The 125511-nt window shown below is 38.8% G+C and overlaps 1 protein-coding gene across 7 annotated transcripts; it reads left to right on the forward strand.

The window, feature by feature from the left end:
* Positions 1 to 593: 593 nt before the first annotated feature.
* On the forward strand, positions 594 to 118648 carry LOC127416530 (serine/threonine-protein kinase MRCK beta-like). Of its 7 annotated transcripts, none has more exons than XM_051655964.1 (38): positions 594 to 1383; positions 43396 to 43487; positions 55571 to 55654; positions 56122 to 56217; positions 56441 to 56589; positions 63937 to 64030; positions 67210 to 67410; positions 68945 to 69193; positions 70304 to 70538; positions 71248 to 71367; positions 71641 to 71774; positions 74665 to 74907; positions 77685 to 77795; positions 79624 to 79871; positions 80173 to 80278; positions 80399 to 80523; positions 81415 to 81520; positions 82420 to 82482; positions 84855 to 85003; positions 86538 to 86635; positions 86833 to 86912; positions 90883 to 90966; positions 92855 to 92929; positions 93079 to 93184; positions 93764 to 93900; positions 95794 to 95933; positions 96022 to 96103; positions 96369 to 96585; positions 96999 to 97061; positions 101645 to 102241; positions 104089 to 104186; positions 105234 to 105318; positions 107794 to 107914; positions 108001 to 108118; positions 109061 to 109255; positions 112056 to 112164; positions 112268 to 112338; positions 116981 to 118648. In XM_051655964.1, the coding sequence occupies exons 1-38, from the start codon at positions 1209 to 1211 to the stop codon at positions 117107 to 117109; spliced, it is 5385 nt and encodes a 1794-aa protein (XP_051511924.1). In that variant the 5' UTR covers positions 594 to 1208; the 3' UTR covers positions 117110 to 118648. The 7 variants fall into 7 exon arrangements, with proteins under 7 accessions (XP_051511924.1, XP_051511925.1, XP_051511926.1 ...); XM_051655965.1 differs by having other exon boundaries at positions 109064 to 109255; XM_051655966.1 differs by lacking the exon at positions 82420 to 82482 and having other exon boundaries at positions 84831 to 85003.
* The last annotated feature ends 6863 nt before the right edge of the window (positions 118649 to 125511 follow it).

The following is a 125511-nucleotide window of genomic DNA, read 5'->3' on the forward strand; positions in this document are numbered from 1 at the left end:
ATTCTTGGGGAGCTCTTATTTTGACACCGTAATGTATGTTGGTCAGCAAGATGAAGATAATGGTATTTTGGTCAAATGCATGCCATTTTCTCTGTGTAAAAATGTATAATGTGGATCAAATGTTTACTTATGTACATAGATGTTTATAACTGAAACGACAAGTGATCACAAGCTGCGTTAAGAAAAATGCAGTCATTCACTACAGAAACCATTCTGTCCTCCGCCATGTTCAGAGTTTATGTCTCATCCCAACTCGGAAACTCAGGAATCAAAATGATCTCAGAGTTTGTCAGTTGTAATTGAGTTTGTCATGTCTTTTTGATTAAAACTTTTGAACAAGGAAAAAATGACTGAGTGCACCTTTAAAATTGCAATTCAATTGCTAAATATGTTCTGCAATTACAATACAAAAGAAAACTATATAAGAACAGCTATTAAAGCCTATTAAAGCAAGGCATTGAGGGGCTGTTTGCGAGCTCCTGATGAGGTCGGTGCTTGCTGGCTCCCGGTGTCAATCAAACAATGACGTCATAAATCCCCAGCGTTTCCGGTGGGGGTGGGAGGGGCTCCGCTATCCCGGGTCTGGATTCTTCGCTTGATCGGGAGCGCTAGACAAGGCTGAACACGAATGCAGCCATATTCGGCTTCACGGAGAACTACACCGGCTAGCACCAGCTTGCTCGCAAGAATTTGCCTACTTCAAAAAAAGCACCCACTCCCAGTTTTTTGGGGGCGTATTTACGATGGTTAAAGGCGTGTAGTTCTCCATTAGGGAGTTTATTATTTGAGATTTCCAGCAGAGGGGAATGATTGTCCAGTCATCCTGAGATTCGACGGGAGAAAAAGCCCCGACACATCCCGCAAAGTGGAAAGTACAGATTTGTCGGGATTAAGGCGAATGGAGCCGACAGGGCCTCTGGAGTGAGGAGGGGGGTGGAAACCAGTGCACAACAACAGGGTCGAGCGCATTAGATCCTCGTTTATCTGAGCACAATGTTGGACACATTTTGCTAGCTGGATGGCTGGCTAGCAGTTGGAGTCTGGGACTTCAGAGCTCCACAGAAATCAGCCACACAAACACTACTACTGTGTGTTGCGCTCCGGGGCGCACGGTAATCTCGTATTCATTTCGAGAATCGTAATTATTATTCTTTTTTAATCATTTCTGGCTCTGGGAGTGGTGTACAGGCCGCTTTATTTGGTAGAAAATGTCTGCGAAGGTGCGCCTGAAGAAGTTGGAGCAGTTGCTGCTGGATGGTCATCAGAAAAACGACAACTCGCTGAGTGTGGAGACACTGCTGGATGTTCTCGTATGTTTATACAACGAGTGCAGCAACTCACCCTTAAAACGGGAAAAACACGTGACTGACTTTTTGGAATGGGGTAAGTTGATGTGTTTTGAGTGAATTGATTACATTAGGCTGTAATAATCAGCGGGTGTCCCTTCAAGACCTGTTTATCTGTTATTATCTGTTATTACATTTGGCTTAATCTCTCAGCTCTTTACAGACTATTGTCAAAACTGCTGGCATGACATTTGCTGCTGGGATACTTGTCCTGGTTGTTTGAACAGTAAATCTTGTCATCTAGTTGTTGCAGCTTCAACAGCCAACAGCTGAGATTGATAAATACAAGATGTAATTGTTCAGCCAATAACAATTTATAATGATAAATGATGTCCTACTTTTGAAACTCTAGGTGAGAATTTGCTTATGCCATGTTGACTTCATCTTTTTTAAAACAAGGTGTCATTATCTCTGCCAACATCTTCAATGTCAGATGTAAGGATATGATTATAATTCCATGTAAGTGTGATGAAGGCATAGTACTCCCAAGAAATCCTAATCAGTTATTGCTGATAAACTTTTGATGAGTAGGTCTCTTATTGTTACTCCATTTATGCTTCATTTGTTGCTGCTGTTATCACCATTTGCATGAGGGCAAAGCTCATTAAAGGGATAGTTCACCCCAAAATGAAAATTCTCTCATTATTTACTCACCCTCATGCCATCCCAGATGTGTATGACTTTCTTCTCAGCTCTGTTGGTCCATTCAATGCAAGTGAATGGTGTCCAGAAATTTAAAGCTCAAAAATCACATAAAGGCTGCATAAAAGTAATCCATAATAGAGGTCGACCGATAGTGGATTTTACCGATACTGATAACTAAGTTGGGCAGTACCTGCTGATAACCGATTAATCAACCGATCATTTTTAAAACTGATACTGAAAAAATAACGCTCAAATTAAAATAGTGCTGAACTTTATTACAAAAATAAACAGTACTGACTGAACCATGAAAATGTATTGTACTTTTTTAAATGAAATAAATGTATAAATATTAAAGGGGTCATGAACTGAGAAATCAAAATTCCCTTGATCTTTTGACATATAAGAGGTCATTGTACTATAAAAACATCCTGTAAGTTTCAGAACTCAAAACTTTCTCGTTAGTCTAAAAACAGCTTATATTGAAGCCAATCTGCCAAAACGACAGGATGTGAAATGTGCCACTTTATTACGTAATAGTGTGGCTAAACACGGCCTCTGCAGAAGAAGATCAACGCCTGCTTCTACATCACTGCCTGTTTAGCCCCGCCCACCGATTCACGCATGTAGTAGGTAAATAACGAGAGATGCAAACGCACGTCTACGCAGAAACCAAACGATAAAGATGGCTCCGAAGACAACAAGAGGCTGTGTGTTGCCAAGTTGTGGAAAAACACAGTCTTTGCATTGCTTCCTTCTGATCCCAACATTAGGAAAGAGTGGATGAACTTTATTTTTAATGAAGTTCCAGACCGCGTCAGTAAGAACTTGGTCCTTTGTTCACTTCATTTTACCGCGGATTCGTTTACAAACAAGGCACAATTCAACGCAGGATTTTCAGAAAGATTGAAACTAAAAGACGATGCTGTGCCGACTATATTGGATCCGACAGTAATGTCGCACCACACAAGTGTGAGTAACTGTTTTTAACGTGGTCACTATTGCTTTGTCTGTTATTACAGATCGTTTGATATGAACTGAGTATTTATGCGTTTTTAACCTAAAACAGCAGCGTCCATCTATGAAGGATGTAGGATTTGTAAATATGCAAAACTGTTGGCCAATCATACCAGTGGGTGTTTACTTCCGAGTCTACAATCCGCCACACCTATTCAAATGGTGTGTTACGATGAGGGGGGTCAAAACAGGACAGAAAATAGCCTATTACTTATAAATTATGTTTTTTTTATGTAAAAATCTAGATAACATTATAAGTGGACCTCAGAGAACTGTGCAAAATAATAAAAAAAGGCAGTTCATGACCCCTTTAATATATATGAATCAGCTGATTTTTAAATTGATGGTGTTTCCTTAGTCCAGGAGGGCACAATAAATACATAAACCATTCAGCACTGTTATATTATTGCATAGAACATTCCTATCCAGGCTGTTAAAAAAGAGCATTTCATTTTCAACTAATGTGCATAAAATAAATAAAGTTTTAGTCCATATTCTCAAATGTTAAGTACAAAGTAAAATGACTGAGGGGGGAAAAACACTTCACTAGACAGTTCACATGGTATTACACTTGCACTGATTCCTACTACTCCAGTCAGGATGTGGTAGATGAGTCGATAGATGAGGAGTGGTGAGAGACACAATGCAAAAACAAGATCGTTTGAATGGACTGGGGACAAAATGTCATATATGTTTTTAGAAAAGATTCAACTCAAATTGCTGCCCGAGTCTGCCATGACAGTTGTCGATTGAAAGCAGAAAATCTGCTCTAGCACCCCTTGTAGCAACGCTGAGAATGCATTGCGTTGGGTTATGAATTGAGCGCTGACACATTTCACAACGCAACGACGTGTGAAATAGAGCTTACGTAGCAAGGTGCGTCTGCGTTCACATACTTGCGTAGAGTATGTTTGGGCCTTTACAGTGAGGATAAAAATATTGAATTGAAATCAAATGCGTTTCTGATTTGTTTATACGTTTCTCTCGGCTGCATGAAGATATTAATTTGCTTTCTCACGTCGCTAGCTTTAAATATGCAACTTAGCTGTCTAACAAATGCATAAATCTGACCAGCTGGATATAAACTAATGCTAATAGATGGTAACAGTTGTGACATTTAAACATTTGGGTTGGACTTGCGTGTATTTTTGCCGCATTGTTCTGATCACTTGAGGTTAGCTTTAATGTTAGCGTCCTCTCAGCCTTGTCGGCAACTATACTGCTGTTCTCTACTAATGCAGCGTCTAGTCAACAAATGAATTACTTTATAATGATATGACAACGTGTACTGTAGTGTAATGTTTTAAATCCGCATCTGAAGTGTTCCGCTCCATGCATAGTGTAGTCTCGTGTGTCAAAACAAGCACCACAAGGCATCATTGAAGTGATAGTTTTTATTTCGCCCCTAGTGGCTGCTCTCATACTGTATAACGACAGTGGACCCTTCCCAGCCGCTCCAGCACCGGATGCAAAACTATCGGTGTGGATTTTTGCCGATAACCAATAGTTCCAGAAATCTGTTATTGGTGCCGAATGATCAGCAAAACCGATATATTGGTCGAGCTCTAATCCATAAGACTCCAGTGGCTAAATCTTTGTCTTCAGAAGCGATTTGATAGGTGTGGGTGAGAAACAGATCAATATTTAAATCCTATTTTACTATAAATTCTCCTTTCTGCCACTAGGTGGCGATATGGATGAAGAATTCAAATCGTCAAAAGCAAAAGAAGAATGCGAAAGTGAAAGAGGACATTTACAGTAAAATATGTTTCTCACCCACACCTATCATAATGCTTCTGAAAACATGGTTTTAACCACTGGAGTCGTATGGATTACTTTTATGCTGCCTTTACGTGATTTTTGGAGCTTCAGAGATCTGGCCACCATTCACTTGTCTGGACCCACAGAGCTGGGATATTCTTCTAAAAATCTTAATTTGTGCTAATCAGTGTGATTCAGTATTGTTTCAAGAGATTGCCAATTTTACGTGTAAATAGGAACTTGAATTTTGGATGCCTGTTTTTCGGACTCTTTCTTGTCCTGTTAGTTGTGGTTGACCCTGCACAGTGAGTGGATTTTCTGTTCTGGGTGTTTGGTTGACGTCAGTAATGAGATTACACCCCAGTGTGTCTGCTTCTGTAAGACTGCCACTGTCCTGGAGGAACCCGTCACAAGCAGGTGCCACCTCACATCCCATCATTGTGTGTGAGCCATAGTATGACCCAATTTCCAGGAGTCATAAACTCCTCTGCTCTTGTTTTACTGCACTGGTAGGCTGCACACTGTCTTATGGTGCCCTTGGTTGTGGAGGGTAATGATTAATGTGGAGGATGTTTTGCTTGGATTAGTTAAAATGCAAGCAATGGAAAGCTAAAGATACAAGTGCAGTATTTGCAGGGTGGTAGCTCTCAGTATATGCTCATCATATTAGTAAGTGTCTCTCAAGTGGCGATCTAAGAAACACTGACTGTTCAGCAAGTGGTTCAGATGTCCAGTGTTTACTTTAATCTAGTCACTGGATGACAGTAAATTAATCATAAGCCATGTTCTTTGTATTTAGAATAAGTAGCCTATTAGGGGTTGAAATCAGCAATGAACTGGTGATACAATATTAGATCAATATCTCGTTTGCAATACTGAAATATTGTAATTTTTATGGCTTGTGTATTGTGATTCAAAACTGATATATACTGATCAGCCACAACATTAAAACCACCTGCCTAATATTGTGTAGGTCCCCCTCGTTCCGCCAAAACAGCGCCATATTCTTCTCACTACAATTGTACAGAGCAGTTATATGAGTTATTGCAGACTTTGTCAGTTCGAACCAGTCTGGCCATTCTCTGTTGACCTCTCTCATCAACAAGACATTTCCGTCCACAGAAGTGCCGCTCACTGGATGTTTTTTGTTTTTGTCTTGTGTGAAAATCCCAGGAGATCAGCAGTTACAGAAATACTCAAACCAGCCCGTCTGGTCAACAATCATCCATGCGATTATCTAATCAGTCAGTCAATCGTGTGGCAGCAGTGCTGTGCATAAAATCATGCAGATACGGGTCAAGACCTTCAGTTAATGTTCATATCAACAAATAATAGTATGCATCAACACCATGGGACCACGCAGCCATCATACCTTTCAGGAAGGAGCATTCTGTCTCCTAGAGATGAACGTAATTTGGTGAGAAAAATGCAAATCAATCCCAGAACAACAGCAAAGTACCTTGTGAAGATGCTGGAGGAAACAGGTAGACAAGTATCTATATCCACAGTAAAACGAGTCCTATATCAACATAACTTGAAAGGCTGCTCAGCAAGGAAGAAGCCAATGCTTCAAAACCGCCATAAAAAAGCCAGACTACAGTTTGCAAGTGCACATGGGGACAAAGATCTTACTTGTTGGAGAAATTTCCTCTGGTCTGATTAAACAAAATGTTTTCTGTTTGGCCATAATGACCATCGTTATGTTTGGAGGAAAAAGGGTGAGGCTTGCAAGCCAAAGACCATCATCCCAACCGCGAAGCATGGGGGTGGCAGCATCATGTTGTGGGGGTGCTTTGCAGCAGGAGGGACTGGTGCACTTCACAAAATAGATGGCATCATGTGGATGGAATATTATGTGGATATATTGAAGCAACATCTCAAGATATCAGCCAGGAAGTTAAAGCTCGGTCGCAAATGGGTCTTCCAAAAGGACAATGACCCCAAGCATACCTCCAGAGTTGTGGCAAAATGTCTTAAGGACAACAAAGTCAAGGTGTTGGAGTGGCCATCACAAAGCCTTGACCTCAATCCGATAGAAAATTTGTGGGCAGAACTGAAAAAACGCGTGTGAGCAAGAAGGCCTACAAACCTGACTCCGTTACACCAGATCTGTCTGGAGGAATGGGCCAAAATTCCAGCAACTTATTGTGAGAAGCTTGACCCAAGTTAAACAATTTAAAGGCAATGCTACTAAATACTAATGAAGTGTATGTAAACTTCTGACCCACTGGGAATGTGATGAAAAATAAAAGCTGAAATAAATCATTCTCTCTACTATTATTCTGACATTTCACATTCTTAAAATAAAGTAGTGATCCTAACTGTCCTAAGACAGGGAATGTTTTCTATGATTAAATGTCGCCTTAGGGGTTTGATAATCACATTATGTCATATAGCGAACTGCTTAACCAGAAGTGGGAAGCTGTCGTCATACAAGAAAACACACAAACTAAAAGTCCTTAATTCGGTTTGCCACCAAAATGAAAGCTCAATATAACCAAAAGTGTAAAATGGAAGAAATTGCGAAAGTAGTATATACTACTGTAGAGTAAAATGTAATATACAATGTAGTATTAATAAATAACAGTAATAATAATATATCAATAGTATTTACATTATATATAAGCAATATCTCACAAGCAAGAGTGCTGTTGTACTGAATAAAAATGTTAATCAATGCTTTTATTAATATTGTGATTTCATGGTGCAGCATTGCATTTGACCAAAAAAAAAAACAAAACAAAAAAACACTCCAATGTTGTTTTGGAATGTGTTGTGAGGATCTGCAAGTTCTATGAGTTCATTTGATTACACAGTTTTTTAATGATAAAATTGAATTCAACTTTAGAACATGGAATTTGGGAAAAAATAAAATGGTTTCAACCAATTTCAAAGGGCCCTAGAACATGTATATCATCAGCAAGGACACCTACATTTGCTCCAAGGTAAATTAAAGCTACTGACAAAACATTAATTTATTTATGTATTGATTTAGGTCTTAGTAAAGGCAATACGAAATAAAGAGTTCACAGCATCATAGTGAGCTTGCTATGAGAGGCTATGAGCAGTTTCATTCACATGCACTAATGTTATCAGGTGTTTAAACCCCATCAAATGATACTTTTCTCTTTTCAAGTGACTGTGATGATCGTTTGCCTCAATTCTGATTCTTAGTCTACACAGTTTTCATTCAAATGACTGTGTAATTTAACAATATCTTTTGCAAAAAACGTTAGATAAGTATGCTTTAAAATGTTGCTCTTCATTCAAGTCTGTGTAAATATATTATAAATTCTGTTTATGAGCATATTCTCCCAAAAACCACTGTTCACAGCATTCTCCCATTCATTCCTATGTTGGAGACCTGAGCGAGCATTGTCAGAGCGAGCAACGGTAACCAGAGGGGGCAGAGCTTAGCGAAGGGTCAATTGCAAAATGGATTGCTGTGAACTGTAGGCCAATGATATGACTTATGTTCAATGATATGGAAATAAACAATATATTGCCTTCTAAATCCACTTTTTGTATTGTCTTATTAATGCTTTACCCGTCTGCCACAATAGTGTTGCATTTTAATTATCTGAATTATTTAATAATATATAGTTTAATTATTTAAATATAACTGTTTATAATTATTTAAACATAAATTTAATTACATGTTTTTTTTATTGAGTTAACATCTTTTTTTTTTGTATTATTTAATGCTGTAATCACAGATGTATAGGCTGCAGAGTTGTGGTCACAATTAACTGCTCTGTGGAAATAAAGCAAACTGAACTCAAAGCCCCTCCTGAGCTGAGATGTCTGAGGTTCATTTGCAGCACTCATAGATGATACTGTTCTTGCAGTAAAATATTCAGAAGACAGAAACTAAGAGTGATAACATTTTACATGCGCGTGTTCCACGAGACTGCACACCTTCATACAAACATGTCATACATGCATAGATGGCTTTTCTGTCATCTGTTCTTAATAATATAATAAAGTGTGTTTCTTCAAGCGCGCGTCTGTGTGTCTACGGGCAAATTATTTGTAATATTAATTTGATGATATTAATAGCCTAATGATAATAATAATTTAATACATGGGAAAACGAGCCAAATATTGTCTTGACATTGTCAAAGGCATCAGCTATTGGCGATCACTCTGACCATCGTCGATCCCTGAGATCATCGTCTGTCGGCACAACCCTAATGTGCATTTCTCTCTATAAATTAACAAAATGTTCAGACAAGTTCAAGTGTTTTTTTTATTGTTATTCAACCATATACAATTAGTACAGTACACAGCTAAACGAGACAACGTTCATCCAGGACCATGGTGCTACATAAAACAACATAGGACAAACACAGAACCACATGAGACTACACAGACTGAATAAGACCTACACATTCCTACATAAAGTGCACGTGCAAACGTGTGCAAAAAGTACAGGACAGTACAATAATTACTAAAAAAGAAACAGGACAATAGGCACAGTAAGAGACAGCGAGAGACAGTACAGCGCCGACCAGTACACATTTCTAATCTGAGTAGTGCAAAAAGAAGACACTTTCTAAAAATGCTGAATGTAAACATAACATACTATGGAATAGTGTTCTTTGGACATAGCAGTTATTGAGGTAGCAGCCAGGTATAAAGTGACCATGAGTTAAGTGCAACTCTGGACATGTGCAAAAGTTGGATGGTTTACAGGTGTGTGTGTGTGTCAGTCCAGTCTCTGAGTATTGAGGATTCTGATGGCTTGGGGGAAGAAGCTGTTACACAGTCTGGCTGTGAGGGCCTGAATGCTTCGGTACCTCTTGCCAGATGGCATGAGGGTGAAAAGTTTGTGTGAGGGGTGTGTGGGGTCATCCACAATGCTGGATGCTTTGCGGATGCAGCGTGTGGTGTAAATGTCTTTGATGGAGGGAAGAGAGACACGGATGATCTTCTCAGCTGTCCTCACTATACTCAGCAGGGCTTTGCAGTCTGAAACAGTGCAAGTCCCAAACCAGGCAGTGATGCAGCTGCTCAGGATGCTCTCAATATTCCCTCTATAGGATGTGGTGAGGATGGGGGGTGGGAGATGTGCTTTTCTCAGCCTTCGAAGAAAGTAGAGACGCTGCTGGGCATTCTTGGTAATGGAGCTGGTGTTGAGGGACCAGGTGAAGTTCTCCACCAGGTGAACACCAAGGAATTTGGTGCTCTTGACGATCTTCACAGAGGAGCCATCGATGTTCAGTGGAAAGTGGTCACTCTGTGCTCTCCTGAAGTCAACAACCATCTCTTTTGTTTTGTCCACATTCAGAGACAGGTTGTTGGCTCTGCACCAGTCCGTCAGCTGCTGCACTTCCTCTCTGTATGCTGACTCATTGTTCTTGCTGATGAGACCCACCACAGTCGTGGCATCAGCGAACGTGTTGATGTGTTCAAGCTGTGCATTGCTGCACAGTCGTGAGTCAGCAAAGTGAACAGCAGTGGACTGAGCACACAGCCCTGGGGGGCCCCAGTGCTCTGTGTGGTGGCGGTGGAGATGCTGTTCCTGATCCGGACTGACTGAGGTCTCCCAGTCAGGAAGTCCAGGATCCAGTTGCAGAGGGAGGTGTCCAGGTCCAGCAGGTTCAGCTTTCCAAACAGATGCTGAGGAATGATTGTGTTGAATGCTGAGCTGAAGTCTATGAACAGCATTCGAATGTATGAGTCCTTTTTATCCAGGTGGGTGAGGGCCAGATGGAGGGTGGTGGCAATGTCGTCGTCTGTTGAACGGTTGGGACGATATGCAAACTGCAGTGAGTCTAGTGAGGGGGCAGCTGGGTCTTGATGTGCCTCATGATGAGCCTCTCGAAGCACTTCATGATGATGGGTGTGAGTGCTACGGGACGTAGTCGTTGAGGCAGGACACTGAAGACTTCTTCGGCATGAGGGCGATGGTGGTGGCCTTGAAGCACGTTGGAACGACGTCGCTGCTCAGAGAGATGTTGAAGATGTCGGTAAGAACATCCGCCAGCTGGTCTGCACATCCTCTGAGCACTCTGCCAGGAATGTTGTCTTTTCCAGCAGCCTTCCGTGGGTTGACTGTACATAGAGTTTTCCTCACATCAGCCGTGGTAAGACATAGCACCTGGTCATTGGGAGGAGGGGTGGTCTTCTTCGCCGCCACGTCGTTCTGCGCCTCAAACCGAACGTAGAAGTCGTTCAGCGCATCTGGAAGGGAGGCATCATTGTCACACGCAACTGATGTTGTCCTGTTGTTGGTGATGGCCTGGATGCCCTGCCACTTGCGCCGCGTGTCGCTGCTGTCCTGGAAGTGACTGTGGATTCTCTGGGCATGTGCGCGCTTTGCCTCTCTGATGGCCCGGGACAGTGTGGCCCTCGCTGTTCTTAGGGCCACCTTGTCGCCTGCTCTGAAGGCAAAGTCCCGGGTCCTCGGCAGCGCATGCACCTCCGCAGTAATCCACGGCTTCTGGTTGGAGCATGCGGTGATGGTCTTGGAGAAAGTGACATCATCAATGCACTTGCTGATGTAGCTGGTCACTGATTCTGTGTATTCCTCCAAGTTGGTAGAGTCACCATATGTTGCAGCCTCCCTGAACATGTGCCAGTCAGTGTACTCAAAACAGTCCCGAAGAGCAGAGATGGCTTCTGCTGGCCAGGTTTTCACCTGCTTCAGAAGCGGTTTTGTGCGCCTGACGAGCGGTCTGTATGCTGGGATTAGCATACAGTCTCCTTGCTGGTTTTTCCGACACATTCAGAATCATTAGCGCTTTTGCCGGTGTCGCTGCAGCTCACTTCGTGCATACGCTTGTAAAATTTATATTTTAAAGGCTCATTATTACGGTTTAGTATTTCTCTGTAATGTAGAACAGTGTTAGCAATGTTACTTATAACATTCTTTCTCAGCCTTGGAACTCAAACCATTTTCTGATGCCCCACAACTTCTATATGTTTAAGTAATTAAATTAATATCATAAACATGCGACAACTAGTTGACTAATGGCTTAAACTAACGACTACTAGTCGACTAGGAAAATCTTTGGTCGGGGCAGCCCTACCATTCACTTTCATTACTTGTCAAATAGCTGTGTGAAGAGTCTTCAAATTTCTCCTTTTTTCCCCCTCAAAAGACAAAGTTATATAGGTTTTGAGCTACATTAGGGTGAGTACCTTGATTCCAACTTATTTATCATTACTTGAAAACCCTTGCAGTAATACAGAAGATCTGTATGGATATCCTTTCAGTTGAAACAAGTGATCGACTAGCTATAATCGTTGCATGTTCTGAGTTTGCGTTTTGGTCGAATAGAAAGTGTTTGTTGACTTAAATGCTGCTGAATGTTTTTTCTTCTCAAACTCTTGCTCTGAGTGGTGTGCAATCTCTTTTTTTTTTCTTTTTTTTTCTCCCAAAAATATTAACGTAAAAAATGATTCAAATGTCTATTCTTGGCTTAAGATAAAATATCGTGTTTATGTACTTCAAAATATCACCCTGTACACACACCTCTCTAAGTACTCTGCCTGGCCAAAAAAAGGTCGCTGTTTGGATTTAAAGAAGCAAATATTTAAGAGCTTTTGATTGGATCATTATTGCAGTGATAAATATGTTTCAGCTGGCAACAGTTCTTTTAACAATAACTGAAGCAGTGTGTAGCTTCTCATTTCTTAAACAACCATGTTGGAAGACGTATCCCGTGGTCGTGGAAAAGATGTTACTGTGTTTCAGAAGGGGTAAATTATTGGCTTGCATCAAGCAAAGAAAACAACTAAGGAGATTGCTGAAATCACTGGAACTGGGTTAAGAACTGTCCAATGCATTACTAAAACCTGGAAAGGTGAACCGTCAGCTTCGCGGAAGAAATGTGGTCAGAAAAAAATCTTGAATGATCGTGATTGGAGATCACTAAAACGCTTGAAGTCACATCGTAAAAAATTGACAGTAGAACTCACGGCTGTGATTAATAGTGAAAGTAAGAGCATTTCCACACACACATGATGTGATGAGAACTTGCAGGATTGGGACTAAACAGCTGTGTGGCCACAAGAAATCCACTCTTTAGTGGGGCTAATCGGAAAAAATTGCTTAATTTTGCTAGGGAGCATAAAGATTGGACTGTGGAGCAATGGAAAAAGGTCATGTGGTCTGATGAGTCCAGATTTACCCTATTTCAAAGCGATGGGTGCGTCAGAATAAGAAGGGAAGCGCATGAACCGATGCACCCATAAAGCATAGTGCCCACTACACAAGCCTCTGAAGGCAGTGTTATGATCTGGGGTTGCTTCGGTTGGTTAGGTCTAGGCTCGGCAATGTTATGTGGCAATAATATGAAGTCAGGGTTATCGTGACCAGGTTATCCCATCAATGGATTTTTTCTTCCCTGATGGCACGGGCATATTCCAGGACGACAATACCAAGATTCATTTCACACATGAATTGGCCACCACAGAGTCCTGACCTTAACCCCATTGAAGTTTTTGGGATGTGCTGGAGAAGACTTTACAGAGTGGTTCGACTCTCCCGTCATCAATACACGATCTTGGCCAAAAATTAATGCAACTCTGGACGGAAATAAATGTTGTGACGTTGCATAAGGCTGTCGAAACAATGCTACGACGAATGTGCACCTTAATGAAAGCTAAAGGTGGTCCAACGAAATATTAGAGTATGCAACTTTTTTTTTTTGGCCAGGCAGTTTATATTGTTCATTAACATATATGAGTCCAAGATCCCTGTGGAATCTGCACCTCATTATCACTGACAGACATATTGACCAGGTTATCTGGTATTGACCAGATCTGTTAGTTCAGTCCGTTATGTCTTACTGGTACTTTACCAGGAGTTCTGTGAGGACGAGCTCTGACTAGAGAAATTCCTGAACAGAGTTGCACAAGAAATCCTAATGAACCTGAATGATTATTGCACATGAATCCATTTTGTTAAGTGTAAGAACCTGACAAAAAGTCAAGGTTGGCTAGCTCATGAATTTATTGCGAGCTCCTAATAACAAAGTTCCTGATAGTGCGCACTTGCAAAAGCAATAAGCAGGGCACTTATTTAATCATTGCATTGTCTTCTCCTTTACCTGTTTTAGAAGAAATCCTGTGCATATAAGCTATCAGACACAGTGTAACGGTATGAGCTGGTTTGCCAAGGTCAGTGAGCGAAAGAGAGGGCGGTATGTAGGTGTTTATGCCTGAATTCCTCCTTGACAGCAGGATGAAGACTAATTAAAGGAGCGGATTAAACAGAATAAACACATTGTCATGTTGTCACAGTTGCTTGATTCACAGAATTGCACTACTCCAGCTTCCACAATGTAATTTGCATGCAAATGGTTTCAAAATAAGATAAGTTAAACAAACTATGCTTTTCTTTTGGTAAAAATTACATGAACAATATGTATTAATAAAAAAGGAAAACAAATAACAGTAAAAAACATTTGTACTCACCCAGAGCTTACATAGAAACCAATACTGACAGCATGATGCTAATGAACAGATACAAACAAAGTCTGCATATAGGCTACCACATTTTTAGCATTTCAAATTGGTGAAACTTTGCTTTTTATAAAATGCGCTCTGCCTGTGTTAAGAGATTTCACACACACATACACATACTGGTCTGATAAGCTTCTGAGTTTGTTTCACATTTTTTCCACCGTAAAAACAGATCCTCGTCTGTTGGTTTGCATGACTCCAACAAGAATCGAATACAAATAGTTGAATTCAATAAGCATCGAAATTAGTGGTCGACCGATATGGGTTTTTTAATGGCCGATGCCAATATCCAGAGAGCAGGGTGGCCGATAGGCTGATACGATGCTGATATATACACAATTTAATATAGTAAATAGCATAACCATAAAATTGCTAAATAAATAAAAAATTCTTATTTAGCTCTATATTTACTCAATTTCACAAAACTTTAACTTTGTAAAAAAAAATAAAAATAAAAATTATATTGTATTTTAAATGGTAGATAGCAGTTTCTTCTGATTTCTGTTTAGTCATAAAATTGTAGTAATTTATTTGCACAAAGAAATTGTTAATATATGAGGAAGACGGAAATAACAGTACACACAGTAGTCCAGCAACCATAGGTGGCATGTCCATGTTAGCAATCTCATTTTCTCCAAAAATACAGAATCAAACCAATTGTACATACAGTCAGTGGCGTAGTCCCCCCCCCCCATAAGCAAGTACAACCACCCCGATATTTATACCATGATCATTGGAAACATGTAGATGCTTCACACTGCAACCCCCCAATATTCAAGCCAAATCTACGCCCTTGCATACAGTGCATAGTGAATAAGACATTTACTTATAGCACACGTGAAGCGCTTTTACCTTGAAGTTGTACCAGCGACTATTTAGCAGAGACGAGCCACTTCTATTAAAATGAATGGGATAAATTTGAATGCCCAACTGCAGCCAACGGTCAACGGATGTAGATAGGAAGTTCCACCTTTCAGGTAAAAGAGCTAATCACCTTTTAGATACAAACATCTCCTGTCAATCAACTCGAGAACGTGCTTGCGCATTAGCTATAAAAGCTGGAAAAATTTCTTTTTGTAGCATAATCTGAGGTAAAGAAGTACCATTAATGATACCTGTGTTGTCAGATTTTACTGCTGATTTGAAATATGCACTTTGATCGTAATCCTGACCAACCATTTTGGAGATTTTGGTCTTTCTCCATTCAAGTAGATAGGAGCTGCACTTTCATGACTGGAAATAGTCTCCCGAGAGCATTCCAAACATGGCCGACAGTGGACTGACTTGCTAGAAAGATTTGGTCACACCTACGTGCTCATGCATATCTAGTGCGAGCCACAACCTTCTGACAGTTTAAACAGCCTGGATCTCCTGCTTAGATTGTCGTCACGATTTGTGAATCAGAGGAACTTTTGATCCTGATCCTGAAGTTTTGATTCTGGCTGATAGAATACGCGCTTCAGAGGAAGATATTAGATGAGCGCTCGACGGGAAGAAAATGCTGGATTTTCATGAGGTTTGTGAATTACATCTGTTTAAACGAGATATCTGCATATTTGCAGACAGTATATAATAGAAATTGTATTTATATTTGCCATTCATCATTAGAAAAGTGACAGGGAACTGTTGAAGAGAGACTGTTAAAATACATGCATTAGAGGTAAATAAATGAGCACTCCACGGGATGCTGAAGTTGTGCGAGGTTGGGTTATAACATCTGTTTAAATGAGATATGCACATATTTGCAGTCGGTATATGATATGTTTTATTGATATTTGCATTTTTATCATTAGACAAGACAGTTAAAAGTTACAGGGAACTGTTGAGGAGAGCACTTTAATATTATGAGCTCAAACGCGTCTGCCGCGGCTCTGATATGCGGACCGTTTAAATGACACTGTGTTGCACACCGGTCTATTGTAGTAACATGATACACGTAACAAAACTAATTGTGACTCCTTGTTTACATGTCTCAGTCGCTTCACATGCAAGCAGCCGATTTTCAGCACCCTCAAGAAACAAATCGGCCAATGCCGATAATTAAAAAAAGTCAGATTCTCGTCCGATTTACCAGTCTCGGCGATATATCGGTCGACCACTAATCAAATTAGTGTAAGAACTGCCTTTTAATTTAACTTTACTGCTTTTGAAGCACAGACACCATGAAATATCTTCTTTAATCAAAAACCTCAACAACACGTATCCACAGCGCCCCCAGAAGAACTCTGTTGTAACTGTTAGATTTGGTGAGAGATTCAGAGGGAAAACCATTGCTCACGATAGGGCAATGCAGAAAGGAAAATTAATTTGCAATATTCAAGGTGTGTTTTTAATAGTCGAGTAGCTGGTGCAGAATGAGTACTCTTACTCGTGCACATCCCTAATTTTATTACTCTGGCATTAATTATATTAAACTAGTTACCACTGCTGTAATGGGTTTTCTAACACAACAGCTAGGGAATGACAGTAAACTTGGCATCTTACTTTCTTCTCGCTGTCATAATCCACCACGGCCTAATTTTTCCTCGTATGGAAAGTTGTGAAAATGTAATAGAGGAGGAAGCAAAAATAGCCATGAGCCATGGTCTCCAATTCACTGCTATAGAAGTTTACCCTGCTGTGCCTTGCATCCTGGTTCCAAAGCAGGAAATCTGAAACGAGTCCATTGACAGAACCTCTTGATGCACCCAGATCCACCCATTTACATTATGCAGTTAGCATACGCTTTTATCCAAAGTGACTTGCAGTGCATCCAAGCTATGCATTTTATCAGTGAACCACAGGAACACCCAGAACTTTGGCCCACTCCCAGTGTTTGTACACAAACAGCACTGAGCCATACAGTTCACCCTACGGTCCTAATGAAGCTGGAAAGCAGGTTATGCCTCTCTGTTGTATTTCATCCCTTTAAAATAGGCAGTGAGGCTGCATAAACTGTACTCTGGCTTCCCAGCTTGCATTCGCACATGGAATCAGCCATTCTCAAACATAGCAGCTTCTTGTCAAGCCTGCTGTGCACAGGCTTTGCACGGAGCGGATACTCTCCTCGAGAGCCTTTTACCTCTGTACCACTAGATTTCAAAAGATGGATCTTGAAAGCATCTTCGACACCAGGAAAAACCTTGCCCTCACTTTGAAGGAATCTGTTTATTTTGTTGCAGCATAAAGCAGACAGTGCTCTTGGCCTTATTTACAGCAGCTGGTGCCTCTTATTCCCACTGGTGGTGATGCTTTTTGACTAGCCTACTTTTACAACAAGCGGCGAATAACCTAATAACGTCAAACCACAGTGACTGGAAAGACTGTATTTGAAACTGCTAGCCAGAAAGAATCTGAAAAGCTGTGGGCTCTTCCATGTAAACTTGAATTGAACCATGTAAGCTTAGGGTTTAGCTGTGTATTCTGTTTACGGGCTAGGTCTCTTTGCAGCTTTGCAACACTAAGTCTTGCACCTGCTGAAATTTTCTGTTTGCCTCATTTTCATAACATTCCTGGTTGTAGTCCTGGAACACACACTATTTTAAAGGCCTTGCCAAGCATTTTTTTTTCTTTTATGATATGCTAAATATTATTATCGTCCTCATTAATATAAATATCCACAAGTGAAGCTGAACTGTAAAGTTTTCTCCTCTTTTCCAAATGTTCTAGTGTTGCCTCATTTGAAACCTCATAACACTGCATTAAACTGCTACGCAACACAGCAAGATCAGCAATTGTATGCTAATTAAGAAGACTCAAACTATTTAAGGTTTTGGGTGGTTCATTTTATTGTTTACACTCTTACAGATTTTCTAACAGATCCAGGAACTAAAACGATTGTAACGAGGACTGTTCACACTGACAGCGATTTGCAACAACAAAGCAACCAGAAATCATAATTTTTTTTTCTCCCCAATTTGGAATGTCCAATTCCCAATGCGCTCTAAGTCCTCGTGGTGGCGTAGTGACTCGCCTCAATCCGGGTGGCGGAGGACAAATCTCAGTTGCCGTCAATCCGCACATCTTATCACGTGGCTTGTTGAGCGCTTTACCACGGAGATTTAGCGCGTGTGGAGGCCCACGCTATTCTTCGCAGCATCCACGCTCAACTCACCACGTGCCCCACCAAGAGCGAGAGCCACACATTATAGCGACCACAGGAGGTTACCCCATGTGACTCTACCCTCCCTAGCAACTGGGCCAATTTGGTTGCTTAGGAGACCTGGCTGGAGTCACTCAGCACTAGGGCTGCACATAACGATTATTTTTTTATCGATTAGTCTAACGATTCTTTTTCCGATTAGTCAATTAATCTAACGACTAATTTGCCTTATAATTATTACTTGATTAATATAACAATTAATTAACCCAAAATAAATATACAAAACTTGTCTCATTAATATTTCAATATTTTATTAAATCATCTTCTCTTAAACAGAAACAAATGAACAAGAAAATGCAGGGCATTATTCTGCAACAAAAAAGAATGTTACTATGAATGCAAATTTTAATACCATGAAAAAGGCACTCTATTAGCATAACATAAATATATATATAAATAAATACAAATTTCCAACATTCTTTTGAATGTCCATGTACTAAAATAAAAATATTTGATGCCATGAGTGTACCTTCATTAACTATTAGTATTATTTTGAATGGCCATGGAAAATGAAGCAATGTGATGATAATTTTACCTGGTCGCAAAAAGTAGTCCGTTAATTTACCTGATGAACTTTCACCTTTTGCTTACCCTTTATGCTTCGCAGAGTTAATGTGTGTTTCTAAATCACTTGCACCTTTATTAGCAACTGACACATAAGTGCCAGCTTTACATGTCATACATTCAGTTTCCCACGGATCTCGACTTGGACGAAAGCATGGGAATTTTTGTGCAAATCTTCTGTAAATTTGCACTTTCGTTTGGACATTGTTTCCACTCAGCTGTCATTTGCTGTTGCTCTCAAGCAGCTGTTTGATGCCGAACACAACAGCACTTTGTAGTTCGTGGAGAGATTGACAGGCAGGAATTTGGCCAATAGTTGCCGAAAGTCTCTTATAATTGACCAGTTGTGTGCGAGAAGTTGGGACTTACAAAGAGGGGTTAAAGCGATGCAAATATGCGTGCACACACAATGAAGTATTAGACTAGATGCACATCATAATGCAACTAAAGCCGAATCCCGGACATATTCGCAAATTTAGAAATCCCGGTCGGACGCTTTTTTAAGGTCCGAAAAAGAGGACATATGGTCACCCTACGTTAGCAGCAGTACTGAAATTACTTTTAACATGGGGGCGATGAGGAAACATTTAGAAAATCAATTTAAAGTGACTACTACTAACAGAAACACGTGTTGTAATACTAATATGTCATGCTTACGGTGCTGCCTTGCTGCCGTCTTGACAAAGCGCTCTGGGATGCTTTCGCATCAAGTGTTCATTCATGGCGGTTGTACTGTTGTGATAAGCCATTTCCAATTTGCATAGCTTACACAGCACCACATTGTTGGGTCTCTGGCTAAAATACTCCCATGCTTTAGATGACAGTAGGCGAGTTTTTTTTAGCTGCAGCTTGTTCTTCAGAGGAATCCATACTTAAACCAGGCGCTGCCATTTTAATTACTCCATTGCAACGCGCCGATGCACGTTATGCAAATCGATGTATTTCTGTAATCGATTACGTCAATTAATCGTCCCAGCCCTACTCAGCACGCCCTGGATTCGAACTCGCGACTCCAGTGGTGGTAGTCAGCGTCAATACTTGCTGAGCTACCCAGGCCCCCAAAGTCATTAATTTTTAACGCAAGTTGAAAACGAAAGAAAGTTGGCCATGCAACAAACAGTTCATTTACATGCACTTAAAAAAAATTTCAGTCGGACTAAAACAATAATTTGTCTTTCTAATGTCATGTAAATGCTTTAGACCAATTGAAATTGTACCAGTTCGGTTTTTGCAATGTTGGAATAATAGACACAGTTTTCCTGACTAATCACTGGCTGGTGTCATGGTGATTCTAATAACCGCTGGACTGTTTTCTAGTTCAGGTCTCAGTAAGAAACCACCAATACGAGCATTCCAGAATGGAGAACAACAGTCATTTGAAGTGTAAGTTCAGACTCAACTTGTGCAGTTGTTGGCTGTCATAACAGCATGAAGTAGTTAATTAAATCAATATAACTAACCTCCGTTCATAGCTTCATGTCAGCCACTCACACCTTAAACTTTGATGAGTGAGGCATCAAAAGATGCTCAAAAGGCACAAAAACCTTCTGTTATAATCAAGCTGATTATAACTGTGCATGTAAATGTACTGAAAGTTGAGCAGATTTCAACTGTATGCAGATGTGCAGTGCGTGATGTGGTGGTGACTAGTAAGGGGAGTGCAGACTGTGAAGTTCACGTGATCTGCTACCTGATACAGTTGAGTACTACGGTCAAGTAGGAATGCCTTCTAGCAATCAACTGAACAGCTTGGTGACTTGGTGACCGCCAGTGTTTAAATCGATGTTAGTGTGACCTGAAATCACTAGTACATTTCTGTTTTTCCTTTAAAAAGACAAAAACAAAGGTTAAATTTACTCAAACTTCAAAGATTAATAATGGATTCATTGTCTACTCCCATACTCAAACAATATTTGTAGGAAGTTAGTCTGTGACATTAAAAACTTTCAATTTCACAAGGCCCTTTTAAATGCTGACCAGACAAGTCCTCATTAATTGGTCTGAAGAGACACATCCAGCCCTGTGTTACGCTTCACTCTTAAAAGAAGGAAATGAGCAAGCTGCAACTCCCATCACATTGGAAATGTCTGGTATGTCCTCTGTCCAGAATGGGTGCTTTTGCTGGCTGCGAGCCCCCATCTGTCCAAATGGTCTATGTTGTGTGAGGCGTCTCTCTTTCACAGCACAGGCCACCCTGAATCGTTGCATATTACTCTGACATGTACTCTTCATGCTTTAGTTGGAGAGTCAGGACAGGGCTTGTGTCAGGAATGCCTTTCAAAACAAATGGTGCTCTCTTTAGATCATCACTGATGTATAGACAAGAGAGGAAGACTGCAACGCAAGGGATTTTCATGCATTGTGATCCACACGTTCTCACCACATGGCTTGCAAGATTGATATTTTGGATTGAACTTTGTTCCAAAGTTTATGTCCCTCAAGAATTGAAGTCACCTGACCTGAAGCAGTGGCTCTACTGAAGAGAATTCCATTCATTCCTGCTAATATCCTCCCCCAACACAAGGCCTGTGTTGGCGATCTCCCCTCCCCCTTGTTTCCCCTCCTCCGCTTTTGGGCCGTCGGCCGCAAGCATGACACAGATTAGCTGTTTGGCTCTCCCATTCTTCCCTTAAAGCCTGGCTCATAGGCATGAGGCCTCTAGGAGGAGCACTGCTGCACACCATGTTACGTTGTGACATATTCTGACATTGTACATGCACCTATTGTAAACATACTTTTTCAGAACCGCAAGTACAGTGTTCTCGAACGTCATTGTTCTGCCAACATTGTCATGACCAAACAACTCCTATATATATATATATATACACACACACACACACACATACACTGGCGGCCAAAAGTTTGGAATAATGTACAGATTTTGCTCTTATGGAAAGAAATTGGTACTTTTATTCACCAAAGTGGCATTCAACTGATCACAATGTAGTCAGGACATTAATAACGTGAAAAATTACTATTACAATAAAAAATAAAAATAAAAAAGGTTCAGAACTTCTTCAACTACTTCAAAGGGTTCTCATCAAAAAATCCTCGGCGTGCAGCAATGACAGCTTTGCAGATCTTTGGCATTCTAGCTGTCAGATTGTCCAGATACTCAGGTGACATTTCACTCCACACTTCCTGTAGCACTTGCCATAGATGTGGCTGTCTTGTCGGGTACTTCTCACGCACCTTACAGTCTAGCTGAACCCACAAAAGCTCAATGGGGTTAAGATCCATAACACTCTTTTCCAATTATCTGTTTTCCAATGTTTCTTTTCCCACTCTAACCTTTTCTTTTTGTTTTTCTGTTTCAAACGTGGCTTTTTCTTTGCATTTCTTCCCATAAGGCCAGCACCCCTGAGTCTTCTCTTTACTGTTGTACATGAAACTGGTGTTGAGCGGGTAGAATTCAATGAAGCTGTCAGCTGAGGACATGTGAGGCGTCTATTTCTCAAACTAGAGACTCTGATGTACTTATCCTCTTGTTTAGTTGTACATCTGGCCTTCCACATCTCCTTCTGTCCTTTTTAGAGCCAGTTGTCCTTTGTCTTTGAAGACTGTATTGTACACCTTTGTATGAAATCTTCAGTTTTTTGGCAGTTTCAATCATTGTATAGCCTTCATTCCTCCAAACAATGATTGACTGATGAGTTTCTAGAGAAAGCTGTTTCTTTTTGCCATTTTTGACCTAATATTGACCTTAAGACATGCCAGTACTGGCAACTCAAAAACAAACACAAAGACAATGTTAAGCTTCATTTAACAAACCAAACTGTTTTCAACTGTGTTTGATATAATGGCAAGTGATTTTCTAGTACCAAATTAGCAATTTAGCATGATTACTCAAGGATAAGATGTTGGAGTGATGGCTGCTGGAAATGGGGCCTGTCTAGATTTGATCAAAAATGACTTTTTTCAAATAGTGATGGTGCTGTTTTTTTACATCAGTAATGTATTGACTATACTTTGTGATCAGTTGAAAGCCACTTTGGTGAATAAAAGTACCAATTTCCTTCCGAAACAGCAAAATCTGTACATTATTCCAAACTTTTGGCCACCAATGTATATATATATATTAGGGGTGTAACAGTACATGTATTCGTCCCGAACAGTCACTGTACTGACGTCAGTCACAGGCGATCCACTCCAATCCAGAAGGGGGTGCGTGTGGTAATGCAACACTGTTTGCTAACCGTCACAAAAGGATAAAGAGCAGAAGAAGAAGAGACCATCTATGCACCAACTCAAAACATTAATGGCTTCTCCTTATGCACAAATTATATTTTTCATTATTCTATTTATTTTGTACTTTTATAACACAAGATATGCTTTTCAGTTTTGTAGCTGATTGTGACCAAATACCTTTTGTTTTTTATCAACCCTAAAAAAATATGGCCTATGCAAGAGTGCATTCTGTTTACTGCTTAGTGCTTAATACACTAAAGGAGGCTATACTGTACCGATTACCTCAGGGGGGACTAAATGCCACTAGGTGGAACAAACTGTAATTTGCACTACTGTCTGTTCAATATAAATGAAAAGAAACCTAGCATTTGGGATTTGTTGCTTTTTCCTGTTGTACCGAACTCGTATTGAACTGTGACCCCAAAACCGAGTTACGTACCGAACCGTGACTTCTGTGTACCATTACACCCCTAATATATATAATATATATATATATATATATATATATATATATATATATATATATATATATATATAAGGGGTGTAACGGTTCTCTGTAAAACACCGAACAGTACGGTTGCCACCCACGATTCGGGAAGCATTTGCACCACGGTCGGTTCACCTCACGCTTAATGATGCATCTGGAGCACAAGTTTTGGTCAAGAAAAAAAGAGCATCAAACAGACAGCCACAGTTACAACCTCCGCTAATGCACCTGAATGGATCTTTAAATGGATACGCTCCACCTGTGTTTCACGTGAGTCAACTTGATGACATCACTGCTCTGCAAGCGTTGTGCGTAGTTGAAAATGGCAAGTTGAGAAAACTAAATGCTGATAGAGAAGCCCCCTGTGTTTCTCCTTTCTGGGAACATTTTCTTTTTGCAGTCAATTACAACAGCGATGGTCAATAGACATTTACAAAACAGGCACTGTTTGCAGACATCGCTCAACACAAGTGCTGTATACTGGTAATATATGTCAATAATGTGCATGAGGGTTTATTTAAAACGTGCACACAAGTTTTTCCTGTTTCCTCTCACGGCTGTAATCTATCACGAGCGTCAATAATGCGCTTTGATTAATTGCATTAGGATGCCGTTATAGTAATACATTGATACATGATTAAACATTTATGCCGACATCACCCAGGGAAAGAGCCGCAGGTGAGCCGAAACTGCACACACTCCCTTCCATTTTTAAGCAGGCACTCAGTGCTAATTCGGAAGGACATGAAACTATAACTAAAGTGCTTGGGGTGTTCATGTGGGATTTCCATGTATGATTAAAATACTCAAGCAGCATTATCACAACATCCCTTCTCGTATGCATTCTAATAGCAAGGTTATTCATTTTATAGTGATGTACAGCTTCCGAATATTTAATATGTTGAGATGAATTTGAAGTGCACTGATGCATGTAGCGTATTAGTGCAGGTATTAAGTTAAAATGTTGATTTTAGTATTTGGAGAAATGTTTTTTTTTTAGTTAAGGACCTGACAAAAATTAACTGGTTTTACTATAGTAATATTGTAGTAACCATGACTGCTGTCACCGTGGTTTTCTGAGCAGAAATCGTGGTTTTGATTCAATTAACCATGGTTTTATAACAGTAATACTGTAGTTTCTGTTAGTGTCCGACAGATTATTCATTTTAATATCCTATATATATATATATATATATTTTGTATGTGTTGAAACTTGACACCGGGCGACGCACCCTAAAAACAGTGCCGTTAGATCGGTTTCATGCTGAAGAGCCGCTTAAAAGTACGTTTTTTTTTCTCTCTCTCGTAAATGTAAACGAGTGTAGATGCCAACATCATCATATATGTCGAAAGGACTGATGCCTGTCAACCAAAACATGAGCTCATTGATGCCATTAAGCGTTTCTGCTTTTTTATTCCATCAGTTACTCCTGGTCAGAGTCTGCCGTATATATTTAGTTTATACGTAGGGTTACGTCCTACATAAATTTAATGGTGCAATGCTCAAATATTTAGTAGAGCGTAAATTGTGACTTAGTGCCCATTTATGCCACAACTAGGCTAAGTTGTAAAGTACGTATAGCTGGTGCAACCGGCCCCTGATGTTTATTTAGCTATTTATTTTATTTGTATTTATTCTTTATTTAAATGGTTAGCAATTGACTGATACTAAATATACAGTACTGATTTTTATTTTATTTATTTTTATTTAAGTGGTCAGCAATTGACATACTAACAGTACTGATGTTTATTAAGCTATTTATTGTATTTTTATTTCTTCTTTTTTTTTTCGGTGTTCATTTCTAGAATTTGTTGACAATGTATAATAATAATTTCAAATATTCTTTGATAAAAATATTTGTTTTAAGAAAGCAGCCTTCTGAGTACCTTTGCATAGTCATATTGGTGCAAAATCGGTGCACAATCCACATAGAAAATGTCTGTTTTCATTCCAGCTCAAAAATTTATATATCTGTCACCATATCGGTAATCTGTGATTTTTTTTTTTTTTTCTCTCTAAAATCGGTATCGGTCTCAAAAATCCCATATCGGTCGGGCTCGTAACCATGATTTGACTATATATTGTAACCATGACAGTAACCATGTTTATATTGTGGTTACTATGATTTTACTACAAATGCCATGGTTAAACAATGGTTACTGTTGTAAAACAATGATTGTTATTTCAGAGCAAACCTGCTGAAGTGTTTACCAAATAGATGATTTTTTGGATTTGGCAGTAATTTATTTTTATTTTTTTTAACAAAGCAAAAACTGAACCGTACCGAAACCGTGACCTTTAAACCGTGATACAAACCGAACCGTGAGAAATTCGATCTGTTACGCCCCTAATATATATATTCTCACCCAGAGAGATGATCTGTTACTTTCAAAAGTGGCGATTTTGCCATAACCCCTTATCATGTTCTTTCACTCCCTTTAAGAATTTCACAATAATATGTCATGGACAGGATCCTCATTAGTCTTAAGTGAAGATATTTTAACTCAAGCTTGAATGTTCTTATAAATTTGACATGTTGCAGATGGACTGTGTCAATATCTCACTGTTTTAAAAATGTTTTGCATTTCAGAAGAACCTAATCTGCTTCATAGAAACCTTGACCTCAAAATATTCAATACGGTCAACATGCCCTCATGCTTAAGTTTCACCTCTCTGTATCAATTGTGTTTCTGTATAAACTTTGAAAGCAGATGCAGTTGCTTCTGAGGTTTGCATATCGGCTCATTTTCACTGAAAGGTCAGTGGAAGAAATTTGATCAATTTTATGCAGTTTTGCCAGTCTGAATAGGAAAATTGCAACATGCAAGCCTGGATGGGACTACTTTGGGTTTTTTCAAGAGGCACACCTAGGCTTGCTTGATGGAAGTGGCTTGTGTAAATGTTGGCCTCAACAGCTGAAGACATACGCAAGTCCAGGGAATGAATGACACAGAGGCTCCATCCCTGAGACATGCTGCATTGTCTGTTTGGAAAGTCACTGACCCATTCATACTAGTGGTGACTGTTACAATCAGTCCATCTGTGGTGGAGGCAACATGTTTTTTTTTTTCTTTGCTGCTATTTCTGTCTACTACATCTTCGTTATTTTGCAACACAAGCCAACTGGTTTAATGTCCTTATAAGAATTTTGGCCATTGTTCCAGCTGTAGCTATCAGTTATGAGAAATAGTTTTGATAATCTTAATTTAATGGTATTTTTAACTTTCAGTAGTGCTGAAGTTAATTACCTTGAATCAAAATTGGATCTTAATAGAAGCAACCATTGTAGATTTTATCTTGTCGAATAATATTGATCTAATAGTAACCGTTCTAGAATTGCCAAATGGGTGAATTATAATAATGATAACTTTTATCTTTTATTCATGTCACTTTATAATTTTAGGACTATATTGCCTAATTTTGCTGCCACAACTCACATCCACAACCTTTTATAATACTTTGGCCTTAAGTGATATCAACATGTAATGACATGTTAGCTTATTTTAACCCGCTGAAGGAGAAGTTGTAGAATGGGCCATAAGAGGAATTTGTTTATTTGGTTTGTGCAGAAATCTGTGCTTGAGCAGTATAAATGGGCTGAACATTATAAGCAGCAGCAAAATTTAAAATCTTGTATGGATGTTAAGCAGGCAATTATTGTATCCATCTAAAACGACATAGACCTGTTTTCATATAGGTAACATTTTTCATCCTGTCTTTACTGGGGAAAATGTTTGACATGTAAATTATACCAGAAGAGGTATTTAAAGTTTTCTAAATTACAATTAGTTGTGGTGGAACCATAAAGACCATAACCATAAAGGTTTTTTTATGAACCATATATTTTTTGCTTAAATTAAAACCATATCTTACTGAAAATGCCCTTTTTTTTTTTTTTTTTTTTTTTACTAAAGCACAAAATGTAATTGGATGAGTTATTTTATGTATTCTAGTCACTCATTTTATACATGAAGATTATATGATCAAAAGGTGTATTTGTTGATAACCTTTGTCACTTATTGCACCTCCAGTTACAGGAAGATGTGGGTTAATAGTGTTTGGCAGTTTATGGTCTTGTGTCAGACCTGAAAGACACACCTACCATTAACCCTCTCATCCTTGGCTGGCCGACCTCTCTACAATGGTATATGAGGAAAGTTATTTAATTGCCCAGAGGGTGTCTTGAAGAAAATCTCGTCAGTAGGGGTTTTATGGGTTACACTTTCATTTCTCAGCTGTGTGGACATTCTGTCTACCAGCACACTCTCAGTTCACACAGCGTTGGACTTGCCAGCAACTGCAAAGAGCGCTGATGCTGCACTGCATATGTTGAGTCATTTACATAAGGAAAACGCTGACCCATAGAGTAAAAAAAAAAGAAAAAAAAAAGAAGAGTAGTCATGCAAGCCCTATTTTGCAGAGGATTGCAGTCTGCATGCAGGTCCATGTTAGGACCACTTTACCTTCTCTGGCATTCTACCAGTGTACTCTACATGGGAAAGATCACACCAAAATCAAAACTAGGTGAGCTGGAGTAAGGATCCAGCCACGCACCCAAGACAGGTTTGCCTGGCAATGAGCCAGCTCAGCAGGAAGCTGCCAGTAAATGGCTGTTTTGGTGGGGGCTGGGAGTGCATGGCAGCTGGTGCAGGATAATGGATTAACCTTAGGCGGGGCACTCATTTTTACCTCCTGCAACCAGCCAAATCATTTCCCTGCTTCCTCAGCCTCTGAACGTTTGGCAGCCATCACTCCATGTACGGCTGTCACAGGATGACTTCCTTATCAATGTTTAATAAGTCATTTTGTGGCGGTCAGCCTGCTCACTGATTGAGCACATCAATTGGGCACTCTTCATGATATTGACAGGAGCCAAGTGTGTCTTGGAAGTAGTGTCATCATGTTTTGGTTTTCCTTGTGGTTTTGACCCTGCTAAGATTTTTAATGCCTCCTGGCTTCTTTTTGTTAAAAATGTTGGCATATTTTTGATCAGCCCCATGTGTGGGGCTACATTTTGTTGTTGTTATTCAGCATCATGATGTTAATTTTAAATTTGCCTGTTGGCCTGACCAAATGGTGGATACTGCTTCAACCTGAAGAAAAAATGTCTTGAAAACAGATGTCCTGGTGCACCATTACTTGCTAAGCAAGGCCAGACTCTGTGGGAGCCTAACATCGAAGGGGCAAAGTCTAGGGAAAATCCTCAGGATCAAGATCTGTCTTTCTGCTCATACTTTGCATCATGACATAAACAATGCTGTTTACTTGCTTATTAGCCTCTTTTCCACCATTGGGCCAAAAGGTTCTGAGCACATTGAGTAATGGTTGCAGTCGCTTTCTACTGAAGCACAGTTCGGTATGGTACGATTACAAACCCTTCCCAGTCTGGATTTATCAGCATGGTTAGCTAACCTTATTCAGCACAGATAACCGTGCTGGTGGAATGGCTTTAGTGACGTGGCAACTTCCGATTGGTAATTTCCCAAGTCAGTCCATTCTAATCTTGATTTTGCAGCACCACTGGGAAAAAAGAAACCATTATCATGTCAACGAGCCTGGATTGGTATGCAATAGCATGGTTCTACAATGAGAACCGTTCAGCCAATGGTGGAAAAGTGCTTTTTGTGGGTCTCCTATGACAGTCTACACTACTTGTTTTTCTAGCATTGACAAAGCTCATTAGTCAGCAATTGGTGATCTATGTCTAGGTGACCAGTGTGGTAGAGTCCTTACAATTTGCAGGAACTCAATATCTAGTGGATATTAAAGGCCCGCGTATACTTGGTTTTTGTGAATTCAGGATTGGCTCGCACTCAGTTGACCGTGTTGCTTTTCAAAGTATACTCTTCTGACTGCAAGCAAATATGAACGCGTTAGACACATGCCCAGTACAGCTGCTTTGGATACAATGGCAGGCGCATGTGGACAGACAAGGACCGCGTCCGCTTGTCGAGAAAATCTGGGCCGCATGTGGTCAGCAACACGGACACCCGAAATATACTTTGGCCTTAACACCATCCTGAATGTCATCTTTATAGATTAAAGGTTCAGTTTTGTGTCTCCCACACATATTACGTATAATTTCACAAGTGTTTAGTGATTACCCTTTTGACAGATTGCTTCTTAATTGCCTACTCTTAAGACTGCAGTTAATGATCTATTTTTATTTTTAATTGAGATTATCTAGTATGAGTCTAAAGGGAGCTGTAATGCAACTGTTTTATACAATGGAAACTTTTAGACTTGCCAAGATAAAATTTACCCTGGTGCCACCGTTGCTATCTTTCCACTGCCAGAACATGATCCAGGGAAAGTCTTTGAAGTTCAGGCATGTCCTTGGCTAAATAGCTTTTCACACATTGAACAGGGGATTATGTTGCTCATTCAATCCAATTGATCAGGATTAATAAAGTTGTAGAATTGCTCGGAAAGATGACTGATTTGCAGTGGTTGTTCTCTGTTCTGGGCTGGAATTGTTATAATAGGTCTCGATTGAATTTGTAAGGTGTAAGATTTGGTGATCATTCCAAAACTTATGCTTAGTTAGACCTTAGCACAGACTTGTGGGCCGTTCACCCAGAAATTTTATTGCATTGTCTGTACTTTTTTTCAGTAGTTTTTCTATGTATACGTGCTAGACAAATAAAAAATTGCCTCACTGTTTTTCACCATATTTCGCAGGAGTGCTGTGTCTAAAGACACCATGTAAAGTTAAAAGAACTTCTTTTAAAAGAACATCTTGAGATAACTGTGTTCTGTTGTATTTGTTGCACTGTGTCCAGCTTTTTGTAGTGCAAGAACGCTTTCGGTCTTAAGGGCCCATTAGTCTTGCATTTGAAGTATTCAACGCAGTTTGTTTTTAATTAGAGAAAATTAATTTTTTCTAGTGGTCCAGATCTGACACGATCGCGCTGTCCCCATCGCTTTAGTTCAGCCGTGGAATAGCATTGACATTGCATTTAACGATGTCAACTCTGGCTTTGGTTGAACTTTTCCCCGGACTGTTTTCACAACATTCTCCAATTTTAAGCATAAATACAGACCAGTAACACACCTGTTGGACGTCTGTGGACACCCCCTTCTAATTAACGAATTTGGTTACTCCATTAAATCCAGTAAAGAAAAATTTAATGTTTCTTTATGTAATGGCTTGGGCTTTGTGTGCTTCCAAATTTGTGGCAACTGTTTGGGGATAGCCCTTTTCTGTTCCAGCATGACAATGCCCCTGTGAACAAAGTGAGGTCCATAAAGAAATGGTTTACTGTGTCTGGCGTGGAAGAAATTGACTGGCCTGCACAAAGCCCAGACCTGAACCTCACTGATCACTTTTGGGGTGAACTGGAATAGCAACTGTAAGTCAGGCCCCATCGACCAACATCAGTTCCTGACCTCACTGATAACCTTGTGTCTGAATGAGAGCAAATCCCTGCAGCCATGTTATTACATACAGTATAGTGGAAAGCCTTCCCAAAAGAGTGGAAGCTGTTATTACAGCAAAGGGGGAAATTGATGCCTAAGGTTTTGAAATCAAATGTTCATCAAGCACATATGGTGTCCACAAACTTTTGGCCATATAGTGTATATGCATCCCAGACTGATGTATTTGTTTATCTAACATTTGGATAAGACATAGTATTATTTTCTTAAAATTTACATTGACATACATTAGCCATTCAACATTAGACACTAAGGGTTAACCGTCTTTTAGTATGCTAATCTATGGCACACTGATTAAGATGCACACAGAGCCAATTAATAAATAAAAGATGTGTTACTAGGGAGAATCCACATCTAGAGCAGCACTTAGAGCTCCAGAGCTGAAAATTGTGTCAAAGTCCACCATTTTCAGGTGTCTGGCACAGTAAGCAATGTCTGCATGTTAAAAACCTTGTAAATGACACAAACCCTAACCATTCAGAATGCAATTTCCATTTTGTCTGTGTAACAATCTAATGATCAGATATGTCAGTTAAATAGTAACTCAGTTAATTTCATGATGTTTAATAATAGTAGCCTTCGAATTGTGTACCTACAAGTAGTACTAGGGATGGGCCATGAGTATTTGAAAGTGACAGCAATTATCAATCATGAAAGCAATGATTGTTAATGAAAATGAGTGACGTGCGTTTTTACTCAATTCGAAATTCAGTGACAGCTGTACACAAACATGTCAAAGATGGGCCTCATTTTTAATTTTGACATTGATTACATTGTGATTTTCAGTGGTACCTTGATTGTCAGCAGAGACGTCTGATAGCAACCAAACTGATAAACGATGCGGCAATGCTAGTGTTTGGTCTACAGGTTTACAATAGTCAAAGAGAGTATAATTAACCTTATTTTGAACACATGTCTCTGCAAACTTTTGCTAAAGTTTTATTATGTCATGTAGAAACTTTGACTCATTGTTTAATAAAAGTGGCACACACCTGCATCTTGGCGGAGTTTTCAAGTTGGATGTCAAGTGACGTTCCATTGTCTTTTCCCAGTAGGAAGTTGGAAATTCCAAGTTAAATGAAAAGCAGCGCAACAAACTCCAAAAGAGAGCAGCATGGCTTTTTGTCCAGGGAAGAGACAGCACTCTACACTCTGGAGAAGAGCACACACAAGGGCGAGTTCTTCCTTTCAAAGAGCTAGAGGGAGCACAGTTGAATGGAACAGAATGCAGGGTCTTATATTTTGATTATGTCAGTACTTTTCTAACAGATTACTTGTTAACAGCCTATAGTAAAGAATGACACTGGAACGAGATGCAACACAGCATTCAAAGACGCATGTCTGACATATTTACATATATGTACTGTACTGAGCATGTCTGTGTGCACCCCCCCCCCCCCCCAATATTTATATAATGATCAATGGAAACATGTAAATTCTTCACACTGTAACACCCCCAATGTTCAAGCCAAATCTACGTCCTTGGTTCTAACCATTGCTGGGACAATAAACATTTTTTTGTCCCCTGTTCATAGTGTGGCCCCTCAAGCCCTGTATTTGTGACCTGGTGGGTGTAACACAACAGTGTAGGCTGTGTTATCCAGACCCAGAGGATAACTCTCTGCTCCATAGTGCTAACTCTAAACAACAGTCTTCTTATCTCCTCTTTGCGAAAAATCACTTCAATGAATGATTGTTAGTTATGAATGTAAAAGTAGCCTAATTTTGCTGCATCTGTTGGGGGTAGGGTTGAACAGCCTGCACTTTCTGTTGGTCATCCATTCAGGCTGTTTTGGAATAAAACATTTTGGAAAACTATTTCCATCCAGAGAGCCACAGTTATTCAGATCTCTGTGTGTTTGGAACAGAGAGGCTTTCTGTTTCTGTAGAATGCCTAAATAGAGTCGTCTGTTTCCTCTGATTGACGTAACAAATCAACCTAATCCAGATCAGTGTCCTGTCACAGTTTTGCACCACTAGTATTACCAAACAGAATGCAATTAAAAATATTGATTGCTTTTAAAAAGGTTTCCTGAACACTCCCCCATTTGCATTTGGTCAGACTAGGCCTGTTGTGATTATTATATAACCGATCGCGGTTTTTCGAGATAACCGCAACTATTGGACATTCAAATTCCAATCACATTTTAATGCCCAAATAAGGGAATTTTAAGCGAATGTACTGTATAAATGTTATGAACGGTGTGTTTGTGTGTCATTCAGTTGAACTCAGAGTCCGAGCATCACTGAGCCGCACCGTTGAGGTCAACCAGGTCCTGTCTGGAAGAGCGCGTGAAGCGTTCTTATACGCACGCTGTCAGCAGAGGCTCGTGCTAAACTCCCGCAAAAATATAAACTAACAAGGATAAACTGTGATAGTGAACGCAAAATGCTCCAGTTTCACTTTAAAATGATTGTGTAATGGCATATGTCCATGATGTTAAGTATTTCAACATTGAAAAAAATGCACAGTTAGTTAGGCTAACATTCAAGAACACCTTAAAATGTAAACTGCAATAAAAAATGCAGAACTAAAAGAACTTGATTTAAATATGTACCTAAAGCAGCCCTTTCAAAAACTTGGCCAGATTATTTTTTATTTGCTGTTAGGGAGTTTTGCTGTGACCCATCATCATTGTTAAATATTTAATTGTGCCATATTGATTGGAGATGCTCCACTCTGACTGACACATGGGATAAAGTAGTCTATTTTAAACTCAACGATTGGGGCAAGAGTGTCCTCCGTGAAGGCATCATAAGATAATGTGTGTAAAGGTATTTAAGATGCAGAATTCACACTGTGTGGTTTTACAGTGTTTGTAGCACAGAGACAGGTTTACTAGAGTTTGGTGGTTCACTGATTCATCCATTATAGTCCAGTCTTTGCACACATGGCTCCAATGTCACATCTAATGGGGAGTGTGCATGCTAACAGCAACAAACTTCTCAATACAGTAAGTGATGCAGCGTGACAGAGTAAACCATTTTGGCAAAAGCTCTATTCAACTTGCAGCTCTATACTCAAAGTTTTACATTAACCCTGTTGGATTACCTTGTGCTTGTAATGTAGTATTGCCTAGTCTAATGACATTTTTTAAACTCTTTTATTTTGGGTGTTAATTGCACCTGTCTGCCTGCCAGTTTGGGTCAGCTGTCAGTAGGCATGACTTTCAAAGTGACAAGCCACACAAAGTGTTGAAGGGAAGGAGGCATCTCACAGCTTTCCACATGGACTCCTGTGAGCTGCCAACAGACATATTGATCAGACTATTAGGCAAGCAGCTTCTGCTTCAAGCATCCAACCTACAGTATCAGAATGCTTTTTCCTTTTGTTAGTTTCACTTTTGCCTCCCTATTTTTCTTGGCCACAGGAACATTTCAAGGAGCTTGTTTTCATATTTCCAAGCACAGTTCTGCAGCTGGTGTTGTGATCTAGCATAATCATTTAATTTATGAGAAATGAGAGTGTTGTAATTGAGATAGCTACAGGTTATGGAGACTTAGAGAAATGCCTCGGGAAAAGCCATTTTTTATTCCCAAGGTGTGCTTTAAAAGTATTATAGTATTGTATATGGTTGTGTACAGGTTTTTGGCCCAGATAATGGGCATGAGCATAGTACATGGCCACAGAAATCAGTAAACATTACTTGCCATGGTTTGAACTTCTCAGTGTGGAATAGGCTTATCCATCCATCCATCCATCCCTCCATCTGATCTATGACCGCAGTCTTTAGCGTATCTTCTCCCTACTGCAGATTTGGACTTGGCTAGTACCTAGTCTCGCAAATTATTGGCTAAGGGTGGGTGATATACTGGTAGAAATGTATCAACGGGTAGAAATTTTCAAGAATCGTTTCTATCATACTTATGCAAAATGCTGCATCATGGTAGGGAGTGCACATTCCAGATGTTGCGCTACAAATAATCATAATGTTATAATAATTCTAGTATTTTTATCAATCCATTAGTCACTTTTGCGTTATTTATTATTTTATTTTTTTATTCAAAACGAATACGTGATGGGAGGGGATTTTCTTCAGAATCAACGCTTAGGCCCAGGGTCTGAAATTAACTTTTTAGCCCACCAGCCAAGGTGGCTGGTAGATGAATTGTTTTTACCAGCCAGTCAGATTTCTTACCAGCCATTTTATTTTTATTTTATATAATTTTTTTATTGCATTTTACAAGTGGATTTTACAGACATATGAGACAAATAAACAATACTGTATGCACGTTTAAAAGTGAACTTTTAAAGAATTTCTTGTTTTATTTTTTATGAAATATTTAATTGCCAGATAAAACATTTAGAATGATTTATCAGATAATTTGCTTATTACAACAAAACTAAATTTGTATTTTAAAGTTCATGTTGTCATATGAACGACCAGTAAGTAACTCTCATGAGCCTTAAGTACACAACACAGTAGCAATTCTTGGTTTACTTGGAGTGAGTCAATTAATTCAATCAGCTCCAACGGATTCATCCTAAGTCTCTTTGATTCACTAAAAAGTGCCGGCTCATAGAGTCGTGCCGGCTCATAGAATCGTGCGTTTGGGAAACGGAGAACAGTTGTTGATTCACCAAAAAGAACCAGTTCAAAAGAGTAATTTCTTTGTGAATCAGATTACACTGACGCTTATGTTTCGTGCTGTAGATTCAAAAGAACCCGTTCAAAAGACTCATTTGTTTGGGAATCGTCTACTGGTAGTGCTTTATGTCTCGTCTCGCGCTGTACATTCAGTAGCAGTGTTGCTGTGGTGCTTAATAGTAAATCAGGAAGTACTGTCTGAGTATTTTATTCAGGTTTTCTGTCCGCATCGCCGGAATAAAGCACGTTCAAGAACTGTTAACGAAACCAAACATCATGAAAATGATTAGGTTTTTATTATAATGCAATCATTATCAGAGAATTTGTATGTGTGGTGGTGGGTAATTAAAACTTACTCGCACATCCACCGGAAATCCAAGAGTGGTCTTCCCTTTATCTCGATGGCATGAACGCTCCTGAACATTGCTTTCATCTTGCATCGAGATTTATTGCTAGCGGTACGTGCCCACTGGTGCATGAGAAACATTGTATATGCCCACCCGCTCACCACCAAATAGCTGCCGCTTCAGGCCGAGTTTGTAATATACAAAGCCAGTGTGTATTTTCTACTATTAGCTTTCAGTATATGAGCGATGATGTCTACTTAAATATGTGCGATTGTAGTTGGAAAAATTTTCAAATGCCCAAAGTATACAAACAGTGTTGATTTATCAAACGTTTGCTTATCCAGCTACAGAACTGCACAAAGAATGTGTGCAATCATCATTTGAAGTCTAGATTAAAAGCACTGAATCAACCTTCACTCACCATGCGTCGGTAGACACAGCATTTGAGGCTATTGAAGAGCAGTGGGACTACGAGCTAATAAGAGCCGTTCTATGTAAACACATGTTACTGACTGTACTGTAGGCCTAAAGAGGCCCCTTGAGGACAAAACTAGAACGTGTTTAAATGTATTTTTACAAGCTGACAAACTGATAGAAAGCAAAAAAACACCCAACAGAGTGGCCAGTGACGCTGCAAAATTCACCGGCCAAACTCAAAATTTACCCACATTTGGCGCAACAGTCTGTGCGCGCTTCAGAATAAACAGTTGACGCGCTGTTCTGTGCACGCACGGGGCTCATAGGCTCGTATTTTAGTGCTTTTCGAGCAGTTCTCATGCATTGTGAAAAAAAGTACTACATGGTTGCACAATTCCAAACATTAGTAACTGCAAAGGCAGCACAGTATAAGAGAACAGGAGGAGATCACAGCTGGTTTCATTAGATGTGGAACATTGTAAACTACAAACTGCAATTTCATTGTCAAAATAAAAGCTCCAGGTGAAGGTGAATTAAATTGGACAGACATACAGTTGAAGTCAGAAGTTTACAGACACTTAGGTTGAAGTCATTAAAACTAATTTTTTAACTACTCCACAGATTTAATATTAGCAAACTATAGTTTTGGCAAGTCATTTAGTACATCTACTTTGTGCATGATATGAGTAATTTTTTCCAACAGTTGTTTACAGACAGATCGTTTCACTTTTAATTGACTATATCATAATTCCAGTGGGACAGAAGTTTACATACACTTAGTTAACTGTGCCTTTAAGCAGCTTGGAAAATTCCAGAAAATTATGTCAAGCCTTTAGGCAATGAGCCAATTAGCTTCTGATAGGAGGTGTACTGAATTGGAGGTGTACCTGTGGTTGTATTTTAAGGCCTACCTTCAAACTCAGTGCCTCTTTGCTTGACATCATGGGGAAATCAAAAGAAATCAGCCAAGACCTCAGAAAAACAAATTGTGGACCTCCACAAGTCTGGATCATCCTTGGGAGCAATTTCCAAATGCCCGAAGGTACCACGTTCATCTGTACAAACAACAGTATGCAAGTATAAACATCATGTGACCACACAGCCATCATACCGCTCAGGAAGGAGACGCATTGGAGTCTTGAAGTGGCCATCACAAAGCCCTGACCTCAATCTGATAGAAAATGTATGGGTAGAACTGAAAAACATGTGCAAGCAAGGAGGCCTTCAAACCTGACTCAGTTACAGCAGTTCTGTCTGGAGGAATGGGACAAAATTCCAGCAACTTATTGTGAGAAGCTTGTGGAAGGCTACTCAAAACATTTTGACCCAAGTTAAACAATTTAAAGGCAATGCTACCAAATACTAACAAAGTGTTTGTAAACTTCTGACCCACTGGGAATGTGATGAAAGAAATAAAAGCTGAAATAAATAATTCTCTCTACTATTATTCTGGCATTTCACATTCTTAAAATAAAGTAGTGATCCTAACTGACCTAAGACAGGCAATGTTTTCTACGATTAAATGTCAAGAATTGTTAGAAACTGAGTTTAAATATATTTGGCTAAGGTGTATGTAAACTTACGACTTCAACTGTATATTTCTTATATACAACAAAAAGAATCCTCTAAATAGGGATGCCAATTTTCAGTCAGTTTTGTAATCGATTGTCGTTGAAATTTACCATCAATTAATCGTGCATGTAGCCTACTTTTTAAATGTAATTCAAATTAATACACCTTAGAAATGCAAGTATTGACATTTTCCTCTTAAAATACTTTTCGTTCAATGTATTTTAATACATTAAGGCTATGTTTAGGATGAATTTGTGAATGGTTTAATTATTGTTAATGAATTACTGTTAATAAAAACTTGTATAGAAGATACATATTTGAGTTCAATACTTCACTTTGTGGATCGTGGGACATTTCAGACCTTTGGACTTATTTTTTATTATTTTATATATATTAAGTCAAATCATAACACGCTGCATTAACACAGTACATACAGTAATATACCACTTCTCTGCTGAGATGTCAGCTGAATATGCCTTCGTGCTTTCCTGGCAATCACTGACATAACTGTAGGTTGGGATGAAACAAGGAGACTGGCAAATCAACTGTGTTTGATGTCATGTTGTTCTTAAACACTTTATGGTGTATGCATAGAGAAACAGTCCCTGTTTAATTACATTTAGCCAACTTCTTCTTTACTAGAACGTGAAGGATGCACATCTGTGCTTCTTATTCAGTGTTGTGGACAAGATAGACTGCTTTTTATTAAGCTACTATGTATCATATAAATATGTATTACCACATATACATACAGTTGTGCTCAAAAGTTTGCATATCCTGGCAGAAATTGTGAAATTTTGGCAATGATTTAGAAAATATGACTGATCATGCAGAAAGAGTCTTTTATTTATGGATAGTGATCATATGAAGCCATTTATTATCACATAGTTGTTTGGCTCCTTTTTAAATCATAATGATAACAGAAATCACCCAAAAGACCCTGATCAAAAGTTTACATACCCTTGAATGTTTGGCCTTGTTACAGACACACAAAGTGACACACAGAGGTTTACATGGCAATTAAAGGTTAATTTCCCACACCTGTGGCTTTTTAAATTGCAATTAGTGTCTGTGTATAAATAGTCAATGAGTTTGTTAGCTCTCACGTGGATGCACTGAGCAGGCTAGATACTGAAAAGAACTGTTAAAAGACCTGCGTAACAAGGTAATGGAACTTTATAAAGATGGAAAAGGATATAAAAAGATATCCAAAGCCTTGAAAATGGCAGTCAGTACTGTTCAATCACTTATTAAGAAGTGGAAAATTCAGGGATCTCTTGATACCAACCAAAGGTCAGGTAGACCAAGAAAGATTTCAGCACAACTGCCAGAAGAATTGTTCAGGATACAAAGAAAAACCCACAGGTAACCTCAGGAGAAATACATGCTGCTCTGGAAAAAGACGGTGTGGTTGTTTCAAGAAGCACAATACGACGATACTTGAACAAAAATAAGCTGCATGGTCGAGTTGCCAGAAAGAAGCCTTTACTGCGCCAATGCCACAAAAAATCCTGGTTACAATATGCCCGACAACACCTTGACACGCCTCACAGCTTCTGGCACACTGTAATTTGGAGTGACGAGACCAAAATAGAGCTTTATGGTCACAACCATAAGCGCTATGTTTGGAGAGGGGTCAACAAGGCCTATAGTGAAAAGAATACCATCCCCACTGTGAAGCATGGTGGTGGCTCAGTGATGTTTTGGGGGTGTGTGAGCTCTAAAGGCACAGGGAATCTTGTGAAAATTGATGGCAAGATGAATGCAACATGTTATCAGAAAATATTGGCAGACAATTTGCATTCTTCTGCACGAAAGCTGCGCATGGGATGCTCTTGGACTTTCCAGCACGACAATGACCCTAAGCACAAGGCCAAGTTGACCCTCCAGTGGTTACAGCAAACAAACAAAGTTGAAGGTTCTGGAGTGGCCATCACAGTCTCCTGACCTTAATATCATTGAGCCACTCTGGGGAGATCTCAAACGTGCAGTTCATGCAAGACGACCAAAGACTTTGCATGACATGGAGGCATTTTGCCAAGACGAATGGGCAGCTATACCACCTGCAAGAATTTGGGGCCTCATAGACAACAATTACAAAAGACTGCACGCTGTCATTGATGCTAAAGGGGGCAATACACAGTATTAATAACTAAGGGTATTCAGACTTTTGAACAGGGGTCATTTCATTTTTTTCTTTGTTGCCATGTTTTGTTTTATGATTGTGCCATTCTGTTATAACCTACAGTTGAATATGAATCCCATAAGAAATTAAAGAAATGTGTTTTGCCTGCTCACTCATGTTTTCTTTAAAAATGGTACATATATTACCAATTCTCCAAGGGTATGCAAACTTTTGAGCACAACTGTACATATGAAAATAAAAGTGCATATCAATGAAAATGATTAGATATCAGTCTTCCTTCTGTTCATTTAGTGAAAAACTGTGGGGAAACATACCTTTATTATTTTTATTTAATGCCTTTAAATTATTGAATCTGCTTGGCTACAATGGCTGTTTAGATTAAATAATAGTTCCATGGATTTAAAAAATAAAATAAATTGAGCCATTTCAGATCAAATACATTTTTATCGAGACATATATCAAATAGAGATATACTGTCATTTTTGTTGACATATTTCCTAGCCCTGGTGTCAATAAATGTTCATAGAATATTTGTAGAAAGTTAATGTTGGTTTCACAAAGTTTTGAAAAGCATTTAACAAAACATAAATTACTTTAAAAAATGTCAAGGTGTGTAACCATCACGCAAAAGCAAAAAGTTTACAATGTTCACTTTGGATATTGTTTTAAATCAAAAAAGGAACTCATAACTCTGGCCAAGTACCAACCACCTAGACAAGCAGGAGCCATCTGATTGACATGTAAAATGACCACTGTTCGCTGTTTTAACATGTTTTGGGATGGGTAAGTCTGAAATTGATGATGCATAACCCTAAAAAAAAAGTAGGATATACAGTTTTTTTGACAATGTTCTGGATATTGAGGATATTACTTGCTGCCTATTAGGGGTGGGTAAAAATATAGATTTTCCAATGTATAGCAATCTTCATTTGAACGATCTCGATATTGAATGTTAAATCCCAAGATCGATCTTTTACTCTGTGTGCAACCTTGCATTACAATGAGAGGAAATCACTTGCATTTGCAACCAAATTTCACGCTATGCAACTAAAATATATTTGACAACTGGCTGGTAAATGTTTACATTTCACTCACCAGTAATTGTGTAGTAAAGTAGTGGAGTATTCAAAAGTTCTGTGTAATTTGTGTCCAAAGACGAGATCTACATGACCCATTTGTCATTGAATAATGTCTCTTTTAATACCCTTTCTGTTCTTTACTGTCAGTTGTTGATCAAAAAGCATAGCACAGATGAGTTAAAGCCATTCGAGCCCTGTCTCTTTAAAATGCGCTCATTTACAGATGTTCTTTACAGAAATTCCAGTTTTGTTAAAGAGACAGTACCAGTTTTAGCACGTTCAACAAATCAATGTAAATACTTGTAAATATTGCAAATTATGCAATTAAATGATAAAAATTTAACAAATAATAGATGAAATATAATATCTTATTTATTGATTGAATACATGGATTTGTTCATTTTTAAAAAGCCCAAATGGGACCAAAATGATGAAAAACTAATACAATACAATTAGTAAAATTAATATTTTCGTAATGTACCTAGTTAAAAGGGCTCCTGTATAATTAACAGCATTAACAGTGAGAGAAGTTCTTTCATATGCAAGCAAAAGGGACATTATAAATGAAAAAATATCCACATTAATTGATATTGAATAGAAAACAGAATCGAATCGAGAGCTTGTGAATCAGAATCGAATCAAATAGGGAAATCTGTATCAATTCCCATCCCCACTGCTTAAAGCAAAACTCAAAAGATCAGATCCCTTGAACTTCTCAAGCAACAATGTTTTTGCTCGTTGTAGCAGTCTAGTACCTTATAAACACAACTTTGATTACCTATGAACTTAAAAAAAACGTATACATTAATGCTTGGAAGCTGCATAGCAGTTAGCCAGTCAGATCTAAACTGACAATTTCAGCCAGCTCTCGTGATGTTTGTACGCAGGAATGTACATCGTCCGTGTCGTACTGAATGAGGCTGAGAAAATGCGTCAGAGAACTATTTCTGTTTCTAACCTTGTTTGTGTGGTCATTACGTAGACAAGCACAGTGGAACACAGCAAGTTCATGAGTCAACATTATAATGTGCTCGGAAACCCCTCGTCTTTTGCCGTTAATATACTACTAGCTTCCAAAATGAGCGATAATGTGTCACTTCTGTATTTTCAAACATTGTAGCTGTTTTTGGAATGACATAGCTGTGTTCTGGCATTGTGAATACTGGGCTGTAAATCTGTCAATAGATGCAGGGCCACTCTGAGGGATCCTCTCATTGAAAGCAGATGATGTGCTTTCCATGCAGCTCTGAGTGTGTGGTTCTGTTTGAATGACTTGAGGCACTGGCCTGGTATGTGTTTAGAGTTTGGAGCCCTTATGAGTGATAAATGCCTTTTGTAACTACATGAGACTCGGCATATGTCCTCATATGGCGAGGCGTTCAGGCTGGCTTAGCTGTGTCTTGGGTGCTCGCCAGGCCCCCAGTGGTGCCTCGTAAACCAAGAGGGAGGACAGTTTGACATCATTAAATGTAGTGCACCCTGTTTAGGCCACATTGTCTCTTGTATCTCTTTTAAAGCGCTATATTGAATTTTGACTTTGTCTCTGAAGCTCTGACTGTGTTTTGGTTGTGTAGTGTTATTGAGTCCCAGTGACAATGTTGTCTAGACTAGGGATGCATGATACATTGTGGCTGTAACTGTAATTGGCCGAACCCTAATCTTAGTAACAGCGAATGTGAGAATGTGGAGGGTTACACCCTGTCTACAATGAACGCGAGCACCGCATAGCATTGCGTCAAAAGCATATCTTTCCTAAAATGATCAGTGATGCTGTTTACACTGAAAGCGTCCGTTATGGCGCTGACAATAAACAGATGCCATGTTCCTTTTTGTGCTGCATGCCCTGTTGCTACTCCTTCCAACAAGACAAATAAAGGGTTTAGAACATTTGCTTCAACATGTTAAGTGTGGACAGTCTCAAGCCGTCATGTCAAGGACGCGCCCGGTGTAAACAGGGTGTTATATCTAGACACGGCTGATTTTTACATATGATTAGGTCATTAAAAAAAACATTGGTTGCAACTCTCTGAGCTTTACTCTCTAATCAGATTTTTTCAAAGAGTATCTAACCAGCATCCTGTTAGATCTAGTGGTCACCCCGACAGCATGGATGATGCTCTTTAAAAAAAAAAAAAAAAAACCCTTAGTGGAAGATAACACATTGTCTCTTTATCTCTGTCTTTGCAGTGAAGCCATTCACAACCACCGTGAAGGAGATGCGTCTCCACAGAGACGACTTCGAGATGCTCAAAGTGATTGGCAGGGGGGCCTTTGGAGAGGTAAGAAAGTAGCTCATGTACCGTCTATTGCCCTTCTCGCTTGAACGGCCTCCAAAAAGCAAGTTGCCTTTTTGGCATGCTTCAAAGTGCAGTGAATTCACCTCTGAATCACTTCAGATTTTGCCATATTGCGTAGTTTGCTTTGGTTTTCCTAGGCTTTGTTTTCATGACCCATATGAACATTATGCTGTATCATATTCATTAGATTGCATTTATGTGTCCAATGAAAACCCCAAACAGAGAAGTGTTCATGTCTTCCTCCAGCATCTTATCAGCAACCACAAGCGACCCCCCCCCTTCTTCTCTTCCGACTTTCCCTGCTCTCGCCCCCTGCCAATTCCCCAGGGGCTTGGCCTGGTGTTGGACTGCTATTCTTGGGCCGGCACAAATCTAGCTGTTTTAGATGGATCGTTTGTTTTTCAGCGGAATGTGCTTCACAGTCCTCCAGTTAAAGACTTGGAATGTTCAGAGCACATAAAGTACACCTTCTTTCTCTGTACACTCCGTCTTCCTCTGTGATTCTCTACTACACTTCCCTTCTTTGCTCTAACTCTTCCTTCTGTTCACTATCATGCCTCATATTGTGGGAGTTTTATAAACATTTATATAGTGTTTTAAGCTGTTTTGACTTTTGGTTCAGTTGCTTGGTCCGTACCCAATTTCATTGCTACCCACACACCCCTCCAAATGTTTGCGTCATCAACTTTTCTTCAAAACGTGTGCCAAATTTTCATGCACATAATTGCATTTGCATTCATCTGCCTCAGATGCATTGCAAGAGATGTGAAGAATGTGAGCTGATATCAGAAGGCAATTTATTGAAATACAAGCAGCTATGAGAAACCACTTAAACTATAATAACTATGATGGAAGAAAGTCATACAGGTTTGAAACAACATGAGGGTGAGTAAATTATGACAATAAAAAAAACAAAAAACTTTACCTTTAAGTTGAATTGGCAAGTGTCGACACAGATTTTTGGACATTTCCTAATTAGGAGAGAAACATTGTGCTGTGTCGCACATTTCTGCTGTGTCATTACACCTCCCTCGTAATTAAATGAATGTTGTGTCTCTGACTCATTTCCTTGGGAAATTGCATTCAATTCAATACTTTTGCGATGATCGGAAATCAACTCCACGGATGCATAAGAATGCATGATGTCTCATTGCCTGATTCGGAAACTGAGTAAGACTATTTTTGGTGGTTTGTGGTCATGTGAATAAGCATAAAAAAAAAAAAAACACCCTAAATATCTATTGTTCATATGCCCATATGCCAGTTGTTTTTGTTTTAATTGCACACTTGAACTTGATGCGAACTGTCTTTTATCTTACGATTTAAAGAGGTCACTGGTCATCTAGCGTTCTTACAACCAAGTTTTTCTCCTCACAGTAGATTCCTGGCAGTGATACCATTAGTGGCAGAGGAAGCTGGGCTGGGCAGCTGGTGCAGCTTCCAGGAAAGTCTCAGGAAACAAGGACAGTCTCTGAGGAGTGACTTTGACAAAAAAAATAGCGTCTCACCATACATATAATTTGTGCTGTTCGCTGTCCCCTCAGTCACAGAGACCTCAACAATCTTTCCTTCTCAGCCCTGGAATTTTTTTATTTTAACGAGTCACATGAATCTAATGGTGACTCAGAGCTTTTGGGGCTTTTTGCGGTCTTTCTGTTATCATCAAGTTGGACTATTGATAGCCTTTGCTGTAGTTTGTGTCCATTTCAGAGGGTTCAGGCTTATGTGTGGACATGGGGCTCCTGTTTTGTTCCCTCTCCCAGCCGTTTCCTGTGGCTCTAACGTTACAGGATGTACTTCCAGATAAATCTCTGAGCATTTCCTGTTTACGATTAATGGCGAGGTCCCAGCTAAAGGCGTTGAATTCAGGCCTTCTTAAAGGGATACCTCACCCAAAAATGTAAATTCTCTCATGAGTTACTCACCCTCCTGGCATCCCAGATGTGTATGACTTTCTTTCTTCTGCAGAACAGAAATTTAGATTTTCAGAAGAATATATCAGCTCTGTAGGTCCTCACAATATAATTGAATGGGTGCCAAAATGTCAAAACTCCAAAATCTACATAACGGGGGCATAAAAGTAATCCATATGACTCAAGTGGTTGAATCCATGTCTTTAGACACGATATGATAGGTGTGGTCAGAGGTGGACTGGGGTCATGAAATGCAGAAGGGGACAGTGAAAAGCAAGTGGGACATTCTCGCCCTTAAGGGAATAGTTCACCAAAAAATAACAACATGACAATTGACAATTGTCAGCACTAACTGGCCCTCATGACGACTTTCTTCTGTGAAACATAAAAGGAGATGTTTAGCAGAATGTTCATGTCGCTCTTTTTCCATAGACTGAAATTGAATGCTGTTGAGCTCCATACAATGACAAAAACCACAATAAAAATACATTGAAAGTAGTCTATATTAGAGGTAGACCGATATATTTGTTTTAGGGCTGTCACAATTACTCGATTTAATTTGATTACTCTATTTTTTTTTTTTTTTTTTAACTCCTTGATTACAAAATTACTGAATTTACAAATCGAAAAGGCAGAAGTGAAGTGGAGGTGTCAGCTTAGAGCACTTCACTTTAGGTTTGAAAAACAATGTAGTTGTCGGTCAACATGAAAACTATAACATCACTTCAGCAATGCTACACTCCTTGAAAAGACGGCATCCATTTTTTACAGATGTGCTGGACACAGCACGGTAAGTTCACTAGGTAGACTGCATGTGATTTGCAGCGCTGCGTCCAGATGCGGAAGAGAAGTTGAGCCCTTCATTGTCGATGTATCTACAGTTGAAGTCAGTTTACATACACTTAGGTTGAAGTCATTAAAACTCATTTTTAACCACTCCACAGATTTCATATTAGCAAACTATAGTTTTGGCAAGTCATTTAGGACATCTACTTTGTGTATGATATGAGTAATTTTTCCAACAATTGTTTACAGACAGATTGTTTCACTTTTTTAATTGACTATATCATAATTCCAGTGGGTCAGACATTTACATACACTAAGTTTACTTTGCCTTTAAGCAGCTTGGAAAATTCCAGAAAATTAGCCAATTAGCTTCCGGTAGGAGGTGCACTGAATTGATGGTGTACCTTTGGATGTATTTTAAGGCCTACTTTTAAACTCTGTGCCTCTTTGCTTGACATCATGGGAAAATCAAAAGAAATCACCAAGACCTCAGAAAAAAAAATCACAAATCTGGTTCATCCTTGGGAGCAATTTCCAAACACCTGAAGGTACCACATTCATCTGTATAAACAATAGTACGCAAGTATAAACACCATGGGACCACGCAGCCATCATACTGCTCAGAAAGGAGACACATTTTGTCTCCTAGAGATGAACGTAGTTTGGTGCGAAAAGTGCAAATCAATCCCAGAACAACAGCAAAGGACCTTGTGAAGATGCTGGAGGAAACTGGTAAACAAGTGTCTATATCCACAGTAAAACGAGTCCTATATCGACATAACCTGAAAGGTTGCTCAGCAAGGAAGAAGCCAATGCTCCAAAACTACCAAAAAAAAAGCCAGACTACAGTTTGCAAGTGCACATGGGGACAAAGATCTTACTTTTTGGAGAAATGTCCTCTGGTCTGATGAAACAAAAATGGAACTTTTTGGTCATATTGACCATTGTTATGGTTGGAGGAAAAAGGGTGAGGCTTGCAAGCCGAAGAACACCATCCCAACCGTGAAGCATGGGGGTGGCAGCATCATGTTGTGGGGGTGCTTTGCTGCAGGAGGGACTGGTGCACTTCACAAAATAGATGGCATCATGAGGAAGAAAAATTATGTGGATATACTGAAGCAACATCTCAAGACATCAGCCATGAAGTTAAAGCTCAGTCGCAAATGGGTCTTCCAAATGGACAATGACCCCAAGCATACCTCCAAAGCTGTGGCAAAATGGCTTAAGGACAACAAAGTCAAGTTATTGGAGTGGCCATCGCCATAGCCCTGACCTCAATCTGACAGAACATTTGTGAGCAGAACTGAAAAAGCATGTGTGAGCAAGGAGGCCTACAAACCTGACTCAGTTACACCAGTTCTGTCTGGAGAAATGGGCCAAAATTCCAGCAACTTATTGTGAGAAGCTTGTGGAAGACTCCCCAAAACGTGTGACCCAAGTTAAATAATTTAAAGGCAATGCTTCCAAATACTAACAAATTGTATGTAAACTTCTGACCCACTGGGAATGTGATGAAAGAAACAAAAGCTGAAATAAATAATTCTCTCTACTATTATTCTGACATTTCACATTCTTAAAATAAAGTAGTGATCCTAACTGACCTAAGACAAGGAATGTTTTCTATGATTAAATGTCAAGAATTGTTAGAAACTGAGTTTAAATGTATTTGGCTAAGGTGTATGTAACTTCTGACTTAAGCTGTATGCAATCATTTGCAATTTATGCTTTTATGAAGCAATAATGTCATGAAAAAGACATCCATCAGACTTGATTAAAGCAGTGGTTCCCAAACCGGGTTCCTCCAGGACTGGCTTGGGGTGCCGCAAAAGTTCTGCTCAGTTTAATATTTTAATAGCCACCAGTTAAAAGTACCGGCAGTACCAAGTACTGACTCAATTTTGAACCCGCGCGTTGTTTGTCTACAACCGGAAGCTTTTTAACGCTCACATGCATATGTGCACGTGCTATCTATAGAGCGCTCATTTCTCGTGGTGAATGCAACTGTGCACGTGAACATTGAAATGCAATTCTTGATGCGATATGAATGTTAACACAGACGTTAATGTATTACGGGAGTGTTAACAGACGGAACACAAATCTGCTCCGTCTTGACACAATATTAATGTAAGCCATTAATGTATTACGTAATATAGACAGGACAAAAATCTTATATCAAAATATACAATCTGTGCGGTGTAAATGCAGCCTAATAGATGTGCTGCAGTTGTTATAAGCCTATCGTTAATATTAGTCAAACAACAGTATTGACAAGAAAAAGAGAAAATCACTCACTGTCCTTGGCTGCATAACTTCAGAAACTTTAAGCCCAATAAATTTAAATAACAGGTCTGCTTTTCAGTCAAACTCTGACTGTATCGAATCTTTATTAGTCTAATGTATATCTAATAATCACACAGTAAATTTAAGTTGTTCAATTTTTCATTGAATTACTTTTTAAAGTTTTTATATCACAATTTTTAAATGGTTAATTGCTGCTCTTTCTAAAAAAAAAACTTACAGCACTGTTGAATCTGTTCTCTTTTTGTTTATATTTTATTACTAGCTTTTGAATAATTACTTTAAAAACTTGAAGCAATGTTCAGAAGAAACACTTGACGGCTACATTATTTTAATTTAATTTGTTAATATTTATATCAATATTTTTTTTTTTTTTTAAATAAAGGAGTGTTTTCAATCTCATATTTGTTTATTTTTTGAGTGGTTGTTGTGCCAGGGGGGCACTATAAAGGGTGCCGCAGTTTAAAAAAATTTGGGAAGCACTGGATTAAAGTTACAAACGCAGTGATGGATGAACAAAAACTTTCTGTTCAACAAATCTGACTGAATCCAGATGATCTAAGAAGGTTATTTTCAGTAAATTGTGGTTTGAATTTCATTCTTCCTCCTTGTGTAAATTAGAATTCATGATTAGTAAGTTTGTAATTGTTTTCAGTGCACCACTTCTGACTAGTATTGTCAAAAATACCGGTACTTCGGTACCAAGTCGATACTAAAATAAAAAAAGATGTAATGATACCAGTGTTTCTGCAGTACCGTTAGTACCGAGCACAGGCTCTATCCGATACCAGCGTGCAGTATGACTGACACACAACCACTTTAAAATGCTCACATGCTTATTTTGAATGCATGCTCTGATCCTTTTACACTGAAATGGACAATTAATCAAATTAAAATCGTGACCTGTCCTAGTGTGATTTTTTTTAAACCGTTAAAGGCTGCAATCTTGGTGAGGATGAGCTGTGTCCTGTATAAATCCGACTGCTCAAACACTGGAAACTCCACAGACATTGAGAATCATTCACGTTGTATCAGATGACAAAGCAGAGCACCAGTCCACTGTAAAGTGCATATTACATGTAGACTATATATTTATATAATTAAATCACAGCATTTGCGCTTTAATTCCAACTAAACTTTATTTATATAGCATTTAAAACAACAGAGTTGACCAAAGTGCTTCAAAGTAGTAAAATTCTAAACAACATAACAACATTTCAAAATGACCACTTACACAAACACCAGTATTCTAAATTACAAACACTCCAAAACTATGTCCTGCATTTCATTTGTCAGACTTAAAGGCCAGTGTAAAGAGATGAGATTTCAGACGTGTCTTGAAAGTCTTCAGTGTTCACACTGGGCCATGTGGCAAACTGTTTATCCAGACAAGTGAAGCTTCCGGCAAAAAACACGTCATAATAAAAGCACGATTCATAATAAAAGCTAGATGCCTGAAATTGAAGAAATTGTGACAAATATATTACAGCTGTATAGTAAAATTTAATATTCACTGTAGTAGTACTAGTAAAAAATAATAATAATAATAATACTAATTGAGCAATATATCACAAGCAAGACTGCTATTAAACTTTGTCAAAAAAAAATGCAATGACATCTTGAAAAGTTCTACTTTCACTTGTTAAATGTTTTAATAATTAATTGATTAGACACCATTTTGACAATGAAATTAAATTAAACTTTAAAACCTTGAGTTCTGGAAAATAATAATTATTTTTATTTTTATTTTTTCCCTTTTTCACCCAATTTGGAATGCCCAATTCCCAGGTCCTCGTGGTCGCGTAGTGATTCGCATCAATCCGGGTGGTGGGGGAAGAATCCCCGTTGCCTCCACGTCTGAGACCGCGGAGACTCACCACGTGCCCCACCGAGAACGAACCACATTATAGCGACCACGAGGAGGTTACCCCATGTGACTCGACCCTCCCTAGCAACCAGGCCAATTTGGTTGCTTAGGAGACCTGGCTGGAGTCACTCAGCACACCCTGGGATTCGAACTAGCGAACCAGCGAACTTCCAGGGGTGGTGAAAATAATAATAATTAAAATAATTATGAAGTTATTAAAAATAACTAAACTGGTGTGTTCAATAGCACATTATCATATTAGCATACTTTTGCTGTGGTATCGAAATTGGTATCGAGAACTGTGAAATTTCACTGGTATCGGTATCAACTACTGAAATTTTGGTACTGTGACAACACTTCTGACAATTTTTGTTTTATAGTTAATTGCCATTATCACAGGTAAAACTCAATATAGGAACCCAGAAAACTTTATTTACTGAATAAAGACGCAGGTCTTTATGCTGTCAATCAAAACTCAACGTGAACTTGCAATTAAAGCCACACGGATGTGTATGTATAACTCATCCTTAATAAATAAGATTGGTGGGATTTTGGTGGGAATAAGATTTTATTTCCATGGCCTGGTTTCTTTGAGTTCTAAACTGAAATGGCTAGATTGTGGTGAACTAGTCAATGAAAAAAGTAGATCTTGCATTAAAAAAAGGTGGGCAGTTACCAGTGTCTGTCTGCTTGAATTATGTATATTTTTCATGTTGTTGTTCGTATTCAGTCAGAGTATATCAAAACTTTGGCTAATACTTTAAAAACTTTAGCCAAACATGACTTCACCTTGACAACATTATGCTATCTGAGTTATTAAATAATTTTTTAGATTACTCGATTAAATGTTAGAATAATAAATCAATTACTCGATTACAAAAATAATCGATAGTGACAGCCCTGAATGGTTTTACCAATTAATCTGTGCCGATGCTGGTGGGGTTTTTTTTTCTTCTTTTTTCTGGTCATTATTGGGATTTTGGTTGCACAATAAACTGCATTTGGGATGTTATTAATTTTGGACTATTGTAGCCTCTGTGCCTGCAATAACAGCTTTCTAATACTTAGAAAGACTAAGTATTTTTAGTTTTTTTTGTTATTGTTTTGGCAAAAACCTCTATCGGCTGTGCTCTTGTCCATATTGACTCTTGTTCAATGTTCCAAGTCTTCTGAAGCCAAATGATAGCTTTGTGTGTCGAACAGACAGAAATGAATGTCTTGATAGATGGAAAATCTTTTTCACCATTAGATCTTGAAACTCAAATGTGTTTCCAAGCATTGTCCCAAGTTTGACGTCACAGTTGGCTCCCTTGTGTCTTGCAATCAACAGTGACGCTGCAAGTTTAAATACGCGGAAAACACGGAATGAACATTTTGCTAAACACCTTTTGTGGTTAACAGAAAAAAGTCATGTGGGCTTTCAACGACACAAGATTTTCCTTTTCAAGTCTTAACTTTTTGTGGTAGTGTTTAGTAGACACACATACTTCAATGGCACTCCTTTTTGCCTCACCTGAGACTTATTCTGAATAATTATTCTGTTGAATAGAATGAGAACCAAAACATGAAACAGGGAGGGGAATCAAGGAGAACCAGAATGAAGCAGAAATTTTTTACATAATGTCACAGTGAGTCACTACAGCACAGACAAAACTGCCTGTATTGACTGCTAAACAGTCAGGCCTCTATGGGTTGAGTATAAACGTTGATCTCTTTATTTGTTGTATTGAGTTAGTGCAGTGAATCACTCATGTAGCAAATGATTAGGTCAAAGTACAAGCCAGACCCAGCCCTCTGTATTGATTTAAGGTCGACGACAGCTTCTGTTTTCTAAAGGTACACTGACTTAATTAAGATTGTATGCCAATTATAAGATGAAAACAGCGTTTAGACTCAACCTCCCTGGCAATGTTAGGGCTGAAAGTGACAGCAATTATCGATCATGAAAGCAATGATTGTTTTGTTTTTTTTTCTCCCCAATTTGGAATGCACAATTCCCAGTGCGCTCTAAGTCCTCATGGTGGCGTAGTGACTCGCCTCAATCCGGGTGGCGGAGGACGAATCTCGGTTACCTCCACTTCTGAGACCCGTCAGTCTGTGCATCTTATCACGTGGCTTGTTGAGCGCGTTACCACGGAGACCTAGCGCGTGTAGAGGCCCACACTATTCTTCGCGGCATCCACGCACGACTCACCATTGGCCCCGAGAGCGTGAACCACATTATAGCGACCACGAGGAGGTTAACCCAGCATGACACTACCCACCCTAGCAACCGGGCCAATTGGTTGCTTAGGAAGCCTGACTGGAGTCACTCAGCATGCCCTGGATTCGAACTTGCGACTCCAGGTGTGGTAGTCAGCGTCTTTACTTGCTGAGCTACCCAGGCCCTGGCCCCCCTAACATCTTTAATGGCGTTATATTATTTGGTGCTTACATGTGTAGTATTATCTGGTATTATCAAAAAAATTATTTATCTTAAAGAGCCTAGTAATAAAAATTTGTGAATTTTAAGATAAAAGGCTTGGCCACTTCATGCGTTTTAATGCATAAACAAAGATCAAGTGTAAATGGCCTCCAAAAAGCATTTGAGATGGATAGCAATCCAGTCACTTAAGGTGGCCCCAGGAGGTGGATTGTGATTCATACAAGATACTACTTGGCCAAGTATAACACTGTGTCCTAATCAGACGCAAGGCGGTAACATGACACGCAACAAAAGATAATCGTTACCTTGTTAATCTGAGTTTTTGTCCTGACCAGTCGTGACAAGCGACATTCTGAATTTCTTTCTGATTCTGTCACAAGAAGCTCGCTATAACAAATGTATAGGAATGTAGCCAAATGATTAGCAATTCAACGATCAAAACGCTTTAAATTACTTTGTGTTAATGGACCCAGGTGGGCTAGGTCAGTGTTCTCCAGCTGTCCCTGGTGCGCTGTATAACCTCTTAGTTATAAAATAAGGCCCATAGAAATTTTAATCTTGCATTACATATTTGACAGTGATGCAAAGCCTTCCTTGTCCTCAGTGTTGCAAGGTTGCTTAGCACCTGTCTCGCTGTATAGATCTTTATGTCAGAACCGCTCAATCTGCCATGACCTTTGATCCCTTAGGACCATAACGGTTTATGTACATGATTTATTTGTGGAGAGATCTTTAAGAACACAAGTCCACACTGGTCATCATCCTCTCTGTTTCTCAACGTACCTCTCCTGCATTTTGAATCAGGTTAGGCTGACTGCCTTTGTGGAAATGTGTGTCTAAAAAAGGAGAAAGGGAAAGAGGACAGGACACACCGAGGGATTGGGGGGTTTCTAAGCACTCTGGGTTCGGTTTGTTTTCGTAATGAGGTCAGTTATCTGGTGTGGTTAGGAGCTTGACTGATAAGAAGCGAGTGTGTGTCATTAAACCTCTGTTTGAGTTTGTCAAAGTGTACTTTTCAAATACTTTGATGCATGCACACAAACTCATACTGCATAAGGGCATCAAAGGGGGTTGAAGCATGGAAAACACTGCTGGGGTTCGTTATTTGCCATTAGTATGCAAAGTCACAGTTTGTGCCATGCTCTTTGCTGAAGCAGCACATTGTGCACAGGCCAGGTATGTGGGTGTGGGCCATGTGTGGGTAACACTGTTCCTCCACTGAGGGTAACCATCATATGACTATCATGCAGCTTCAGAAGACTTGTAATATAGTGTGTCATATGGATGTATGGACTGCTTTTATGGTGCTTTTGTGTCTTTTCTTTTTCTTGCTTGACAGTCCCTGGTCACTGTATGCTTTCATTATATGGAAAAGAACGGTGTGAACAACATCTCTTTATGTGTTCAGCACGCAGATTTTAAACAAGGATTAAATAAATAAATGTGATGACCGATTATTCATATTTGGGTGAACTACAGGCAATGATGACATGTTTCCACCTTTTATTAGCAGTGTAAATCTAGAAATCATTTTTATATTTGCTCATTTAAAATTTTTGAGAGTAAATTTATAAAATTATACTTTAATAGTATAATATTAACCTGGAATTTAAAAAATGGAGGTACCACAGATGCGATAAGGGTTGTAACACAGCTGCTGAGAGAGTGACAGTCAAATTGCCATCTTCTCTCTTCCGACGGTCGTAATCCATCGCACTCAATTTTTTTTCTTCATTTGGAAGTTGTGGAACGTAATAGGGGCATTTTTCTTGGGATGTTGGAACAATTATATTATATTTGCCGTGGTCTCCCATTCACTCCCATATACCGCTATTGGTTCCAAGACTCAGAAGTGTGAAAAGAGTCCATTCCTTTAAGTCATGGGACTGTCACAAATCTCACAGTTTTTGTAAACCAATCTACACTACTCAACCCATATTGTAGAGATTTAAGGCTGTCAACCCTAGAAACAAAATTTGGAATTTTTACTTAAATATTAGCAAAATTCAAATTATATTTGAATTCTGTTTGAATTTTCAAGACATTATCATACAGCTAATTAGACATGCGCTTTGACGGCTATTCTTTCATCTGCTCTTCAAAATCTAATCAGGTGTGTTTGTTTGTTTAATGACATTTCTTGTCATGTCATCCGGAGACATCTTATAGGTCGACCGACACTGAACACAGTTATCCACCACTGCAAAAAATGTACCCACATTTGGCGGGTGCTAATTTCAAACCCTGATAGCGATCCTTGGCAACAGATAGTTGTTTGCTTTTAGTTATGTCCAACAATTTCATAGTCCTTCGCTGCATTCATAATGTATGTCCCTCCCTGTCTGGTATGTCCTCCTGCAGGCAGGGTGTTTGTTCTCAGCTCCTCAAGTTAATAACCTCTCCAACCAATCCCTTTCCTAATGTTATTGAGTCACTCCTGGTGAAGGGAAGACCTTAGTCACCCTTGCACACCTTTAATATGCTTTTGACAAATTTGTCTGTACACTTCTTAGCTAGTTCCCCTATTTAGGCTAATATTAATCAGTCTCAAGTCTCAGCTTTCATGTTTTTTGGCTTTCAGAGTCATCAAAGATCAAAAGCATCTCATTCAGAGAGTTTCTTTCCCTGTAGGGATTTCAGTCTAAGTGGATCACAAGTGTATAAAATTATTAAAGTAGGAAAATAGAAATTGTCGAATTCCCCACTGCCTCTTAATCCCACTGTATTTTTATTGGATTTATGCATTGGCTAACCCCTCCTTACCTCATTCGTTTAGGTTGCTGTGGTAAAGATGAAACACACCGAGCGTGTTTATGCCATGAAGATCCTCAACAAGTGGGAGATGCTGAAGAGGGCCGAGGTAAGGACGTTTCTGCTCAAAATCCATTGTCGTACCTTTCCAGAACAGCACTCTGAACTCATCCCAAGTATTCTCACAGATCAAGAACAGTTAATGTCTCTTACACTAATGGCTAAGCAGTCAAACTCAGTGATGTCTAAAGGAGAGCTAGGTCACTTTCAGTTCTACTCCAGCTCCTTCTTGCCCCAGTTTCAGCTCGATCACTTCTGGCAGTGTCCACAGTTCTCCCAGAGGCGAGTTAGGGGAACTTTTGTTACTTGGCTTTGGCAGTAATCTACTGTGAGCTTCATTGGGCTTTTCCCAATCACCCAACCGTACTTGATCGCTACTTGATTGTACTTGAACTCAGACAAATGTAGTTAGATAGGTTGTCAAAACACACTGTAGGCTTCATCAGAGCAAAACACTAAATTGACAATGTTTAAGGCCTTTTCTTGCATCTGATGAGTCTGTTTGCATCTACATAGACGGCGTGTTTCAGAGAAGAGAGGAACGTCCTGGTGAACGGAGACTGCCAGTGGATAACCACTCTGCATTATGCCTTCCAGGATGACAACTACCTGGTTTGTATCTCCATCTCTGCACTCATTCTGCTGCTCTAGAGTTTATATCCTATAGAAACACCTTCAAACACACTGATGGCACAATGCATTCTGTGACCTATTGTATGATCAATACTCGTAATTCTCCTATTCATGTCTTTCGATTGAAATTATAATTGCATAATCAGTGCTTGTGTAATTGAATGGTGTTTTGTGATAAATATGGTAATGTCTCCTCCTGCAGTACTTGGTGATGGATTATTATGTGGGTGGCGACCTGCTGACTTTGCTAAGTAAATTTGAAGACCGACTCCCGGAGGACATGTCCAAGTTCTACGTGGCAGAGATGGTGCTTGCTATCCACTCCATTCATCAGCAACGCTACGTACACAGGTGAAATGACTGTGACATTTAATCGGCTAGACGTTGCTTTTTACGAGTACAATCTCTGAAAAATTATATATATATATATATATATACATATAAAATCCTTACCCAGTAATCACAAACGATTGGAAAAGCAATGTAAAAATCATGAAAATATCTTTATCTAAATGTGGGAACCTTGCATGAAAATTAGATATCCTTGAGGACACCTGTATTATGCTTTGTTCTCAGAGTTATACACTGAAAACCCTATGGAGTTGACTACTCAATTGATTGAGTTGAATTGAGTACTGATGTCTCCAAAATTTGTGTAATTTAAGTTAGCTTAACTTGGTGTTCATATTGAATGAATTTAACTATATAAGTTAAGGTAGCGAGATGCAAGTAGGCTTAACTCAGATTTGCTATTTAAATGTTGCTGTTTCAACGTAATAATTTTAATCGATTGGACTGAAATTTAGGTCATTAAATAACAGCTTCAATATTGAAGATTACAACTGATTTTAGGTCAGTCATTAAATCAACTTAGTTCTCCTTGTGCATGTGCAACTGAAGTCCTTGGAGAAATTAGATATTGTTTACAGGGTCCAACTTGACCACAGGGGATACAGATCACCCTAATGGTGACTTCACACAAAACAACTATTTGCAACAAAACAACATAAATAATACTTAATTAGTATTTAAATGCTCCCATATATTCCCTTTGACCAAAAAAATCATATTTAAATAATTCAAGTGCAAGGCATTGTGGGTATACCCCATAGCTTCAGTTTTGTACTCAATAGTTTCAGTTATTAACACCTAAAATCTTAAGTCTATGGATTTTTAAAGAAAAAAATTTATTTTTGAGTAATGAGCCCAAAACTTGACATTTCAAGTAATGTTTAATTAAGACAACTTGATTTTTCCAGTAACAACAACATTAGGGTTTACAGTGTAACTAATTTCTGATTTAACAGGCCATAAACATTATGTAAAAAGGTAAAAACTGCGGTTGGTCACTTTAAATATCTGTTAGACAGGCCCTTCTTTAGTAGGCGGTTCTTGGCCAGAGTAATGCAATGTGAACCAGACTTTATGCCGATAGTCAAAAATCTTTATGCAAGACTAGATCCAGACAGAACAACATACTAAACAAAGATCTACCCAGTGTATGATTATTTCCCAAGTGTGTGAACAGTGGTCATTGCCCCTGTTTTAGCAATGGGCACACTTTATATCCAAAGTACCACACCCACCCAGTCATTTCACTAAATGACCGCAGATGGATGCATGTCTGTTGGGGTTCAGGGGCCTCTTCCTGGCTGCTTGTGCAGGGCTGCCATCCGGTCCAGCTGAGCCCCCTCTTCCTTCCTCGTCTTCCTTCTGTGGAAGCTTACTAGGGCTTCCCCTCTGACACAGAAGCAGTGCAAACTCCATTTCCACAGCATATCACAGCAGCCCGTCCCCTACCATAATTCTCACGCATAGTGACCAAAGCAGTTGACTGTAGGTCCTGATAGAGCTCTTAAACATGCATACACAGGGCTCCAGACTGCGATTAAAATGGCCGCAAATGCTACCAAAAATGATTGATTGTGAAAATAATTTTAAATCTAGTCGCCATTGGCAACAGTCGGGTTGTGTGAGTTCAATATGTGGTTTCGTCAGATAACATCTTGTAAGTTATTGAATACATCTTTAGAGCGCCAGTGTGTCTCGCGCCGCTTTTCACCCATTCTGTATCTGATGAGCTCGCTGCACCGCACGCAACAACAAACCCAGCGTGAGAGAGTCGTGAACAAATGACTCTTTTGACGTGTCTTTTTCATGAATCACTCGAAAAGAACTAAGGGTTTGAACTCAGGAGCTCAGGTTAGCAGTTTGAATCAGATTCACTTACTCAGCGAATCAGCCATCAGTGAGCTCACAACTGGGAGCTCAGACATTTCAAAATAAGAGTCCCATGTGTATTTCGTTCTTCTTTATAATTAAAAGTCCCGTATCGTGTATCACTTTATTTTCTTCTGGTAATTGTTGATTGGGATTGGAGTAGCACAAGAGACCTTTTTTCACAGACTGTGATTACAAGTTTCTGCCTTATTTAGCAGCATAAATCTCACATTTAAAAAAAATATATATATTATAATTTATATTTATAATTATTATAATATTGAGTGTAAATTTATAACATTATGCTTATTGTTATATTACCCTGGAATTAGTTTTAAAAAACTAACAGCTGTGAGGGGGTTACTATTACAGCTGCTGAGAGAGTGACAGTCATTTTGCTGCTTCTCCCATCTGACTTGCTTAATCCACTGTTTTTAACTTATACACAACTATTACACAAGGTGCAAACATTGATGCTCAAGAAGACAACACTCAACTATATGCATGCTATATGTAAATATCTTTAATGTAGGTTCTGAAGAGCAGTACAAAATAAAATATATTTTGTCTTTTTATATTTATATAAATTATGAAAGGAGTGTGAAAATGTATGAGACAAAAGGGAATGCAAACTTATCTTCTCAACTATACATTTGTGCTCAAAAGTTTGTATACCCTGGCAGAAATTGTGACATTTTGGCATTGATTTTGAAAATTTGACTGATCATGCAAAGAGAGCACAATACTTGTTGACCACTCTCCAAACATAGTGCTTATGGTTGTGACCATAAAGCTCTATTTTGGTCTCGTCACTCCAAATTACAGTGTGCCAGAAGCTGTGAGGCGTGTCAAGGTGTTGTCAGGCATATTGTAACTTGGATTTTTTGTGGCATTGGCTTCTTTCTGGCAACTTGACCATGCAGCTCATTTTTGTTCAGGTATCGTCGTATTATGCTCCTTGAAACAACCACACCGTCTTTTTCCAGAGCAGCCTGTATTTCTCCTGAGGTTACCTGTGGGTTTTTCTTTGTATCCCGAACAATTCTTCTGGCAGTTGTGGCTGAAGTCTTTCTTGGTCTACCTGACCTTGGCTTAGTATCAAGAGATCCTCGAATTTTCCACTTCTTAATAAGTGATTGAACAATACTGACTGGCATTTTCAAGGCTTTGGATACATTTTTATATCCTTTTCCATCTTTAAAAAGTTCCTTTACTTTGTTACGCAGGTCTTTTGACAGTTCTTTTCTGCTCCCCATGGCTCAGTATCTAGTCTGCTCGGTGCATCCACATGAGAGCTAACAAATTCATTGACTATTTATACACAGACACTAATTGCAATTTAAAAAGCCACAGGTGTGGGAAATTAACTTTAATTGCCATTTAAACCTGTGTGTGTCACCTTGTGTGTCTGTAACAAGGCCAAACATTCAAGGGTATGTAAACTTTTGATCAGGGCCATTTGGGTGATTTCTGTTATCATTATGATTTAAAAAGGAGCCAAACAACTATGTGATGATAAATGGCTTCATATGATCACTATCCTTAAATAAAAGAGAGTTTTTTTGTATGATCAGTCATATTTTCAAATCAATGCCAACATTTCACAATTTCTGCCAGGGTATGCAAACTTTTGACCACAACTGTATATACTGTTTATTAAACCTCCGATTAATGGGTTATCAGCTGTCCTCCTTCGGCTTTCTATCTTGTTTCTGAACAGCAACCTAAATTGAGCAATTCTGTGATTTAGCAACTAATAACAGCCATTTGGCTTCTTAATGTTTCAGTTTAGGAGCCAATGCCTCCTAAGTCATTTTTTTAGACTGGAGCCCTTATACAGTATGTGTTCACACAGAACAGCCATTCTTGCTCATACTGAGCCTGTAAGACATCCAGTGAGGTTGTGAATGGTGTTATTTGTGTGTGTTTGTGTGATGCTGTGTGTGACGGTGTGATGAGTTTTGACATCATGTTTACTCTGTACCCACTGTGCTCACCATGGTGCCAGGGCTATGAAACAGAGGGCACTGTGTGTGTGGCCCAATCATAGAGAGACAGGGACAGAGTGTGTGAGAAAAAAACGATCGAGGTTGAACAAAGGCAGGCTGTTTACATGGAGAGCAGGGCATGGCTGGGCATGGAGAGCAACAGCCGTCAGGGTGGGTTGCCCACTGGAGTAATAAGACTTCTCTCAGAGCAGGGCAGTCAGCGGTGAGAGTCAGAAAAGAGCTTTATAACAGCTTAAGAATGAATTGATATTTTTAACTCTGTTAGAGGAATAGTTCACCCAAAAATGAAAATTCTGTCTTTATTTACACAATCTTATGTTGTTCCAATCCAGTGTGCTGTTATTTTTTTCCATATACTGTAACTCTAAATTAGAGAGATACCAATATGTCGGCCAAACATCAGTATCAGCCGATAAAAGCAATTATCAGTAGTAATCGACCGATGTGGGTTTTTTAATGGCCGATGCCGATATCCAGAGAGCAGGTTGGCCGATACGATGACAATATATCACACAATTTAATATAGTAAATAACATAAACATAAAATTGCTTAAAAAATTTATAAACTCTTATTTAGCACTATATTTAACTTTGAAGAAAAGAATCTAAAAAATAATAATGTATTTTAAATAGTAGATAAGTTTCTTCTGATTTCTGTTTAGTCATCAAATTTTAATAATTAATTTGCCCATGAATAAATTGTTAATATATTAGGAAGAAGGAAATAACAGTACACAGTAGTCCAGCAACCATGGATGGCATGTGCGCATTAACAGTTGCATTTAAAAAAAAAAAAACAGAATCATACCAACTGTGCATACAGTGCATAGTGAATAAGACATTTACTTGTAGTACACGTGTAGAGCTTTTACTTTGAATATGCACTCACACGCTTATGCAGATCCAGTGCAATCAGCAGTAATCTCCTGACAGTTTAAATGGCCTGGATCACCTGCTTGGATTGTCACGGAGTGACCGTCATGATTTGTGAATAAGAGGAACTTTTTTGTTTTTGATTCTGGCTGATGGAATATGCTCTTTAGCAATCCCATTTCCAAAAAAAAAAACAAAAAAAAATACAGAATCAAACCAATTGTACATACAGTGCATAGTGAATAAGACATTTACTTATAGCACATGTGAGGCGCTTTTACCTTGGGCTGCATCCGGAAACATAGGCAGCCGACATGCTACCTTGCTGCCTAATCAGTAATGGCTTAACTAACAGCTGTTTTGAATGGTCTCCGAATAGTTTGCAAAACACCTTATTTTCATCCTACCTCCGTGTACAGCCTCTGGAGGCAGCGTTTTACAGTTTTCGAATGCAGCCTTGAAGTTGCACTCACGCGGATCCAGCACGAGCAGCAGCAATCTCCTGACAGTTTAAATGGCCTGGATCGCCTGCTTGGATTGTCACAGGTCAGACTGTCATGATTTGTGAATGAGAGGAACTTTGAAAGAAAGAGAATGAAACAGGCAAGCACTTCATCATTATGAGCTCAAATGCGTCTACCGCAGCTCTGATATTCGGGCCGTTTAAATGACACTGTGTTGCACACCAGTCTATTATTGTAGTAACACAATGGCACGTAACAACAAAACGAACCACGACTGGTCATTTATTGTCTCAGTCGCTTCACATGCAAGTACATGATTTTCAGCGCTCTCAAGAAAAAAATTGGCCAAACGGGAAAATTTATCGGCAGATGCAGATAATTAAAATGTCAGAATATCGGCCGATTTATCGGCCTCTGCGATATATTGGTCGACCACTAGAAGATATTAGATGAGCACTCGATGGGAAGAAAATGCTGGATTTTCGTGAGGTTAGTGAATTAAATCTTTTTAAACAAGATATCTGCATATATGCAGATGGAATATAATAGAAGTTTTATTGATATTTGCCTTTTTATCATTAGAAAAGAAAGTTAAAAGTGACAGGGAACTGCTGAGAAGAGGCTGATAGAATACGTGCTTTAGAGGTAAATAAATGAGCACTCCACAGGATGCTGGATCTGCTCAAGTTGTGTGAGGTTGGTTTATTACATCTGTTTAAACAAGATATTTATTTGGTATATGACGGTATATGATATTAGTTTTATTGGTATTTGCCTTTTTATCATTAGACAAGACAGTTAAAAGTTACAGGGAATTATTGAAGAGAGAGAGGGAGAATGAAACAGGCGAGCACTTTAACATAATGAGCTCAAACGTGTCTGCCGCGGCTCTGATATGCGGACTGTTTAAATGAGACTGTGTTGCACTGTGTTGTCTATTATTGTAGTAACACAATGACAAAACGAACCATGACAGGACTTTTACATGTCTCAGTCGCTTCACATGCAAGCAGCCGATTCTCGGCGCCCTCAAGAAACAAATCAGCCAAACGGGAAAATGTATCGGCCTCGGCAATATTTCGGTTGATCTCTAATTATCAGTACTATCGAACATACAGCAATTGCTTAAAGAGCCGATAATCAGGGCCGATTATTTGGAAAAAAATGTGTTGGACAGTTAGCCTCCAACTTGTGCTGTGTGTGATAAAAAATGTCTTTTGTGTGGATTTGGATAAGATTGACAACAGTGTTACAATTTTTCAACTTTGCACTGCTAGAATTTCATGAGATGGAACTACCGCTAAAACGTTTAACACAACTAATTTGATTACTCTCTTTGATTACTCTGAAACATGGAAAACATGTAGAGACAGAGTAAATCAAATTGTTTAATGATAAGTGATTTGAAACAAGGTAGCATTAAAAAGCAGAATCACCAAACTTTCGGGATTGGCAGATGTTGTTCTAAATAATCGAATATCAGAGTCGGCACTCAAATTGTGTATTGATGCTTTTGACATACAGTATGATGATATTTCATAGTAGTGACCATGGCTGTAAAGCTCCAAAAAGCACCAGATAATGACCAGAAAATTAGTCCACATGACTCAAGTGCTATATTCCAAGACAATAGATATGTGCGAAGATCAGACTGTAATTGAAGTCATTATTCACTGATAAACATGCCATCCCCTGAAGCTCCATCTAGCCCATGTTCACGCCCAGAATTAGCTTAAATAGCACAATAACCAACCCCATTTTGCCAACAATGGCATTGATGTGCCATTTTTGAATCTGGATGTATACATTGGCTAGACACGAGCTACGGCTGATGATGATCACTGAATAACAACTATTAATTTCAGTTTATTCCTCATACAAAGCTATTGCATGGCTTCAGAAGACTGGAGTCTTGTGGGTTTTTTTTTTTTTTTGTTTTGGTCCTTTTTTAATCTTGACTGCATCTAGTTACTGTGAACTGTCATTGTATGGCAAGAGTTGCATTACAATTCTTCAAAATTGTCTACTTTTTTGTTTCACAGAAAAAATAACACCATATGGGTTTCCTTTACTATTTCTTTAAAGGCACTTCTTGAGCTGTTGCATGCTGAAAGTTGTTTCCCTTTCCACAGGGACATAAAACCCGACAATGTTCTACTGGACATGAACGGCCACATCCGTCTCGCTGACTTCGGCTCCTGTCTGAAGATGATGCAAGATGGCACAGTGAGTATGTGACGCAAAGTCACAACTTTGTACTACTCTGTGTCGCTCTAAAACCAGAGCCCGTTTGTCATCCTTACAGGGTGGTCTACATCTGTTTGGTGAAAGCCCTGCTCCTGCCCTCTCCTCTCTGTACTCCTGACATTGATAGAGCTGGTTTTGGCCCTACTGCCCTAAAAGGGAGGGCTGCCCACCCCTCTGGCTCTCAGACTGATGAGTCACCATAGTGCACTGATAATAAGACCAAGGCCAAAATTGCTTTTATCTACAGCTGTTTATGTGCTTCCTGTACCAGCAGCATGCATAAGGGCTGAAGAGAGCTTAGTTTTTTAACTGCATGTGTTTTGTGTTCGACAGCAACCGAACATAACCCTTTTTAAATGTGGATGTTAAAAGTAGTTGAGTAGAGGTGATTGTAGTTGTAGTGGTTGATTGGATTGATTTCAGTTTCCATCTTTAGTTTTATCTGTCTAAATAGCTTGTTGTGTTTTGAAGTTTGTGCACATCTTTCCCTTTGTGTATATAAAACTGGATTTTTACCTTTTCAAAAAGAAATTTGAAGTGGTGCTTGCTGTGCAAAGCTGCCACCACAATTCTAAGGCAGTGCTCAACAATAAGGATAGTTAAAAATAAATATATTATTGGAGACTTTTTATATTATCTTGCTAAAATTGGGGCCTGTAAAAATGTTGGCAGGGTAAAAAAATCTATTCTAAAATATCTTCCGGTATTTCTAATATAACATGTTAAAGGAATATTCCGGGTTCAATACAAGTTAAGCTCAATCGACAGCTTTTGTGGCATAATGTTGATTACCACAAAAATGTATTTTGACTTGTCCCTCCTTTTCTTTAAAAAAAGCAAAATCGAGGTTACAGTGAGGCACTTACAATGGAAGTGAATGGGGCAAATGTTTGGAGGGTTTGAAGGCAGAAATTTGAAGCTTATAATTTTATAAAAGCACTTACATTAATTCTTCTGTTAAAACTCATGATTATTTGAGCTGTAAAGTTGTTTAAATTGTAATTTTCACAATCATTTTAGGGTTTGTTGACATTACATTGTCATGGCAACAAAGTTGTAAAATTGGCTATAACTTAGCACAGAAAAGTTAGTAAGTGATTTTATCACACTAAAATCATGTTTACACATATATTGTTTATATCTAGCGGCTATACTTTTGAAAAGGTGAGTATTTTAGTGTTCAAAAATTAGCTCCCATTCACTTCCATTGTAAGTGCTTCACTGTAACCCAGTTTTTTTCCTTTTTTTCAAGAAAGGGCCAAAAAGTCTAAATGAATTTTTGTGGTAATCAAAATTGTGCCAAAAATGCTGTCGATTGAGCTTAACTTGTATTGAACCCGGAATATTCCTTTAAGAGGCTTTTAAAAAAAGTCAGATGCTGTTTGCACACTGGTGCAATTAATGGTATATGCTATTTACAGCCCAGTGCAAATAGTGGCATATATTATTTGCACCCATACCCTGGTGCAAATAATGGTAGATACTAATTACACCATGGTGCAAATAGTGTCAGATACTATTTGGACCCATATTTAAATACTAACATACAGTATGAGCATCACTGCAGTGTGTTTATTTAGAGTCCCACAGACACACTACATTAACCTCTACCCCTAAACCTAACCTTAACCTTACCTTAGAAAAAATAACCTTGGTTTTACTACAGTTTTACCATGGAATTTTTTGTAAATTTAAAGTAACCACTAATTTAACCATGGTTACTATACCACCATATTACTTTACTAACACCAAGGTTAATTGCATTAAAACTATGGTTTCTGCCAAAAAAAAACATGGTTACTACAATATTATTAATACAGTTATGCAATGTACACACAATTGATGCCTTGCGAACGAGTGCGATCGACAGACCCCACGTCCGGATCAAACTCTTCTCTGCACTCCCCGACATTCACTGTGACAAAATCACTGCGACGAAATCAACATTTATATTAATTTTTATCTATTATTTTAAGTAGTATTAAAGGAAATATTAAGAGTGGAAACAGGAAATCGGATGGGAAAAAAAGAGTGCCAAATGCAGATTCGAACCGCAGTCACCAGGGCAACACAACACATTCATACACTGTCTTTACACCACGCCACTGCAGTGACACCTATTGTGTAGATTTCTGTGGTTCCACCATTGGGGAGCAAATAGCTGCACTGTGTGGCAGATGCTATTTACAACGGGGTGCAAATAGACACTCCAAATATCAAATGTAATCAGTTTCAAAATAGGGGGAGGAAAAAGAATATTCACAAATGCATTGCGATTCCTTCGCTAACAATTCTGGATCAATCCACTGAAAATAGAACTTTAATATTTGCAGGACCATTTCAGATACACATAAGTGTCAATTGGTGTGTAGCACTGTAAAGAAATGGTATGGTAAAAATACTATGTACAGTTAAAATGAGTCATGGTTTTGATAGCTTTTGACTTAAATATTGCTCAGTACATTCGTGACAGTTAACAACAAGCAAGTTTAAATCTGTTTTGCTTGTGGGCTTTTTTTTATCCATCTTCTCCTTCTCTTAGTGTCTTTCAGTGTTATCTTCTTTACGCCCTCTTTATGTCTTCTCCGCAATCAATCATTATAGAAAAATAACCTGAGGTCAAGATTTTGTGAATGTTTTTGAGTGCTTTGTATGGTTACTGAGCACGTTTCATGAGCAAGACTTGGTAGGGTGAATATTACATACCTAGAAAGTTCTTTTTAGTTAGTGTGCTGTCTTGGTTAATATAGCTATTGCTGTTCATTTAAAGGATATACAGTGCATCCATAAAGTATTCAGACCTCTTCATTTTTTTCACATTTTATGTTGCAGCCTTGTGCTAAAATGCTTTAAATTATTATTTTTTTCACATCAATCTACACTCCAAAAAGTTATCAAAAGTTATCAAAAATCTGGTTTTTGCTTTGTCATTATGGTGTATGGAGTGTAGATTGATGTGAAAAAAAAAAATAATTTAAAGCATTTAACATAAGGCTACAACACAAAATAAATTGGAAAAAATGAAGGGGTCTGAATACCTTATGAATGCACTGAATGTTCTCTTTTATGGTTTTCCCCTGCTTTAGTCTTATTTAATTGCAAATGGAGGCCTATCCAACCTAATCTGTGATGTCTCTTTCTGCCATCTTCATGTGCAGGTCCAGTCCTCAGTGGCTGTGGGCACTCCAGACTACATCTCTCCAGAGATCCTGCAGGCCATGGAGGATGGCATGGGGAAATATGGGCCAGAGTGTGACTGGTGGTCTCTAGGTGTCTGTATGTATGAGATGCTGTATGGTGAAACACCCTTCTATGCTGAGTCCTTGGTGGAGACCTACGGAAAAATCATGAACCACGAGGTGAGCTTCAACTTTTTGTTTTTGTCCAGTTTTGTGTATTCGCCCCAGCCCTGATCCACTGTTACTTGAACACACTGTATAAGGGTAGTTGAATGAAACACTTTTGGAAAGTTGACATGTCCTGCAGTGTGACATGCGGTACTCCATCTAAAGCTTTTTTTAAACAACATTTTTCTAAATATTGCATGCAACTTTTTATTGCCTTATTAAATGGAATATTTGTACTTATAAAAATTCACAGTGTCTGACAAAACTAGTAAAGGCAAAAAGGTGATTAAAATTTTTGAAAAACTTGAAATGAGACCAGTTACAGAACATTTTCCCTTATACATTCAAATACTTTTTTACCTAAAATCTTGTTGTTGATTTAAAAAATAAAAATAAATAAATCCATGGACATTTTATGTGTCAGCTACTTAGAAAGGTGCAACCTGTGCAGACATCTGTCTCATCACATTGTGTTTTTCTGTAAGTGGGAAAGCAGTTTTATTTGTTTCCGAGCATATCCCCGCCTCCCTCATTTGCATATTGTCTAAATCAGAGGTTTTCATACTTTCTGATCCCAAGGACCCCCAAATATGCTAATCCCTTTGCGAGGAACCCCCTGTGTGTGAAAAATAGTAAACATGATATTATAAAGAAATGTTGTTTGCAAAATTTAAATAGCTGGCTTTTATAGTGCCATTGTACAAAAGCAAAATACATTTTTCACATTTTTATGGAAAATATATACTTTTTGTAAATTTGACATTGTGTATTTTTCTGTTGTAGTAATGTAAGATATTTAAACCAGAAGAGAAACATTTTCAATTCAATTTAAATTCATTTGTAAAGCACTTTTCACAATAAAATAATTTTAAAATATAATACATATGCAGATTTGTTTTGATTTCTTATGGTTTAAAACTGTTGCTGTCAATAGAATAAAATAATTGTGATTAATCCCATGGTTTCAGAATTAAGTTGTAATAATTTCAAATAATGTTGACTTTTTTTTTTCTACATTTTTTATGGACCCCTAGCGGCCCCCTGGGGGTCCCCGGACTGCAGTTTGTAAACCCCTGGTCTAAATGAAGACTGTGTATAGTCAAACATTTGCATCTTTGGAATTAATAAATCATCCAGTTTTATTGTCTCCATATTTGCTCAGTGGATTTAAGACGCAAATGCAAAATGCAACTTGAATTGAGTTGCCACAATGTAGCATGCTTCACTGAGCATGAAAGCTGGCCAAGAAGTGTTACAGGGAAAGACAGTATAGAACAAAATGTATTCAGATGGTTTCAGATCCAGTATCTGTTAACTTGGGGTAAAACTTTTGTACACATTGCTTGTGAAAACACTCACAGTTGTATTCCTGTCCATATCAGACTTAACCTAACACACTGACTCTTTTAAATTGATAAAATACCATCCCATAACTAAGGTAAATCAAATGGAAAAAAATCATGACCTGGTAGGTAGCACACATGCTCTGACTTGTTAAACAGTGTCGCTTATATGCAGGTGACCGGAGTGATTTTTCACTGTTTAGGAGCGTTTCCAGTTTCCTTTCCACATCACAGATGTGTCCGAGGAGGCTAAAGATTTGATCCAGAGGCTGATCTGCAGTAGAGAGCGTAGGCTAGGTCAACACGGCATCGAGGAGTTCAAGAAGCACCCCTTCTTTTCCGGCATTGACTGGGAGAACATTCGCAACACAGAGGCTCCGTATATCCCTGATGTCAGCTCTCCTTCAGATACCTCCAACTTTGATGTGGATGATGACGTACTGAAAAACCCGGTCAGTGTCACTCTAAATGCTTTTATTGTTGAATGTTGTTTAAAGGGGTCATGACATGAGGAATACAATTTTCCTTGATCTTTTAACGTGTAAGTGGTCATTGTACTATAAAAACACACTGTAAGTTTCAGAACTCAAAGCATCCTCGTCACTGCAAAAAGAGCATTTATTGAAACCAAGCTGCCAAAATGACTCGTTCTCTGCTTTTTGCATTTGCATCTGACCACCGCCACAACAACACATCAAAGCCTACTTTACCTTATCACTTACGTAGCACCGCCCAGTAGCAGTGAGCAATGAGATGGCAAGGAGAGAGAGCAGGTCAGTCAAGAGCAGAGAGCCAATCATAACAGTGGGCGTTTACTGTCAAGTCTTAAAGGAGAAGCAGCAGCAAAACCAAGTGTTTCTGACAGAGGGGCAATATCGAGGGTGGAAAATGATCATGTTTTACGAATGCATTATTGTTTTTTGATACAAAAACTGCACTAATATTATGTGAACCTCAAGGAACATAAAAAAAAAAAAAAGGCATGTCATGACCGCTTTAAGTCAACTTAAAACTGCATTTGCAACCCATTTTACTTTCATAATGTGACATTTCAGAGTGAAGCAGCATTTGTTTTTTTCTTCCCCCAACTTGTAATTTATTTATTTTTTTTCATTTTATCACAGGACAGTCAGATAAAAAAAAGTGAAATAAATGTTGGAAACATATAACACAAAGTAAACACAGTTACACACAGTAGCTAAACTAAGCAAAAAAAAAAAAAAAAAAAAAGTGACATAAAATGACAAAACAAATAAAAATAAAAATAAAAAATAGCCCTAGTACATAGTTGTTTTCTTAAAATAAATGGGCTCCAAGGAATGGGCTCCAAGCTTTAAAGAAGAGTTCAGGCTTCTGCCTTGAGAATTTAATCTTTTCCATTTTAAGTGCATGTGAAAGATCTAAAACATAATTACAAAAGCTAGGAGGAGCTGCTGACTTCCAGTTAATAAGTATGAGTCGTCTAGCCAGAAGGATTGCAAAAGCTATACTATCGGCCTCAAATCTAGTCAAATAGTTGACCTTTGACCTCTCTCATTTTTCATTTTCTCTCCACCCTACAGGACATCGCTCCACCAGTCTCTCACACGGGTTTCACCGGGCAGCACCTGCCCTTTGTGGGCTTCACCTACACCACAGAGAGCTGCTTTTCCGACCGTGGCAGTGTGAGAGGGGTGGCACTGACAGATGGAGGCGCTGGGGAGGATCTACAGGATGGAGGTCTACAGGTGGAGGCCTTTGAGAAGAGGATCCGCTGCCTTGAGCAGGAGAAAAAGGAGCTCAACCGCAGGCTGCAGGGTAATTAAATTCCACCAGACATCGCATGGGGAACATTATATTGTTGCATTAAAAACACTATTACAAACTACTTCTTACAACATCAGTATGAGGAGTTTTGCTTAATTTGGTAAACCCTTTAGTAAAGTAGTTCTCAACTGTTGTGTTGCGACCCAAAAAATCGTTTGCAAGTTTTGTTCTGGTTGCGGACAGCAGGGAAAAAAACAATGTTAAATGCTAATATTAAAATGCAAATAACCATGTAATTGTGCATAGTTAGGATATCAAGTTAGGAGACCAAATAAATAGGTAATGTGCAAAATGGAGGAGAAAACACTTCCCATATCTTTTGTTGTTTAAAAAAAAGTACTGTTGAACACTGGGATTTTGGCGAATATTCCGTCTGTCACTTGGTAGCAGGTAAGCCAAACAAAGAGCTATTATGATGCAAACTAATAAATAAGTTAACCTAAAATTGAATACAGGTTCACTGGCAACAAGGATAAAAATAATTGTTGCTCACCACAATATGAATGATTAGCTGCTGAGAACATGTAACCTTCAAGAAGACATTTAGAGATGTGTAGAAAACAGATAGCTTCCAGCTTTTATTTATAATAAAGTGGTAGTAAGTAAAAGTATTTACATTTGTTATCTCTATCATTAGTGACTTGTTTATGACTGTCTTCCGAGTATGTAATGTTTGTTTATTCTACATGTGATTTCCTAGAATCCACTCAGGCTGTTCAGTCCCTCCATGGCTCTGGGCGTGGGGCCGGCACACTCGGTCGTGACAAAGAGATAAAAAAACTCAACGAGGAAATCGATCGCCTCAAAAAGAAACTGGCAGGTGAGAGGCCTCAAAATCATTGTCAAAGGATACACCTGGAAATTATATGATAAAGTCTATGTTATGAGTCATGTCAAAGCCACTGCATGCTGCCTGTCCTGTTGACTGACAGGCCTGCGTTATTTATTAACAGCAATAAACACACATTCTTAGAACAATTTTGAGTCATCAGCATTTTCACTTATCAGAGTGTTTTGCTCCATGTGGCTATGCTTTTTTGTCTGCTTTTAGTTCAGTATCCAAGCTAACTCTGAGTGACTTGTTCCTCCTCAGACTCTGATAGGCTGGAGCACCAGCTTGAAGAAGCTGTGACTCTTCGACAGGACTTTGAAAGTTCCTCCACCAAACTTAAAGCCCTGGACAAGCAAGTTAAAGCCCTCAAGCAGGAGAAAGAGGAAATCCATAAGGTATGAATTAGTAGAGTTTAATCACCTGCAGAAATGCATACTTAACACCTCAAATTCAAAGTTAGATGCCCACAAATTTAGCCCTGTATACCTTTGATTTTTTTATTTCGTTTCTGTACAGAGATGCTGGGGGCAAATGATTACCTTTATACAAGAACAAGTTCACATTGGCATCATTTACAGTGTGTGATACAAATAATCCAGTGTTTCATACATGATTTTGTTATTGCAGCAGAGGCACCACCCCCTACCCAAAATTAGGCCTTGTTGAACAATAACAGTAAAAAAAAAAACTAAATCTAACATAATATTATTTAAATGAAAATACCATTTATTATGATGAAATTCTTAAACTCTTATGTGGATATGTACCTTTGACTACATGTAGTCATATGAACCATTCAGTAAACTGATTTTAAGTTTCGTTTACCTTGAATTTCTAACTTTAAAAAGAACAGATAACACTGAACAGACTGATCTCAGAGTGAAATCAGAAATAGCAGGTTGACTTCTCTTTAGCTGAAATCGGTCTGTGCTTAATTAAATGTGAAACACTGCCCCCAGTGGCCAAAGCGTTAACTGTTTTTGGACATACTGGTACGTGTGAGCTTCATTTTTTCCAGGTGTAATATCCACAGAGGGGCGCCAAAAGCGAGTTGTTTGCAGCTGTACAGGCTATAATACAGGGAAGATGAATGCATATTTTATAAAGTCTAAACCTAACCATCAGTAAAATGTAATGTTAGAGAGAAAAATGCAACCTCCGAATCGCACTTGTCACAGATTATACGTGGGATCTGAACCCGGGTCTCCAACACTGCTGAAGCGACATGCTTCTGGTCGCGCCACAGGGCAAGGTTAAGATGCTCGATGCAAAAATGTCTGAAACGAGATGGCAATTGTCAGTAAGTCGGCACAGTATGTCTGATCCTAGGGCACCATAACTCTCGGAAACAACATGCACTTCCCGTGTGATCATGTTGCACTGTAACGGTTCTTGGCTCTGCGGTTCAGTGAACGAGGGACTCATTTGAGGTAATTCAGTGAGAAAGTGAGTTTTCAGAACGATTCATGACTAATGGCACTTTTCCACTGCACGTATGGTTCGACTCGACTCTACTTGCTTTACTTTTCTGAGCTTGCTTTTCCACTGCAGTTTAGTGCCGCCTCAACGTGGGTGGGATTATAGGCTGATCGTCATAGTTGCGCCGCCTCTACTGCCGTGACATCATCTTAAATGCGACACAAACATTATTGACCATAAACAATAACACGACTGCTAGCTGTTAGCTACTAGCTCATTGTGCTGCATAAAGCAGTTGTTGCATGGTGATTTTACACAAGTGTAACAGTTAAATTGGCCTGGTTGTTTTAGAAGCAAGCTTTCCAGTAGCTGGTCAACTAAATAAAGTGAAGCTTTCAAGCAGAATATAGAGTTAACGTAACAAAATGTACCATCCTCCATCGTGGACTCCAACAACGCCATGGCCGAGTCCAGGGCACTCTCCCTCCCATTGCTCGCCGGTCTATTGCCATAGATAGCGTCCATTTGGTCGAACCACTTCCACTTTCTTCTGTTTGAACCACTCCAGCTGTTGTGGTCCTTGATGGTTCTGTAGTCAGTTTTAACTTTTCCCTACACTGTTGGTAGGTCCGGTGGTAGCCGTGTGCGACCAACAGCTGAGACACTTCCTGAAAGACTTTTTTGTTTCGTATCGTTTCGTTCGTCGCTAGCAAGAGGAACATCTGCACCTCGTTTATTGACCACGGCGTGGTTTTGCGCACAGCCATTTCTTTTTACAATTCGAAAGTCGCGTGAACAAATGATACTGCTATCGCTGTTGCTAACTTTAAAACTAGCGGGTTGATGTCCCGTGTTGCAAATCCTGTGACGCTGGTAGTGACGATTCTCTCTGAACAATCAGTGATCTGCAGGGTTTTGACGTCACATTTAGTATCGGCTTGGCTCGCTTGGAACCTCGACTGAGGTGGTACTAAAAAAAGTACCAGGTACTATCCACAGAGGAAAACCCCCAAAAAGCGAGCAGAGTCGAGTCGAGCCGAGCCGTACCGTGCAGTGGAAAAGCCCCATTAGTGATTAGTTCCTGAGTTGGACAGCGAGGACAACACAACTCAGCTAAATTATGATTCTTTTTCTCCTAAATTGCGGTGTAGAAAACACTGCAAACAACATGCTGTCTTCTACCAAGCTGAAGACAAAAAAAATGTGTCTTCGCCAGAGAACCTATTATTCCTGTGCTCACCTAATGCCACGGTCTTCCTGTCTCTCTATGAACCTTATTTGTCCCTCAGCCTTATTCAATCAGGAAGGATATAAACACTAGGCCCCTTCATCAAGATTAATTTCATCACCCCTCACAAAAGGCAGGTCAGAATTCTCGAAGTGCCTCACATTTTTAGCTAATTTGATTTCTCGGGCCATTCCACTTGACTGTTGACCCATAGTCTTGATTGGCTCGTACCCACTAAAGCTCTCCAAAGCTGTTGTATGAGAGCCGATTGAACAGGGGAACTGCCATTAGTGCAAAATACTTTTCCTCTGTTGTATTCATTTCAAATGTGCTGCACGACAGCAGAAGCAGGCTGATATTGTCCTTTCAAGTGTGTGTCCCTTTTTTTTTTGCGCACACCCAACTCCCAATTCTCTTGACAATTTCTATTTCTCACTTAGCCTCTTTTCTCTCTCTCCTCTTTGGGTCTGGCTGCACTTCTCTCCTTCCACTGTATCTCTCGCACTCTCGCCCGTACAGCTGTTTCTGTGGTATCGTTTTTTGATCTTCTCTCATTTTTATCCACCCTCATTCCCTCCGTCATACTATCATCAGCTTCTCTGACCTGATGTACATCTCTCTGTCTTTTTCTTTTCCAGCAACTAGTGGAGTCTCTGAATCGCCTGAAGTCTCAGACCAAGGAGCTGAAGGACGCCCATCAGCAAAGGAAGCTGGCCATGCAGGAGTTCTCTGAGGTGAACGAGCGCATGGCCGAGCTGCGCTCGCAGAAGCAGCGTCTGTCACGGCAGCTGCGAGACAAGGAGGAGGAGATGGAGGTGGTGATGCAGAAGATCGATGCCATGCGCCAGGACATCCGCAAAACCGAGAAAGCCCGCAAGGAGGTGAGCCACGGGGGGAGGAGTTGTGTAAATTAGTGCTTGCACGAATACCCATTTTTACTAGTTGACTAGTCATCCAGAAAGGGTGGATGGATGGATCTAACTGTTCTAATGCAAACTTGAAAACATAAACATCTGAGAAAAATTCCTTACTCTAGAGGGAAACTTGACAGCACGAAACAGCCACAGATGTATGTGCATGTAGCCTACTGTTTAAATATAATTAATACACTTAAGAAATGCAATTATTATTATTATTTTTTTTAAATAAAGTCAGATAATAACGCAGTGTGGATACAGTTAATAACATGCTTTTACACTGGTGACGGTGAGATTTAAGGTGAGTGTACCTGCATGCTCTCCTGGCGGGAACTGTTGTGATTGTCGGTGTGGATGGTACAGGGAGACTGGCGCGTCAACAGTGCTTGTTGTCATGGTGCACTTTAATTGCATTATTATGGTTTATGCAGTAAACGTAATGTTCATATATAGAGAAACATTTGGGCTGAAACTGATTAATTGACAATCCATAAGCTTAATCAAATTATTAACGATGTATAACTGATCAAATAACTGATGGTTATTCATTAACGTCCCTGATAGATAGATAGATAAGATAGATAGATAAGATAGAACTTAATCAATATGAACAAGGTACAAAATGTAAATAGTTGTAATGTATATTACAATAAATACACAAGATTGGAAAGAGTTAACATTATAGACAGAGGAAACATTGTATAACACCTTATTAATCTTATTACACATTTATTACAGCACTTATTACATGGCTTCTAACTAAATGGAAATGAAATATTGATTTGAGTTGAAATTATGTTAATATGCGAGTAGAAAGAGACCACTGAGTCTCCAGAAACAGCTGAATGCCACCTCAGGTTTGTTTCTGAAAGGTGTTTATGTTGCGAAAACAGCTGTTAGACTGCTCATTATCCCACTTGTTGCAAGACCAAAATAAATGTGCATGAAGTATTGTTTAAATGATTTTATTAGCTTTCTTGTAAAGATCACAAAGTGATACGAGAAGTAGGAAAGATGACTTGCAATACCCGGTTGGGTGGTCTGATATTACTTAGGATAATCCCTGGATGTGCGGTCATTATTCAGATGTATCAGATTGCTGGATGGTGTGATTGACCAATCAGAATAGAGTATTCTAGAAAGCTGTGTAACTGAAAAAATATAAAATGTGCACAATATTAACATTATATTAAAAGTAATAATAATAATAATAATACATAATTATACCAATCAAGTATACGTTTTTCGAGGAAAAAAATAAAAATCAGAGATTGCATTTAAAAAAACTTAAGAGTTGATGCCACTCTAATATCACTTGATAGCGAGTTCCACAATATTGGGACATAAGAAAAGAAAGCCCTGTCCATTTGATCCACAATTAGTCAACACAGATCCAACGCATAAACTAGTGGCATAACTAATCGACTGCTTGGTCAGTGCAGTCCTTAGTGGAAATGCAGGTGCTCTGTTTTTGGTGCGCACCCGTGACATGCTTGTTAGGAACATGATTAAAAAGGGTCAGGGTCGCGCCTCCACTTGCAATGTTATGATTTTTGGATCTGTTTTTGGACCAAATGGAGATTGATTGTTGTGGGCTTTCATCTGGAAGATGTATGTGTCATCCTGGTATTCCAAACTGGGTTTGTCTGGCTCCCATCAGGTATTTATTACTCAGCATCAACATGTTAAGGCCCCTGGGGCTGACGGAGCACACAGTCAAACACAGCACTAGGCCTTAGAATGCCGCACATTTTTGAAGTTCATCAGTCACGCTCCAGAGAGAGACGACGCAATGGAGAGGCAGGGAATCCAGCTCCTTAGTTTAGCGCAACAGTTCCAGATCTCCCTAGATGACAGCAGGAATTTCTTCACGCCCCTTCTCGCCTGCCTTCCCCCTGCCTCACGGACCCCATGACCTCCTCTGGACCTCAGTGGCTAACTAGAGCCAGATGGGCAACACTGACCGCAGTGCAGGCCCACTGCTGACTGCAGCTGGAGCGGGGAAAGCACTGGCCTCTTAACGCTGTCAGCCACCAGACCCTCCCCCATTTATACACCCTTTTCCTCTCGTTTGTCTTCTTTCACATTCTCTGTCGTGTGGACACATTACTTTTTTAGAAGAATAGTTTGTGTGGATTTGTCTTGGGACAAATTGAATTGTTGCTCTCTTGATGTCAGGAAGTCTTTAGTAATGAAAGACCTATGGCTCCCGGAGATCAAAACGTGAGATGTCAAACACAGTGGCCCCCAAAAATATTTGGACACTTAAGCTTCACTTGGCATTTATTTGAAAGAAACAGAGCACATGCACACATTAAGCAAAACATTTCACAAAAGTTTTTTTTGGTTTTAAATTTAAAACAATAGCTATTCTGTTCAAAATTAAGACCAAATTTATTTGTTGTTCTGATTGGCCAGCTTAGTTAAACATATGCGTATTTAATGTGATGAACTACATATGGGGTTATTCTGCTAGGACACTTTACACATCCACAAAAAAAAAAAAAAAAAAGTCGGTTCTGGTTTTGCACTTGCCACTTGGTTTAATGTTTTGTTGTCTAATGCAATGACATTAAGTGTGACATCAGTATCTAAATGTTTTTGGGGGCCACTGTATAGTGTTTAAGACAGGGTTTGTGTGGTTAAAATTAGGCCAAGAGTATGGGAATGGATTTAAGATTATCCATCTGAGTCCTCATGTCATTCATATTGATTGTTTTTTTTGTGTGTGTGTGAGATAGCTGGAGTCTCAGCTGGAGGATGCGCGTGCCGAAGCCTCTAAGGAGCGTAAGCTCAGAGAGCACAGTGAAGTCTACTCCAAACAACTGGAGAGTGAGCTGGAAACACTCAAGGTCAGAGATCACATCATTCTTAGTGTGCTTCTTCTCTTACGACTTATAATAGGAATAGTTCACCCAAAAATGAAAATTCTCATTATTTACTCATACCATCCCAGATGTGTATGACTTTCTTTCTTCACCAGAATAAAGAAATTAAGATTTTTAGAAGAATGTCTCAGCTCTGTAGGTCCATACAATGCAAGTGAATGGTGGCCAGAACTTTGAAGCTCCAAAAAGCACATACAGGCAGCATAAGTAATCTCCAGTCTCCAGTGGTTAAATCCATGTCTTCAATTTTATTTGTATAGCCCATTTTTACAACAGACATAATTTCAAAGCAGCTTTACAGGAAATTATGCTATAACAGAAAATAAAATTGTAATGCCTTAGTCATCATTGTGCGGTTTGATAAAAACATGATTGTAGATTGTGCCTAAATAAGTAAATCATTTTTGTATTTAGACCCCCATTAAGCAAGCCAAAGGCGACTTAAGGAACAAAAAAACTCCATAAGACGTTGGTAAATGAAGAAAAAATAAGCTTGGGAGAAACGAGGAGCGATGTGATAGATGTGGGTGAGAAATAGATCAATATTTAAGTCTTTTTTTAAACTATAAATTCCCACTTTTGACCAGCCCCGACAAATAGGTGGTGATATGCACAAAGAATGGAATCATCAAAAAAACACAAGGAGAACGTGAAAGTGGAAATTTGTAGTAAAAACAAAAAGCACTTGTTTCTCACCCACACCTATCATATTGCTTCTAAAGACATGGATTTAACCACTGGAGTTGGATTGATTACTTTTGTGTTGCCTTTATGTGTTTTTTAGAGCTTCAAAGTTCTGGCCACCATTCTCTTGCATTGCATGGACCTACAGAGCTGAGATGTTTTAACTAAAATTAATCTGTGTTCTGCAGCGGAAAGAAAGTCATACACATCTGGGATGGCATTAGGGAGAGTAAATGATGAGAGAATTTTCATTTTTGGGTGAACTACTCCTATAAGCCATGACAGTTCTTTTCCACCATCATGTAGTTTATTAGCCTAGTGAATCTTTCTCCTTGGGTGAATCTCACATGTTTTTCAAAGAAAATGAAAGCATATTTCTAGGACCATTGAAAGTAAATTACTTTAGAATTACTTGATGTTAAAATACTTTCTCCTATCTCAGCTTAATATGCAGAGTTAATTATAAGCAAGCCATTCATAAGCCATTGTTTTATTTATTTGATCAGCATGACATAGGACTATCCCACCATGATGTATGAAAAAAAATCACATTACAGTAATGATCATTTTTCTTTTTATTTATTTATCCTAATGGTCCTAAAAGTAGACTTTTTCTTTAATAAAATTATGAGATACTATTATTCATACTCCTTTTTTTTTTTTTTTTTTTTTGGCAATAATATCTGAACATGTTCTTTGTTTTGTGAGATTCAACCCTTTGCCTCGTTTTTTTTTTTTCCTCAATGATTCATCTGTTCTTTACCTTCCATGGGGAGCGTTTATTTTAGCTATCAGCTGGCTTCCTCCTTTCACCTATTAACCCCATATATCACCTTACTTTCCCTCCGTGCTTTCTTTTTCCTCCTGCCTTGCTTGGGATATCCTGCATGCTTATAATTAGCTGGATGTTCCTGCTTTCTTTTATGACTTGACCATCTGCATGAGAGTCAAGGAGAGCAGCTCTCCTCCTTTCCCTCTTTCCTCTTGTCTGTCTATATATATATATATATATATATATATATATATATATATATATATATATATATATATATATATATATACACACAGTATATCTGTCAGAGTCTCTCTCCTTCTGTATATCTCTCAGATGAAGCAAGGAACTGGTCGCACATCAGTCCTCAGTTCAGAGACCCAGCAGGAGCTCACCAAGGTGAAGTCAGAGCTGGACAAAAAGGTGTTGTTCTATGAGGAGGAGCTAGTGAGGCGTGAAGCCAGTCACACTACAGAACTGAAGAACCTGAGGAAGGAGCTCCATGATTCTGAGGGCCAGCAGCTGTCCCTGCACAAAGAGCTGCTGGTGCTTAAAGACAAACTGGAAAAGGCCAAGCGAGAACGGTGAGGAGAGCTGCAAACTATCTGCAAAAGTGACAGAGTTTCATTTGCTGTTTCATTTTAACAAATTTGATTTGATTCCAGATAGGGAATTAGGGATATAGTGGGCAGATCTATTAATTGGACTACACGTTTCCTTTTTGAGGTTATCATACTGAAAGTTTATCCCATTGCTAGTTCCACTTTTGTTAATAAAAGTGATAGTTTTGAGTAAATTTAGAGTGAATATTGTTTAAAATAATATCATCAGCCATTAAAACACCCATATCAAACACTAATTCCATCCCCCTCTCCATTTCCACAGGCAAAATGAAATGGACGACTCCCTGGGTGCCCTGAAGGAGAAGTATGAGCGCGAACGCAGCCTCCTCTCTGAGGAAAACCGTAAACTCACTGCAGAAACAGACAGGGTAGGACTTATGCATGTCATTTGGCTAGAGGCAGTGTTTGAGTGTCAGTCTGTTGGAGTGACAGTCAGTCCGTGTTAAGGTGAGCATTATACACTGAGCCTGATATCTTCTCCCCTGCAGCTCTGCACTTTTGTGGACAAGCTGACGGCTCAGAACATGCAGCTGGAGGACGAGCTCCAAGATCTGGCTTCAAAAAAAGAGAGCGTGGCGCACTGGGAGGCACAGATCGCTGAGATTATCCAATGGTGAGAAGGACATCTCTAACATGCAGTACAATGTTCAAAGACCATTTGTAGCTATTCAGCAAAGAATATCTTAAATGAAATAATTAGGGCTGTCAAAGTTAACCTAATTGCCGAACCCAACTCTTGCACACGTTCATTTTGTTTTCCTTCCTTAAAAAGGATCTGAATGCATTAGGCCTGTTGCGATTATTAAATAACCGTCTCATTATTGGGCATTCAAATTCCAATCACATTTTAATGCCCAAATAAGGGAATTTGAAGCGAATATACTGTATAAATGCTTTGAACGGTGCGTTTGTGTTTCATTCAGTTGAACTGCGAGTCCAACCGTCACTGAGCCGCACTGCGGACGTCAAACAGGTTTTTTTTTTACGCACTACAAGCGTTCTGATGCGCACTGTTAGCAGAGGCTCGCACCAAACTCCCGTGAAAATATAAACAAACAAGTATAAACTTTGATAGTGAATGCAAAGTGCTCCGGTTTCACTTTAAACGATTGTGTAATCGCTAATGTTCCTGGTTCATACAGGCAGTGTTAATAACATGCAGTGACAGAGAGGAGGAGACACACATTTACTCTATTTCTGTGGAGTGCTAAAATTATTAAATGAAATCTCAAAAGATTTTGCTTCATGAGAAATAAGGGCCTGTGGGTTTAATCAGAGCATTAAAATAACGTGAAAGTGAAGAAATTCGGACAGAAATATTTCACTATTGCATAATATAAAAATATCTAATATAAATATAAGTTCATCTTTTTTAAAGTTAACAAAAGAGATTAATCATGATTAAATAAGTTAATCGATTGACAGCCCTAGAAATAATATAATTATTGGCTTGCTCATGTTACAGTTAATTGGTTGAATTGCTGATGACTGTGTGTGTTTGTAGGGTAAGCGATGAGAAAGATGCCCGTGGCTACCTTCAGGCTCTGGCCTCCAAGATGACAGAAGAGTTGGAATCTCTGCGGAGTTCCAGTTTGGGATCCAGAACGCTGGTACACATTACTAACTCTTATTCTCTGCTAGTTGCTTACCTTCCCATGCTGCATAATCAGGCTTTCACACTGAACAACCAGTTAAACAGCTGATCTACTGATATGTTCCATTTTTATAGCCTTGTGTGCTTCAGCTAAGTAGGGCATCTGTTATGATAGAGAGAGGACATCATCTAATTTTGTCAGTAAAAGGGTTATGCAGTGGAAATCAATCTCTCTCTCTCTTTTTCTCCCTCTCTCCAACTCCTCCGAGTCATAGCACAGTAACAACGTGAGCTGATATAATTAAGACCAAGATAAGTATGTTCTGTTGAGTGCTTTAAATAGCAAATCTAATGGAAATTTATTGAATGGAGGTGACATGTTAAAGTTGTAGGTGATGGAGGTCACGTTTGATTTAATATCCTTCACTAAGGAGGTTAAGGACAAACTATAGGAAGGAGTCCCTTTTCTCCCTTGAAAGTGCTCTTTGTTTTTGCCATAGTGGGATCTGCTGTTTGTGGCCCAGAAGGTTTGGGTTGAAGCCATCATCCAGAGATGTGGTCAGATTTGCCTATTCTCAAGTTGAACTAATTGGCCTAATTGTAGGGTTGCTACAGGATATGATAGAAAAAAAAAAGTCAATTGAGTTTTGGCAATTGTAAAGGATGTCATAAACTTCCTGTGTTTGGGTCACTAACAAAAATATCAGACTGATTTCAATAAAATGTCATGATGTGTGGTTTTCTTGATTTTAATGATGATTTTTCTCAAACATCCGGGCAAAACATTTCTTTTTGAATATGATTTAACATTACTCCCTTCTTGCTCAAATATCTCTTAGGGAATCTAATCAGTAGGTCTGTTCAGTTTTTGATGTTTTTTTGTTTAATTTTTGGGTACTTTTATTACTATATCAGCAAGGCTCTGGAGTAAACATCCCAACCCAGAGGTCTATGGTAGCACCTTGGGTCACCAAGCGGGTGAGTGTCTCCATCAAACCTCCGATCCTTTTGGAGCAGTTCCAGGCAGAAGGCGGCGCAAAAGATTGTTCTCTTGGCGACTTGCCAATCAATCTCTCATTCATCTGTCCAGGCTAAAAATCAGGGTTATAAAAAGCAGTGTATTACTGCTAAAATTTGAAAAGGCAGATGAATGGAAATGCTGCATCAGCTCTCCTCATTGCTGATCATATTTCATAAAACATGGGAAACATTTCAGATATGCACACGCCCATTACTCTGACAAGGTCAAGTGTGTATACCCTCCACTTTCTGCTTGCATGATTTTTAATGGATGTCAAATTGGTTGCACTGAGAAGTCATTAGAGGAATAGTTCACCTAGAAATGAAATTTCTCAATTTTCTCACCCTCATGCCATCCAAGATGTGTATGACTTTCTTTCTTCTGCTGAACACAAACGAAGATTTTAATAAGAATATCTCAGCTCTGTAGGTCCATACAATGCAAGTGAATGGGGACCAAAATTCAAAAGGCAGCATAAAAGTAATCCATATGACTCCAGTGGTTAATTCATGTCTTCAGAAGCTATATGATAGGTGTGGGTGAGAAACAGATCAATATTTAAGTACCTTTTTTACTATAAATCTCCCTTCCTGCACAGTAGGTGGCAATATGCACAAAGAATACAAATCGCCAAAAACAAAAGAAGAATGTGAAAGTGAACGTGGACATTTATAGTGAAAAAAGACTTAAATATTGATCTTTTTCTCACCCACACCTATCATATTGCTTCTGAAGACATTGATTAAACCACTGGAGTCGTATGGATTACTTTATGCTGCCTTTATGTGCCTTTGGAGCTTCAACATTTTGGTACCCATTCACTTGCATTGTCTGGACCTAAAGAGCTGAGATATTCTTAATCAAATCAAAATCAAATCAAATCACTTTATGGTCACTCAACCATATACACAAGTGCAATAGTGGGTGAAAGTCTTGGGTGCAGTTCCGAGCAACATAGCAGTTATGACAGTGATGAGACATATACCAATTTACAATAAACATCAGATTACACAACACAATTTACATATCTAATATACACATAATCACACACAACACAATATACAAATAATAATATACAATGTACAGTATACAATACACACTATATATAATACACAGTATACAATAAAAATAGTACATATAAAATATACAGTAGGTTGTATATAAGCACATGAAAGAAAGAGATGGCATGAGGTTGAGAAAATGATGAAAAATGAAATTTTGGGGGTGAACTGTCCCTTTAACTTGATAAGCTTGAACAAAAGCACAGGTGGTGCAGTCGTCTTGTATTTGATTTTCGGTGAATGTGTTGGCTATTTCTGGCAACATGAGCAATCATTGGCAACATGATGGTCGTGTTCTGTGACTGGACAAAGTTGAGAAAAGTTGTGCAGCCTACTAATAACGTTACGGCATCTGCAGTTGCAGAAACGCCTAATAACAATCAACAGTACAGTGACCACCAGCAATAACATTGCTGTCATTACAAAAAAGGCTAATGGCTTGATCGTGAGTGTATTTGAGAGCCTCACAGGAAAGTGCACGAAGTCTCTGCACTCTAATGTAAAGCTGATGAGTTTTGCCAGTAATATTCCCCTGAACGCCACTCACTGCCACCCACTTCCCATCAGCTGTGAAGTCACACAAGCCAAAGCCACACGCAGGAGATATACTCCTTTCCCAGAAATGTTCATGCGTTTAATCAATGAAATAGATGTAATCCTCTTCTCTCATTCTGTAATATTCAGCTGTCCTTCAGCCACTCGCTGTCTGTCTCTCTTTTGTAAATCACTGTCTTGTTGGCACATTTCTCGTGGAGACAAATCTTGTCTTGTATAGCTACATGCTGGAATGGCTTGCTGACAGCTGAGATCAAGAGCCATTAATCTGTTGGAGATCTGAGATAAGCCTCTCACGAGTCCTCGAATTTATGGAAAATGTATCTAAAGGGATTTAATTGTATTTGTGCTAAAGAGAATTTTCGGTATCTTATGTTTGGTGGTGTAGTCTGATTGGGCGTGCATTTTTCCATGCATGCTGCTTCATTTGTGCTTTTGAAATGCAATCAAAAGAGCATTATATCTGTTTATCAGAACATGAACAAAACATGTGAATATTAAATCACTGCTTCATTTTACTGCTTATTGATACTGTAGAAACCGGATTTTATGATCCACGTTTTTGTCATCTTTAAGACAGTCTTTTACGGTTATGGGATTCTCTGAACTAATGTAATGTGAACTTCCACATCATAATTCAGCATACAGAGTGGCTTTGTGATGGTTTTCGTTCTGGCTTCTCTTCAAAGCTTGCATCTCCTTTCCTTGGCCAGGATCCCTTGTGGAAGGTGCGTCGCAGTCAAAAACTGGACATGTCTGCCCGTCTGGAGCTGCAGTCAGCCTTGGAAGCTGAAATCCGTGCCAAGCAACTGATTCAGGAAGAGTTGCGCAAGGTCAAAGCTGCCAACATCTCTTTCGAGGGGTCAGTGTTTGATTGTTATTCAAAGCAACTTTTAATGTCGATATGTTTGCTTGTGTAGATGTATGACAATTAAGCAGATCTGAAGGTCCGTTGGACTGGTGCTTATCTTTCAGATCAAGGATTTTAATAGCTGTTTCTAAGAAACTGTGATTACCTGCTGCACACCGCCTGTCTTATATTCAGTACAACAGCAGTATTACGCATTTGATATTGCTTAATTTGAGATAAGAATTAGGAGATAGTAGCCGACATAGCAATATATATATATATATACACTCACCAACCACTTTATTAGGTACACCTGTACACCTGCTTATCTAATCAGCCAATTGTGTGGCTGCAGTACATAAAATCACGCAGATACGGGTCAGGAGCTTCAGTTAATGTTCACATCAACCATCAGAATGAGTAAAAAATGTGATCTCAGTGATTTCGACCGTGGCATGATAGTTGGTGCCAGCGTGCTGGTTTGAGTATTTCTGTAACTGCTGATCTCCTGGGATTTTCACACACAACAGTCCCTAGAATTTAATCAGAATGGTGCCAAAAACAAAAAACATCCAGTGAGCGGCAGTTCTGTGGACAGAAATGCCTTGTTGATGAGAGAGGTCAACAGAGAATGGCCAGACTGGTTCAAACTGACAAAGTCTACGGTAACTCAGATAGCCGCTCTGTACAATTGTAGTAAGAAGAATATCATCTCAGAATACTATTCTGAGATGTGGGTTGGCGCTGTTTTGGTGGCAAGAGGGGGACCTACACAATATTGGGTAAGTGGTTTTAATGTTGTGGCTGATCGGTGTGTGTGTGTGTGTGTGTGTGTGTGTGTGTCTATATCTATATATATATATATATATATATATATATATATATATATATATATATATATATATATATATATATATATATGCAGTATAAATATACTACTGTGTGTGTGTGTATATATATTTGTATGTTTGTCTTGTTTTCCAGTAAAAAATATTGTAACATCAACAAGATACATTGACTTACGCAAAGATATGTCTTGTTCTCAGAGAAATCTAACAAAATTTAGTGAGGTTTATGCTAGAAAACAAGAACCCATTTGCCAGTGGGGTGAAAAAAAAATAAAGTTAATTCAAGTTTTTTTTAGCCCATTGGCAAATAGGTTTGTCTTGTTTTAAGCATACACCTTACTTAATTTTGTTAATTTCTACAATAAGAACTCTTAATATCTACTTGAACTATGCTTCTGTAGTAAACGTATTTTGTTTTAAGGATTTTTAGACTTTTTTGTGTTTTGATTTTTGTATTTTTTACTAGAAATTAAGACAAAAATACAAATTAAGAAAATGATTTTTACAGTATTGTTCTTCCTGCAGAATGAAAGGTCATAGGTTCAATCCCAGGTAGTGGCAGTGCTAAAATCATTGTACCTTTTGATCAAGGTACTATCTCCAGGGGGGTGTCCCTGCAGGGATAATGGTCAAGACATTTTCCTATACTGTGTTTTTTTTTAAGGTAGTCTTACTATTTGGACTCTGTGTTTTTACAGCAAACTGAAGGATACGGACGCCAAGAACAGAGAGTTGGAGGAACAACTCGACAACATGAAGAAGGAAATGGAGGAGAGCCGCTCACGATCAGACAAAGGTGAAAATGTTGATCGACTTCATATGACTGAGCTGTTGGGTGGTCATAAACCATGAGCATATTATCTCATCTGCTCTCTGATTTCATTCACGACACTTTGAACTGAAATTAGAAAAAAAAAAGATTTTTAAATTAACTCTTCTATATTTGCATAATTTGATATTGCTCCTAACAGTTAGGTATCCTCTCAACTGTAGGTCTGAAACTACCAGACTTCCAGGACTCCATCTTTGAGTACTTCAATACCTCTCCCCTCGCCCATGACCTGACATTCAGAGTGAGTGCTTCTGATTATATCTAGCCATCTACTGCATTATCCACCTTAACAAGCCTCTTTGTGTTAATGACATCATCGTAATGACCTCCAGCCTCAGAACATCAGAGAAGTAATGGGTTGTTTATCAAAGCGATGAGATGAGAATTGTAGAGTAGCCACATAAAAACGAAGTATACACACACATTTATGAATGTCTAGCAACTGGCAGATGGATACTGTTTTGTGATGTCCCGGATCCACTCAGCGGCCTCGGTCATCTGCTGATCTGATAGTCTGCTTGTGTAGATGTGATATGAGGCGTCATGCCCTGCCTCATTTTGAAATCACTGACTCCCATCAGCTATTACGTAGCTCTCGGTCACATGATACTAAAATCACAGTTTGCGCTGGAACAGTAGATGATGATGATGATGATGACTAAGGCTTGGGCAAATGACTTGCTACTATTATTTAGCGAAACCATTGAGTAAGTTTAGTTCCTGGCCCAGTGACCCGTCATCCTTTAATTAGAGTCCATGGCAAATAGATGATTATGCAAACCTGACACTCTGTTTGACTGATGACCATCTTCAAATCAAGGATATTAATAGCTCTTTTTAGAAAACAGCTTCCTTATTTTTCCTATAAGAGGAACAATGTTGCCTCACTTTAAAATGAAATAAGGCAGGGGTTCTCCACCTTTTTTGTTAGCTGAACGCCTGTGATATCTACTTGCAGTACCTCTTGAGATTTCAAGCAATGTTAAAAAATACAATTAATCAAAAATATAATGAATCTCATCACATACTTGAATGTTCACATGTAATGTTGCATTTGAAATGTTTCTATTGTTATTTTTCTTATTCTTTTTACACTTTAATTTGAACTGTTTTTATTATACACTTTTTATCTCATTTAATTCGGCATTTAGATTTGAATTATCTTCAAACATCTCAGTCTTAAGGCAAGGTCACATATACCTTTGCACGCCGACATTCCACATGCGAAATAGTAATCTCAATGGGAATCCGCACAATTAGGAATTTTTTTCCGCTGGCGAAGAATTTCCCTACTCGATTTTTGTGTGGGGTTCAATTTTGTTTAACTTTTTTTTCCGTAGGTCGCGATTATTAAATAATCGTCTGATCGCGGTTATTTGATCTAACCATGGTTATTTGAGAGAAATGTGATTTTTATGCACTTCAAATTCCAATCACATTTTAATGCCCAAATAAGGGAATTTTAAACGAATATATAAATACCATCAACCGCGCGTTTGTGTGCCATTCAGTTCATCATTCAGTCCCATTAATCACTGAGCCACACCGCGGATGTCATCCAGAGCAGCTCCTGTCTGGAAGAGCGCGTGAACCGCTTCTCAAGCACTCTGATGCACGCGCCATCAGCGGATGCTCGTGCAAAACTCCTGCGAAAATATAAACGAACAAATATAAGCTCTGATATCGAACGCAAAACACTCCAGCTTCTATTTAATTTAACGATCGTGAAATGGCAAATGTTCCTTCTCATGTGCTCTGATGTGCGCGCCGTCAACAGAGGCTTGCGCCAAGAAATTAGGACAGAAATATTTTACTATTGCATAATATACATATAATAAAAATATATAAAATAAAATGTAAAAGAATATATTAGGGTCCTGGGTAGCACAGCAAGTAAAGACGCTGACTACCACACCTGAGTCACAAGTTCGAATCCAGGGCGTGCTGAGTGACTCCAGTCAGGCTTCCTAAGCAACCAATTGGCCCGGTTGCTAGGGTGGGTAGAGTCATGTTGGGTTAACCTCCTTGTGGTCGCTGTAATGTGGTTCTCGCTCTCGGTGGGGCGTGTGGTGAGTTGTGCGTGGATGCTGCTGAGAATAGCGTGAGCCTCCACATGCTATGTCTCCACATACACATCAGACGCAGAGGCAACTGAGATTCGTCCTCCGCCACCTGGATTGAGTCACTACGCCACCACAAGAACCTAGAGCGCATTGGAAATTGGGCATGCCAAATTGGGGAAAAAATAAATTTTATATATATATATATATATATATATATATATATATATATATATATATATATATATATATATATATATATATATATGTGTGTGTGTGTGTGTGTGTATATATATGTATATATACAATCAAATTTCATAATCGTGACAGCCCTACCAATTCTCAACATTAACCAATAGGAAGTTTGGTTTTGCAGTGACCTCTATGTGGGCAGTGCGTTGTACTTCTTCACTGAATATTGGACTAGAAAATCATTGATTAATTTCTTTATAACGTCACTTTTCCGGAGTATAAAGTATAGCATAATAGATGCTGCTTACAAGTAATTTTTGTGGGTTTCACACTCTCTTCATATCCGCCCAGGCCGCCTTGTTCTGCGAAATTTCGATGTGCAAAGATAAATGTGACCGCACCTTTACAAAGCCCCTGCACTTCCCTCATTAACCCCTAGGGGTTCACAAACCCTAGTTGAGAAACCCTTGAATAAGGGACCAGTTTTTCAAATATTTGGGCAAGGTACTTAAATGGGAACCAAGCTGTGATTTGAGACTCATGGGATTGTATATGAAAAGGCTTGAAGTCAAAGCAAGTTCAAAAGACCAAAGCTGTTACCTTTCACACTTTTGTCCCCCTCAAAAAAAAGGACTCCGTCTCCTCCTCATCCGCATCATCTCTGCTTGCGTTTTGGGATGAAGTAAGTTTGCTGAACAAAGCTCCTCCCTATCTGACCTTTAACCTCGGCAGGAGTGATCTGTCAGCAGACAAAAATAGTGCTTCTTTGCATTCTCACCAAAGATGATTGCAAGTTTTAATGTTTTCAAGCATTTCAGAGCCACTCTTTAAGCTTTGCTTGTCTAAATAAAACAACATTTAAATGACTTATACTAAGCATGCCTGACATTATTGACTTAACAACTTACTTTCAACCTAACCAGCATGCCCAACAATTTGTAACATCTTTTTGTCTGCTGACCGTGTTCTTCTGCCTAGTGCGTCCAGACCCCTAGATCCAGTTTAATCTAATTGTAGGTGCTAAAGTTTAGAAAGTCGATGCTTAGAGCATGACTCGGGCTAGCATCCAGCACTTAGTATTAACCACCTCCCCATTGCCTTCTAACCTCTTAAAAGGCTAATGTGAATGTCACTCTTCACTAAGCCATGTTAGTTAGCTCTTAAAGCCTAGTAGGAGAAGAAACATCCATAATGTGGATTGAATGACCAAGGCAATCAGACGGAAAATGAATCGAACGTATTAAAATAAATGAAAGATGATTAAATTGTAGGGGATTTTTCAAGAATATATTATTACCAACCAATACAACGATGATGAGTTTCATCAGTATGTGCTTTTCTGCTAAATGGACATTACAATCTGACTGTAATTCTCTGAGAAAGAGTTTGATGGGAATTTAATTTCTTAATGGTCCTAATAGCTTGACAGTTTTTGTGTATTTTAAAGTTATGTATCACCCATTAATTGATATTGCTGTACATTCAATTGACACAAAGACACACAGTCTATATTAGTAGCTTTTGTCTAACAGGGTTGCATTGTGCTAGGTAAGTATTCTGTGAGCACCACTCCCAGTTTCTTCAGAAAATATACAAATCTGGCTTGTACAGATAAATCATCATCTATTAACAAGGGTAAATTCATGAGTTTCACGAGTAAGCATATGACTTCTGATTAATTCTAATGTAATGTAGTTCACAAATGTCATCTCAGTTACAATGTGGTGATGATGTTTGCGTGATTTAAACCTGGTAGTGTAGAGTTTTGGGAAATGTTTTTAAAGCTCTTGACCCCACCTGTTGGCCAGAAATTTTGATCGTCTTGAATCAAATTACACTTTTTGTGCAGTGGAAAATCATAGGAGAAAAGATGCTATGTAGATGGAATATAAATAGTCGATAGCAAATGTTGCAAACAAATCTGATGCTATTTCACATCTGTGGTCTTTTTTCACTCAGACAAGCTCTGTGGGTGAAGTGGATGCCGCGCCCCAAAAGGCAGACATTCCCTCTTCCTCTCCATCAGTGGCTTCAGAACAGGATGTGAGTGTCCACCTTACACTTCCTATTACATTATGTTGCTGTCAAACTTCCTGTCTGATACATTGGTCGTTGATTTAGCAATTTCCTGGATAGTCCTGGATGAAGCGTGAAAAACCAAAAATGGTCTCCCAGAAACACAAAAATAAGCAAACAGATGTACATGTTCTGGGCTCAACAAAAAGGATGAGCAGAGGCTAATACATCTTGTGTTCATTGATCATGTACATGTGATTTTATGCCTTGCAAGTGAAAATATTGCAATTTTCTCATATTGAACATTGTTGTCACTTCATATTTTGGAAAGGAAACCAAATTGCAATGCAGTTTTCAAGTCATGGAAAATGAGAAAAATACCTAAATGTCCTAAAAAATAATAATTTGTCCTGAAAAATATTTTAGTATAATAAAACTGTTTGATTGTGTCACTGACAAGGTTTTTGTAATGTGTACAAGTATTGGTATAGTGCAAAATGTTTTCATTCCAACACTGCTATAGTGTTAACTACAAAAACATTTGAGTTGTATACTTAAGACTACAATGACGGTTGGACGTTTTTTTTTTTTTTTTATAGAATGAACTCAACTCACTTTACACCTCAGTATATAGATTAATTTTCAATAATTCAACGATCAAAGTCCGCTTATACCGCAGTTACCATATGTAGGGCCCTATGATTTCTGCGATTGGAAAACACGGATGGAATTACTGACTCCAGTCATAAAAGTTGCATTAGCTGTAAAATGTGAAATGTCACTAAATTTGACATATTTGGGACAAAAATTATTTTTTTAATGCACAATTAAATTAAATGAAAAAATTGTAATCTCAGTATGTCCAAGTGTGATTATTAAACCACAAAAGGCTGCTTTTAAATAAATATATAATCTGCAAGTGCTGCGTGTTCCAAAATGAATGTGTGAAGCCGGCCTCTCATACACTGAAAACACCTCATCGTGATCATCACGTGCTCTGTGTGTAGTAGATGACAGTGAGCAAAGCACTCTGAAGCGTGCAGCACATGCAGACTATATATTTATTTGAATGAAATAATAGCATTTGGGGATTTTAATAATCACACTGGGCCATGTAGCCAGCTGCTTACATGGAGGTGAGAAACTACTGTCAAAAAAACAGAAACACCAAAATAAAAGCTTGTTTTTAAATGGACGTGAGAAAAATGTTTTTGATCCTTACTCGGAATCCTATTACATTAACTACACTGAGAAAGTATGTAATTAAATAATAGATGTAATTAAATAATAATACAAATAATGAATTAAAGCAATATGTGACGTGTGATGTTCTGTTGTGCAGCACTTTATTAGACAAAAAATATCTTCAGTGTTGTTTCGGATTGTGCTGTGAGGATTTTGTAGAAAAGCACTTTATTTGATAAAAATAATGCAATGTTATTTTAAAAATGTAATTCAAATAATTCTATTTTCAGTTGATTAAAGTTTTAAATTAATTTGATTAGACACCATTTTGATGATGAAATGTAATAATAATGGCGAAATATAACCCTCAATAACCATAATTTTAATGACCTCTCATGTGTTTTTGCTTAAATATTACAACCGTGTTGCGCATAAAATGCCCTGGAAAATTGTGCCTTGAAAAGAGTGGGAATGCTGTGTTCTTACTACTTGTGGTGGGGCTAGTTAAAATTTTAGCTGGGCAAGAAAATGCCTGAAATATTAGCCTGACTGGGCAAGCAGAAAAAAATCCTTATTGTTGAGTCATATTTCATTTTTGTGTTTACATTTCATCTTTATTAGAAAAACAACTCTTACTGAGTTATGCATCCTGGATCATGCTCTGTAATATCCATGGTTTGTCTTGGCATTTCCTGATACCCAGTCTATTATGGTTTCTTTAATACTCTAGGAACCAGTCAAGTCTCAAGCAACCACCCCTGCTGCCCCCTCTCCAGTCTATCAGCCCACTCTCAGTGCACCAAAGGTACATCCTCATTTTCTAGCCACCATATGATGTGACTCACTTATCATTAGTCTATTTTCTTTAGCTCCTTTAAGTCTGTTGCCATACATTATAAGCTCAACTGCATGTGTTTGTTGCTCTGACTGTTCATATTTTGTTTGTGTCAATAGCCTAAAGCTCACCAGCTGAGCATCAAGACCTTCTCCACCCCGACCCAGTGCACTCACTGTACCTCACTGATGGTGGGCCAGATCCGACAGGGCTATGCCTGCGAGGGTGAGCCGAGTGTTGCTGATAAATGAAAGAGATTGAATAAACCCCATAAATTGGCAGCTATTATGAAGATGATAAGAGTTATTGATCTTAGTATGTATTTAGTTAAGTTTAAAGTGGCTTTTGGTCCATATCTGTTAGCATTGAGGTCATCTATATGCTAGTGCACTTATAAACGGTGACAAAATTTACTTTTAGCAGATATACGCATTAAAAATGTAAAGCCCTCCAGAAAAATAGACCAAAAATCATGACGAGTCATCTTGCACTACACAGATTTTTGTCCAATCAAATGCTCTCTAGAATGAGAATGTCCCATCTCCTAATACCACCTGCAACCCACTAGCAAGTAGCTAATCATGATTCATGGCTTCAAGCCTATTGGCTATTTTTATTTAAAAAAAAAAAAAAAAAAAAAAGGGACAAGCCCTTCAAAATGCCTCCTGCCTTAACTTGCTGTTTAAAGAAAGAAAAGTCATCAAGCCATTTCATGAATCTATGAAAAATGTGTTATAAAGAGGTCAATTTTATTTGAACTATGTGTGAATGTTTACTAAGTTTTAATCCCTTTCTCTCTCATAGTATGCTCCTTCATCTGTCATGTGTCCTGTAAAGACAACGCACCACAGGTTTGCCCTATTCCTCCAGAGCAGGCCAAGAGGCCTCTAGGTATTGACGTGCAAAGGGGCATTGGCACAGCTTACAAAGGCTTTGTCAGGGTAAGAATGATAATAAAGTTAAATATCTGTGTTCTCAAGGGCAAAATGTCACTGTCGCAAGGTTATTATAGTTTAAAAAAATTTATTTGGTTTTTTTATTTCTATTTCATTTTCAATTTGTCACAAATCTTTTTTTATTTTATTTTTTTATTTTTAGTTTAGTTTTAGTTTTTCAGTATATTTATTTTTTATTTTATTTTAGTATTTATAAGGGATAAATGGAGAATGGGAAAAACAGTTATTTTTGTAATGTGGGTCGGATAGCTGGACTCCCCAATGTCCAATTTGTAAATAATAATAATAATAATAGTAATAGTTGTAATAATCTTCATTTAACCCTAGTGCATCAATAAAAAAAAGTTACTCAGAGGTCCTTACAGGACAAAAATGTCTGCATCAAAAAACTGCCATAATAATATTATATATTAATATTATTTTCCACTTTCAATGAGTTTTTTTAACCAACATTAGTCCGGATCATAACTACCAAATATTCATTCATTTTCAGGATTTTAACCCTTTAAATGGCAGTTTGTTTATATCGTTCCACTGTTGTTTTTTATGAAAAAAATTTTGGGGGATTATCACAGTCTGGGATATGTCAGTGATTAGCAGCAACATTGATTTTGTTGCATTATTATTATTATTTTTTGTGCAGTGTCAAATAAAATAAAAAAATCTCAGGATTTTCCCTTTACATGCCAGTTTGTTTACATAATGCCACTGTTGTTTTTTACACACATACACGCAAATTTCTCAATACACACATACCAACACACCCACACAATTTTAGCTGCATCATTTATGCAATTGGCCTGTAGTGCTCTATAATACATCAAACAGAAAATAGGAAAAAAGCATGTATTTGCTCCATAGGCTAAAGTAACTCTTGCTGCAACTCTGAAAATTTAATATAAACAAAAATCTTTACCAGTTCCAAATGAAATGTAAAACAAATCACATATTGACTGGGTAAGACACCTTATGTGTGTGTATGTGCATTGATATGTGAGTGTGTTTGTGTGTGGGAAAGAGAGAATAAATTACTGGATATTGTTATATTGTTTCTGTTCTCTTTGTTTTAACCTCATGCTTTGGCAACACAACAAACAGACATGCCAAAAAAAGTTGAATTTGATATAAAATAAAATAATAATAAAAAATAAATAAATATTAATTTACTGGATGTTGCTGACATCTTCAGACATCTTCAAGCAGCGACTTGAGCCACAAAACACTGTGACTTTTCAGCAGATGTGTCATAATTTTAAGTCCCAGACACGACTTGCACATTTTTAACTGCTTTCCTCCTCTCCATGATGGTAGTAATTCCTCACTGTTGTTAATGCAATGAGGGCAATAGGCCATCTAATGGCATCTTCATGTTAAGGTAATGGCGGGTTTGAAGGCTTAAAAACATTCCGCAACAAAAACGAAAACGTAATATTATTCAAGATTATTTTTGTTTTAGTTTAGTTCGTTTCAGAGCCATGAAAATGTATTTTAATTTAGTTTTAGTTTTTCCAATTGTTATTTTTTATTTCAGTTTACAAAAATGTTTTCTTTTTCGTTTTAGTTTACCGTAATAACCGTGGTCTGTCAGAGTGGTCACAGTAACAATTCTTTTTTACCTTACCTGAACACCTGCATTAAACTTTGCATAGTACTATAAACTTATATAAACTACAGCATGAAATGTATTACTTTGTATAATTTGTACCAGTGTCAAAAATTCTCTTTTTATTTAGGAGAAATTGTTTTTACCTTTAGGAGAGCATTTTTTTTTTTTTTTACTGAACCTATAAATATACCAAATGTTAGACAACAAATAAATTACTAGAACCTTAAAATGCCCTTCTTGGAGTGATATTCATTTGTTTGCTCCTCTCTCAGATCCCGAAGCCAACAGGTGTGAAGAAGGGCTGGCAGAGGGCTTATGCTGTAGTGTGTGACTGTAAACTCTTCCTCTATGAGGTGCCTGAAGGGAAGTCCACTCAGCCTGTTGTGATGGCCAGTCAGGTTCTCGACTTGCGGTCAGGATTGTCATTCTCACATGCTTAAAACCCTGAAATTAGCAGCATTTTTCATTTTTGTGACATTGTGTCTTTGTTTTTCCCACAGAGACGAGGAGTTCTCTGTTAGCTCTGTGTTGGCCTCTGACGTGATCCATGCCAGTCGGAAAGACATTCCATGCATATTCAGAGTATGCTTTAAAAATGTTGTTATTCCTATAATCAGGGTTCCCACATCAATGGAAAACCTGGATACATCAGGGAATTTTGGTCTATAAATTGCTCTTTTTGAGTGTAATCTCTTATCCAGTAATGAACGAATGACTAAAACTTTTGAAAATTCATTAGTCAGAAAGAGTGGTAAACTTGTTCAATGCTGTGTTGCTATGTTTTTTGTTTGTGCATCACTATGATAATGAACTACAGTATATTTTTCCTGACCTCTGAACTGCACAGGTAACATCATCCACACTGAACTCCCCAATCCGGCCAGTGCCTTTGCTGGTATTAGCTGAGAGTGAAGCAGAGAAGAGGAAATGGGTGGGTATCCTTGAGGGCCTGCAGAATATCTTGGCCAAGAACCGGTTGAAGAACTGTGTGGTGCATGTCCTGCATGAGGCCTACGACAGCAGCCTGCCTGCCATCAAAACTACACTCTCTGCTGCCATCGTAGGTGAGTGCCAGGTGCAGTTGCTGCTAATTTACCAATTAAAAAGAGGGAAGCCCTGTTTTCAGGACAGGAATGAGAATTTATGATTACAAGATGGCCCTTTTTTTGCAAATACCCCCCAAAGAAACACATCCGGTTGGGGTCAGATTAACCCGAAACCAGCCACATTACACAGGGCTTTCTTTAGACTTATTTGCTGACTAGTCACTCAGTCAACCCTGCGACTTCGTCGATTTAAAAAAATATATAGTTTTCCACATTCCTATTGAGAACTTTGACCAGTGGTCAGATGTACTGATTGGGAGTATTTAGGATGATATCGCACATTTTGCAGTGCCTGTCTGAAAGAGAGCTCACATTCACAAATTTCTATCTGCTCTGTTTGATTCTCTCTTGAAATGCTGTCATCTCTACAGATCGAGAACGCATTGCCTTGGGGACAGAAGATGGCCTGTTTGTAGTCGAGATCACTAGAGATGGTAAGAGTACTCAGTATAACACAGATTCATTTGTTGTTCTTAGTTCTGCTGTGCAAAGGCAAAATGCAGTAACCACACATTTTGTCGTTGAATTATAATTGAGTTATAATAAAGACTATGATCTTTCCTTTGACAGTTGGGTTTGGTGCAACTATGCTCAGTTTAAGAGAAAACATTTAGTGTGAAAATAGCGGTAACTACGAAATCTGCAATAAAACCAAATAATTTTGCAGCTAGGGTTGAACGATTTACAAACAAAATCGATTATTGTGATTATTTTGAAAAATATTGTGATTGCGATTTGAACTGCTATATGATATACACTGGTGGCCAAAAGTTTGGAAGGAAATTGGTACTTTAATTCACCAAAGTGGCATTCAACTGATCACAAAGTATAGTCAATACATTACTGATGTTAAAAACAGCACCATCACTGTTTGAAAAAAGTCATTTTTGATCAAATCTAGACAGGCCCCATTTCCAGCAGCCATCACTCCAACACCTTATCCTTGAGTAATCATGCTAAATTGCTAATTTGGTACTAGAAAATCACTTGCCATTATATCAAACACAGTTGAAAACAGTTTGGTTTGTTAAATGAAGCTTAACATTGTCTTTGTGTTTGTTTTGAGTTGCCACAGTACGCAATAGACTGGCATGTCTTAAGGTCAATATTAGGTCAAAAATGGCAAAAAGAAACAGCTTTCTCTAGAAACTTGTCAGTCAATCATTGTTTTGAGGAATGAAGGCTATACAATGCTTGAAATTGCCAAAAAACTGAAGATTTCATGCAAAGGTGTACACTACAGTCTTCAAAGACAAAGGACAATTGGCTCTAACAAGGACAGAAAGAGACGTGGAAGGCCAGATGTACAACTAAACAAGAGGATAAGTACATCAGAGTCTCTAGTTTGAGAAATAGACGCCTCACATGTCCTCAGCTGACAGCATCATTGAATTCTACCCACTCAACACCAGTTTCATGTACAACAGTAAAGAGAAGACTCAGGGGTGCAGGCCTTATGGGAAGAATTGCAAAGAAAAAGCCACTTTTGAAACAGAAAAACAAAAAGAAAAGGTTAGAGTGGGCAAAGAAACACAGAGATTGGACAACAGATAATTGGAAAAGAGTGTTCTGGATCTTAACCCCATTGAGATTTTGTGGGATCAGCTAGACTGTAAGGTGCGTGAGAAGTGCCCGACAAGACAGCCACATCTATGGCAAGTGCTACAGGAAGCGTGGGGTGAAATGTCACCTGAGTATCTGGACAAACTGACAGCTAGAATGCCAAAGATCTGCAAAGCTGTCATTGCTGCACGTGGAGGATTTTTTTGATGAGAACTCTTTGAAGTTGTTTAAGAAGTTCTGACATTTTTTTTTTCAAATTGTAATAGTAATTTTTCACGTTATTAATGTCCTGACTATACATTGTGATCTGTTTAATTCCACTTTGGTGAACAAAAGTACCAATTTCTTTCCATAAGAGCAAAATCTGAACATTATTCCAAACTTTTGGCCGCTAGTGTATATATTTATTTTGGCACCATTCTGAGTAATTCTAGAGACTTTTGTGTGTGAAAATCCCAGGAGATCAGCAGTTACAGAAATACTCAAACCAGCCCATCTGGCACCAACAGTCATGCCACGGTCCAAATAACTGAAATCACAATTTTTCCCCATTCTGATGGTTGATGTGAACATTAACTGAAGCTCCTGACCCATATCTGCATGATTTTATGCACTGCACGATTTTATGCACTGCACTTCTGCCACACTATTGGTTGATTAGAAAATCGCATGGATGATTGTTGGTGCCAGACAGGCTGGTTTGAGTATTTCTGTAACTGCTGATCTCCTGGGATTTTCACACACAACAGTCTCTAGAATTTACTCTAAATGGTGCCAAAAACAAAAACATCCAGTGAGCGGCAGTTCTGCTGATGAAAACACAGCAAGTGTGATTCCTTTTATCCAAAATTAAATTGTGTTTTGTCCATGCTTTACTGCCGACCGGAAATACTGTTCTAGAAAGGGTGTTCACACTTGAGTCCCCTTAAAAAGATTCAAACTAAATGGGGGGGGGGGGGGTGACGACATCACAGTCACTTTGCATCTGTCCGATGCAGTGGTGTAGTCCTATTAAAAAAGTGGTTTACTATTACCCAGTCCAGTTTGGGGGAGGCAGGGGGTTGTTCTGGGAGCGGAGGAACTGCAACTCTGTACATATCGTAAATGCCGCATTCCTACAATTTGATGACATTCCAGCTTTGAAACTATCATGTTTCATAATTATAGGGACATGTTAAAGATTGCCAAATGACTAAAAAATTCAGATGTCCATCCAGTTAAATGGGCATTGTCAGGGTGGAAAATAACAGGGTGGACATTCAGTGGATAAATTAGCCACTTCATGGTCTGTGATTGATATTTAGCATAACATATTATGCATATAACATATTTGTAAACTTATATTGATGATTTTATTTGTTAACATAAATAAAATTGACATTTTAAAATTACATTTATTTCCCATTTATCTTCCCATTACATGGTAGATATGTTATGCTTGACCACATATGACTAACACCACAGAATAAAGGAAAACGTAAAACAATAGAGTAATAACTTCAAATAACTCAAAGTTATTTTGCAGAATGGCTGATGTCCACCTCTAGTGTGTGTGATGTCATTTCCTAACATATATCTTCAACGAAAGGTCATGGTATCATGACATAACAGGGTGCACAATAAATCAAGGGACACACAAAAAACCTCCACTATCTGTGTTAATATTACACATTTACCACAAATCAATATGTTAGTGAGAGGATGTAATACTAATCTTAACGGTTGCAAAAATGAGTTTTGTGTGAACGTCCCCTAAACTTAAAATGAACAGCGCTTTAATAAAATGACCAGGAAGAAGAAAGGCAGAGAAAAGGCTGAACACGAAAAGAGTGTATTTCTCTTTGGATTAGTATCGTTGTTTTGGCAGTAAATAGTGTTTATCCCAAGGGAAATGTAAGAAAATCTTAAGTCAAGTGTCCGTGTAAAGCACCAGCGGATATCTCACACAACTCACACGAAAGGTGTGTGTGTGTTTCAGGTACATTTCTCACAATTTGTGAAACATTCTCAGCAGTTTGGGTGTTAGGCACTAAAATACAGGACAAATGGTGTTGCGTATAGATTTCATTCGGAACAAAAAATTGTCCCTTAATTACGGGATGATTCCTTATTTTAAGGGACGTTTGTCAATTTATATTTTGCTTATTAATTTTACCTGATACTGCTTCAGCGTGAGGGTGACTCGTTCTCTTTCCTCTCCCTGTCATGAATTCCCTCATTAGTCAGGGGCGGGGAATGGTAGACTTCAAGTGATAATGCATTAATTACAATAAAGAATCGCCAGTTTCACAAAACACCATCGAGTACAGTTAAAGGGAAACTAACACGACAGTAGATTATGGACTTCTGAAGCAGCAAAACAAGTGGGTATACGAAGAGTATACGCACATTTTTACCCTTAGAAGTCGTTATACGCAAACAGCCCTGGGAGTAAACATAGTAAGCATACGGCGTATACGTGCGTATGGCCCCGACTACACCACTGGTCCGATGTGTACATGTTTTAGTGAAATTTGTGAAAGGGTCAGCTCACTTTTCATCATTATTTTTTTACCCAGTCAACTTATAGTATATTATTTCAATATATTAATAATAATAATTATTATTATTAATTATAATAATGTTAAGAAGTTATTATAAAAGTATATTATTGTTTAATAATAATAATAATAATAATAATAATAATTATGATTTATTACTATTATTATTATTATTTAATAGTCATTTATTTCTTTAACAATTTCTTGACTTGTTTTTGTCATTACTATGCAGTCCTGTTAAACCGTCATGCCTTTATTTTGGCTGAAGCTTTTATTTTGAAAACTGAAGGAACAGATTTTTTTGTTGTTTGTAGTTGAGTAGACAATATCCTTTAAATGCAGTGAAATGCTCTCATCTGCCTTGCACTCTACAAAATCCCGCTGTCATTGTGTTATTTTAAATTTGTAAAGTAAATTGTTGCGGCCAAACAGAGACATATGTGCAGTTACACAAATCTGCAATTAAAGTGAATCTGGAGCACTTTAAATATAATGCGCTCAGTGCACTTTAGCACACCAAACCAAATTTAGAGCACATCAGAGTCACCCGAGGCACCAGATAGAGTGAATTTGTGTGTATCGAGCACAGATCTGCTCTGAAACCACTGAAAACACGTGTGTAATACACCGACACCGTTTACATGTGTTTAAGAAAGCACTACACACTACAGGCAAAACAGCTGCGCACATAAGCACAGCACAGCATGGAGTGTGTTCAGACTATTTATTTATTTAATTAAATCGCGGTTTGATATATTGCGATATCGATTTTTAGATTAATTGTTCAGCCCTATTTGCAGCCATTTTTCTCAGGTTTATTGTTGCGCCGTAGTTACTCCATTTTGCCTGGGTAGAGTTGTTTTAGAAGCTCTTTAAAGAATTTTACACTAATTTCCCATTATCTCCTCTTTCAGTGATTGTTCGTGCTGCTGATTGCAAAAAAGTCAGCCAGATCGAGCTCATTCCCAAAGAGAAGATGGTGGCCCTGCTTTATGGTCGTAACCGCCACGTCCACTTATACCCCTGGGCGACACTAGAGGGCGCAGAGTCTCCTTTCGATGCCAAGCTGACGGAAACAAAAGGCTGCCAGGCTTTGACCATAGGTACCCTACGCCCAGGTGGCCCCGCATGTCTCCTAGCGGCCGTGAAGCGTCAGGTCCTGTGCTACGAAATCACCCGCGCAAAGCCCCACCATCGCAAGTTGTGGGAGGTACAGGCACCCGGTGTCGCCCAGTGGCTGGGTATTGTTCGTGATCGGCTCTGTGTGGGTTACCCATCAGGCTTTGCTCTGCTGGCCATGCAGGGAGAGTCGTCTCCAGTAAGTTTAGTGAGCCCGGCAGACCCTTCGCTAGCCTTCTTGGCCCAACAGTCCCTGGACGCTCTGCATGCGATGGAAGTGGGGGCCAATGAACTGCTGCTGTGCTTCAGTCAGCTGGGAGTGTATGTGGACGCACAGGGACGACGATCGCGAACGCAGGAGCTGATGTGGCCATCCACGCCACTTGCCTGCAGTATGTGTTCAAGAGTTAAGCATAATTAGCTAAAAAGCCGGGCGCACACTGGATAATTTTTTACTGTCCCTTACTATTGTCATTTGTCAGACTCTACGTTATGAGCCCAGCGAGATCTTGGGTAAAAACCTTGCCACACTGTGCAACATTAAGTAGCCCGTGTTGATTGGGTTTATGTCATCTTGTCTTCATAAAAGCAGTCACAAAAAGTACAAAAAAAAATTCGACACTGCCAGAGCTTTATCAGAGGTGAAGATTCATTGCAAAGGCAATTAACTAGCCATCGGTGAACATGTCACATTAAGTTCTTAATGTCAGACGATTTACCCTACGACAAGAGAAATATTTTACAATCCCCAAAATTTGATGGCAAAATATGACAGTGTGAACCCGGCTCAAGTAACAAGGAACTAGGCAACAGTGTTCATAATCTGAATTCTGTGTTTTAATGTGAAGTTTTCAACCTTCCTTAAAGGAATATTCCGGGTTCAATACAAGTTAAGCTCAATCAACAGCATTTGAGGCATAATGTTGATTACCACAAAATTAATTTTGACTCATCCCTCCTTTTCTTAAAAAAAAAAAAAAAAAAAAGCAACAATCTGGGTTACAGTGAGGCACTTACAATAGAAGTGAATGGGGCCAATCCGTGAACATCAAAATACTCACTTTTTCAAAAGTATAGCCACAAGATGTAAACAATGTGTGTGTTAACATGATTTCAATGTGATAAAATCGCTTTCTAACATTTTCTGTGTACATTTATTTCCAGTTTTACAACTTCGTTGCTATGATGACGTATGCTGTAAACAATAAAACGACTGTAAAAGCAATGATTTAAACAACTTTACAGCTCAAATATTATGAGTTTTAACAGAATAATTATAAGTGCTTTTATAAAATTATAAGCTTTACATTTCTGCCTTTAAACCTTCCAAAAACTGGCCCTATTCATATTCATTGTATTGTAAGTGCCTCATTTTAGCCTCGATTTTTGCTTTTTGTGGTTATCAACATTATTAGACAAATGCTGTCGATTGATCTTATCTTGCACTGAACCTGGAATATTCCTTTAAATCCCTGTGTTTTTCATGTATAGACTTAAAATAAAGGGAGGGGTAGGAAGAACAGAAGAGAGTGAAGCAAAGTGGGAGGTAGGAAATATAAAGTTTGAGAATTTGAGTTTGGAAGGTAAAATAGGGTAGAACAACCAAATATTTCACAAGTTTCAGTCAGAGTAATGAGTCACAGATCTTTCCAGTCTTTAACCCAGTTTTACAGCAGGCCTTTCAGTCCTTCAATGAGAACAGCATCCTGAAAGTTTGACTAGTGCAATCATTGGATTTTGCAATAGGACCTAGATTTTACTTTGAACATAATGTGGTGACCCAACACAGTACAGAATAGTTTGCAATAGAAAAGTAGCCTTTTATGTCCTTTAAATGTCCTTTAAATAAAATATGATATGTATTAATATTAACGTGTACTGCATAGGCCCAACAATATGACAATAATTAACATGACATAGGCTCAAAAGGAACATTGACGGTTCTGTAATTGTTTTAACAACAGCAGAATTTGAACCAAAATACTGTTGAGTTTGATTGGATGCACAAAACAGTGGATGGAAAGTATTTTTCCATAAAAAGGGATCAATTCCATTTTTTAAAGTTAATATGCCTATTTATTTTGCTATCCAACTATGCACGATTATATTTGCATTTTGCAATGTTTTTCCCTGCTGTTCACGACAGAACAGTCAGGCGACCCACCAGTTGAGAGGCACTGGCTTCTAGTGCATTCTCATAATCACAAACATGATCTTGACTAATTTCCACTCTTTTCAGGTTCAAATTCCAACTACCTGACAGTGTACAGTGATTATGGTGTAGATGTGTTTGATGTCCACACCACTGAGTGGGTCCAGACCATTTCGTTAAGAAAGGTGGGTTTTATTGTATGTGAAAGGCATTGTGTCTCGTTTTAATGGTAACAATGGTTATTTTGGGGTTTCGGTGTTGTATACATGTCAAGATATGCTTTAACATGGTAGTCGACATGCTTCTAAAATTCATTTAAATGTTTTTTTTTTTTTTTTTTTTTTTTTTAGGGCTGGGAAATTTCACGCGTTAATATCTGCGATTAATAGTTTTTGTTTAACTAGTTAAAAAAATTATGCAGTATCCTTTTTTCTTTTTTTTTTACTTCCTGAAACTTCACTAATCTCGCAACATGAATTACAGTGTAAAACACAGACTATTTTAGGATATCCCATTATATGGTGAAATTAACTTTATATTCAAATGCTTTGTAAAAATAAAATACAAATATTTAAATATGAATGTTAAAGTTAACAATAATGTTAATGGAAAAAACTATATATTATACACAGTGTAAATGCAATGTGGAACAAAAGACAAGTATTTTTGTGATCACTGGGATAGATGGTCATTGTTTTATTTGGGCGGTGAGGGTTATGATGTTCTGTGCACTGGATATTTTTTGTTTTTGTTTTGTGTGAAAATCCCAGGAGATCAGCAGTTACAGAAATACTCAAACCAGCCCATCTGGCACCAACAATCATGCCACCGTCCAAATCACTGAGATCACATTTTTTCCCCATTCTGATGGTTGATGTGAACATTAACTGAAGCTCCTGACCCATATCTGCATGATTTTATGCACTGCACTTCTGCCACACGATTAGCTGATAAGATAATCGCATGGATGATTGTTGGTGCCGGATGGGCTGGTCTGAGTATATCTGTAACTGCTGATCTCTGAATGGTGCCAAAAATAAAAAACATCCAGTAAGCGGCAGTCCTGCTGATGGAAACACCTTGTTGATGAGAGAGGTCAACAGAGAATGGCCAGACTGATTCGAACTGACAAAGTCTACAGTAACTCAGATAATCGCTCTGTACAACTGTGGTGAGAAGAATATCATCAGGAAAAGTGCAGCTGATCTCATTTTGGTTTGTGTCTCTCTTAGATCCGGCCCCTGAATATGGAGGGTAGTCTGAACCTGTTGGGTTCTGAGCAGCCCCGCCTCATCTATTTCAACAACAACTCCTCAGGTCTGATCCCATTCCTTCAACACACACATAACACACACTCCACTGTCTCAACACACTCAATTTCCTCATAAGGTAACATCTGCTTCACTGCTAAGTTCCTTTGTTCAATCTCGTTGCAATAGTTCACCATTGAGGAATCTTGACCGTGTCAATCGTACCTCCCACTTTCTCATACACTGACACACACTGATATATTCTAGCAGGCTCACACATGTTTAAACTTCTCAAATCTGTTTAAAGGTTGATGCACAGGTAATGAAATGTATGGTCCCACCCTTTCTGTTCCATTTACAGTTCACTTCCTACCAACATTGGCAGATTGCCCTCTCGATAAAGATGCTTTTGTTTGGTAAACTGAAATGACCTCATTCGTCACACCTGCTCTTGGCCTGCTGCCAACAACATCCACAGTCCATTCAGAAATTCTGAACTCAAAAGCTCAGGACTGTTATCATTTATGTGGCTGAACTGAAAACACATCTTGCGGCGTGTCCTGTCCAGGTGTGATATGATAAAGCAGTAAAAGCAGTCTTTTTTTTTTTTTCAAAACCATCTACGACAACTGACAAGACATATTATTGATTGCAGTGTCACACTGGATAGCCCTATCCCCAAAGAAATCTCATTGGTCCAAAATCCCTCTACACATGACTGTAGCTGTGTCCGAAATCGTTCACTCATTCACTATTTCCTATATAGTGAATGGCAGTGAGTGCACTATATCTCAGCAGTGAGTGAACGAAATGAGTGAGTGAATTCGGACGCTGACATATACACAAAGCGTCAGATCTCTGGGGCTGTCACAGAAACAACATCACATATTAACTTTTAAAATACTTGGGCCTTACTTGTTATTCTTATTAAATAATATGAATACAATAAATCTTCATTCTCTTTGTCATTTTTAATATATATGTTAATATAAAGAGTAAACATTTTATCAAATGCACATTATTGTATTTATCTGTTATACTTTAGTATCTTTAAACTCCAATATAAGCTGGGTAGCGTTTCTGTGCTCACAGCGCTCGCATCCGACCATAAACACAAAGTTATCATAACTTACATGTTATAACCGAATATTTAAATCATCTACAGGATTATCATTTCCACTGTGTGCAGTCTCCTGAGTTAAAATAATATCACCTCAGTAAATTATTTAGTAAATAAAGAATTCTTCTGCTTAATGGCAAAATTCTGTATAAAATATAAATAGAGTACATTTTAAAATGTATCTGTATGATTTGCCTCTCTATATTTTATTGTTATTTTAATCAAGTAGTGATTTGTCAAAGTAATTTAATACATTCAGCATGAAATAAAACATTGCAGGAGTGAAAGAAGCAGTAAACTAGCGTCTCTCTCTCCAGCACGAGCTCCCTCTCCCAGCTTGTACGTCTTCCCCGCGGTGAATTATGGGCAATTAACCATCATCGTATATCGAATATACACTCGAAATTAGAGTGCACTGTGGGTAAGAATGAGTGAACAAAAGTAGGGAACGAGTGGCTCACTCAGAATTCAGACACTCCTACAAAATGCCGGACACCTGAAATAGTGCACTATATAGTGAATAGGGGCGGTTTCAGACACCGTGAGTATATTAAACATAAGTTCTTATTGGCTGTGATTGTTTCGTTGTGCAGCATTTTTGCTTCCCTTGTGGACAGACAAATTACTTTAAAGGGATAGTTCATCTCAGATGTGTTTGGCTTTCATTTTTCTGCAGAACACAAATGAAGATTTTTAGAATAATATTTCAGCTCTGTAGGCCCACACAATGCAAGTGAATGGGTGCCAGAATTTTGAAGCTCCAAAAATCACATAAGGCAGCGTAAAAGTAATCCATAAGACTCCAGTGATTAAATCCATATCTTCAGAAGGGATATGATAGGTGTAGGTGAGAAACAGATCAATATTAAAGTCCATTTTTATTATAAATTCTCCTCACTGCTCAGTCAGTCTCCACTTTCACTTTCATTTTTACATTCTCCTTCTTCTGTTTTTGGAGATTCACATTCTTCATGCATATTGCCCCCTCCAAGACAGGGAGGACAATTTATGATAAAAAATTACGAGCTCAGTTGGTGTTTTTTTTTATTTATTATTTTTTAATTAATGACTGTCTGACTGCTCATAGTCATCTTATTGCAAGACTACTTGCCAAATAAACAGTGATTTGAGTTGAAATTATTTTATTAGCTTGTAGAGATCGCACAGTGATCCGAGAAGTAGTAAAGATGGCTTAGATACTCAGATGAGTGGTCTGATATGTGGTTGTGCTGTTGTTACTGAGAAATATCAGACCGCTAGATGGCGCCATTGACCAGTCAGAATTGAGTATTCCAGAGAGCCATGTAATAATGCTGGAAATTTATCCGACTTGTTAGGACACAGTGTCAACTTTTTCTCAACGTTGTGATCAATGCTCTTTCTTCACATTCACACTGTCTTTCATTCCCTTGTTCCCTGCAGAAGGCTGTGAACTTGCTGTCCCAGAGACCTCAGACAACAGCAAGAAGCTGATGGTGAGGACACGCAGCAAGAGAAAGTTCCTTTTCAGAGTCCCAGAGGAGGAGCGGCTGCAACAGAGGAGGTTTGGTGCTTTCAGCCTTCAAAATCTGTAACTGACTTACTGCTGCACTGCTTCTAATGCCTTTTATTTCACTTTGTCTTCTATAGGGAGATGCTGAGGGATCCTGAAATGAGATCCAAGCTTATCTCCAACCCCACCAACTTCAACCATGTTGCTCACATGGGCCCAGGCGACGGCATGCAAGTCCTCATGGATCTGCCTCTGGTAATGCCTTCATTCTGGCTTAGTCGACATCAGACGATCAGTTCCAGCTTAACACAATGTGCAATAAAGGGGTCATTTTTCTCACTTGATTTCAGTGTGAAAGCACATTTGATGCTAATGGTGTAACTGATAAGCACCTGGTTTGGTAACACACAGATTTCATGGTCAAATCTGCATGGGACAACCGACCAGCTGAAGAGTTATTAAAATCCCTGTCCTGTCAAAACCAATCTCTCACCAGTGTGCCCTAGAGCAAGACACTGAAGCCTTGTTTTTTTAGCGGTGCACTCAGTAAGTTTTACACAAAGACATGAATAGCATTTTTTTAGAAATATGATGTTAATTACGTACACTCACATTAGATGTAGACTCCGGTCATGTTAGTGACCCAATAAAAGCTGTTTAATTTTGAGTGCACCTTTAAGGCTGTGTTTCTGAGTTTCCCATTTTAGGTGTCTCACTAATCCGACATACCCGATTCAGGTCATTGGGTACTGCACTACTGACCAATGAATTAAATTCTTCATAGTAGATGAGAGATGTGCTGGAACAATTGAGATGCTTTGAGAATTATTTTTAAATCGAATCGCGAAATGCCAAAATATTGCCACCCCTAGTGTTTTTGGTGCTTAAATGCACTTCAGTGGTGGCTTCAGTAGTGTTGTGGTTTATTATGATTTAGGAAAGTGACATTAAGAAATACTGTTAATCTATAGACTGCTAGGGCTTTAGTACTCATCATAACATCCTTTTCATTTTACAACTGCACAGCACCAAAATCTCTCTCTTCTCTCTGCATGTTTCTTCTAATTCAAAGCCAGCCAGCTCCACTCTCTTCCACCCTTACACCCTTTTCTCTGTCTCTCTTTTTCCTCTTCACTTCTCTCCTTCTGTTTTTCGCTCTGGTTGTGGATTTGCTCTGTCCTCCGGTTGCCGTGGCAGCAGCCGAGTGAGACTCCCTCCCCCTCATCCTCTCGTCACCATGCCCTGATTTCCCCTCCGACCAACTTTGAGCACGTCTATCACATGAGTCCCATCTCTGCCGGGCTCTATCTGCAGAAAGAGCCTTCCTCCCAGCAGAGCCTGCTTCAGTTCTCCTCTTCCTCCTCCTCTCCTTCCACATCCTCCCTGGGAAGGGTAGGCTAGCAACCCACCCCACTTCCTCTTCCCATTCCCCATCCCTCCTCCCCTCACCACACCGTCCAGTCCCTCTTCTTCCTTTTCTTCCCACTCCTCCAGTTTTATGTCATATCTGTCCTGCTGAACTCTTTGTTCAGCCCTGAGTGTAGTGACTCTGATTGAATGAAGATCAGAGGTACTTCTGTTTCAATTAAAGGAATAGTTCACCCAAAAATTAAAACTGTCATAATTTACTTGCCCTCTTGTCGTTCTAAACCCATATGGCTTGCTTTCTTCTGCAGAACATGAGGATACATTTTAAAGAATGTCATGATCGCTGATTTGTATACAATAGCAGGTGATAAGTGACTCAGTTTAAAGCTTAAAGGGACATTTCACCCAAAAATTTGAATTCTCTCATCATTTACTCACCCTCATGCCATCCCAGATGTATATGACTTTCTTCTGCAGAACACAAACATAGATTTTTAGAAGAAAATATCAGCTCTGTAGGTCCATACAATGCAAGTGAATGGTGACCAGAAGTTTAAAGCTCCGAAAAGCACAAAAGCAGCATAAAAGTAATCGATACGACTCCAGTGGTTAAATCCATGCCTTCAGAAGTAATATGATAGGTGTGGGTGAGAATCAGATCAATATTTAAGTCCTTTTTGTACTGTAAATCTCCACTTTCACTTACACATTCTTCTTTTGTTTTACTTCTAAAGAAATGAATAGCAATGTTGAAACATATGTATAAAATCATAACCACTTACATGAGATGAAGACTTCAAACATATCAGTAACCTTATAAAAGCTGTTTTATTCTACATGGAGAGGGTCCCCTCATGGGGGCCACCATATTAGGATCACATGACCAGCCGAATACTGCTCACCTAATCTCAGTAACTGTTCCGTTATTGGACACTGTCGCTCATGGATCAAATTAATTATGGCTGACTGAAAGTAGCGCATTTCTACAATGGCATTGGTAACTGGAAAGTACGGAGTTTGAATGATGCTACATTTATGCCCCTAGGTGTCAGTGTAAATCCAATGCGACATGCATAAAAAAATTACTGAGTGCATTTTTAAAAAAGCATCACGTGTGTTTTATTACAAGTTTTCTTAAGGCATACAATCACTTTACATGATAACCCTCATTGGTTCGTGTGTCATGACATCATTGGCATGAACCAAAGAGGTTTGATCTTAATGACATATTTGATTTGTGCTTTGAATATGTGAGTTGATCAATGATTTCATTTAATCTGAGAGTGAATAACTTACATTTTGGTCTGTTTTTCATACAAATTTGTTTGTATGCCTTCTGAATACTTGGAATATGAGTGAATATTCAAGTCATGTGAAAAACTATTATTCTTTAAGCTTTAAAGTGAGTCACTATCAACTGCGATGCTATGGAAATAAGTGATCGTGACATTCTTTAAAATATATCCATTTGTGTTCTGCATGAGAAAGAAGTTAATGAGGGTGAATAAATTATGACAGAGTTGTCATTGTTGGGTGTACTATTTCTTTATTCCTTTAAGCCATTTCAATGTGAAAATTTAGGCAGATTCTAAGCGTAAAAGAGTTGATAAATGTCTTGAATGTTCTGAACTGAAATGGACTGTTTGAAAAACAAACTTGCTAGTGCTTTTGCCAGTCTATATCGGTTTGGAGCTCAGCTACAGGATATATGTGAAGACACCCAAAAAAAGCCCACTTTTGCATCCATGTTGAATATACACTGATCAGCCACAACATTAAAACCACTGAGAGGTGAAGTGAATAACATTGATTAAATCGTTACAATGGCACCTGTCAAGGGGTGGGATATATTAGGCAGCAAGTGAGCAGTCAGTTCTTGAATTTCATGTGTTGGAAGCAGGAAAAATGTGATAGGATCTGAGCGACTTAAACAAGGACCAAATTGTGATGGCTATACGACTGGGTCAGAGCATCTCCAAAACGGCAGGTCTTGTGGGGTTTTCCAGGTATGCAGTGGTTAGTACCTACCAAAAGTGGTCCAAGGAAAGACAAGCAGTGAATCGGCGACAAAGTCATGGGCGCCCAAGTCTAGCCCGTCTGGTCTGATCCCACAGAAGAGCTACTGTAGCACAAATTGCTGAAAAACGTAATGCTGGCCATGATAGAAAGGTGTCAGAACACACAGTTCTGGGGCTGCATAGCCACAGACCGGTCAGAGTGCCCATGCTGACCCCTGTCTACCGCCGAAAGCACCTACAATGGGCACGTGAGCATCAGAACTGGACCATGGAGCAATGGAAGGTGGCCTGATCTGATGAATCACGTTTTCTTTTAGATCATGTGGACGGCCGTTTACCTGGGGAAGAGATGGCAGCAGGATGCACTATGGAAAAAGGCAGGCCGGCAGTGTAAGTGTGATGCTCTAGGCAATGTTCTGCTTGGGTCCTGGCATTCATGTGGATGTTAATTTGACACGTACCACCTACCTAAAGATTGTTGCAGACCACGTACACCCCTTCTTGGCAACGGTATTACCTGATGGCAATGAACTTCTGATACCACAGGACACCTTCAGAGGTCTTGTGGAGTCCATGCCTCGACGGGTCAGAGCTGTTTTGGTGGCACGAGGGGACCTACACGATATTAGGCAGGTGGTTTTAATGTTGTGGCTGATCGGTGTAATTTGTGCATTAAACACATTGGCAAAACAATAGTGTTGGTGCAAAATATGTTTGAAAACAGTGATTACATATCACTTTATAAGTGTATATGATTATGGCCATCTCTATATGTGCATGTCTGATTCTTTGTCCCTCTGCTTCAGAGTGTGATGCCCTCTTCTCAGGATGACCCATCAAAAGAAAAGCCACGCCCTCTGTCTAGTATCTCACGGCAACAGAGGAGTAAGACCCACATTACCCGCACTGCTTCAGGTACATGCACATATGCAGACTGGCATGGGAAAATGGCTATACACACCTAATAATTGTAAAACTTGCCATCTCAATGCCATCAACTTGTTCTTTGTGCTTGAAGGAGGAGGAGATTTTGGTGGAGCAGGGTCATCTCGCAGTATTTGTGATCAAGATCAAGACTATGAAAGAGAGGTAAAACTTAAGAGTTAAATTTGAAAGTTAAAAAGTTAAAATCTGGTGTCTACTTGGATGAGCTCTACAGGGGTATCAAATATTTGTTTTTAATTAGCTTGCACCAGATTTTTAAAACTGCTTTAAATACATGATATCTTGAGGAGCTTTGAGGTGGTTTTGGCCACTGAGAAAGATCTCTTCTGTCCTGATTTTGTGAGCTGTAATAACTGCCCCACTTTTCAAAGTACAACTGACTAGAGGTCGACCAATAGTGGATTTTACCAATACTGTTAACTAAGTTGGTCAGTACCTGCTAATAACCGATTAATCAACCAATAGTTTTTAAAATTGATACTGAATGAAAACACTCAAATTAAAATAGTGCTGAACTTTATTACAAAAATAAACAGTTCCGACAGAACCATGAAAATGTATTGTACTTTTTTAAATGAAATAAATATTAATATATATGAACGAATATTTGAATTTTAAAGTTAGCTGATATTTAAATTGATGGTGTTTCCTTAGTCCACAAGAGGGCGCAATAAATACATAAACCATTCAGCACCATTATTTTATTGCATAGAACATTCCTATCCTGGCTGTTAAAAAAAGAGCATTTCATTTTCAACTAATGTGCATAAAATAAAAATAAAAAGTTTTAGTCAGTCCATATTCTCAAATGTTAAGTACAAAGTAAAAGGGGGGGGGGGCATGCTTCAATAGACAGTTCACATTGTGTTACACTTGCTCTGATTCCTACTATTCAAGACTCAAGCTTCATAATAACAGCGAAATACCACATTGTTTTTAATTCAGGACAGTTGTATGTAGAGTAGCAATATTCACAGATAGCAGTGGTATTCGGCTGAACTCGGTGGTGAAGTGGCTCAGACTATGTGCCCAGGCCAGGGGCTGTTCAAACAGACGGAACACAACAGACTGGAACTGAATACTAGGATCTCGAGACACACATTTCTAAGTTGAACATCTTTCCTGACAAAGCATTTAAACAACTCATTGCTTAATCTAAGAAACGCTTATAAGAGAGCAAGACGCAATGGCCAAAGACCTCCACCAACTGTAAGGGGCTGTTCACACCAAACGCTTTTGCAACCATTCATTTGTTTTCCTATGTAAACACGTGCTAGACGAACGTCTTTGTTTCCCTTTGTTTTTGTTTATTCATCATCTTGTGCAGGAGCGCTGTTTTTTAGATGATGTGTCTAATTTAAAAGAACTTTAAAAGTATAATGAGACCCCTGCTTTCTGTTAAACTGTATTTCTTGTACTGTGTCTAGCCTTATTTAGTGCAAGAATGTGATCGATCTAAAGTCATCGTATTACAGTGAGAATAAAATAACTGAATTGAAATCAGATGCGTTTCTGATTTGTTTATACGTTTCTCTCGGCTGCATGAAGATATTAATTTGCTTTCTCACGTCACTAGCTTTAAAACTTAGCTGTCTAACAAATGCATAAATCTGACCAGCTGGATATAAACTAATGCTAATAGATGGTAACAGTTGTGGCATTTTTGCCACATTGTTCTTTCTTTTTTTTTCCTACCCAATTTGGAATGCCCAATTCCCAGTGCGCTTTTTAAGTCCTCGTGGTCGTGTAGTGACTTGGCAGAGGATGAATCCCAGTTGCCTCTGCGTCTGCGCATCTTATCACGTGGCTTGTTGAGCACGTTGCCACGGAGACATAGCGTGTGTGGAGGCTTCACGCCATCCACCGCAGCATCCGCGCTCAACTCACCATGCGCCCCACCGAGAACGAACCACATTATAGTGACCATGAGGAGGTTACCCCATGTGACTCTACCTTCCCTAGTAACTGGGCCAATTTGGTTGCTTAGGAGACCTGGCTGGATTTGCCACATTGTTCTAACCGCATGAGGTTAGCTTTAATGTTAGCGTCCTCTCAGCCTTGTCGGCAAACATACTGCTGTTCTCTACTAATGCAGCATCTAGTCAACAAATAAATTACTTTGTAATGATATAACAACGTGTACTGTAGTGTAATGTTTTAAATCCACATCTGAAGTGTTCCGCTCCATGCATAGTGTAGTCTCGTGTGTCAAAACAAGCACCACAAGGCATCATTAAAGGCATCATTAAAGTGATAGTTTTTATTTTGCCTCTATAGGCCACTCTCATACTGTATAATGACAGCGGACCCTTCCCAGCTGCTCCAGCACCGGGAAAAACTATCAGTGTGGATTTTTGCAGATAACCGATAGTTCCAGAAATCTGTTTTTCGCACTGTAAACACTTTAAACTTTAAAGACTTTTCACTAAAAAACATTACACATTCATCTTTAAATACGCAATGTTAAAATACTTTCTCCAATCTCATCTTGGTATCCAGAGACAGAGATAAGTAAGCCATTTTTAGATTGATTCCCCCAAAAAGTGTAATGGCAGGCCAATGGCAAATGGGGGTAGTGTTCAGAAAACCTGTTTAAAAACATTGTTTTTGCAGTTTCGTTCAGTGATGTTAGCGGGGTAGATATTACACACATTCAAGAGTGTTTCTTCAACTTCAGGCGATTTCATATCCTAAGGGTTGATTTTTATTAAAACGTACAGATCTAAACTTTTTTTCTTTTTGTTAAATGAATTGGCCTTATATAAAGGTCACATTAAAGGGATAGTTCACCCAAAAATTAAAATTCTCTCATTTACTCACCCTCATGCCATCCCAGATGTGTAAGACTTTTTCTTCTGCTGAACACAAATATTTTTAGAAACATATCTCAGCTCTGTAGGTCCATAAAATGCAAGTGAATTGTGTTTAGACCTTTGTAGCTTTGTAGACCTCAATCCATATCTTCAGAAGCAAGATAATAGGTGTGGGTGAGAAACAGAACAAAATTTAAGTCCATTTTTACTCTAAATCTCCATTTTCACTTTTACATCTGAAAGCCACATGTGGTGCATATTTAGTTTCACTTTCACATCTGAAAGTGAAAGTGGACATGTTGAGTATAGATAGCCAATTAAAAATGATGTGTGGAAAACAGTGTTTGCATTCTGAGCATTACTACGGTTATTCGGTAACACTTTACAATAAGGTTCCACTCATTAACATTAGCTAATGCAGTAGAAATCATGAACAAACAATTAACAAAATATTTTTTACAGCATTTATTATTTTATTAATTTTAGTTAATAAAAATACAGTTGTTAATTGTAAGTTCATGTTAGTTCATAGTGTTAACTAATGCAACTTTTGATTTTAAAAATGTACTTGTATATGTTTAAATTAACATTAATATTAATAAATGCTTAAATATTCATTGTTAGTTCATGTTAACTAACGTTAACAAATGGAACCTTATTGTAAAGTGTTACTGGTTATTATCCACTGCAAAATATTCATTTTTAGAAACAATAGAACTGATTCCTTGTCAAATTAGAATGATACCTTAGTTTTACAGGCTGTAAATATATAATCAGAATTACCAAAGCTACTATGGCCAGATGTGTAGTCCACCAATGGCATTAAAACAACACCAGTAGGAACGCCCACCAGCGACACAGATTGCAGAGTCTAGCAACACCAAGTGACAATGTTGTTTGCGGTGTGAACGGGGCTTTAGCAGGAAAAGGAGTCAGCTATTTTATTTAAAAAACATTAATGGAAATGTAATTTCCATCACCATCATTTCCACCATGGAATTCTATTCAACACAAAACAGAATGTGAGATGTGGGAGAAATGGAAATGACCACGTTTACATGCACATAAGGAAACATATTTTTTCAAGGGTTTTTGCAGTAAACAGCATTCTGAATCTTCAAGTAAACGAGAATGCAGATTTCCTTGCACAGCATGATTAAGAGAAAGCAGTTTAACACGCCTGGGGTTTTTTCCCAGAGAAAGTGGCTTATGCGGTCATGTAAACGCATTAGCGCCATTCTTACATGCTTTTAAGAAGTGCGTGAACAGATCGGATAACAAACGTTATAGTATGGAGCCCAACAAGTCAACACAGTGGAAAGAAATAAATATTTCTGGGAGTACAGTGGGGAAAAAACATTTCTGGGAGTACAGTGGGAAAAGCACATACACTATAATCTACACCCATTTATACACATCAATGTAAAATATTGACTGTCCCTCACGTTCCCATATATGTTCCCATGTACATTGGGGGAATCCCTTAGTTTTACATAAGAAGGAAACCCCACTATTGCAGCGCAATTCCACTGCAGGTCGCGATGGAAAGTTAAAGAAACAAACACAGCAACAACTCTGGAATATCTGGAAATTAAGTGAAGCAACAGGGAATAAAATATCAGTCTTACTCGGATGCCATGTTTGTTATTTACACGAGCATTGCGGGAAAAATACATTGCTGTGGAGAAAGCCGCTTACTGACAGAGCCACATGTAAACGGGAGTAATGCGTAGTGTGATGCATTTACATTCACTGCTGGACATTATTAGTAGACCAATTTTAAAATGAATGACTGTAAAATGTTTTAACAAGACTTTACATTTTTAAAGAAGTCCACAGTGCTAAAAGTGCCTGAAGTTGAAGAAACACCCTTATATGGAAGAATACATTTTGAAAACTGACAAGACAATGAAGAACAGATATGCTGATGCTGTTTCTTTACCTATTTCCCTATCCTTGTTTTCCTCCTGCAGCCAGACTCTGACTCCACCAAACACTCCACCCCCTCCAACAGCTCCAACCCCAGCAGCCCCCCGAGCCCCAACTCTCCCCACCGCAGTCAGCTCACTCTGGACAGCCTAGATCAATCCCTGGATGGCTGAAAATGGCCCTTTACCTATACAAGACAGACCCCCCCATACACTGAACATCTCAACCCTGCAAGGAAAAAAGTGCCAAGACACTTCTGTCACCTGCTCACCCACCACAAGAGCCAAAAGTCTACCCCCATTCCTGGTACTGGGTAGAAGTGAGAACGGATATATCGCCACAAGTGAATCACTCTGGCAAAACACCACAGAGTATCAGATTAACAACAACAACAAAAATTGCAAGCCTGTACCCTGGTGGAGATGTTGTGGTATTGTCACTAACAGGGTCAGATTAGCAGTATGATGGACCTGTTTCTGATTTTTAATCTTAATTTCATGCCATGCTCCTGCAAGTTTTTTATTTTTTTTAATTATTATTTACTTTAGTAAATGAACAGATACATTACATCTGCTGTGTCAGAATTGCTTCTTGGACTGATCTGTTATAGAGGATTATTAACTTCCCTTCAAAGTACAGAATGGAGGGAAAAGAGACTTTGTATGCTGTTTTTTTAAATGTTAAATATTATCAGGAAGTTAAACACTCATCATGGGGGAAGAAGAAAAGAGCGTATTAGACGGAAGGAACTGTGACATTATTGTATAAACAAATTGGACCAGTAACGCAATTCCTCACTGCTCTCGACGGACCAGTGAAACGGTTCGCCTCATCTCATATGAGCAATAGAACGGTGACAGAGGCAGTGACATTTGTCTGACTTTGGGTGTTTTAAGCCAAACCAGAGGGCACTTTTATTATATAATTTCTCTCTTTCTCTCAAACTCTGCATTTAAACCAGCCTTTATAATATTAATATTTTAACTTTAGATGTTTCCCACAAAGATATCTAGTTGATGGAACACTGCTTATCACTTGGAGAAAAAGAAAGCGTAAAAAGGAACAGACATTACATATAGAAAAGTGTTTTATTAATAATAAGAAAAGAGAATGGCACACAGCTAAAATATTCATAGGATTTCAGTAGTTTCTCTTAAGCTGCTGCTGCTTTGTGTGCTCTATTTAAAAATAAAAGTTTAAAAAAAGTGTATGTGATAAGGTTATCTCACCATAGCCCTTCAAGCCGCCATGTGGTGACTGTTAAAATCTTGTATCAGAACGCTGACATGAGTTTGTTTGTCGACACCAGAGGACATATGATGTACAGACATGGCTGACATATCCATTATCACTCAAGTGTGCCTTCAGTGTCAACTTTCGTTCAGTAGTAATCTCTCCGCTAAAGCATTTCAGTGGTTTTAACAAGGCTGATGGTAATGTATTATATTGTCCCCTGCCCTTCTTAAACACTGTAAGAAACTTGCACATGTTTTAGTCCAAGGAATTGCTTTTGTGTGAATGGTTTTTCCCTGTACCTCTTGTCCCCCCTTTATACTTCACCTGAGCTCTCTGCTTCATCAGATGGACCATGATCCTCAGAACACTACTGCTTTTACTTTAAAAGAACAAAAAAAGAATCACAGGTTGAATCTTTGTAATTATTGACTTGTTAGCCACATAAATTTGAACAAACAATAAAAGAGTACCTGTTGCGTTTTTGTGTTCAATCACTGTATATTAGAAAAATGTTCCTTATAACATAATTCATACCTGGGATGATTTACAGAGTTCCCACAGTCATGGAAAATGACAATATCATGGAATTTTAAAATTGTTTTTGAGGACTGGAAAAGTTTTGGAATTTTATATATAGTGAATTTACAGTTGAAGTCAGAAGTTTACATACACCTTAGCCAAATACATTTAAACTCAGTTTTTCACAATTCCTGACATTTAATCATAGAAAACATTCCCTGTCTTAGGTCAGTTAGTATCACTACTTTATTTTAAGATGGTGAAATGTCAGAATAATAGTAGAGTGATTTATTTCAGCTTTTATTTCTTTCATCACATTCCCAGTGGGTCAGAAGTTTACATACACTTTGTTAGTATTTGGTAGCATTGCCTTTAAATTACTTAACCGCAGGTTTTGCATTTCAGTAGGTCACAACAATATGACCTGACACCTTGAGTTACAACTTCAACCCGTGCAGAACTCGCTGTACCAAAAAAGGAAGTCTTGTTTGGCACAGTCTCAAGAGGGTATAAAGACCTTAACTAATCTTTGATTGTCAGAGTAACGCCTCAGCTCTCTAGCTCTTCACATCTGATCTCCAAATTTGAGGCCTCATCTTGCCTCACTGTTCTTTAACTTTTTTCCATTTACTTACTTAGTTCATTAGACAAAGACAAGACTTTGTGTTATGAGGTTTATTCCAGGACTTAGTCCTTGGATATAACCTTAAGATATATCTATTTAACGTTTATAATCAAACATTTATATTGCTGTATTATCACATTTTTTATTCATTTCTTAATTTCTGCAAATTAAAATAGTTATTCCTTCTACAAATTATCTGATTTATTGAAGACATTTCCATCTGCTGGATCTCACTGCATCAATTTGGAGGTTCCAGACCGATATAAAGTTGAAAATGGATCAACTTTGATTCTTCTCTTGCAAGGCTCAAAGATTAGAAAGGTGAGTTGTCATCTTCCATTCTTTTCCAAATTCTCTGTTGACTGGTTGCTGCCGCCGGTTCTCTCAATTTCGGTTGTAGACTTGTAAACGAAGAGAGAGCAAAGGCGAAGAGCAATAATCTCCTAATCCGAGGACTGATTCCGAGTGTTCAGTCCCATAAATTTGATGCAGTGAGGTGAGAAAGTACGAAATCTTTGAGATCCCGAGTGGCAGATAAGATGATAAGGGAGCAGCAGCTTTGTATGGTGCGCACCACTTTTGAGTTATCGATTAGTTCGCAATAGTTTTATATTGCGTGGTTGATAAATTGGGAAACCTGACTGATAGGTTTCATCAGGATGTATCTCCATTTATGAGACACCACCACAACCAAGTAACAGAGAACCTTGCAGTGTGAATGTATGTGTAAATGCAGAATTAATTTCTGATCCAGAAAAGCAGATGAGATCAATTGTAACAGTTGTCGAATTGTACAACTGAATTAATAATACCTGTGATTTAAGAACACAGTGAAAGTAATAATAATATTACTATATCAGAGAAGGAAAAATAAAAAGAGATATAATTCTAAATCTAGAATTATAATTTGAAATAAACATTGTCTTGTCTAGTGAATGAAGTAGCCTACATTCTTTTGTTGGAATTGTCACAACATGGAAAATGGCTTTCTTAATGGAAAGAAGAAAACCTACTGACTCTTTAACAGCACAAATTGCTGAGTTATTTTTAGAAGGTAGAATGAAAGTTAAACATAAAATGCTTAAAGATTGTTTTCAGGAAAAGTGGGGTCTGTGAAGGCAAAGTGAATGGATTTTGAAAGAGATTAAGGATGTTAAGAAACCGCGGAAATATGTGGATAAAACAGTCTAAGGGAGTTTTGACAGTAGTGGTAGAGTTTTAAGACTTGATGAAATCGCTAAAGTGGCTAAAGAAGCCACTGCTGATATGAGGGAAATGTAGATCTGGTTACTGATGACCCGAAAATGGCTCCAGGTAAAACTCCAACGGCTGAAGATATTTTAGATTGGCAAATGTACAGTATGCATCCAAATTCAAACATGTCGTCGCTAAAACTGGCCAGGATGGTACTCGACTTTCCGACAACGGAAATATACAAATTGCCGCCTTTTCAGAAACGAAACAAAAACGAATTCCTGAAAACGACCAACATGTTGAAGATAATGAGTGTGGCGAATATGTGATTACAACCGAGATATAAACGTACTGAGCCACCACCTCCTTGCTATGAGGGGGCTAACATTTTTGATACTCCTGCTGCGCCGTCAGCACCAGCGTCTATGGCACCAGTGTTTGTTCCTATGGCTGGGCAGCTGGTACCCGGCAACCCGGATGCTACAGCCGCGGGTGATGTTGGCGTTTACTCTCCCCACGATGAAAGCCAAAGACCCTAATTCTGATTTTTGGGACAGATTATGTGTAAATGCACGAGCATATCCTCGCAATTAAAGACCTGTATCACATTTGTGAGCAATTGTCTCCTCCGAATTATGCTGGACGCATGGCAGGGTCAGATCACCCAGCTAATAAGCTCCCTAATGGGAATGAATTTGCTGCACAATTTAATAAACATGCGTAATGACGTTCAACATATTATCGGAACGGGCATACAGACGTTCTCTAACATTACTACCATTAAGCAGGACCCAAATGAGTCTTTTATCTCATATAAAGAACGCTTCGCAAAGGCGCTCAAAGAATTTATGGCTGCACGTGGGGGTCATCCGTAGTTCTACATACCGCACAAAGTAGTTTGAATGCGAAATTTTCTCAGCTGTTGCTCTCTATGATCCCCACAACTGCAAATTGTGCTGCGTTCATTGAATGGGGATCGCGCGCGCAAGATGTGTTGATTCACACAGGGAAACCAGTGCTTGCTGTGGATTTTGCTTTGCTCAACAGACTGGCGAAAATCTAGACGCCTGCCACAGCTATGGGAAGCCGGGGCATTGGGCAAACAGATCCCCCGAGCGTACAAGAATGCTCCGCCCCTTCATGCATAGTTAAAAATACTCAACTACCCAGCCGAAGCAAAGACAGGCACCACGTACTCAGAGCAAGTCTGCACCCGCAACGCCCTCTACAGATCATAACATGAATGAGTTACTCAAAAGTGTTGATGCCCTAAGCAAAGCCCTTGAGACGGGTCATGGCCTCCGTCGAAGATGACCACACAGACTCTCGCCCATTTATATCAGCTAACCTTGGAGGCCAGGATAGCATTATTTTGATAGATACTAGTGCGACAGTCTCGGTTACGGACATCTCAATTCCAACAACAGAAAGCGAATTAACTCTTCATGGATTGGCTGGCTCTTGTACTGTGACTCTTTCACAACCTGTCATGTTACAAGTATACCCACACAATCAAATGTTTTCAATTCAAATCTGGGTCGGGGCAAACTAAGTCTGTACGATATTGGGCATGGACATTTTGAATCAAATTAAAGCAGACATTCTATTAACTCAAGGTAAAATTACTGGACGCCTGTTTGCCATGCCTATTGCCCTTTGTGACAAATATGGGTTTTCAAATCTAACTGTTGCTACTGTTTCATCAAAAGAAACAGATCAATCCGATTCTGTAATAATTCAGTATCTTTCAGAGCTCTTTCCTAAATTGTGGTCAAAAACAAAACTTGATGTGGGTTTATGCAAAACTGAACCTTTGAATGTTTCAGGCCCACACCATACTCCTGTGTTCCAATATCCTCTCAAACGTGACGCTGAGAAAGCAGCACAGGAAATTGTCAAAAAACTGCATACTGACGGCATTATCAAAAGATGCTCGTCACCAACAAACTCACCGATGTGGCCTGTACAAAAACCTGATGGCAGTTATCGATTGACCATCGATTGTACCACACTAAATTCCATAATGCAGAAAATGACTCCTATCATCGCAAACCCAACAACTATTTTGAATAACATTTCTCCCAATCATCGATATTTCAGTACAATTGACATAACCAATGGTTTCTGGTCAGGTATCGGAAGATCAATATCGATTTGCGTTCACTTGCAATGGAAAGCAATACACCTGGACGAGATTGCCGCAAGGGTATCATGACAGCCGATCTCTGTTTCATGGTGTCGTTGCAAATGCTATCAAACAGATTGGTAAATCTTGCTCGCCATCGGTAATTATTCAATATTGCGATGACATTCTCCTCGCTTCACCCGACGGGACATCATTTGGCTGCCTTAACATCATTGTTGAGGCTGCTTTATGAAGCAGGATTTCTGTAAAACAAAAAGAAATCACAGCTCTTTCTCACTAGGGTGACATTTTTGGGACAGCGCATTGGTTCTGACGAAAGGAAACCACTTCCAGACAGGGTTGCTGCAATTGCAAATTTGACAAAACCCGCAACCATTACGGGCCTCAGATCCGTCATGGGTCTGTTCAATTTTAGTTGTATTTACATCTCTGACTTTTCAGATTTTGGCCAAACCTCTCACTGAGGCCCTAAAAAGCAGCCTTCCAGGCGTTGCTCCTCTTCAGTGGTCTTCGGAGATGAACGAGTCTTTCTCCCTCCTCAAAACTGCCCTTACCTCCTCACTAGCCCTACATCACCCTGATATGTCCAAACCATTCCACCTTTGGACTCATGTTGGACCTCACGCCTATAATTGTGTGTTGGGTCAAACCAAGGGTGACAACAACTTTGGTGTCATTGGATATTACTCCACCTTGATTCCATCCTCGATGATAGGTCAAATGCCTTGTTTGCTGGCCTTGGACTGTGCCGAATGGGCCTTGAAGGCCACTGAACCAGTCGTGGGGTATAACCGCATCATTCTTCACACACCCCATTGCTTCCTCCATCTACTGGGGGAGACGAAAATGAAATCTATCTCCAACCAGAGACGTGCCAAGAGAGAAACTACCCTCACCAGCCCGCAACTGACCATCTGCGCTGACAACAAAACAAATCCCGCCTCTCTGATTGAAAATACAGGATCTTCACATGACTGTGCTGATAGTGTCGTCATTGACAAAGGACACTATGTGCTCGATGAGCCATTGAAAGACTCTAAATCGCTGTTTGTTTATGGAAGCAGTTTCTATGAGGATGGCACACGATATACCAGATGAGCAGTAGTTGAGGGGGAGTTGGGCAACATTCTTTCATCCAGGTCGCCGAGGGGAGGTAGCGCTCAAGTAGTAGAGCTTTGCGCCTTAAAGTCAGCCTTAAACATCGCCTCTAATGAAACCAATTTAACCAATATTTTCACAGGCAGTGCATATTGCTATCACGTCAATCACAGCTATGGCCCTTTGTGGAAGCGTCGTGGGTACCTAACCACAGCTGGTACACCAATCAGTCACAAACCAGTAATCAAAGAGATCTTCAAAACTTGTGGTAAAATCAAACCAAATTGTGTTGCAGTTTGCAAAGTCACAGGTCACAGCACGTTCAGCGACTCACTCGCAAAGGGAAATTCCCTTGCTGACAAAGCTGCTAGACAAGCAGCAAAGTCACAGATCAATGAAGTGGCTGCCATTTTTCCTGTTCACCCTGATTGTGCAGGCTCAGAGTCATTGTCCAAAATGTACAATCCAGAGAATATGGAGGTTTGTCAAAAATTGACTGGCACATTGTCTAATAAAGGATTGTGGATTTTGAACGATAAAGTCATCCCACCAATGGGATATCAAACCGAACTGATGGATTTGTATCATGGCTTGGCTCACCAAAGTGTCAACAAAACACAGGCAATGCTCCAACAGACTTGGTTCTGGCCCGACATGATGATGAATGATGTAAAAGACAGGTTGTCCAGGTGCTTACACTGCTTGAGAACGAAACCTAAATTTGGAAGACACAAAATTCCAATTGGCCACAGCCCTCGTCTGAGGGGGCTCTTTACACATTTGCAACTTGATTTTATCTCTTTCCCTCTGACCATGGCTATAAGTATGTGTTGGTAATAGTGCGCCGGTTCTCTCGATGGGTAGAAGCCTTTTCTCTGCGAACCGCCACCGCTGGGAAAGTAGCAGAAATTTTGTTTAGAGCAGGTCCGACGGGTCCATTAAAAGACCTTTTGCAGGAGTATCTCAAATTGTTGACAGAATTTCTCAGGAACACACATTACACCGCCCTTAGCACTCAAAACATGAAATATTTAATGTACGGAGTACAGTATATAACTTGAAGATGCAGAATCCAGTACAGGTAGGAAATAGGAGAAAATAGGAATTTCTGACCAATGTCCTCAAGTTATGATGGCCCTGCCCTTGTCCAGTGTTGTTGACAACTCAAACATCCTTGCTTGTTGAAATCGAGCCAGGCTTGACTCGATGGATGCATTTAATGCAAACTAAACTATTCCTGCTTGCTCTACTAACCCTAAATTGCAGACCCCGCCAACGCTACAGCTTAATGCTGCTACAATGATAACACTACTTTCCCCCTGACAGGTCAGCCGAGTGAAAGTGCCTTAGGGTGCTGATGTAATGCCTCTCCGATGAAAAGGAGATAATGTGTAAAAGAAAAAAACAGTTACTAACTTATCAAGGGTCTTCCTTTCTGGGTGTTTTCTCTCCCCTTTTCTGTCATTCCTTTGTGTGTGGTTCTCTATCTATACCTATCTGAAAAACTTTAGGTACCAATTGATGATCTCAGGTAACTACAAAGAATTCCTTGGTCTAATTCGAATAGTCCAACAACTGACTTCCGAATCGTTGACCTGGAGAAACTATGTGCATGACGTCCTCCTGAGCGATCCTGCAGTCCTAAATGTGTCAGTTGGCCGATCTATCCCGACACCATCACTGCCATCGTTCGAGAATAAATCTGTCACCGTGGGAGGCTGATAATTCCAGCATAGGTGTTTCTCTCCAGGTCCAGG

Source organism: Myxocyprinus asiaticus, chromosome 25 (genome assembly GCF_019703515.2).
Source record: "Myxocyprinus asiaticus isolate MX2 ecotype Aquarium Trade chromosome 25, UBuf_Myxa_2, whole genome shotgun sequence".
NCBI classification, from domain to species: Eukaryota; Metazoa; Chordata; class Actinopteri; order Cypriniformes; family Catostomidae; genus Myxocyprinus; species Myxocyprinus asiaticus.

What these genes read in the sequence shown, in the direction of transcription:
- LOC127416530 (XM_051655964.1), top strand. Translation starts at nt 1,209, where the DNA reads ATGTCTGCGAAGGTGCGCCTGAAGAAGTTGGAGCAGTTGCTGCTGGAT. An exon ending in CCGAGAAAGCCCGCAAGGAG is followed by an intron (nt 74,908 to 77,684) that starts GTGAGCCACGGG and finishes TGTGTGAGATAG; the next exon opens with CTGGAGTCTCAGCTGGAGGA. An exon ending in CCACATCCTCCCTGGGAAGG is followed by an intron (nt 109,256 to 112,055) that starts GTAGGCTAGCAA and finishes CCTCTGCTTCAG; the next exon opens with AGTGTGATGCCCTCTTCTCA.